At 43.3% G+C, this 129225-nt stretch overlaps 1 protein-coding gene across 3 annotated transcripts; it reads right to left on the bottom strand.

Moving 5' to 3' along the window:
- Positions 1-32624: 32624 nt before the first annotated feature.
- LOC106580092 (BDNF/NT-3 growth factors receptor) lies at positions 32625-117671 on the bottom strand. 3 transcript variants are annotated; one of them, XM_014160731.3, is made up of 18 exons: positions 117228-117671; positions 108261-108335; positions 108084-108155; positions 107556-107624; positions 107124-107272; positions 105345-105481; positions 104064-104196; positions 103333-103635; positions 102144-102170; positions 101893-101904; positions 101523-101560; positions 99595-99694; positions 69543-69728; positions 63190-63320; positions 60174-60346; positions 57582-57828; positions 36156-36314; positions 32625-35753 (listed from the first exon to the last, which is right to left on the bottom strand). In XM_014160731.3, the coding sequence occupies exons 1-18, from the start codon at positions 117440-117442 to the stop codon at positions 35568-35570; spliced, it is 2412 nt and encodes an 803-aa protein (XP_014016206.3). In that variant the 5' UTR covers positions 117443-117671; the 3' UTR covers positions 32625-35567. The 3 variants fall into 3 exon arrangements, with proteins under 3 accessions (XP_014016206.3, XP_014016207.3, XP_082822340.1); XM_014160732.3 differs by having other exon boundaries at positions 57588-57828; XM_082966214.1 differs by lacking the exons at positions 32625-35753; positions 36156-36314; positions 57582-57828; ... (1 more) ...; positions 63190-63320; positions 69543-69728 and adding an exon at positions 83731-85006 and having other exon boundaries at positions 117228-117670.
- Positions 117672-129225: the final 11554 nt, after the last annotated feature.

The raw sequence follows: 129225 nt of genomic DNA, 5'->3' as shown, positions 1-129225 counted from the left end.
TTGTGGAGTAACTACAATGTTGTAGATACATCCTCCGTTTCTTCTATCACAGCAATTAAACTCAGTAACTGTTTTAAAGTCACCATTGGCCTCATGGTGAAATCCCTGAGCGGTTTCCTTCCTCTCCGACAACTGAGTTAGGAAGGATGCTTGTATCTTTGTAGTGACTGAGTGTATTTATACACCATCCAAAGTGTAATTAATAACTTCAACATGCTCAATGGGATATTTAATGTCTACTTTTCTTATTTTTACCCATCTACCAATAGGTGCCCTTCTTTGTGAGGTATTGGAAAACCTCCCTGGTCTTTATGGTAGAATGTGTGTTTGAAATTCACTGCTCGACTGAGGGACCTTACAGATAATTTTATGTGTGTTGTACAGAGATGAGGTAGTCATTCAAAAATCATGTTCAATACTATTATAGTCCATGCAACTTATAATGTGGCATGTTGAGCAGATGTTTAAGCCTGAATTTATTTAGGGATGTATACTTATTGATTCAACACATTTCAGCTTTTCAATTTGAATTAATTTGAAACAAAACAAAAACACGTTTGACTATATGGGGTATTGTGTGTAGGTCAGTGACACAAAATCTAAATTTAATCAATTTTAAATTTAGGCTGTAACACATCAAAATTTGGAAAATGTCAAGGGGTGTGAATACTTTCTGAAGGCACTGTATAATAAATCAAGGTCATGACCTTGAAAATACATTTCTGGTCACTGTGACCTTGACCTTCTGCAAAGGATATATTGCTTTACACATTTTGGGTCGGTCCAATGGCCTTGCTTATTTGTGCCAAATATGATCGAAATAGCTTCTGTAAATACCGAGATACAGTACATAATCACTATTCAACTGAGAATTTGTGACTTGTTTCAGGAAACTAGGCGTAGGTCGCACGTCACCGTCACGACTTCCGCCGAAGTTGGTCCCTCTCCTTGTTCGGGTGGCGTTTGGCGGTCGAAGTGGACGACCTTCTAGCCATCGCTGATCCTCTTTTCATTTTCCTTTGGTTTTGTCTTGTCTTGTATCACACCTGGTTCCAATCCCATTCATTACATGTTGTGTATTTACATTTACATTTACGTCATTTAGCAGACGCTCTTATCCAGAGCGACTTACAAATTGGTGCATTCACCTTATGATATCCAGTGGAACGACCACTTTACAATAGTACATCTATAACTTTTTTTTCTTTTTTGGGGGGGGGGGGGGGGGCGTTAGAAGGATTACTTTATCCTATCCCAGGTATTCCTTAAAGAGGTGGGGTTTCAGGTGTCTCCGGAAGGTGGTGATTGACTCCGCTGTCCTGGCGTTGTGAGGGAGCTTGTTCCACCATTGGGGTGCCAGAGCAGCGAACAGTTTTGACTGGGCTGAGCGGGAACTGTGCTTCCGCAGAGGTAGGGGGGCCAGCAGGCCAGAGGTGGATGAACGCAGTGCCCTTCTTTGGGTGTAGGGACTGATCAGAGCCTGAAGGTACGGAGGTGCCGTTCCCCTCACAGCTCCGTAGGCAAGCACCATGGTCTTGTTGCAGATGCGAGCTTCAACTGGAAGCCAGTGGAGTGTGCGGAGGAGCGGGGTGACGTGAGAGAACTTGGGAAGGTTGAACACCAGACGGGCTGCGGCGTTCTGGATGAGTTGTAGGGATTTAATGGCACAGGCAGGGAGCCCAGCCAACAGCGAGTTGCAGTAATCCAGACAGGAGATGACAAGTGCCTGGATTAGGACCTGCGCCGCTTCCTGTGTAAGGCAGGGTCGTACTCTGCGAATGTTGTAGAGCATGAACCTACAGGATCGGGTCACCGCCTTGATGATTTAACCTGTCAAGGTATAGGGGGCAGTATTTTCGATTTCGGATGAAAAGCGTGCCCAGAGTAAATGGCCTAATACTTGGGCCCAGAGTCAAATATTTGCATATTATTAGGAGATTTGGATAGAAAACACTCTGAAATTTCTAAAACTGTTTGAATGGTGTCTGTGAGTATAACAGAACTCATATGGCAGGCAAAAACCTGAGGAAATTCCAAGCAGGAAGTGTCCTGTCTGCAAATTTGTAGTTCTTCTTTTGGTTCTCTATCGAAACTACAGTATCCGTGGGGTTACTTTGCACTTTCTAAGGCTTCCATTGGCTCTCTAAAGCGTTCAGAAAGCGGATTGAGGCGTCTCCTGTCTCTGGGCAGAGTATGGTAGCTCAGTTTGTCAGTGGTCTGCCTGGTGACTAAGAGATTGGAGATGCGCGTTCACGAGACCACACTGTTTTTTCTTTTCCTCTTTGAATGAATACACTATTGTCCGGTTGGAATATTATTGCTATTTTACGAGAAAAATACCATAAAAATGTATTTTAAACAGCGTTTGACATGCTTCTAAGCACGATAATGGAACATTTTGATTTCTTTTGTCTCGATATGCGCTCGCGCGTTACCCTTTGGATAGTGACCTGAACGCACAAACAAAACGGAGGTATTTGGACATAACTATGGATTATTTGGAACAAAAACAAAATTTCTTGTGGAAGTAGCAGTCCTGGGAATGCATTCTGACGAAGATCAGCAAAGGTGATCCAATTTTTCTAATAGTAATTCTGAGTTTAGTGAGCCCCGAACTTGGCGGGTGTCAAAATAGCTAGCCTTGATGGCTGAGCTATGTACTCAGAATATTGCAAAATGTGCTTTCGCCGAAAAGCTATTTTAAAATCTGACATAGCGATTGCATAAAGGAGTTCTGTATCTATAATTCTTAAAATAATTGTTATGTATTTTGTCAACATTTATGATGAGTAATTTAGTGAATTCACCGGAATTTTTCGGTGGGGATACATTTTCTTATCATCACACGCCAATGTAAAAAGCTGTTTTTTGATATAAATATGAACTTGATTGAACAAAACATGCATGTATTGTATAACATAATGTCCTAGGAGTGTCATCTGATGAAGATCATCAAAGGTTAGTGCTTCATTTAGCTTTGTTTTGGGTTTCTGTGACATATATGCTTGCTTCGAAAATGGCTGTGTGATTATTTGTGGCTATGTACTCTCCTAACATAATCTAATGTTTTGCTTTCACTGTAAAGCCTTTTTGAAATCGGACAATGTGGTTAGATTAACGAGAGTCTTATCTTTCAAATGGTGTAAAATAGTCATATGTTTGAAAAATTAAAATTTGCATTTTTGAGGTTTTGTATTTCGCGCCATGCGGCTGGCTGTTGAATAGAGTGGGATGGTGACGTCCCACCTAGCCCAGACAAGTTAACCCTCTGTTCCCCCTCATTGTCCTTGTCGGTGATTGTTTGTTTGTAAGCTATGTTCAAGATATGTTCTGGTGTGTGACGGGTTTTGTACCCACTTATATTATTTTGTATATTTTGGTTTTCGGAGTTTTTGAGCACGTATTAAACTGCTCCGTTTTATACCAAGTTCAATCTCCTGCGCCTGACTTCCCTGCCACCAGCACGCACCCTTACAGAATCACCGACCCAGAATGGAGTCAGCAGGAGCAGGTACCCCGGTTATAGGGGTGGAGGAGCGCGTCCGGGAGCACGCAGCAATGCTTCACCATCTTGGCATTGCCATGGACCGCATTGTCCAGACTATGGACGCTGGGAGAGACAGGGAGTTCTTCCAGCGCCTCCACCAGCACACCTGGGGTCTTCTCTGAGTGCCCCTTTTCCACCTGGTTCCAGTGGGATTAGTCTCTCCCTGCCCCAGGAGTATGACAGGGAGAGGCTGCGAACTGCCAGGGGTTCCTGCTTCAACTGGAGCAATACCTGGCCACCGTCCACCCGGCTCCATCGGGCCGTGAGAGGGTGTCCGCCCTCGTCTCGTGCCTCACCGGGAAAGCCCTGGAGTGGGCCAACGCCGTGTGGAGAGAGAGAGATGCGGTGTTGGACCAGTTTGAGGAGTTCACCCGCCCGAGGGTAGAGCGGCGGGTGAGCGCCTCTTCCATCTGAGGCAGGAGACGAGGAGTGCCCAGGAGTTCGCCCTGGAGTTTAGGACCCTGGCTGCCGACGCGGGATGGAGCGACAGGGCCCTGATCGACCATTACCTCTGCAGTCTGCGCGAGGACGTCTGTTGGGAGATGGCCTGCAGAGACACCACCCTCACGTTCGACCAGCTGGTGGACTTGTCCATCCGGCTGGACAACCTGCTGGCTACCCGCGGACGTTCTGATCGGGGTCCGGTGGTTCCATCCTCCCGCACCCCCTCTCCGATACCCATGGAGCTGGGAGGGGCGGTGCGCAGAGAGACTGGAGGGGGTTTCCGCTCATGCACCATCTGTGGCCGCAGAGGTCACACTGCTGGTCGGTGCCATGTTGGTTCCTCTAGGGTTCGAGGCAGCAGGCAGGGCACTCTGGCGTCACCCCAGGTGAGAAGGCACCATTCTCACCCAGAGCCCTCTGTTGCACACATGTTTTTGTTTGTTACTTTTCCTGAGTTTTTCCCACATTCCCAGCATAAGGAGCTCGTCGATTCAGGCGCGGCTGGGAATTTTATTGACAGATAATTTGCCCATAGTTTAGGGATCCCCATTGTTCCCATGGATGTGCCCTTCCCCGTTCACGCCTTAGATAGTCGACCATTAGGGTCAGGGTTGATTAGGGAGGTCACCGCTCCTTTGGGCATGGTGACGCAGGGGGGTCATACGGAGAGAATTAGTCTCTTCCTTATTGACTCTCCTGCGTTTCCTGTGATGCTGGGCCTACCCTGGTTAGCTTGTCATAATCCCACTGTTTCTTGGCCACAGAGGGCTCTCACGGGGTGGTCGCGAGAGTGCTCAGGTAGGTGTTTAGGGGTTTCCGTTGGTGCTACTTTGGTGGAGAGTCCAGACCAGGTCTCCACCGTGCGCATTCCCCTGAATATGCCAATTTGGCTCTCGCCTTCTCCAAAAAGAAGGCGACTCAATTACCACCTCATCGACGGGGCGATTGTGCGATACATCTCCTGGTAGATGCTGCACTTCCCAGGAGTCACATGTATCCCCTCTCACAGGCGGTGACAGAGGCTATGGAAACATATGTCTCCGAATCCCTGCGTCAGGGGTACATTCGGTCTTCCATTTCACCCGCCTCCTCAAGTTTATTTTTTGTGAAGAAGAAGGAGGAATTCTGCGCTCGTGTATTGACTATCGGGGTCTGAATCAGATCACTGTGAGATATAGTTACCCACTACCGCTCATAGCCACAGCGATAGAGTCAATGCACGGGGCGCTTCTTCACCAAATTAGATCTCAGGAGCGCTTACAACCTGGTGCGTATCCGAGAGGGAGACGAGTGGAAGACGGCTTTCAGTACCACCTCTGGGCACTATGAGTACCTCGTCATGCCGTACGGGTTGATGAATGCTCCATCAGTCTTCCAAGCCTTTGTAGACGAGATTTTCAGGGACCTGTACGGACAGGGTGTAGTGGTGTATATAGATGACATTCTGATATACTCCTCTACACGCACCGAGCATGTGTCCTTGGTACGCAGGGTGCTTGGTCGCCTGTTGGAGCATGACCTGTACGTCAAGGCTGAGAAATGCCTGTTCTTCCAGCAGTCCGTTGCCTTCCTAGGGGCTTCATCGCTTGTTGTACTAATTAGACAATGCTAACACGGCAACAGAGGTTGAAGGACGTTGCACTATTTTCACTTGTTGGAAACAAAGAATGTCAGCCACACTACGAAGCAAGGTGGAGTAAATTAGATTTTCAATTCAATCAAGCTTTATATAAAACAATGGGCAATTTTCCATTCAGGAAGTAAATTTCTATTGAATAAATTGACAACAATTGACCCCAGCCCTGTCGTCAACTAGTGAATCTAGCTTCACTGCACATCATTTACAGGCTAGTTTATGTACTCCTCTGAACAACAGCAATAACAACAACAGCGGTAACACTTCATTTGTATAGTCCATCTGTAGATGCTCTACAGACTGTCTACAGACAGTAACATTTCAACTATCTACTAACCCTAACCCTAACTTTAACCCTAACCTTTACCCTATCCCTTATTCTAAACCTAACTCTAACCTTAGCAAGCAGTTGCTTATCAACAAATAGTTGATAGTATGAAAATCCTATCCAAATAAAGTGTGACCATAACAAACTCTATAGCTGAACTGTTGTGTTAAAAAAAATGGATGAATACTCAGAGGGAGAGTCCTCGAGCAACTGAAGCACTACTCTGCTGACAAATTCAACTAAATGATTTTTTAATTCCTCTTTTTCTTGGGCTCTCATTTACGATGTACCTGACCCTGTTACACACATAAACACTATGTACATTAAACACATTTAACGTTAAACCACCTTTCACTTCCATTGAGTGCTTTAAATGGATGGCGGTCAACCCAAGCTGTGAACCAAATCAACAATTCTACTGGGAATGAAACCACCCAAACAAAATCACAGTTAGTCCTAAACCACAACTCCACTGGTCATGGACCACATCAACCCCTCTCTCCTTGCCTCTCCCTGGCAGTATTAAAGGGGCAGTGCAATCAAAAACTGGATTTCCTGTGTTTTATATACACTGAGTGTACAAACCATTAGGAACACCTACTCTTTCCATGACATAGACTAACCAGGTGAATCCAGGTGAAAGCTATGATCCCTTATTGATGTCACCTGTAACAGTAAATCCGAGGATGAATGGACAAGACAAAATATTTAAGTGCCTTTGAACGGTGTATGGTAGTAGGTGTGTCAAGAATGGTCCACCACCCAAAGGACATCCAGCCAACTTGACACAACTCTGGGAAGCATTAGAGTCAACATGGGCCAGCATCCCTGTGGAATGCTTTCGACACCTTGTAGAGTCCATGCCCCAACGAATTGAGGCTGTTCTGAGGGAAAAGGGTGGTGCTACTCAACATTAGGAAGTTGTCCCTAATGTTTTGTATACTCAGTGTATGTTTCCACACTATGCAGTTGGAATAATAGTGTGAAATTGTGAAAATTATGATAATGCACTATTAATGTAAGAGCTGTTTGAAAAGACCACCTGAAATTTCAGCTTGTTTGGCTGGGTGGGGTTTTTGGTCCGCCTGGTGACATCACCAGGCAGTATAAGTTAATAGACCAATAACAAAGAGAGATGGCCCTTCACTCTGACAATAACAGCTAGTTTTCAGGTTACCTGTCCCTCCCATTCTGCTCCTCCAATTAGGCCCCTCTCTCAGACCACTCCCAGACAGTCCTAGCACAATTCTTGCTTGAGAAATTGCATGTAACTAAGAAGCTACTTTTGTTTCTTTTTGACCATTTGAATTGAAAACAATAACAGTAAGGTACTTAAATTGTTACCTAGAAATGATTTGACATTGAGATAAAAAGCAGCTGCATTGAACCTTTAAGTGTGTGTGTGTGTCATTGTGTGTGTGTGTGCCTTCGCTCTTGTGTGTGTGCGTGCGTGTGTGTGTGTGTGTGTCTGAGTTTTTGTAATTGCATCATTGATTGTCCTGGATATGTTTTTGTGAAGCATTTAGCAATCTGGCAATTAGTTACTGCTTAATGTACAATGTCAAAACGTCTCTATCGACCAGGTTATTGATCAGTTGACTCATTATGTTCCTGGCACGGGGCAGTCATAACCAGTGTCTTTCCTTCTTTGTCTGTCTAGTATTACTCATTTTCACTGTGTGTCCAATGTCTATATTATTAACCGCTCCTTTCCTCTTCTCTTCTTGTTCTCGCTGTGGTGATTTCATGTTCTCCCATTCTATTATCTTTTTAGCAAATCAATGCAGAAAAAGGGATTTAATCTTTACAGTGCAGAAATTGATACATAGTATTTATTTGTATTATTATTATTCTGTTTTATTAAAACAAGAATACAATATAATACAATACAAAGGCAATACGAATGGCCGCTGTCAAGGTATGCGAGAAGGGCTGTAGGATGTCAGGCGCAGGAGAGCAGATGTTTGGTAGCAAAACGGAGCCTTTTATTTGGCGAACCAAAAGCACACGGCACAAAAGAACACGAAATACAAATACTGGTTGAACATAACCCAGTGCAACCAGCCTAACGTGCGCATACATGAAAACAGATAAACAATACCACACAAAGACATGGGGGAAACAGAGGGTTAAATACACAACACATAATGAGGGAAATGAGAACCAGGTGTGTGGGAAAACGAGACAAAATAAATGGAAAATGGATCGGCAATGGCTAGAAGAACGGCGACGTCGAACACCGAACACAGCCCAAACAAGGAGAGGCTTCGACTTCGGTAGAAGTCGTGACAGCCGCTCCCTTAACCCCACTAGTGTACACTAGCGTCCCACCTGGCCAACATCCAGTGAAATTGCAGAGCGCCAAATTCAAAAACAGAAATACTCATTATAAAAATTCAGAAAACATACAAGTGTTAAACATAGGTTTAAAGATTAACTTCTTGTGAATCCAACCATGGTGTCAGATTTCAAAAAGGCGTTACGGTGAAAGCAAACCATGCGATTATTTGAGAACATCGCCCAGCAGACAAATCATTACAAACAGTAACTAGCCAAGTAGAAGAGTTACACAAGTCAGAAATAGAGATAAAATTAATCACTTACCTTTGATGATCTTCATATGGTTGCACTCAGAAGACATTCATTTACTCAATAAATGTTTGTTTTGTTCGATAAAGTCTCTCTTTATATCCAAAAACCTCAGTTTTGTTTGTGCGTTTTCTTCAGTAATCCACAGGCTCAAACGCAGTCACAACAGGCAGACAAAAAACACAAATTGTATCCGTAAAGTTCATAGAAACATGTCAAACGATGTTTATATTCAATCCTCAGGTTGTTTTTAGCCTAAATAATCGATAATATTTTAACCGGACAATATAAAAGGTAAATAAGAAAGGCGTGCTCTCGGGATTGCGCATGAAAAAGCTCTGTGACACTATAGGGTCCAGTCATTCAGACTGGTCTTACTCCCTCATTTTTCAGAATACAAGCCTGAAACAATTTCAAAAGACTGTTGACATCTAGTGGAAGGCATAGGAACTGCAAGTTGAGTCCTAAGTCAATGGATACTGTAATGGCATTGAATAGAAACTACAAAAATAAAGAAAATCCTACTTCCTGGATAGATTTATCTTAGATTTCTGCCTGCCAAATCACTTCTGTTATACTCACAGGCATTATTTTAACAGTTTTGGAAACTTTAGAGTGTTTTCTATCCAAATCTACCAATTATATGCATATCCTAGCTTCTGGGCCTGAGTAGCAGGCAGTTTATTTTCATCCAAAATTCCGAATGCTGTCCCCTATCCTAGTGAAGTTAAGTGGGCACTCGAGACGCCGACAGGGCGAAGCCGCCATCCCCGGCCCAAAGGGATTTTCCGAGGGCGGGAAGGACCAAGGCCGCACGACGCCCGGGCTGGCATGGAATGACATTTCAGCTGGAGCTTTTGACTTTCTCCATTTCAGCTTCCGGGTTCCTAAGAGAGGGATAGCACAAGACTTGAAAAACAAAATGAAACACAAAACACAACAAGTATTAATAATACGTTAAGTTATACATAATTACATATGTGAAGAAAAAACTAAGTTTGATAACATGACGATTCCCAATCTTAGCCTGACTCTATAACTTCAGTATACTGTTCTGTTGGGGTCCACAAAAATGAAGGCCCTACAAAACCTCCTCATGCTTTCACCCAGTCTTCCCTGTTAGGCCACAGGTTACAAAAGGTGTTCTAACGCCATATAATTTTCACTTCGCCCCCATCTCCTTCTTCCTCCATGGCCACCCGATACACACGTGCGGTGGCCTTAATCACTTTACCTCATCTTGAGGCAAATCAGCACTGCATACCTGTTTCAACATCAATGCCTTCAGAAGCTGATATCCCAGCAATGCTAACAAGATAACCCTTGCTACCATTAACACTGCCCATGATGCATACTTCAAAATACCCCTCATTTGCGCCGTCGTCCAGTTCCATGCTGTTACTATAGCATCCTTCACCACTGCTACAGTACTACTCTTTCAATTACTGACTCTACAGCGACTGCCGTGAGAACAGCTATTGAATTGCATCTGTCTCCTGCTCCTGATCTTCTGTTGCTTGCTACAGTCGGTATCTGTAGATAATACTTCCCTGCGCTCAGGTTAGGTACTCATCTCTCATGCCAAGGTCGATCTACCCCTTTGTGAACACCCTCGACAAGTGTAAACTTTGTGTCCCAACGGTTGATAAGCAGCAACCTTATGACACTTCCCTGTTACCGTCACTCGGTCCCACTGCTGGAGGTTAGGAATGAGGGAGAGGTTAGTGGCGTTGGAAGGGTATCCAACCTTACAAAACTCTTGAGTCACATGTTTCTTACAGTTTTTTACAATCGCTAGGAGACATTTCTCAATACTTAGGTCACTTTTTCAAAACTATTCACACAGTGAGCACAACAGCAGCCTATATGGGCTAAACTGTGGATCATTTCTCATTGCTTTGGCACAAAATGCATTCAATGACTACATTTTTCAAATTTCATGAATTATTTTCTCACTCAGACACAACCACCCCCAAACTCTATGTACCTACAGGCCAATTTGCACATGTTTACATACTCTTTTCAAAATGTAAGTTCAAAACCTAACATAAAAGTGAATAAGACAGCAATTTGCAAAATTTCTACAGTAATACCGTATTGAAACATATTCCAAATCTAAAACATGAAATACTATCAAAACAATTAGACCAACCACAGCTGATTCCCATTGTAGCTGAACACCTACCCAGGTGTTAGTCTTTCAATTTCATTACCATCTATACAAAAGGGGACATTTTAGGAATAATGCTGTACTGCAATGTAAACATGGACCCAGCCAGAGATAGAGAAGTGGCTGACAGAGGAAGAAGAGTGGCTGGGAGAGGGAGAGGAGTACGTATGCGTGGTGGAAGAAGACTGAGAGGAAGATCAAAAGCTGTTGTCTCAGATGAGATTAGGGCTACTGTAATTGATCATGTAATAAATCATGGTCTATCAATGAGAGAGAGGCTGGTCTGAGAGTGCAGCCAAATCTGCAACGCTCAACAGTGGCATCTGTTGTGAAAAATTTCTGGCAAAACAACAGGTAAGATGTGCAATTCTGCAAGGGCATCTGACTGAACTGCACATTACAGAAGTAAATTGAGCAAAGCCTCCAAACCCACTTGTGTGTAATTGTTTTTGTATTTCTGCTTAGGACCCAACGGTTATCTCCCACAGGCGGGAGAGGTAGGATTTTCACTGCTGTGCAGGAAACTGCAATCGTTGATATGGTCATCAGAAACAATGGCATAAAACTCACAGAGATTCGGGACAGAGTGTTGGCAGACAACATTACATCCCCTTTGAGAAAAACTCTGAACGACTCAAGCAACTCAGGAACCAATATGTCCAGGTAAGATGACTATAAAATACAGAACTGGTTTTGAACAAAACCAAACAGGGCAGGGCACACAATGGCATGTTTTTAGGTATAATGTTAACAACTCTTATGTTGCCTTGTGGATTTATTTCAGAGAGTCATGGAGATTAAAGCCAGGCAAACACCCCACATATTCATCTTTGTGGATGAGGCTGGTTTCAACTTGACCAAAACACGGCAGCGAGGAAGGAATGTGATTGGGAAAAGAGCCACAGTGGATGTCCCGAGCCAGAGGGGTGCCAACATCACAATGTGTGCAGCAATATCCTCTGATGGATTGCTGTTACATAAACCGCTAATTGGGCCATACAACACCGAGCGTCTCATTTCATTCCTGGATGACCTCTATGGAAGGGTTGTGCCAGGTGAGGGAAGGGTTGCAGTGAGGTGAAATCGGCCAACGTTTGTAATTGTAAGGGACAATGTAGTATTTCACCACTTCCGTGCAGTCACAGAGTGGTTTTGCTGCCCATCCCAGGATGGAATCACTTTTCCTCCCACTATTCATTCCTAGGTGTATTGCCCAAGATGACATAAGATGTGATGTGGATGAGAACCTGTGGCCAAATGCAGAAGACAGGGTTGACTAGCATTGCTACTGTATCTGTATCGGTAGATGGTGTATATACAAATTCTTGTATTTTGGAATCACTCAATGCCAAAAAATGACATAAAACATATTGAGGCGTATTGCATCATGTCTGATTCATTCCTGTAACATATACTGCAGAGAATTCTAAACAGTAGAGAGGTGTCATTCTTGTTTTGTAAAGAAATATTACAAAAGAAAACATTGTGTAATACTACCTGTTGTTAGTGGGGTTTTTTTAGGTCGTTGTTTTATGAGTGACAAAGTGTGCTTGTTGGGTGACAACCTTTGCTAGTGTTTTATGGAAGAATGAGTTGATTTGAAACATGTATGAAGTGTTTTGGGAAATTTAGTGCATTTTGGATATGAAATGAACTGCTGTGCCAAGCTTAAAGTTGGTTAGAACTGTGTGAAGACTTTTGAAAAAGCATTGAGGAATAGGTCCTAGCGATTGTAATCACACTCTGCAGGAGATGTGATGCTATTATTACAACGAACTTCCCTTCCGTGTGAGGTGGCCTCCTGTATACAGGGATCTGTGGCTATTCTTTCAAGCGTTGTACCTTCTTTGACGAACCCCTCACTGAACGTTGACAATAGTGTCTGAAATGACAACACCATCTCCGCTACTCCCACCGTGATCTGGCTATGTGTGATGTTCAATTTGACTTCATATTAGTCTCTATATTGTTCAGTTAGCTGTCCTACTACGAGCTATCCCCTGTATCACTATACACAGAGGAGTGGTATCATTCCCCAGAGACTATATATTGCCCACTTCCTTAATCTATGAGCCTCACAAATCTCCACCCCAGTCATATTCAATTCTGCTTTCCCAATTCCCTGCCAGAATCAGTAGTTAGTCACTACTGCTAGTCCACTTATATTGTTAAAGACATACTAAAATGTGCTCAAGTCAATTAGTCAGTTTCCAACAATCCCTCATCTGGAACAGTGATCACTCATGTTCCACACCACCTAGAAAACACATTGACTTGAACAGGGAAGAGAGAGATTACATGGTTAATAATTTCACTTCACCCTTCATGAAGAATGACATTGGGGCAAGGACTGTCCATCCATTCTGTTCTATGCCAATGGGATGCTAGTCTCCATGCCAGTCTCCTTCATCCTCATCCTCGGGTGTCAAAGCAAGACGCAGAATACGAGCCCTGTAAGTAATTCATTGTACTGCATCATCCAGAAAGCTATATGTATTGATGCGCTTTAACATTGGGATTCTGAGACATGGTAAAACAAAATCCCTACTATCAATATCCCCATCACGGTTAGCCCAAGCTATCATCTAGTCTATTGGGTTCTCTAATACCTCCCTCTCGGAGGACACTAAAAGATATGGTTTCCTGGGAGGAAACCCTCCGTAGAATCAATGGAATCTTACACATTTTTTTATTAGATTCAGAAACCACCTGGAGGATGAGCAGTGCACCCTCCCCTCACTGTGTGCTCTCTCTCTCTCCTTGCCTTTCCGAATCATCATTAGAACTATTGATAAATTATCCAACCCAAATTTAGAATGACAGTCCTGAGCGCTTCACGTTGAGTCTATCACTTGAATTCAAGACCCTCAACTTAGCACACACCGACACTGGCAGAATGTACATTTACAGACAGGGGAAAATATATATACAGTATGTACTACTTACAGTGCATTCGGAAAGTATTCAGACCCCTTGACTTTTTCAAAATGTTGTTACATTACAGCCTTATTCTAAAATGGATGAAATTACATTTTTCCCCATCAATCTACACACAATACCCCATAATGACGAAGCAAAAACAGGTTTTTAGAAATGTTTGCAAATGTATTAAAAATAAAGAACTGAAATATAACATTTACATAAGTATTCAGACTGTTTACTCTGTACTTTTTTTAAGCACCTTTGGCAGTGATTACAGCCTCGAGTCTTCTTGGGTATGACGCAACAAGCTATGACGAAGCAAAAACAGGTTTTTAGAAATGTTTGCAAATGTATTAAAAATAAAAATTAGAAATACCTTCTTTACATAAGCATTCAGACCCTTTGCTATGCGACATGAAATTGAGCTCAGGTGCATCCTGTTTCCATTGATCATCCTTTCTTCCTAGGTTCCTGCTTTTCTAGGGAGTTTTTCCTTGCCACCGTGCTTCTACATCTGCATTGCTTGCTGTTTGGGATTTTAGGCTGGGTTTCTGTATAGCACTTTGTGACGTCGGCTGATGTAAAAAGGGCTTTATAAATACATTTGATTGATTGATTGATCCTTGTTTGGAATCCACCTGTGGTAAATTCAATTGATTGTAGGCGAGAGGAGATAGATTCTCTTAACCCTCCTAAAATCACATTCACATCTTAACAAAAATGCTTTCATCATTTTTTCATATTATATGCGCAACATATTGGACGAAAAGTTGACAGATAAAGGGGATATACTTTCCAAGTTACAGTATTTTGGCTATACAGTTTTTAATGAAATCACAAAATGAAAAGCAATATTACATTTGTTTTCCATAGCTCCCCACTAATCTTTACCCACCTTCTTATGTTAGAATTATTGTTCCATTATCCACTTTTGACCGTGTTAGAGTTTAAGAGGGAAAATTGTCTGGGAAAAAAATGAATTCCTTTGGTTGATACTAAAGAGGGAGAAAGAACCCCCCCTTCTCCTGTAATTTACAACAGGGTGTGAACTGCCAAACCGGCCCAGTTCCCTCTTCCCCTTTTCTGTGGGTGAGAGAAGGTCTGGTTACTGTCAATCATTGCCAAGCTGATCTGACCCATTGTGATCCTCACAGGACAGTCATGAAACCAACCTCTCTCCTTATTGCTACTGCTAATACACTCAAATCATGTTCAAATAATGTTTGAATATCTTTTTGCTTTTATAACCAAGGATGAGGCTCTCCTCCAGAACTTGTAGGCAACCTTTTATCACCATCCACATTCCCACTCACTGACAATGTTTGATCTTTAAGCACAGAAATTCTCAGATATCTCCTATTCTCCACCGTATGCACTTCCTTTCTTTGACCCCCTACATGGACTACTTCTCCTCAACTTTTCGTACTAGTACACAAGCGTGCGAATTGATCCATACACACACACTCTACTGCCTCATGTCCACCGCGGCATGGGACTTTCGTCCCTCTTACGGATCTCGCAGGGGAACACCCCCGCTAGAGACCTATCCTAACGGAACCTACCCTACACTGTAGTTAGATATGGATCTAGGAAGCTATCCTAACAGAACCTACCCTACACTGTAGTTAGCTATGGATCTAGGAAGCTATCCTAACGGAACCTACCCTACACCATAGATCTCCCTATGGATCTCGGAACCTATCCTTACGGAACCTATCCTACACCATAGATTTATGACCGGTCGTTTCACAATGGGACTACTGAATAAACTCAGGCTTTCTAAGTCCGTATCCTATAATTGTTTCAGCCTACGACTCATCTCCCCAAGATGTCAGAATGAGTGGTAACAGGTGTAGGAACTGTGTCTACCTTGTTTTTTGGTGGCGATTCCTGTTTCACTGATTTGGACTCTCTAGTTCGACTGTAAATCGTGGTGAATGAATCCTGTCGACAAAGCCAACTGTTGGGTTATGAATAAACAGAGTAAAACTCACGGACAACTAGTAAAGCTCAAACCAAGTTTATTCCCCTACCGGGTCAAACAGCTGCGAAGACAAAGACATGTTTACACAAGCACATATATTTATACCCTCCTACTAGGTGGAGTCCACTCCTTGCACCTCTAGACAGCCAATACATCTCTGTTGCTAGGCAGGAACTTAAGTGGTGACTGTTCCTTGTCACTTCATCTGACCTGACCTTCAACCCGAATTCCTCACTCCTCCCTAATTCACGACCGTCCTACCTTATCAGTGACTGAAACCAGACGGTTACCCTTCTCCTCTCTCCATAGGAAACATGAGATTTAACAACGTCATGTTTTAACAGAATGTAATCTCTCTGCACTCCCGCTTCTTCACTCAGTAACTTTCCAGACACCTAGTTGTTATCCCTCCATTGACACCAACATATACGTACATTCATTAAACATGTGCAGTAATCAATAAGTTCTAGTCTGGTAACATGAATAACTATATTTCAAGCTAGAATCCAACAATGTAAAGCGATCTATAATGACGCTTTAGTCCGCAATGTTATAAACAAGCTGTAAAATGCCGGGGAAAGACATCACTCCAATGCATATGGGATATCTTTGGTTTGTCTCTATGACATTCGGAGGCTGCGCTACATCCTTCTATAGCCAAGGAGGTAAAACATTGACTTTACTTTGGAAGTAATGTGTGATTCTATCACTGTCAATTGACATTCAACGTTTCAGCATGCTATTAAACAACATACTAACTCTAAATCAGTCAGGAGCAAGCCAGGTACCCTAAGAAAGAACGAAAATGAATTATTTAGGCCATATATTTATTATTTCAAGGCTATAGTCTGCCATTTAAGAAATCAATTGTGAAGCATTTCTGACACGCTACAGGCTGGCAGGAGTGCTCAGCATTTTAACAACACAACAACACTTCAACTACATGTCTATACATTTCACATTTAGGCTGAAATAAGATGACATTTAAAACATTATTACTCAGAATTAAATAATAAGGAAACGAAAATTGCCTAAACAGCCATTCTACAATGCCTTTGAATTCACTTTTAGAAACACAAGTTTGGCCAGTCTTTGGTTTGAGTATCATGCGGTGAGCTATGCATGCCTAGTTTGTTAATTTAGCCTAGCAGATGCTCTCAGATTCCCATGCCTTAATCACAGTCAACACAAATCTACATTTATGGAATAAAATAGAATAAAAGAGAAAATAATAGTTTCCCAAATGAAAAAAAAGTTACAAGTGCATATAGGCCTACCTGATGACATGCGGCTGCTGTTAAAAAATTAATGGCTTTTTCTCAAATTCATTGATGATCAGATACTTCAGTTGTAACTGGTTCAGTTGAGCTCAATTTTTACAGTTGATAGACAACTTCAGCACTGCTCCAAACCTAGACTATCCTCTTTTAAAACAATAGCCTGTATAGAAATCAAAACCTCTCTGGTGCTGCAGCATGCGCTCATTCGTTGTCCTGCTCTGTTGTAGTATTACAAGATTCTGCTTGTCTCCAGTCATGTAAAATTACGTAGAATTGCACGAAATGCATTTATAAAAGGCTACAGTATTTCTTCTCAGACAGCAAATAAGATGCTAGATTCATGCAGTGCTTTTATTATAATGGATGTCTTTTCATTGCTACCTTTGTCCGCGGTGGTCTGCGAATCCACAACCTTCTGGCTACTTTGCCATGTAATGCTTACAAAACAAACATTTTCTTAAACTGCGTCTAAGGCGCATCTCTATCCCAGGAGTAAGGTTAAACGGTAGGCCTGTTCTATGCTATCCACTTTAATTATTATTTTGGGTATAGGGGAGGGTCACTTGTTCTGTCTTTAATCGTTCATGGATAGTCCGGTAAAAGTATATTTTACTGAAGGGCGAGCCATCCATTTTCATTATAGAGAGGTCCAATTTTCTCCAGGTGTCCCTCATTATAAATAGCGAATTACCCTTGACCACGCCTACAAATTGTGGAAAACAAACATTCTTTCCCATTGACCCCAATTGTAAAAGAGCCAACTTCATTGTCGATCTTTTGTTATACCGAAATAACAGCAAAATGACGAAAAGCTACTGTGTTGTTCAATGTACATGTAAACAGGTAACAAAATCCAGACCTACGGTTCGCAATGCTCCCACGTAGGGAAATAGATCCTGCGAAAAGAGCCCTGAGGCTACAGGCTATTCAGGGTGGGAGAGCGGGAAAATGTTGGGAGCCAGGGTCCAAGTAGGCTACACGTAGCTACAGTGTGTATGTGGAAAAATGTAATCACAAGTGAGACATTTACCTTGTTTAGTATAGTCCATTTTGAACTTCACTCATTACTTGTAGCTTTTAGTCTGTTTGTTTGAGCTGTTGGTCTCGGCTAGCTTAGTGTTCTGGTTGGTAGCTAGCTTGCACTCACTCACGTTGCTAACGTTAGTGTCATCATGAAAAGGGGCATGAGGGAAGCCCTACAACATTATGTTTTTCTATGTAGTGAGAACACTTGGGAGCAGGCATTGTGAAAAAGTCATCTTTACAAGAAAATTGCATTTGAAAAAGCTAAAGTTTTTTTTCTTCCCACAGAGACCTGGATGGCAAGACAAATCAACGTTATGTGTTCGTAAAAGAAATGGTCTGATATCAAACTCTTGGTTCAGACGATTAGGAGACATGGTGGATAAATGGTGAATCCAATAAATTGATCTTCTCAGTAATAGATTATCAGTATAACCCCCTCCTAGGAGCCTTAACATGTTCCATACCAGTTTTCTCAGAGAGCTGATGTTGTGACGAGCCTCCATGAAATGCACAGCCACAGGGTTTCTCTGATCGAGAGTCCTGATATAGTAATTATTATTAAAGAGTCCTGTCTAGGGACTTGGGGATGGTATTTGTGTCATTTTAAAGCCACATTCTGTAAGATTTGTAGTCTTTTCAAGTAATGGAATATGATGTGTTAGTTGACAACTAAATTAAATATCAATCAATCATAATTGGATGTTGATTTGATGTTGATGTCAGGTTTTTGCTCGGTGGGAGAGTACTGCGGCGTGGACCTTGATTTGATCTCTTCTTTTAAACTGCACTGACCAACACCACTTAAACCAGGTGTCTGTTTTTTTTTACTTTACAGTTATGACTAAGAATTGCATTATAGGTTTTGTGTGTGTGTGTGTGTGTGTGTGTGTGTGTGTGTGTGTGTGTGTGTGTGTGTGTGTGTGTGTGTGTGTGTGTGTGTGTGTGTGTGTGTGTGTGTGTGTGTGTGTGTGTGTGTGTGTGATAGCCTACACAATGTATATTTGTATTGAAATCAGTAGTAACAGTATATATATTTCCTTGTTGAAATCAATTGTACATACTTGATTTTTCCAGAACAATGAAGATTTACTACAATATAATTAAAGATCACCATGGCAACTAGAGTCTATATCTGTACGATAATATGAGAGGGTACATGTGGAGGTGTCACAGGATAATTGATGAGTCATGTGATTTGGATTCAGTGTATTTAATCCTCCCTGTTTTTGTGTTCTAGGCGGCTGCCCACAGGAAGTGAATGCAGTGCGGCGGCATGGTGGATTCCATGTAGGGCTTTGTTTGGTGAGCACATGGTAATGAAGCTTGTTTAAGAGGAAATTGAAGTCTTGAGAAGATGGACACAGCCTCTTAGGCTACACCACTTCCTGTGCCCCTTTGTTTTTTTCTTTGTTTTCTTTGTTTTGGTTTGTATGATCATTTTAACTAGCATGGTTTTAGAGTAAAAAGTTAAGTAAATTATATTTATGGAAACAAAGCAATTGAATGGAAATGAGAAACTGGAATGTGTTTGAAATAGAAATATGGAAACCATGTCTTAATTTTTCTTTTTATATCCCTGTCTGCCTCTGCTTCACTGCTTGCTCAACCTAGACCTAGAACCTGTCACCTTCCATCTTTTGACAGAGGCAGTGTTGACATCTGTCCATATCAATGCTGATTACCAAAGGTTCTGACTTCGCAACAGGCTGTCTGGCAAGAACATTACATGCTTCTCAGTCCAGGACTTTTTTTTTTCTACATCACCACCACACATAGTATTAACACACACACGCTTCAGTTTACTCAGGAATCAACTTGTGTTTTTTCTTGGATGCATGCACAATGTTCCTAGAGGAAACAGTAAACTTGGTCGTCAGCCAAAACTTGGGTCTTCATCTTGGAACGACATAAACATTCTGAGCTAGAGTGGGTGGGTACAATGTCCATGTGTGCATCCAAGCATGCTTATTGGCTGGAAGGAATGGCCATTTTCTAAACCCGCCCCTGGATTTCTTGTGGAAATCCACACCTGAAAACTGTGTTGTGAAATCTGTTATGAATGTATTGTGATGTTTTTAAAATTGTATAACTGCCTTAATTTCCTTGGACCCCAAGAAGAGTAGCTGCTTCCTTGGCAGCAGCTAATGAGGATCTATAATAAATACAAATAGAAATACCTCAAAGGGGGACTTAGTCTTTAAGTGCCTAGTCCTATCTGGGAGGACAGGCAGGACAGGCAAGGCATAGGGGCAGAGCAGAGAAGGGACCAGACAGGATCAAGTCCAGTCCTTATGTGCGTCTGGCCAAACTAACGGGGCAGCTGACAGCCAGTGTCACTTTAGAGGACCATGGGGGCCAGGAGGGTGCCAGCTCTGGTGCATGTAATGGGCTTAGGGGCCGCCCCGTGAGGAGGGTGCACAGAGATGCCAAGCCCTCATGGGCCGCCCCATGGAAGTCCACGGAGGTGGCGGAGGATCCTCTAACAGCTGTTGCAGGGCCGCCCATCTGAGGCCACTGAGTACAATGCCAGTGTCTGGCCAAAGCCTAAGGGCGTGGCTCTCCTACTGCGGTGGAGGAATGTGGCATGCCGGCCACAACTGTTGTTGGAAGCTCACTGGCTGTGGCTGAGGTTTGTGACTCTCTCACATGGAAGATGATGGCTTCCATGGTGGAGCAAGTTGGGACCACTGGGCGAGGCTCATCAGGGATTCGAAGGCAGGGGCCGTCTGGGCCCCAGAGACGAGGTCACGTGGTTCCCCAGGTGCGAGGGCCGGAGAGTCTTCAGGTGCAGGGCCGACTCGATGGCAAAACTAGAATGGCTGAGGGCTGGGAGCCAATTGCTGATAACTTTGGGCCTGACAGGGAAATCGACTCTGGACCTGACAGGGATACTGACTCTGAACCTGACAGGGAGAACGACTCCGAGCCTGACAGGGAAACTGACTGAGAGCTCTGGGCATACTGGGGGAATCAGTAACTCTGAACCTAGCAGGGCAGGAGCCTGATGACCCACCTGGGCTAGGGACTGAGGCCTGGCTAGGGCTGGAGACGGAAATTGAAACTGAAGGGAACTCTGACTCTGACTGTAACCCTATCATGGGGGCAGGGAACTGGACATCTAGGTTGAGGGGGGACATCAGGGGTGACTTCTGGTGGGTCACCCGGGGTGATGTCTGACGGGTTCCTCATGGAGAGGACTGGAGGGTCCCCTCAGGCGAGGTCTGGAAGATCTGATGGTATCGGGATTCTTGAGGCTGAAGCTAGCAGGGTGCTAGCAGGTGGGACCAGCAGGGACCCCAGGCCTGGGACCGGCAGGTCCAGCCAGGCAGGGGCTGACAGGGCCAGGTCAGGAGGAGCGGGCCGAGTTCTTGTGGCCGCAGGCTGAACTTTGAAGGCAGGACGGGTCTGATCGAAACATGCTGTGGCTGGAGAGGCCCCAACGTCCTGGGTGCACTTGACATCTGCAGGCGCTGCAGGCTGTGGCTCCAACCTAGGAGCCAGTTAATAATCCACTGCTGGTTTGTTGTCCGGGCCTGGAGCAGGGAGGGACTCCCGAGGAAGAGCAGGTGAAGTCGTGTGGCTACAGGTTCCAGGGCAGCAGACAGTCGAACCTGGGGCGTCAGTTCCGACCAGCAGGGATCTCCACTGGAAGACTGGCTGTGGCCACAACTGGAGCGTGAGTCTCCTTGCCTATGGCTAGTCAAGGCTCTGGCTGGGGAGGCTGCAGACCTTGGTGTGGTGAACTCTGCATTCTGGAGTTATGCTGACCTGCTGGAGAGCTAGGCCACTCTGGAGAGTAGAAGCGGACCCGGCGCTCTGGTGGCTCAGGCCAGGGGGGACTAGCAGGACGTTGGTTGGGGGAGCAGCTGGACTCCCATGGTGGTGACGATGGCTCTAGCTGTGGAGGCCTAGAGTTGTGACGGTCAGGAGAGTAGCGGCAGTAATGGTGCTCCCATGGCCGTGACTCAGGCCAGGAGGGCCTAGAATACGCTGTCCTGATTTCTTCCTGCTCATGACGCAGGTCCTCGTATTCCCTCTGCAGCTCCAAACAGGAGGCCTGGATTAGGGCTTGTAGCCTCTTTGATGAGAGTGGTGTGTAAGTCCTCGCAGCTCATCTTCCTCAGGTACAGTACCAGTCAAAAATGTGGATACACCTACTCATTCGAGGGTTTTTCTTTATGTTTTACTATATTCTACATTGTAGAATAATAGTGAAGACATCAAAACTATGAAATAACACATATGGAATCATGTTGTAACCAAAAAAGTTTTATACAAATCAAAATATATTTTAGATTTAGATCCTTTAAAGTAGCAACCCTTTGCCTTGATTACTTTGCACACTCTTTTCATTCTCTCAATCAGCTTCACCTGGAATGTTTTTCCAACATTCTTGAAGGAGTTCCCACATATGCTGAGCACTTGTTGGCTGCTTTTCCTTCACTCTGCGGTCCAACTCATCCCAAACCATCTCAATTGGATTGAGGTCGGGTGATTGTGGAGGCCAGGTCATCTGATGCATCACTCCATCGCTCTCCTTCTTGGTCAAATAGCCCTTATACAGCCTGGAGGTGTGTTGTGTCATTGTCCTGTTGAAAAACAAATGATAGTCCCACTAAGCGCAAACCAGATGGGATCGTGTATCACTACATCATGAAGCTGTTTGAGTTAATGCCCAGAATGTGCGAAGCTGTCATCAAGGCAAAGGGTGGCTACTTTGAAGAATCTCATGTATATGGCTTTGTGTGGCGGTGTGGGCTGAGGTGGGTGGTGACTCAACATCATAACTATAGCAGGACATAATCCGCCTTGTGACTGCATGTGATGTAGTCACCTGGAATGCATTTCAATCAACAGGTGTGCCTTGTTAAATAGTGGAATTTACTTCCTTCTTAATACGTTTGAGCCAATCCGTTGTGTTGTGACAAGGTAGGGTTGGTAGACAGAAGATAGCCCTATTTGGTAAAAAAATGGCTAGCTGGAGCTCATCTGAGTTGGCTTTCGATGCTCTCTAAAGGTTCTGACTTGCTACAGGCTGTCCGGCAAGAACAGTATGGATGCTTCTCAGTCCAGGACTTTTATTGATCTTCATCATCACCACACATAGTATTAACACACTCTCCAGTTACTCAGGAATCGACTTTTGTTTTTTCTTGAATGCCCGCACAATGTTCCTAGAGTAAACATTCAACTTGGTCGTCAGTCAAAACTTGCGTCTTCTTCTTGGAATCACATAAACACTCTGGGCGGGTGCAATATCCATGTGTGCATCCAAGCACAATGACTGGCTGGAAAGAAGGACCATTTTTGCGGTCACCTATTCAGATTTCGATCCCCTTCTCCACAAACATGCTCTTTCTGCTTTCTGTTGAAGTATTCTTGGCTTTCTCTGTACAATGTGGGATGAAACACACGCACATACACATGTACACACACACACACACGCACACAGCGTTGGGTATGATGTCATGTTCCAGGTGCAGCTTTAGAGGGGGATTAGGGCATAAATAGAGGTTGCATTGCGTTAATACCAACAATTAGAGCACATCATTATCGGTTTCTTCTCTGACTTGGATCTAGGTTGAAATTGTTTCATCGTGTTTATGCCTGTTATCCGTAATGACACATTTCCTCCAGGATATTTCCAACTTTTAATATTCTCATTTTTTTATGCAACTGCATCTGCTTTATCCAGGATGTCTTTGAGATATCTCAAGTATCTCTGAAATTCACTATAAGGTTACTTGAATTTGGGATAAGAACAAACTAAGATTTGATGACGAATGAAGAAGTGAAATATTTCACTACATATGGATGAGTGGTGAATTGGTCACACTTACTCGTATGAGAAAGGGAACCATAATTCTATGAATGATAGTTAAAGATGGAGCAACAATTTCATAGCACTGATCAAATCAAATCAAATCAAATGCATTTATATAGCCCTTCTTACATCAGCTGATATCTCAAAGTGCTGTACAGAAACCCAGCCTAAAACCCCAAACAGCAAGCAATGCAGGTGTAGAAGCACGGTGACTTTGATGACTTTTCACTTCAACCAACAGATGGCGTCTCTAACTTCCTCTCAACACAAAAGGAGCTTTTTGTTCTAGTGCCTTCTCCCAACACATTAGTACGCACACGTGCACGCACACACACACACACACACACACACACACACACACACACACACACACACACACACACACACACACACACACACACACACACACAGACACACACACACTTCTCTAGTCTAGAAAGCATCAAACAAATGTTTCCATGGTGATGCTGTGAACATTCATTAAGCCATCTCTCTTGAGCTCCAGTCAAACTGCCTTCATTAGCATTGGAGGCACCACATCTGCTAGGACACACATACACGAGCGCCCGCACGTCATCTTAATGGACAGGCACAGAGGTACAGGGGTGCTCTGTAGAAGAGAGGTTGTATGGGGACAAGAGGTCCTCAACTTCCCACTTTTCCTCCTCTCCCTCCACTTTGTCCTTCCTTTTTCTTTCCATTCCACCTACACTGTAAAAAGAAAATGCAACTTGAAAATGTCCATGTAGCTCAATTGTCCAATTTGACTGGCATGAAATTCTCCTTTCATGCCAGTCGACTGGTTTCATGCCAATTCTAATGGTTTTCAATCTGCAGTGGTCCGATTTCTCAATGCAAATTGTTTAACAAACATCCATCTGTAATAATAGGCTTTAATCTGTTACATTCGCTGGTAAAACTCAACATTTGAACACTAAGATATGTTATATTACACAATTCTGTGACTCTGCGAATGGGGGTCCTCAAGAGCTCTTGACAGGGATTTGGTGGTCCCTGGAAATGAAAAGCTTTGGAACCGCTGCTCTAATCCAATGCTTTCTGCTTATTGTGAGTTGAAAATAAATGTTGCGTGAACTTAAATGTTGAAGTTTGCATTTGCTACACATTTGCTGTATGTTAGCAGAACTTTCCTGCCCCAAAATTTAGTAAACTAGAAATTGTGTTGCAGCTGGTCGCCTTGATTTTTTGAAGTTGACTCAACTTCACAACTTTCTTTTTTTTTTTACAGTGGATTAGAAGCCCCCTCAATGGACCATCCTAGTTCTCTAGCCGTATTCAGCCAGAGTACAGCAGGTACTGTACACTGCTGAATGGGAGTCAGGTGAAGTATGTCTGAATAAGTGTGTGTAGCTATTGTGGTGAATGATTATTTGGGTGTGGAGGATTTGCCGTAGAGATATATCAGTATGGGGACAGTGTGTGCTGACTATTTACTTATTTGAGTTATGTCCTGTATACACAGACCGCTTTTCCTCTGTGTCTCTCTGTGACTTTGATTTGCATTTATGGCCTCTCCCTCTGCCTCACTACACTGTGCATTGATTAAAGGTCTTCTTTATGAGGGCAGAGTGCTGAGTCCAGAGATCCAGTGCTTTGCACATCATAGAGAATTATACTATCCCTCACTCTTGCCCTTACACACAGCACAAGGACGCGTCCACACCTACGCGCACACAGGCACGCGTGCAGCACACACACCGACACATGGAGAGAGTTGACCCTTTATACGTTTTCTCATTTCATTTTCGTCAAAGGTTTTGTTCAATGTAAAAAAAAGACGATAGAGCTACTTATTTAAAAAAAAAGAGTGGATTAGCTCAACTGTTTCTTAATTGCCTGAGGGATTTAGAAACTCTCTCGAAACTTCATCCGCACATGGTCAGACCCCATTGTGATTACTGTAATTGGGTTGGCTCATGTGTATGTGAGAGCACAGGATCTAGAGGCTGGTCACACGTTAATAAACAAGCTAACGCCAAAGCCTTCATTAGCCCTTTATAAGGCCAATATACAGTGGGTATCATAAGTATTAACCCCCTTAGTTTTGTTTTTTGTTTTTACATTTTGTTGCGTTACAAAGTGGGATTGAAATAGATTTCATTGTGATATCAAATGATATCAAAGAACATATGTTACATGGACTCACTCTGTGTGACTACCCCTTCCTCTGGACCTCATACAGACATCTGTAAGGTCCCTCAGTCAAGTATTGAATTTCATGCTACAAAGATCAGGGAGCTGTTCGAAAGCCTCATAAAGAAGGGCTGTAATTGGTAGATGTGTAACAATAACAAATCAGACATTGAATATCTCTTTATTGAGCATGGTCAAGTTAATAATTATGCTGTAGATTATGTATTAAACCACCCAGAAACTTCAAATATAGAGTTGTCGTTCTGAACTGAGCTGCAGGACAGGAAGGAAACCACTCAGGGATGTCACCACAAGGCCATTTGCGAGTTCCTTGGCTGTGATGGGAGAAAACTGAAGGTGGATCAACAATATTGTAGTGACTCGACAATAATGACCTAAATGGGTGAAAATAATAATACAAATATACAGAATACAAATATTCCAAAACATGCATCCTGTATACAGCAAGGCACTAAAGTAATACTGCAACAAAAAAACACAGCAAAGGAATACACTTTTTGTCCTCAATGCAAAGCCTTATGTTTACCAAGATGACAGTTGGTGTTCCAGTTACAGTTTTGACTTAAATCTGCTTGAAAATTGTTGTCTAGCCATGATCTCCAACACCTTGACAGCCTGAAGAATTTTGAAAAGAATAATGGGTAAACATTGCACAATCCAGGTGTGCAAAGCTCTTAGGGTGGAATTCCAACCAGAGTTAATTAAGCATGTGTAAATGGAACGTAATTCCCTTTTTATGCACTTTTCTCTTTATGCTTATTCTGACCTTAAACTTAAGCATGAGAATATCATGCTGTTCACCTGCTATTCATTTGGGGTGGACATTGAATAAATGAAGGTGTGGTGGAGGTCTGTCTACAAATTCTGATCTTGACTTAATTCCCTAATAATTCCACCACCTTTATGCACCAGGAAATCCTGAATAAGGTCTAGGGAACCTACCGGTTCCAAGTGGAGATCAGAGTATTTTTAAATCTACCAATTGGTGCTGAAATGGAGACGAATATGCATATATTTAGATGGCTTTTTTTTTATTGATCCCTAATATTCTGAACCCGTTCTCTTGATATATTCTAGTGAGTCTGTCGACAAAATTCTAACTTAAAGGTACACCGTATTTAAAGGGATGGCTTAAGATAAATGTACTGAAAACCCTATTGAATGAAAACTCCAGGAGAAAATCTGTTGGACAGCAACTGGGAGGGTTGTCAGTGGCTGAGTTATATTTATTCATAGCGAGCACGGTAGCCACAACTGCAGAGCGTGTTACGTGACTGAATAAGGTACATTTTAATAGCAAATACTGAGAAGTGAGTAGGAAAGGTGTAAATTCCTAAGTCTGAATCGGCCCTTTAGAAATGTACACAACTGTAATTACTCCAAAGGTGTTTCTAACATGCTATGACTCAGGGAGGTGAAGGCTTATCTAATCAACGTCTATTAGTGCTTTATTTTTCATTCATCTTTAAACTTCCACTTTGACATGAGAGTATTTTGTGTAGACTGTTGACAAAAAAATGACAATGAAATCCATTCTAATCCCATTTTGTAACACAATAAAAAAGTGAAGAAATCTAAGAGGGGTGAATGCTTATGATAGGTGTCACGACTTCCGCCGAAGTTGGTGCCTCTCCTTGTTCGGGCGGCGTTCGGTGGTCGACGTCACCGGCTTTCTAGCTGCCACCGATCCATGTTTCTTTGTCCATTTGTTATGTCTTGATTGTTCACACCTGGTTCCCATTTCGTTATGATTATTTCCCTATTTAAACCCTCTGGTTCTCATGATGTTTTGTGCGTTATTATTTTTCCTGTTTGTCGTGTTAGTTGTGTTTTGTCAATATTGTTTTATCCCTGCGTGGATTTTGACTGATGAGCTTTTCTAGAGTAAAATACGTTATTTTTACTCAGTTCGGTGTCCTGCGCTTGACTCTATTCCTCATCTCCACTATGCTGACACTGACAGAATAATGCACGTTATTATGGAGTCAGCAGGCGCATCAGTTCCTCCGGTACCAGTAGAGGAACAAGTCCAGCAGCACACGACAATGCTACAACATCTTGGCACAGCCATGGATCGCGTGCTGCTCACCATGGAGCGTTTGGAAAAAGGGGGTTTTCCTACAACTTCATCCACATCACCTCAACCAACACCACCGCTGCCCACCCCTCCGTCAAGTGGACCCAGTGGGATTAGGCTCTCGCTTCCGGGGGCTTATGATGGAACGGCTGCCGGGTGCAAGGGTTTCCTGCTCCAGATGGAACTATACCTGGAGACCGTTCACCCAGTGCCCTCGGGATACGAGAGTGTGTCCGCCCTCATCTCCTGTCTGTCTGGGAAAGCCCTTGAGTGGGCCAACGCAGAGTGGGGGAGTATAGACGCTACGATGGTCCGCTATGAGGAATTCACCCGCCGCTTTCGGGCTGTCTTCGATCATCCACCTGAGGGGAGAGAGGCGGGTGAACGGTTATTCCATCTTAGATAGGGGATGAGGAGTGCTCAAGAGTTCGCACTGGACTTTAGGACCCTGGCTGCCAGCGCGGGATGGAATGAGAGGCCCTGATCGACCATTACCGATGTAGTCTACGAGAGGACGTCCGTCGGGAGCTGGCCTGTAGGGACACCACTCTTACCCTCGATCAGCTGGTGCGTTTATCCATCCGGCTGGATAACCTGTTGGCTACCCGCAGACGTCCAGATCAGGGTCCGTCCGTTCCATCCCCCAGTACCTCCGATTCTACACCTATGGAGCTCGGGGGTGCTGCTCTATTTCCTGCACTACCTGTGGCCGCAGAGGACACACTGCTGGTCGGTGCTGGAGAGGTATCCCAGGAAATCGAGGCAGCAGGCAGGGTACTGGTGGATCATCCCAGGTGAGTAGGCACCCAACTCACCCAGAGCTTCCTGTTGCGCACATGTATATATCTATAGAGTTCCCTGAGTTTTCCCCGAATTCTCAGCATAAGGCGCTAGTAGATTCAGGCGCAACTGGGAACTTTATTGATTGTGTGTTTGCTCGTAGTTTAGGGATTCCTATTGTTCCTGTTGATGTGCCCTTGCCTTAGATAGTCGTCCTTTAGGATCGGGTCTTATAACGGAGGTCACGGTTCCACTATGCATGAGAACGCAGGGGGGTCATGAGGAGAGAATTAGTCTTTTCCTGATTGATTCTCCTGTGTTTTCAGTGGTATTGGGGTTTCCCCTTGTTGGATTATCATGACCCCACTATTTCGTGGCAACAGAAGGCTCTTAAGGGATGGTCACATCAGTGTTCAGGGAGGTGTATAGGTGTTTCCATAGGTGCAACTACGGTGGAGAGTCCAAACCAGGTCTCCACCATGCACATCCCCCCTGAATATGCCGATTTGGCTCTTTCCTTCTGTAAAAAGAAGGCGACTCAATTACCACCCCATCGACTGGGGGACTGTGCGATAAATCTCTTGGCAGACGCTGCACTTCCCAGGAGTCACGTGTATCCTCTGTCACAGGAGGAGACGGCGGCTATGGAAACATATGTCACCGAATCTCTGGGACAGGGATACATTCAGTCTTCGATTTCACCTGCCTCCTCGAGTTTCTTTTTTGTGAAGAAAAAAGATGGAGGTTTGCGCCCGTGCATTGACTATAGAGGTTTAAATCAGATCATTGTGAAGTGTAGTTACCCTCTGCCTCTTATAGCCAGTCTGACTGAGTCATTGCATGGGGTGCGCTTCTTCACCAAATTGGATCTCAGGAGTGCTTACAACCTGGTGTGTATCCGGAAAGGGGATGAATGGAAGACGGCATTTAGTACCACATCTGGCACTACGAGTACCTTGTCATGCCGTACAGGTTGATGAATGCTCCATCCGTTTTCCAATCCTTTGTTGACGAGATTTTCAGGGACCTGTACGGACAGGGCGTAGTGGTGTATATAGATGACATTCTAATATACTCCACTACACGCGCTGAGCATGTGGCTATGGTGCGCAAGGTGCTTGGTCGACTGCTGGAGCATGACCTGTGTGTGAAGGCTGAAAAATGTTTGTTCTTCCAACAGTCCGTCTCCTTTCTAGGGTATCGTCTGTCAGAGTCAAGGGTGGAGATGGAGAATGACCGCATTTTAGCCGTGCGTAATTGGCCGACTCCAACTACGGTAAAGGAGGTGCAGCGGTTCTTAGGGTTTGCCAACTACTACCGGAGATTTATCCGGGGCTTTGGGCAGGTAGCGGCTTCCATTACCTCACTGCTTACGGGGGGACCGGTGCGACTGCAGTGGTCAGCTGGGGCAGACAGGGCTTTTAATCAACTGAAGGCTCTGTTTACCTTGGTTCCGGTGTTGGCTCATCCTGATCCCTCCTTACAGTTCATAGTAGAGGTGGACGCGTCCGAGGCTGGGATAGGAGCTGTACTGTCTCAGCGCTCGGGTACGCCACCGAAACTCCGTCCCTGTGCGTTCTTCTTGAAGAAGCTCAGCCTGACAGAGAGAAACTATGATGTGGGGGATCGGGAGTTGTTGGCTGTAGTTGGAGCTCTGAAAGCGTGGAGGCATTGGCTTGAGGGGGCTAAACACCCTTTTCTCATTTGGACTGATCACTGCAATCTGGAGTACATCCGGGGTGCGAGGAGACTGAATCCTCGCCAGGCAAGGTGGGCCATGTTTTTCACCCGTTTTGTGTTTACTCTATCCTACCGACCAGGTTCCCAGAACGCTAAGGCAGACACACTGTCTCGCATGTATGACACAGAGGAATGATCCATGGATCCCACTCCCATAATTCCGGCTCCTTGCCTCTAGTCATCCTGGCATCGATCGGACAGTGCACTGTCTTAGTGGGATGTACTGGTGGCCCACTTTAGCTAAGGACGTGAGGCTGTATGTTTCCTCCTGCTCGGTGTGCGCTCAGTGTAAGGCACCTAGACATCTGCCCAGAGGGAAATTACAACCCCTACCCATTCCACAACGGCCATGGTCACATCTATCGGTGGATTTCGTGACGGATCTTCCTCCGTCACAAGGAAACACCACGATTCTGGTAGTTGTGGATCGGTCCTGCCATCTCATTCCTTTGCCCGGTCTCCCTACGGCCCTACAGACTGCAGAGGCCCTGTTTACTCACGTTTTCTGGCACTACGGGGTGCCTGAGGATATAGTGTCGGGGTCCCCAGTTCACATCAAGGGTCTGGAGGGCGTTCATGGAACGTCTGGGGGTCTCGGTCAGCCTGACTTCGGGGTTTCACCCCGAGAGTAATGGGCAGGTGGAGAGAGTTAACCAGGATGTGGGTAGGTTTCTGCGGTCTTATTGCCAGGACTGGCCAGGGGAGTGGTCGGTGTTTATCCCCTGGGCAGAGATGGCCCAAAATTCCCTCCGCCACTCCTCCACTAACCTGTCTCCGTTTCAGTGTGTACTAGGTTATCAGCCGGTTCTGGCACTGTGGCATTAGAGCCAGATCGAGGTACCTGTGGTGGATGATTGGTTTAGGCGCTCGGAGGAAACCTGGAATGCTGCCCATGTACACCTGCAACGGGCCATCAAGCAACAGAAGGCGAGCGCCGATCGCCACCGTAGTGAGGCCCCGGTATATGTACGGGAGACCGGGTCTGGCTCTCGACCCGAAACCTGCCCCTTCACCTGCCCTGCCGGAAGCTGGGTCTGCGGTTTGTGGGGCCATTTAAAGTCCTGAGGAGACTGAACGAGGTATGTTATAGGTTACAGCTTCCCACTAATTATCGTATTAACCCCTCGTTCCATGTGTCTCTCCTCAGGCCGGTGGTGGCTGGTCCTCTCCAGCAATCTGAGGTACGGGAGGTTCCTCTGGACATCGAGGGGGCCCCGGCGTATACTGTGAGAACAATCATGGACTCCAGGCGTCGGGCTAGGGGTCTTCAGTACCTAGTGGATTGGGAGGGGTACGGTCCGGAGGAGAGATGCTGTATGTCGGCGGAGGACATACTGGACCCTTCCTTGCTGCAGGATTTCACCGTTGCCGCCCAGATCGCCCTGCGCCTCGTCCTCCAGGTCGTCCCCGAAGCCGGTGTCGTCGCACTGCTGGAGCCGCGCGTCGGGGGGGGGGGGGGGTACTGTCACGACTTCCGCTGAAGTTGGTGCCTCTCCTTGTTCAGGCGGCGTTCGGCGGTCATCGTCACCGGCTTTCTAGCTGCCACGTTTCTTTGTCCATTTGTTATGTCTTGATTGTTCACACCTAGTTCCCATTTCGTTATGATTATTTCCCTATTTAAACCCTCTGGTTCTCATGATGTTTTGTGCGTTATTATTTTTCCTGTTTGTCGTGTTAGTTGTGTTTTGTCTATATTGTTTTATCCCTGCGTGGATTTTGACTGATGAGCTTTTCTAGAGTAAAATACGTTATTTTTACTCAGTTCGGTGTCCTGCGCTTGACTCTATTCCTCATCTCCACTATACTGACACTGACAATAGGTGCTGTACATACTTCTCAAATCATTTGTAAGCAAATGTCACAGTATAAAGGGTTGTATAAAGCTTATGCCACAGCTTATAAACTTATGCATATGCATCACGCTCTTGATGTCCTGTTATATCACATTTACTGTGACATTACAACTGATTTGTGAAGCATCTATGTAGGCCTTGTAGCTCTTTTAAAGTGTGATCTATAGGCTACTGTACGCAAACACTCCAACGCACATTCATCGCACTAACACTCCCTTATTCACATAGAGACACCAGATCTGCTCAGGATGACGTAAGACATAACACTTTTATTAATGACACCGTATCACAACAGACTGGTCCGTTCATCGAGAGAAGCTGATCACATTAGTATTACACATGTTGATGAGAAACTCCAGTCACAGCACTGAGACTAAAGCCATCAGAGCCACATGGGTTGTAAACACACTCCTCTCACTGACCCATCAGGGATGTCACAGTTGGACAGTGTAACAGCTGGGAGAGAACAAGAAAGAAAGAAAGTGAAGATACATTCGAGAGAGGAGAGGTTTGTAACTATACAGCAGGTCACTTGTTAAGGGTTGTGATTGTCAGTCCTATTTGAGGTGTCCATTTTTTAGCAAAGAGATCGGTAGCACTGCGATTGGTGCCACCCGTTGCCTAGAGCCTATCGGTAGGCGGAAATGTTGAACCTCCAACAGAAAGGATTCTGGGAAGGCTCCATAATTAGTCACAGTAACTTGACCAGGATGTAGAGTAAACTCAGACTGGGTCCATAGTGATGGAAGAGAGACACATAGAAATGTCTTCCAGTGCAGTCCAATTCACTTACTCGCCTCCACTGCCATGTCCCACTTTAGCCAATTCATGTAGGCTATAAGCGCTTTAAGAGTGGTTTCTTAGTTCGATGGACACATAGTGCTCTTTCTCACACTGGGCAGTTATTTCACGGCCAACTACTCTCACACTGAAGGTTGTTGCACACAATGTTGCTTTGTACTGCACAACATTATTGTGTAACCAATATTGAATACCTGTAAAGCATTTTCTTCTTGCTCTCGCACAGAAAGACATCCATTCTCTTCGTGGAACGGATGGTACTTATTGGATTTAATGTATATTTCAAGAGGCAGGCAGGAAAATGCAACAAAGAGCATGTGCAAGGACCCAAACAGACACACACAGTCTGAAATGACACCCTATTCCCTGTATAGTGCACTACTTGGGCCCAAGTATTGCACTATTTCGGAGGCACACGCACATAACACTGTCAGCATAATCAATTAGATCACTTTAAATTTGAGTCAGGCCCCGATTCAGACAAAATAATTGACTTAAACCTCAGAAACTTTGTCTCATAAAAAATGTATAATTTTTTAATAAAATAATAAATAAGAAGAACACAAATATCAATACCATCAAGTACTGAGGATATGACCAAACCAGTCACATGTAATCAGTTACAGAAACATATGACAATATCATGATACTCAAACAGTCTTGTATGAAGTAAGTACATCTCAATAAGTCTGTTTATTGTGTGTCTATGATAATGTAGGCGTTTGATGTAGTCTGTAGGTAAGCCTACAGTTGAATGTGTAAGAGAAGGTTTTGTGGGTGGTGTGTCTGTGTGTCTGTGTGTGTGTGTGTGTGTGTGTGTGTGTGTGTGTGTGTGTGTGTGTGTGTGTGTGTGTGTGTGTGTGTGTGTGTGTGTGTGTGTGTGTGTGTGTGTGTGTGTGTGTGTGTGTGTGTGTGTGTGTGTGTGTGTGGTTGAGGAACCCACCATAGGAATGCGAGGTGTGTGAAGTAAACCGCTGTGGGTTCTAAAACCGACAAGACCGCACTATGATGGATGTTATCTCACTATTTCCCTGCAGACATTCAGGCCTCTTCCCTCCCTCTCTCTCTCTCCACTCCCCTCTATCTCGCCGTCTTTCTCTCCTCTCCTCCACTTTCTCATCTCCTTTCCCACTCTCCCATAAAAGAATACGTCTTAAATGTCTGAGGGGGAGACTGTGCTAATGGCCAACATTAGCTCCTTAATGAAATATACATTACACCATTACTGACGAGGGCTGGGGCTCCGTCGCTAAAGCACTGTGGGGCTAAAATAATAAAACATGCAGAATTCAATTTCCTGCAGAAGCCTTTTGAGTGTGTGTGTGCAGTAGGGGGTGGGGGATATGTGTGTGTGCCAGGATTCTACCACAGTTGACCCAACCACGCCTAAATGGAGATCCTCACCACTGACCATGAAAGGGCCATCTGACACAGATCCTGCTCATACTCTCTGTCTCAGGATTGTCAGAGAATGTTGGACACATACATCACTAAATTACATGACATCAGCACTTGACATGGGAATTAAAACATCTTCATCCCCCAAAATGTATCAAATACCCTCTTTCGTGTACATAGTCACAGACAACGACAACAGACAGACAGCTGAAGAGCACCCATTGGTGAACAGCCCCTAATCTCCCTTTGAAGTTTACTTTCATCATTGCTTCAGTTATACAATAGCATGTAATTTGTTGCTGCTCATCAGCATGAGGGGAAATACCATATCTTGTTATGTCTTGTTATGTCATGACTTGTTGACATGAGGGGAAAATAACAGTCTGGTTGCTTCCATGTCTCCTTCCATGGAGCAACGCATCTCAACTCTTTGCAGGACATTGCGGGGTCCGATGTCTGGTAGATGTATGTTTCTCTATGTACAGAGAAGAAACAGCCTATCTGCAGTGGAGGCACCTCTTCTCGACCTCATTGGTTTTATTTACAGAAGGATGGAGTTTGCAGAAACCAATTGGAAAAAAACGTCACTGCCTGCTCGTATAGAGCCCTCAGCCATTTACTGTAGACTACTTAGCCCCAGTTTAAAATCCTTTGTGCCGATGGGAGAAGCCTTCCCACTGCAAACCATTCTTAAAGTATCTTGAGCAGGAAGGTGGTAGGTAAAGAGATGCATGAAAGAGTAGAAGTAGGCAGAAAGTAAGAGAGAGAGAGAGAGAGAGAGAGAGAGTGGGGAGGGGAGGGCACAAGGGAACAGTTGGGGAATCTTCTGATTGCCTTAAAGAGTTTGATCGTAGCTTAAAACACACTCAAGGACAGGTGCATCAATAGACACACACGTACAGGCACACACTCATTCCCTCTTGTATTGTACAGCCACGTGCATGTACGCATACGTACACACGCACACACGCCATGACACACACGCACACCCGCTCAGCCCAGGATGTCCAGGTAGACAGGAGAGGCTTTGGCTAGGTTTAGCAGTAGGCTGTGGATCTCCTTGATGTGGTGTCTCATGTGGGGCTCTCTCTGCCAGCACCCCAGCATCAGGTCGTACACCTCTTTGGGACAGGTGCGAGGCCGCTGCAGGACACGCCCCTGTGTAATGCACTCAATTACCTGTGTGTGTGTGTGTGTGGGGGGGGGGGGGGGGGGGGGGGGGGGGGGGCAGATAAACAGGGTTAGTGTCAGAATGTCAGCTGATATGCCAGATTTAATTGTCTTTGCCTTTCTTACTCTCCAATCCTCTCAGACCTACACATGTGCCTTGGGGCTATAGGCTTAGGCTAAAGCTTTGGAAAGCTTTACCAAAGTAGAGGATGTAAGGGTTTAGAATAAGATTCCAGTTAGGGAGTTAGGTTGGAGCTAGCCTGGTAGTCTGTTCTGCTTTCTTGCCACCTCCTCATGGAATTGTTATAAGGAGGTGGCAAGAGAGCAGAATCAGACTGGCACCCAGGCTAGGATGGAGGTAGAGTATGGTCAAAGGGTTAGGGTTAATGTTAGGTGAGAGGTGAGACTGACCTCGTTGTTGGAGAGCTGGTACCAGGGCTGTTTGCCATAGGTGAAGATCTCCCAGAGGACCACGCCCAGACTCCACACATCACTCTCTGTGGTGAACTTCCTGTACATGATGCTCTCTGGAGGCATCCAGCGGATGGGCAGCATGGTATGACCGCCCACCTACACCAACACCAACACAAACAGTCAGCCTGGACACTGTTCTGCTGTAAAGACATTTTATTTGAATGGTACAGAAATGTGAAGTTATTTGCTGTGAAACTACTTAAATGGTCATTAAATAAATGGTAAAATGAAATGGTAAAATGGTCATTAAACATTAATGACCTGCAAATGACTTGTTTATTTCTTTCTAATTCATTAAATCAAGTGCAACGAGGCTTCATTTGGTACCAAGTCACCAGTTGTGTTGAATTCTTTAAAGTGCACTGAACAAAAATATAACCGCAACATGTAAAGTGTTGGTCCCAATATTCATGAGCTGAAATAAAAGCTCCCAGAAATGTTCCATATGCACAAAAAGCTTATTTCTCAAAATTTTGGCCACAAATATTTTACATCCCTGTTAGTGAGCATTTCTCTTTTGCCAAGATAATCCATCCACCTCACAGGTGTGGCACATCAAGAAGCTGATTAAACAGCATGATCATTACACAGGTGCACCTTGTGCTGGGGACAATAAAAGGCCACTCTTATGATGTCAACATTGTGAACAGAGTGCACCATGGTGGCGGTAGGGTTATCGTATGGGCAGGCATAAGCTACGGACAACGAGCACAATTGCAATTTATCGATGGCAGTTTGAATGCACAGAGATACTGTGATGAGATCCTGAGTGTCACGCTCTGACCTAAGAGAGCTGTTTTTTCTCTGTTTAGTTAGGTCAGGGTGTGATAGGGGGTGGGCATTCAATGTTTCGTTTTCTATGTTTTGGCCGGGTATAGTTTCCAATCAAAGGCAGCTTGTCTATCGTTGTCTCTGATTGGAAGCCATACTTAGGCAGCCTTTTCCCCCTTGGTTTTCGTGGGTAGTTTTCTGTTTTGTTGTATTTACCTGACAGAACTGTTGGCTGTCATTTTGTTTATTTTGTCTAGTGTTCGTTTTCATTAAAATATAACGATGAGCACTCAACACGCTGCACCTTGGTCTCCTCTAATATGACGCCTGTTACACTGAGGCCCATTGTCATGCCATTCATCCACCGCCATCACCTCATGTTTCAGCATGATAATGCACGGCCCCATGTGGCAAGGATCTGTACACAATTCCTGGAAGCAAAAATTTGTCTGGCCTCCATACTCAACAAACATGTCACCCATTGAGCATGTTTGGGATGCTCTGGATTGATGTGTACGACAGTGTATTCCAGTTCCTGACAATTTCCAGCAACTTTACACAGCTATTGAAGAAGAGTGGAACAACATTCCACAGCCCACAATCAACAGCCTGATCAATTCTATGCGAAGGAGATGTGTCGCGCAGCATGAGGCATATGGTGGTCACACTGACTGGTTTAATAGCATTATCCGTAATCATGGTAGCAAGTCTACATGAAAATGGCTAAAAAGCAACAAATCTGAAGTTTTGAAATGGCCTAGTCAAAGTCCAGACCTAATCCCAATTGAGATGTTGTGGCAGGACTTGAAACGAGCAGTTCATGCTTGAAAACCCACAAATGTCGCTGAGTTAAAGCAGTTCTGCATGCAAGAGTGGGACAAAATCCCTCCCCAGCGACGTGAGAGACTGATCAACAACTACAGGAAGCGTTTGGTTGGAGTCATTGCAGCTGAAGGTGGCACAGCTAGTTTTTAAGTGTAAGGGGGCAATTACTTTTTCACACAGGAGCATTGGGTGTTGCATCACTTGGTTTATTAAATAAATGAAAGAAGTATGTCATTGTTGTGTTATTTGTTCACTCAGGTTCCATTTATCTAATATTAGGTTTTGGTTGAAGATCTGATAACATTCAGTATCAAAAATATGCAAAAGTAGAGAAAACTAGAAAGGGGGCAAATACTTTCTCACAGCACCGTATAAGTGAAGTTGTCCCAATACTTTTAAAATCAGGGGATGTTGTACAAAAAGTGGTTTAATTTCTAAACGGTTCATCTGATATGGATGAAAATACCCTGAAATTAAAGCTGACAGTCTGCACTTTAACCTCATAGTCATTGTCACTGCCCCAATACTTTTGGAGCTCACTATATATACTGTAGTTCTGAGCACTAAAAGGTTATGTCTAGTTCGTTTAATGCCTTGTTATAGCAAGGCACATGGTTAATGTGACAAACAGGTAATCATCTAACAATAACCCATGTAATAAAATACATTTCTGAAATGCAGTGCATTCGGAAAGTATTCAGACCCCTTCACTTACGTTACAGCCTTATTCTATAATAGATTAAATCATTTTTCCCCCTCATCAATCTACACACAATACCTAATTTACATAAGTATTCAGACCCTTTACTCAATACTTTGTTGAAGCATGTTTAGCAGCGATTACAGCCTCAAATCTTCTTAGGTATGACACTACAAATGTGGCACACCTGTATTTGGGCAGTTTCTCCCATTCTTCTCTGCAGATCCTCTCAAGCTCTGTCAGGATGGATTGGGAGTGTCGCCGAACAGCTATTTTCAGGTCTCTCCAGAGATGGACAATCGGGTTCAAGTCCGCGCTCTAGCTGAGCCACCCAAGGGCATTCAGAGAATTGTCCCGAAGACACTCCTGCGTTGTTTTGGCTGTGTGCTTAGCGTTGTTGTCCTGTTGGAAGGTTAACCCTCGCCCCAGTCTGAGGTCCTGAGCGCTCTGGAGCAGGTTTTCATCAAGGATCTCTCTGTACTTTGCCCTGTTCAACTTTACCCCCGATCCTGACTAGTCTCCCAGTCCCTGCCACTGAAAAACATCCCCACAGCATGATGCTGCCACCACCATGCTTCACCGTAGGGATGGTTATTGGTCAGGTGATGAGCAGTGCCTGGTTACTTCCAGACGTGATGCTTGCAATTCACGACAAAGAGTTCAATCTTGGTTTCATCAGACCAGAGAATCTTGTTTTTCATGGTCTGAGAGTCCTTTAGGTGGCTTTTCAGATCGCCATTAATGGCCAGGCAGTTGGGTTTCGTCGAAAGAGCGCACAAATGATTGACACGCTTAGCCGTAGTCAAAGCGAGCAACAGTGCCGTCTTCAGAGATAACATCTTGAGGGGGATTTGATTCAATGGTTTGAACAGCGTCTCGCAGAGCGCCTCGAGTACCAAAGCCAAATCCCACTGAGGAAGCATGGCTCTAGGCATTGGCCTAAGCCGCCGCATTCCCAAAAGGAAGGGTGGCTAATAACAGTGTCTCTGCCAAACCCCTCATGACAAGCTGAAATCGCCACCGCGAACACCTTAATGGTGGCGGGTGAGCGCTGCTTGTCAAACAGCACACAGGGTCCACATTTTCTGTCGCGCCGCATTGTGAAAACACGTTCCATCTGCTGGCATAAGTTCTGGATGTGGAACTAGCACATGAGCCCTGTATGGTTCTGATTACTGAATCAGATATCCCACGGCTCTCTAACCTGTCCCTCTCAGATGCCAGACCATCAGTGATTGGCCGATTATGGGCAATTTCCCAATCATGCCTCCCGCCTGAGACATCACGTCCCATCGATGTGGAATGGACCAAGGTGGCGAAACCAGCATCTGAGTCATCTCTGCGAACCAAGGAGCTCCTGGGCGATCGGGGGCTATCAATATGCTTGACAGCTTGCCTGTTCTCACACAGGCAAACAGTGGGAGAATGCAGGACAATGGTGGAAGTTCCCACTCGTCTGCCGTCCACTCTAGTAAATGGGATATAAGCCTGGACCGGCGATCGTGCCGTCAAAGGTGACTCCCATGAGCCCTCCACATACTTTCCGAGCGAGGGCATGGCAGGAGCCAGTGGCTAGGCCCGCCCTTCTTGGCCGAGAATAGGGGCCGCCCTCCATCATATCCACCTCCGGATAGGGGGGAATGGGGGGCAGCTGGATATCCAGCCGGCTCGCAGCCCTCTCAACGAGCCCTGGAAAGTCAAAGCGTAGAGAGGCTGTGACGTAGGAGGGGGCCGCTGAATAGTCAGAGCCCGTCTCGTCCTCGCCCAAGGTTGAGAAAAACCTGGCAGTCTCCCGAGGGAGGGGGGTTTTATCAGTTTCGGTCAGTGTAATGGAGTGTTCCGGAGAAATAGCCATGCACTTCCCAACATCCTCGTCATCTCGAATCCCCGAGCTGACAAGGTGAAAATCTGCCGTTCTGCCCCTGAACAAGGCAGTTAACCCAGTGTTCCTAGGCTGTCATTGAAAATAAGAATTTGTTCTTAACTGACTTGCCTAGTTAAATAAAGGTAAAATAAAAAATAAAAAATTCCAGAGGTGGCACCGTCATATAATGCCGCTGAGGCTAAGATTGACATTGTGTCCTCTAGAGGAAAATCCTCCCTAAAAAATGCCCACCACTGCTTCCTCTCCTTTAAAGGAAGGAGGGCGCAGCACAGGCATTGACGGGGATTGGTGAGGCCGCTCCTGGTGTGCTGTGACCCTAAGCACACGAAACATAAGTCGTGTGAGTCCACAGCTGCCATAGAGAAGCAGCGGCATTGAGCTTATAAAGAGCTTTTGGGTTGGGTGGAAACACCGGTGTGCTCATTGAGATGGACGACGTAGAGACTTGGAATTCGACGGCGGGTTCGTCCTGAGTCTTACTCTTCTCTTCTCTTCTCTTCTCTTCTCTTCTCTTCTCTTCTCTTCTCTTCTCTTCTCTTCTCTTCTCTTCTCTTCTCTTCTCTTCTCTTCTCTTCTCTCCTCTCCTCTCTCTTCTCTTCTCTTCTCTTCTCTTCTCTTCTCTTCTCTTCTCTTCTCTTCTCTTCTCTTCTCTTCTCTTCTCTTCTCTTCTCTTCTCGGCTTCTTCAGTCCAGTCCAAGTCACTGAAGATAATGGGAGGGTGATTGAGGGGAAGCATCCCCTTACATAGGGACACCTGTACTCCCATTGGCTGCAGGTGTGTGCATCATTTTCTCTCAGGCTATTCGCTGCCTAGGCAGAAGGGTAAACCACTAGGAGCAGAGCTCCCATATAGGGCGGAGCTCCGCGATATAGAACAGGACGCACCAGAGCTCAATTACGAGTCTCATAGCAAAGAGTTTGAATACCTATGTAAATAAGGTATTTCTGTTTTTTATACCTTAATAAAAATGTCTAAAAACCTGTTTTCGCATTGTCATTATGGGGTATTGTTTGTAGATTGATGAGGAAAACATTTAATTGAATCTATTTTAGAATAAGACTAAAGTAACAAAATGTGCAAAAAGTGAAGGGGTCTGAATACTTTCTGAATGGACTGTATGTCCCTGTCCCTCATGTGCAGTTACTCCCACTGTGCTTCAGTACAGGTGGACTTATTAATGCTTAGGACTGTAGCTACAGTACAGTCATATCGTCCCAGACACTGCACAATACAAGAAGCTGTTGTTGGCCACCGCTGTCTGCTGCCCACTCAGCCCTGCGTGGTCTCTTCTTCTCTCCTATCCGTCAGAGTAGCCTTTACTTTATCAATCCAGTAAAGCCAAGAGATAGTCATCACCGGTATGTGTGTTTGTTTGTGTAAACCAATCTGGCTCCATCTCTAGTCCGCCTTCTCAAAGGCTCCTTACGCCTCCTCACCACATAACTCACTGTAAGTGTTTTCACATAACTAAAACCCCACTTGAGTTTCCAAGTACAGTATGTATGTTGCGATGGATTCATGGTCAAGAACAGTGTGGGGTTGAGGGCAAAGCCAACATGCAGTGAGTGTATTTATTTATTGTTGTTTGTTTTATCACATTGTAAAACGTGGAGTGGTTTGAAATATTAATGCTGTGCTCCTGATCTTAGTGACTGCAACTTTTTTACAGTTTCCTAGCAGCACTGTGTGTTTGAGTGCGTTTGTGTGTGTTTGTGTGTGTTTCAGGGGTTGGAACAGGTTCGGGAAACAGAACCAAAAACTGGAAAATATTTTTACAAAAAATTGAGGAACAGAATCAGAACCGAGAACGAAAGTGATCTATAATGTTCTGGAACAGAACAGTTATTTTAAAAGCATGGGAAGCAGTTAATAATGTTATTTTACATTCCTGGACTTTTTTTTCCAGTCCCACAAAAAAAAACGTAACAAAGCACCTATGCAAAGCCCTCAGTCTGTCAGTCAGAAACTTAATCCAGTGTCTGCCTGCCAGCTGAAAATCGTGTGTAGACTACGTGCCCCTCCCCCTCTGAAGCAAAGCCTACTGACGTTACAAGTGTAATTCAGAAAATAGGGAGAGAGATTTTTAATTAGAGAACAATGGATTACCTTTTTCAATGCTAGTTAAGGATACTATAGTTATCACGTTTCACATCAAATTTATGAACTAAAAAAAGGTAAGACAGGTTTTGATTTAAATTCTGCTGCCGCTCTGCACACACAATCTTGTTAGCTAGCTAGCTCTGGTCCAATGTTGAGCCAACTGTCCGAAGTTCAAAGACATTCAAAGTTCCTTCATAGAAGCCGCTCCTCTGTAGGTATAATTCTGTGGGCCCAATTAAGATAATGCATGTCATAACAAAACAAGATGCCCAGTACTTCAAGCCAGGCCTCCTCCTACACGCTCTCACAACCTCTCCACACCTGCAACATTTTGGTCAGACCCTGCACCCTACACTTGTCTGTCCAATGTATGTAAATAGCTTGTTCGCTCCATAGCAAGCTGCTCTATCCTCACTGATTGGTGAATTAATTTCATGTCGAGCTAAATGTAAAATAATGTAGATTTATTTCAGAGGTTTAAAAAGGAACAGAAAGGAATGATATAAACCGTTTCTTTTTTGGAGTTCGAATCGGTTAAGAACTTTATTTTTCTACTCAGAACAGTGGAATGTAACGAAAAAATAATGGTTTGGTTCAGAACGAAATGCGTCCTCAGTATGTACATGAGTGTGTGCGTGTGCTTGTTTGTGTTTATGTCTGTGTGTGTGTTTAAGTGTTTCATTGTGAGGAAGCCCTTGATTAATTGTTCTTAACATCCTGGGTTCATCAAATATTAAGAGAAGCAGTTTTACTGGCATGTTCAGACAGAGGGCCCAATATTTTTACAAAAAATTGAGGAACAGAATCAGAACCGAGAACGAAAGTGATCTATAATGTTCTGGAACAGAACAGTTATTTTAAAAGCATGGGAAGCAGTTAATAATGTTATTTTACATTCCTGGACTTTTTTTTCCAGTCCCACAAAAAAAAACGTAACAAAGCACCTATGCAAAGCCCTCAGTCTGTCAGTCAGAAACTTAATCCAGTGTCTGCCTGCCAGCTGAAAATCGTGTGTAGACTACGTGCCCCTCCCCCTCTGAAGCAAAGCCTACTGACGTTACAAGTGTAATTCAGAAAATAGGGAGAGAGATTTTTAATTAGAGAACAATGGATTACCTCTTTCAATGCTAGTTAAGGATACTATAGTTATCACGTTTCACATCAAATTTATGAACTAAAAAAAGATAAGACAGGTTTTGATTTAAATTCTGCTGCCGCTCTGCACACACAATCTTGTTAGCTAGCTAGCTCTGGTCCAATGTTGAGCCAACTGTCCGAAGTTCAAAGACATTCAAAGTTCCTTCATAGAAGCCGCTCCTCTGTAGGTATAATTCTGTGGGCCCAATTAAGATAATGCATGTCATAACAAAACAAGATGCCCAGTACTTCAAGCCAGGCCTCCTCCTACACGCTCTCACAACCTCTCCACACCTGCAACATTTTGGTCAGACCCTGCACCCTACACTTGTCTGTCCAATGTATGTAAATAGCTTGTTCGCTCCATAGCAAGCTGCTCTATCCTCACTGATTGGTGAATTAATTTCATGTCGAGCTAAATGTAAAATAATGTAGATTTATTTCAGAGGTTTAAAAAGGAACAGAAAGGAATGATATAAACCGTTTCTTTTTTGGAGTTCGAATCGGTTAAGAACTTTATTTTTCTACTCAGAACAGTGGAATGTAACGAAAAAATAATGGTTTGGTTCAGAACGAAATGCGTCCTCAGTATGTACATGAGTGTGTGCGTGTGCTTGTTTGTGTTTATGTCTGTGTGTGTGTTTAAGTGTTTCATTGTGAGGAAGCCCTTGATTAATTGTTCTTAACATCCTGGGTTCATCAAATATTAAGAGAAGCAGTTTTACTGGCATGTTCAGACAGAGGGCCCAATGGTTTTTATAGCTCAATATTCTGAGTTGAGAAAATACTTTCTTTCACCCTCTCTCTCTCACTCTCTCTCTCTCTCTCATAAATATTCATGCATAACTAACCCACTGCTCGTCTGGGCAAGAAGACCTCAAAGAAGAAGAAAAAATTACGAATTGTGAGTTTAGTGTAGTGACCTCAGAGGCCGCGGTATCCATGGCAACGAGGTGGGTTTGAAAGAGCGCTTATGGTAGGCTGGCTGTGTGGGAGGGGCTTCACTATGAGACTCCTTGAGGTCGGTTGATTGTGGAGGCTAGGTCATCTGATGCAGCACTCCATCACTCTACTTCTTCGTCAAATAGCCCTTACACAGCCTGTAGGTGTGTTGGGTCATTGTCCTGCTGAAAAACAAATGATAGTCCCACTAAGCGCAAACCAAATGGGATGGCGTATTGCTGCAGAATGCCGTGGTAGCCATGCTGGTTAAGTGGGCCTTGAAATCTAAATGAATCACTGACAGTGTCACCAGCAAAGCACCCTCACACCATCACACCACCGCCATGCTTCGCGGTGGGAACCACAAATGGAGAGATCATCCGTTCACCTACTCTGCGTCTCATAAAGACACGGCGGTTGGAACCAAAAATCTCAAATTTGGACTCATCAGACCAAATGGTATGATTTAAAAACTTCTTAAGGCTAGGGGGCAGTATTCGGAAGTTTGGATAACTGTCATGCCCAAAGTAAACTTCCTGTTACTCAGGCCCAGAAGCTAGGATATGCATGTAATTGGTAGCATTGGATAGAAAACACTCTGAAGTTTCTAAAACTGTTACGATAATGTCTTTGAGTATAACAGAACTGATATGGCAGGCAAAAACCCGAGGAGAATCCATCCAGATATTTATTTATTTGAGGTCACAGTCCATTCAAATGCTTGTCTATGGGATATTCAATGGAATTCCTGGCAGATTACAGTTCCTATGGCTTCCAATAGATGTCAACAGTCTTTAGAAAGGGTTTCAGGCTTGTTTTTTTTTTAAATGAGTTAGAAGTTGTAGTTTTTCAAGGTGGCTCTCATTTTGACTGTAGTCTTGTGGCCCACGTGGATGAGGGCGCACACTTCGTTATTTATCTCCGGTATTGAACATACTACATTCTGTCTTAAATTTGAGAATTTATTTACATATTAGGGTTGTTTGACTTGTTTGGACAAAGTTTATTGGTAACTTTTGGGATTCCTTTGTCTGCATGTTGAACGGGTGGATTACTGAATGAAATGCGCCAACTAAACAGACTTTTTTGGGATATAAAGAAGGACTTTATTGAACAAAATGACCATTTGTTGTGTAGCTGGGACCCTTGCGATTGCAAACAGAGGAAGATCTTCAAAGGTAAGTGATTTATCTTATAGCTATTTCTGGTTTTTGTGACGCCTCGGCTGGTTTGGAAAATGTTTTTCATGCTGATGTGTGCGGGGCGCTGTCCTCAGATAATCGCAGGGTATGCTTTCGCCGTAAAGATTTTTTGAAATCTGACAAAGCGGTTGGATTAACAAGAAATTAAGCTTTTAAACTGTAAGACACTTGTATTTTCATGAATGTTTAATGTTACGATTTTTGTATTTTGAATTTCGCTCTCTGCAATTTCACCGGATGTTGTCGAGGTGGGTCGCTAGCGGCACGCCTAGCCCAAAGAGATTTAGATTGCTGTACAAAAGCTAATTTTTCAACCACTCCACAAATATCTTGTTGACAAACTACAGTTTTGGCAAGTCGGTTAGGACAGCTACTTTGTGCACGACACAAGTCATTTTTCCAACAATTGTTTACAGACAGATTATTTCACTTATAATTCACTGTATCACAATTCCAGAGGGTCAGAAGTTTACGTACACTAAGTTAACTGTGCCTTTAAACAGCTTGGAAAATGTCAGAAAATGATGTCATGGCTTTAGAAGCTTCTGAAAGGCTAATTGACATCATTTGAGTCAACTGGAGGTGTACCTGTGGATGTATTTCAAGACCTACCTTCAAACTCAGTGCCTCTTTGCTTGACATCAAGGGAAAATCAAAAGAAATCAGCCAAGACCTCAGAAAAAAATGGTAGACCTCCACAAGTCTGGTTCATCAAGCAATTTCCAAATGCCTGAAGGTACCACGTTCATCTGTACAAACAATAGTACGCAAGTATAAACACCATGGGACCACGCAGCTGTCATACCGATCAGGAAGGAGACGCGTTTTGTCTCCTAGAGATGAACGTACTTTGGTGCGAAAAGTGCAAATCAATCCCAGAACAACAGCAAAGGACCTTGTGAAGATGCTGGAGGAAACAGGTACTAAAGTATCTATATCCACAGTAAAACAAGTCCTATATCGACATAACCTGAAAGGCCGCTCAGCAAGGAAGAAGCCACTGCTCCAAAACCGCCATAAAAAGCCAGACTACGGTTTGCAACTGCACATGGGGACAAAGATCGTATTTTTTGGAGAAATGTCCTCTGGTCTGATGAAACAAAAATAGAACTGTTTGGCCATAATGACCATCGTCACGTTTGGAGGAAAAAGGGGGACGCTTGCAAGCCGAAGAACACCATCCCAACCGTGAAGCACGTGGGTGGCAGCATCGTGTTGTGGGGGTGCTTTGCTGCAGGAGGGACTGGTGCACTTCACAAAATAGATGTCATCATGAGGAAGAACAATTATGTGGATATATTGAAGCAACATCTCAAGACATCAGTCAGAAAGTTAATAAAGCTTGGTCGCAAATGGGTCTTCCAAATGGACAATGACCCAAAGCATACTTCCAAAGTTGTGGCAAAATGGCTTAAGGACAACAAAGTCAAGGTATTGGAGTGGCAATCACAAAGCCCCGACCTCAACCCTGTAGAAAAGTTGTGGGCAGAACTGAAAAAGCATGTGCAAGCAAGGAGGCCTACAAACCTGACTCAGTTACACCAGCTCTGTCAGGAGGAATGGGCCGAAATTCACCCAACTTATTGTGGGGAGCTTGTGGAAGGCGAACCAAAACTTTTGACCCAAGTTAAACAATTTAAAGGCAATGCTACCAAATACTAATTGAGTGTATGTAAACTTCTATCATTCCACTGGGAATGTGATGAAAGAAATAAAAGCTGAATGAAATAATTCTCTCTACTATTATTCTGACATTTCACATTCTTAAAATAAAGTGGTGATCCTAACTGACCTAAGACAGGGGATTTTTACTAGGATTAAACGTCAGGAATTGTGAAAAACTGAGTTTAAATGTATTTGGCTAAGGTGTATTTAAACTTCCGACTTCAACTCTATATATACATACATAAACATACATACACACAAAAATACATACATACATACATACATACATACATACATACATACATATTATGGTGGAAAATTGCAAGATTATGTTATAATACTTTTATTGCATCAAATGGTTGTTTTATGCAACAGAATAGAGTATTCTTAACTATTGCATGTGTGTTCTACTGAGGATGGGCCTCTGGGAGATAACACTGACAGGAGAATTACGATATCTTTTGGGTGATAAATTCTAAACAGCATTCCAGAGCATGAGTTAGTGTTTACTGTAATATCCTATGTTTCACGGAATTGTGGCTGAATGATGACATGGATATTCAGCTAGCAGGATATACGCTGCACCGGCAAGATAGAACAGCACACTCCAGTAAGACGGGGGGGGGGGGGGGGGCTGTGCATATTTGTAAACAACAGCTGGTGCACGAAATCTAAGGAAGTCTCTATATTTTGCTCGCCTGTAGTAGAGTATATTGTGATAAATTGCAGGCCACACAACTTGCCTAGAGAGTTTTCAGCTATACTTTTCGTGGCTGTTTATTTACTACCACAGACAGATGCTGGCACTAAGACCACACTCAGTCAGCTGTATAAGGAAATAAGCAAACAGGAAACCACTCACCCAGAGGCGGCGCTCCAAGGGGCCGGATACTTTAATGCAGGGAAACTGAAATCAGTTCTATCAAATTTCTATCAACATGTTAAATGTGCAACCAGAGGGAAAGAAATTCTAGATCACCTGTAAACCACACACAGAGATGCGTACAAAGCTCTCCGTTGCCCTCCATTTGGTAAATCCGACCACAACTCTATCCTCCTGATTCCTGCTTACAAGCAAAAATTAAAGCAGGAAGCACCAGTGACTCGGTCTATAAAAAAGTGGTCAGATGAAGCAGATGCTAAACTACAGGACTGTTTTGCTATCACAGACTGGAACATGTTCCGGGATTCTTCCGATGGCATTGAGGAGTACACCACATCAGTCACTGGCTTTATCAATAAGTGCATCGAGGACGTCGTCCCCACAGTGACTGTACATACATACCCCAACCAGAAGCCAAGGATTACAGGCAACATCTGCACTGAGCTAAAGGGTAGAGCTGCCGCTTTCAAGGTGCGGGACTCTAACCCGGAAGTTTACAGGAAATCCTGCTATTGTCACAATTCCCACCGACGGTGGCGCCCCCTCCTGCTCGGGTGGCGCTCGGCGGTCGTCGTCACCGGCCTATTAGCTGCCACCGATTCCCTTTTTCTTTTCCCTTTTTTTTATTTTAGACACCTGTGGTCAATTAGCCATTAGAGGGGTATTTAGTTTAGCTGGCCCGCTCCTTGTCGTGCGGGATTAATTGTTGTATTCGACTGTCTAGTTCGTGTCGGCTTGGCATTGTCGTACCTTATATTTATTCCCCTGTGTTTGGGAACTTTGTTTTCTTCTCTCAAAGTGTTATTAAAAAACAACACTCCCTGTGCTCGTTGCTTCCTGCGCCTCATTCCTAACAACACAACTACCAATGCCGTTACAGCTATGCCCTGTGACGAACCATCAAACAGGCAAAGCGTCAATACAGGGCTAAGATTGAATCATACTACACCGGCTCTGATGCTCGTCTTATGTGGCAGGGCTTGCAAACTATTACAGACTACAAAGGGAAGCACAGCCACGAGCTGCCCAGTGACACGAGCCTACCAGACGAGCTAAATCACTTCTATGCTCGCTTCGAGGCAAGCAACACTGAGGCATGCATGAGAACATCAGCTGTTCCAGACTACTATGTGATCACGCTCTCCGTAGCCGACGTGAGTAAGACCTTTAAACAGGTCAACATACACAAGGCTGCAGGGCCAGACGGATTACCAGGACGTGTGCTCCGGGCATGTGCTGATCAACTGGCAGGTGTCTTCACTTACATTTTCAACATGTTCCTGATTGAGTCTGTAATACCAACATGTTTCAAGCAGACCACTATAGTCTCTGTGCCCAAGAACACAAAGACAACCTGCCTAAATGACTACAGACCCGTAGCACTCACGTCCGTAGCCATGAAGTGCTTTGAAAGGTTGGTAATGGCTCACATCGACACCATTATCCCAGAAACCCTAGACCCACTCCAATTTGCATACCGCCCAAACAGATCCACAGATGATGCAATCTCTATTGCACTCCACAATGCACTTTCCCTCCTGGACAAAAGGAACACTTATGTGAGAATGCTATTCATTGACTACAGCTCAGCGTTCAAGACCATAGTGCCCTCAAAGCTCATCACTAAGCTAAGGATCCTGGGACTAAACACCTTCCTCTGCAACTGGATCCTGGACTTCCTGACGGGCCACCCCCAGGTGGTGAGGGTAGGTAGCAACACATCTGCCACGCTGATCCTCAACACTGGAGCTCCCCAGGGGTGCGTGCTCAGTCCCCTCCTGTACTCCCTGTTCACCCACAACTGCATGGCAAGGCACAACTCCAACACCATCATTAAGTTTGCAGACGACACAACAGTGGTAGGCCTGATCAACGACGAGACAGCCTATGGGGAGGAGGTCAGAGACCTGGCCGGGTTGTGCCAGAATAACAACCTATCCCTCAACGTAACCAAGACCAAGGAGATGATTGTGGACTACAGGAAAAGGAGGACCGAGCACGCCCCCATTCTCATCGACTGGGCTGTAGTGGATCAGGTTGAGAGCTTCAAGTTCCTTGGTGTCCACATCAACAACAAACTAGAATGGTCCAAACACACCAAGACAGTCGTGAAGATGGCACGACAAAGCCTATTCCGCCTTTGGAAACTAAAAAGACTTGGCATGGGTCATGAGATTCTCAAAATGTTCTACAGCTGCAACATCGTGTGTCAAAATGGGGGAGGTAACTGTCCTCCGAGGTTTTGGATTAAAGTTTACATATCTTGAGTGATGTGTATGGAGTGATATGTGAAGGAGTGTATTGTTGTGTTGTTTGTCCTGTTCTATTCCCGATGGGTCATAGGTTTAACTTCCTGATTCTGTGGCTCTGCGATAGAGTTAATGGTGTGATGGGTCAACTGTGCCCAAAATTGTTTTAGACTTTGGGGTATCAGGTTGATTGTAGAGGTTTACACACAATTCATAAAATTATAGTAATTAGATTAATATTGAGATACTGATCTGTATTATAATCGTGATAAATAAGTTAATAGTAGAATTATAGGATAATTATACTGGACGTTAATATAAATGTACATTCTGCCAATGTTGATATGTGTTAAATTGAGGGTTTTTGACTTTGAGTGATAGGAACAATTTGAATCACTGAGCAATGGCATTCTAAATTTGGGTTGGATAATTAATTGGGTTTTTAATTATGATTTGGAAACGGAATGATTTTTAAAACTGAAGGATTTATTTGAGTTTACTATGTTAATAACTATATGAGTGAAGCAATTAATGTATTAGGGATTGATTGTTTTGATTGTTGTTATGAACTAAAGATGTTGACACTATTCTCAGTATGCCATGGTGAATGGAGAGGGTGAACTATGATCTGGAGAGTGAAACTGATCCTACTCTATTTGATCTATAGGTATTGCCTTATAAATAGTGGAATCATGATGTTTGTCTTGGGATGTTCATTAGGCACCAAGGGGATACATTTTACTTTAACTAGGTGTCACTACCTGGATTTGTCCAACAAGATATGCTAATTTTAGTTTCTGGGATGGAAATAGTTATTTCCACCATTCTGATCCATTGGAGTATGATAGATAACTAAAGCTTATTTTATTAAACTCCGTTGCTGCATGCACTGCATTATGCATTAAATATGTGTTTTTCACTGTCTATGAAAATATAGCTTTGAATCTCATAAACCATATGAATCTTTTGTTTTTCTTCATGGGTTCGTGCAGGTGACTGTGTATCATAACCCCCCCCCCCCAGACAAATTGCTAGAGTGCTTAGAAAATGTGTTTGACGTTGAAATGGGAGACAGTGCTAAGTTTCTTGGGAGGAGGCTGAGCCAGTGCTATGGCAGCCGGTCACGTGCAGGAACCCATGCAATGAGTTATTGCTTTTATGCTAATTGGTTTATGTAGAATGTATGCATTTTCTACATGTGAATGAATGTTCTTAAATCTTGTAATTTTCTTTTAAATTGAGAGGATTCTCAAAATGGGGGATTATGGTGGAAAATTGCAAGATTATGTTATAATACTTTTATTGCGTCAAATGGTTGTTTTGTGCAATAGAATAGGAGATTTCCGATGTATTTTGGCTGATAAAATCTAAAGAGCATTCCAGAGCATGAGTTAATGTTTCTGTTCTATACAGGGCCAGACACTGGTCTCTACACAATGAAAACTGTTGACACAGCAGATACTGTCTGCTATGTATTATAGGTATCTTTCATACAAATCTTAACCTTGTGACCCATTCTATATATCTGTTGTTCATCATGTAGGTTGAACGGGGTGTATCTTGGCTATAAAATACCTTTGTACTTTTATCTTGGGGCTCTCAATGAATCATCTGAGCGTGAATCGTCAACCAGCCATGACCAGCCATCATTATCGTAGAGCACTCAATCGATTTACTTTATATGTGTGTGTTGTATTGACCTGCTCCCTTATTAATAAGTGATTAAAGATTTCATTTAAGTATAACTCTGACTTGTGTGATAAGTTTGTCTCTCCTCATTTGATAGTAAAGAAATTAACCACCACATTTGGCGATGAGGATGGGATGTTAATCTTCACTTGGTGACCGCTCCTGACAACCTGGGTAAATCATGCACGAGGGATCCCACAAACTTGGGATCTCAGGGAGACACACTTCGGGAACAAAGCAGATGGACCCACCATATATTAACAAATTTTTTAAAATATATATTTTCCTTTATTACCTTCTAACCCTACCACCCTTCTCCTAATTGGAGCAAACTAGTGAACAACACTTAGGCTTCTACTTCCAGTTTATACATACTACATACATTTTACGGACACAATGTATTTTACAATAGTTATATTTTGTTTGTTTTTACTCCTGTCCCATCTATTTCTTTCACAAAAGTTCTGAACCTATATACGTTTTACAGACACAGTATGTTTTACATTAGTTATCTTGTTATTAGTTGTTATTATTCCTAACCTTCAGCTCCATTCAACTCCTCCCATCTATCTCTTAACACCATCCATATTGGATTTATATATTGTTCAACTGTGCTGTGATGTTTCACAGAAGTTCTGAACCTTTCTATTCTCATAATTTCTACAGATTGTAAATTAAAAATAAATGTTTTTGCTTAAAGTATTATTATATTATTGATTGATTGACTATGACTTTTCAGATCACCCTGTAGTGCTATCTGCAGAGTTAGCTCCAGGTAAATGTTGCAATTCTTCAGCCATTGCTGAACCTGTGACCAAAACTCCCCCTCCTTTTTCCAGTAGACTGAATTGCGTTGCCTTGTGTTTCTACGGAGATTGTCATTCCACTGGGAATTACTGTGTTTCTTATCCCCAGGAGTGAGTACAGCAAGCCTTGTCTGTCGGTCTGTAATTAAAAAGCATACAGATTTGTGTGGTCATGCGGATTAAAGAGAAATGATGAAAGAGGCTGATCTTTATGTTCAATTCGGTTCCTTTTTTTCTGAGTGTGTTGGTGCGTCTGAATTGCACTAGTGAATAGGGTACCATTTCAGATGCAGCCACTGTCAGGCGTAATCTCTAGACAGGAAGCCACTTGTGCTGGTCCACCTTCTGATCCCTCCTATGACATCATTGTTCATCATTCTTTCACCCAACTATAGGGGGAGAGAGCAGCTCTCAGTCTATTTCTCAGCATCTCTCTATCATTGGCTCCTTTCTCTTTGCTCATTTCTTTCTCTCCACACTCGGTCCCTTCTCTCAACCTCTTCATTCTGAAGCCTCTCTTCTCTTTTCTCCCTTACCCCTCCTCTCTTGCGTCTTTATTTGTGGGGATTTCTTTGACTCACTCTCCATTTCGCCTCCCCCCTCTCTCCTCATCTCTCTCTCCCTCTCTCTCCCTCTCTCTTTCTCTTTCCCTCCTTTTCAGCCTCTCTCTCGTTCTCTGTGGTATCGGAGCTGCATACTAATAGAGTTCTTTAATTACTTTTTTTCATAGGGACTGTCTGATATAACTTAAGCTGTGCTGCCTTTGCACATTGCTATGGCGAAACTCCAGCGGTTAATTGTACTAAGAGGAGGTGTGTGTGTGTGTGTGTGTGTGTGTGTGTGTGTGTGTGTGTGTGTTCTGGGGTGTGTGGGGAGGGGAATAATAGTTGACAGACAGACAGACAGACAGACAGACAGACAGACAGACAGACAGACAGACAGACAGACAGACAGACAGACAGACAGACAGACAGACAGACAGACAGACAGACAGACAGACAGACAGACAGACAGACAGACAGACAGACAGAGACGGGGTGAGAGAGATAGAGGAATGAAGAGATGGAGTAAGAGAGATCCAAACACAGAGACACTATTTGAGCCAAGGGTGGGTGTCGTTTAGGGCCCTTTTAAGCTCCTGTCAATCATATTAATCCATGCAGAGCACAGACAGACAGAGAGACACAGCTCTCAGCTGTCCATTGGTCTGTCTGTCAGGGATATGTTACATACATTTGTGTACCTCCATTTGGTGTTTTGTGTTACGTTACAAATGGATTCATGGTCTGGTTATTTAACATAGAAACGAAAGTAGATAGGTTGGTCGAGGAGGATGGGTGACCGTCCAGCGTGTTTGACTCGTGTTGGGGACAACTGTAGCATTTTAGCTAACTCTTCCCTTGATCCTTTTCCTAACTTAACTTAATTATCCTAACCGGCTACGTAATTTCTCCTATCCTGCTACGAAATTCCTCCTAACCTGCTACGTAATTTCTCCTGACCTGCTACGTTAGTTCTCCTAACCTGCTGCATTAGCCGCTAACGTTAGCCACAAACGCTTACATGCAACAAGCAGCCTGGCCTCAGGGCAAGACTTACTATACTAAACTATACATCCTCCAAGATGTTTGATAAATTACATCATCCAATTAATGTGATATTGTACGGCAGGGTAAGACACATGATACTATACATCCTCCAATTCCTATTCCATTGGTAATGTAAAATATCCTACTAAATGCGAACAAATTTACATCCCAAATCCTACGAATTGACCTTAGGCCGGGTTGCATAGTAACCACTATACTTCTGACATCTGTACACTGACACCTATGAATAAGTCCTCTACAGTGTTGCTCAACCCAGTCCATACACAGTCCCTACAGGATGTTGCTGCTGACTGATCGATTCATCAATTAGTTAGATACTTGGTTAGTTAGTTCACTGCAAGCAAGAAAACCTGCATCCAGAGGCTGTTTTTCTGGTTGCCGGCGATTTTAATTCCGCATCACTAAGACACCTGATGCCCAACTTCTATCAACACGTCTCCAACGCCACTAGGGGCGATAAAGTCCTTGACCACTGTTCTACCCACAAGCAAGTATACAAGGCCCTCCCTCGTCCGCCATTTGGCAAATCCGTACTGCTGTTTCCAGTTTACAAGCAGAAACTCAAACAGGAAGTACCCGTGATTTGAGAAATGGTCACCAGAAGGAGAGATTATGCTACAGGACTGCTTTGCTAGCACTGATTGGAATATGTTTCGACACTCCGCCGATAACATTGACGAGTTAACCACCTCCGTCACCGGCTTCATTCGAAAATGCATCAGCGACGGTTTCCCCACGGTGAGGGTTCACTGCTTCCCCAATCAAAAGCCCTGGATTAACACAGTGGTTGGCGCTAAACTAAAGGACAGGGCTACTGCACACAGAGCGATCGTAGACAACACTGAGGCTACGGCTGAGGACAGGAATATGTACAAGAAGTTCCGCTATGACCTCCGCAGAGTCATCAAACCAAAATGCACTTTTTCAATACATAAAAATAACAGTCAGACATAAACAAACAAACAGTTCAAAAGGTGCCCGCCGCATGTGGTAGGGACTACAGTCCATTACGGATTACAAAGGAAGACCCAACCGTGATCTGCCCCATCATGCCTCTACCAGACGAATACAATACACGCTTTGACACCAATAACATCGTGCCGGGTGTGAGGGCCATCACCGACCCAAAGGATTGGGTGATCTCGCTCTGCGAGGCCAACGTGAAACAGGTCTTTAAACAGGTCAACACCCGCAAGGACCGACGGGTTTCCAGGGTGTGTTCTCAGAGCATGCGCAGAACAGCTGGCAGGCATATTCAAAGTCATTTTCAACCTCTCCTTGTCCCAGTCTGTAATCCCCACGTTTTAAGATGACTACCATAATTTCTGTCACCAAGAACTCTAAGGCTTCATCCAACAATGACTACCGACCTGTAGCACTCACTTCTGTAATCATGAAGTGCTTTGAGAGGCTGGTTATGGCACACATTAACTCCACCATCACAGACACTCTAGACCCACTCCATACCGCCCCAACAGATCCATAGATGACACAATCTCAATTGCACTGCCCTCACCCACCTAGATAACATGAGAATGCTGTTCATTGACTACAGCTCAGGGTTCAACACCATTGTCACCTCCAAACTCGTCACCAAGCTTAGGACTCTGGGTCTGAACACCTCCCTCTGCACCTGGATCCTGGACTTCTTGACCGGCCAACCCCAGTTGGTAAGGGTAGGCAATATACCTCCGCCACGCTGACCCACAACACAGGGGCGCCAAAGGGGTGTGTTTTTTGTCCCCTCTTGTACTCCCTGTTCACCGATGATTGCGTGCCAAGCACGATTCCAACACCATCATCAAGTTTGCTGATGACACGACGGTGGTAGGCCTGATCACCGGTGACAATTAATCAGCCTACAGGGAGGAAGTCTGTGACCTGGCAATGTGGTGCCAGAGCAACAGCCTCTCCCTCAATGTCAGTAAGTGTGGCATGGGCCCTCAAATCCTCAAAAAGTTCTACAGCTGTACCATTGATAACATCTTGACTGACTGCATCACTGCCTGGAATGCAATAGCACCGACCTCGATCGCATGGAGCTAAAGAGGGTGGTGCGGACAGCCAAGTATATCACTGGGGCCATGCTCCCTGCCATCCAGGGCATCTATATCAGGTGGTGTGGAAGGAAGGCCCGGAAAATTGTTAAAGACTCCAACCACCTAAGCCATAGACTATTCTCTCTGCTTCCGCATTGCAAGCAGTACCGGTGCATCAAGTCTGACACCAACAGGCTCCTGAACAGCTTCTATTCCCAAACAATACGACTGATAAATAGCTAACAAAATCTGAATTCACCTTGTATCCTCATTGACCTTTTTATTTAAATTGTTTGTCACTATGCACACTCTCAGGGCCCTACACACTCACACACACTCACTCCATCATCTGCTCACTGACACATAATATGCACATACTGTACATTTATATTGACTACACACACACCCCACATACAACCTGCTACTTCTCTGTTTATCTTAAATCCTGTTGCCTAATCACCTTACCCTTATACATATCTACCTCCATCACTCCAGTATCCCTGCACATTGTAAATATGGTATTGGAACTGACCCTGTATATAGTATGCTTACTAACTTACTCACTTATTGTTTTCTTCATATTTCTTCTAATTTCTTGTGTGTTTTTTTCTAGTATTACATTGCTATTGATTATTGCATTGTTGGGTTTGGACTTTGTAAAAAAGGTAGTTAACTGTACTTGCGCATGTGGCATAAAAAACTTGAAACTTGAAAGTGCTCGAATACTCGTTTTTATTGAAACAGTTCTGAAGAGGACAAAGACTCTATAGCCTGCTGATCATGCCCATGCAGGGAGAGAGAGGGAGACCCATGCAAAGGGAGGTAGTACAAGGCCAAGAAAAAAGAGGGCGACACATACACTTACCCTGTAGTAGTCCGTACTATACACGTCTCGGGACATGCCGAAGTCACCGATCTTCACCAGCAGGTTCTCTCCCACCAGACAGTTACGTGTGGCCAGGTCTCGGTGGACAAAGTGCTGGGAGGCCAGGTAGACCATGCCTGCAGCGATCTGCTGGGCGATGTGCAGCATCTGGGACTGGGTCAGCTCCACGGGTCGGTTTGTCGGACCGTCACCCATCATCACAGAGTCGGGACCATGAGCCCTACAGAAGGAGAGGAGGGGAGAAAAAATCCATTGAAATTCCAAATCATTACCAGAAATGTGACATCCCATATCTTTCTTAGAACTTAGTGAGAGCGTGGTTGTCCTATTGTTAATTTGCATACAACTTTCCCACAACTTTCTAGGAATGGTGCAGGATAGTTGCTTGGCTTTGGAACATTCTTAGCATATGTAGTCCTTTCCTGCAGTCAATGGCTACTGTCATTACACACCTGGCTAAAATATTACTGTAGCTCTGTTTGAATCACTTTTATAGTTAACTTTGACACATTCTGAAAACAGAAGATACTACAGGAATGATGGAGTCCATCCAAATCATCTTGGCTCCTGGACTCTGTCCAAGCATTTCAAGGCTCTGTTGAGACAATTAATTATCAATGACACAAGATCACTCAGTTAATCCCTACCATTGTGACACTAAGTTGTCATAATGCTGCATCAAATGTGCATTATCCCAGGGGCGTTGGCAGACACAATGTAAGTAACTTAGTTTATGTCCCCCTAACTGCCCTGATAATCCTATTTGGTAAAATACCAAGTCCATGTTATGGCAAGAACGGCTCAAATAAGCAAAGAGAAAAGACAGTCCATCATTAGTTTAAGACATGAAGGTCAGTCAATGCGGAACATTTCAAGAACTTTGAACGTTTTTTCAACTGCAGTCGCAAAAACCAAACCAAGTGGTATGATGAAACTGCCTCTCATGAGGACTGACACAGGAAAGTAAGACCCAGAGCTACCTCTGCTGCAGAGGATAAGTTCATTAGAGTTACCAGCCTCAGAAATTGCAGCCCAAACAAATGCTTCACAGAGTTCAAGTAACAGACACATCTCAACATCAACTGTTCAGAGACTGTGTGAATCAGGCCATGGCCGAATTGCTGCAACGAAACCACTACTAAAGGATACCAATAAGAAGGAGAGACTTGCTTGGTGCCAAGAAACACAAGCAATTGACATTAGACCGGCGGAAATCTGTCCTTTGGTCTGATGAGTCCAAATTAGAGATTTCTGGTTCCAACTGCCGTGGCATTGTGAGATGCAGAATAGGTGAACGGATGGTCTCCGCATATGTAGTTCCCACCGTGAAGCATGGAGGAGGAGGTGAGATGCAGTGGGGGTGTTTTGCTGGTGACACTGTATGTGATTTATTTAGAATTCAAAGCTCACATAACCAGCAAGGCTACCACAGCTTTCTGCAGCGATACACCATCCAATCTGGTTTGTGGTTAGTGAGACTATCATTTGTTTTTCAACAGGACAATGACTCAACACACTTCCAGGCTGTGTAAGGGCTATTTGACCAAGAAGGAGAGTGATGGAGTGCTGCATCAGATGACCTGGCCTCCACAATCACCTGACCTCAACCCAAATGAGATGGTTTGGGATGAGTCGAGGAGAATCACTACTGTACAGTGTGTGTGACCCTGATTTAGCCCACTATAGTAATTAAGGAACTTGACAAAAAAACAACATTCTTGGTATTTCATTATTTGAACCGAACGTTTCCTAAAAGTTCAAACATGGTTACATTTATATTTCAATGATGGTAATGTTCTAGAAGCATTCTCCATCTGATTTCACATTGGGAATGTTTTAAATAGTTCATAGAACGTTAAGAAACAACGTTCTTCTGTGGGACTTTCAGTACTTCAGCATAATGTTTCAGAAAGGTTTCCTCATTGTTCTATTTAAAGCCATTTTCCAAATTGTTCTTGAGAACATTAAGAGAACTTTCCATAAAAACCACAAGGAACTTTAGTATTGTTCAGAAAACATTCTAAGAATGTTATTTAAAAACATATACATTCCATTCTCAGAACGTTAAGAAAACTTTCCATAAAAACTTTAGTCATGTTCAGTGACCGTGAAAATATATACATTCTGTTCTCAGCATCAACAAAACTCTCATTATCCTCTATCTTGTTAAGTGTGTTCAGGTGTGTTGGCCGCGTCCGCCGCCCACTAACTGAGTCCTTGTTTACTTTGAAACGGGGGCTGTTTGAATAGACTAAAATGAACAGCTTGGTAAGCGTAAAAAACACGGCAAGCGAGCCTCATCCTGGTACCGCAGTGGACTAATTCCATCGATAGAGAACAGAAGATTATAGGTTTGGATCTCACTGATGCCGTGTCACAATCAAAAATAAATGTCTTTGCCTGATTAATGCCTAAAATGAATTTCCATCTGTCCTATCTGTACTTGGAGTTCAAAAAAAGTTTACCCGAAATAAGCTAGCAGTGTTATTAAAAATCTTATTGAAACATATAGTGGGCTTTTATGCAGTATATGCCTAATTTGAACATGCTCAAAGAATGGTTTACCTGAGGAACTTGTTGAGGTCCCCGTGCTTCATGTACTCAAACACCATGATGAGGGGGTCGCTCTCCACACACACACCGTAGAAGGTGACGATATGCTCGTGCTGCAGGTTGGTCAGCAACTCGGCTTCTCGATGGAAGTCCTTCCTCGCATTCTCACTGGCCTCTTTCAGGGTCTGACCACACACACACACACACACACACACACACACACACACACACACACACACACACACACGCACACACACACACACACACACACACACACACACACACACACACACACACACACACACACACACACACACACACACACACACACACACACACACACACACACACACACAAAGGTTACTACCTACGTTTCGTCAGAACTCACTACATGCACACTGTGTTTGAGAAATGTTTACTGACAGGGTACTATTCTGCCACAAGATGTTTTTGTTTTGGCTCAAGTCCACCAAGTGCCGACTTAAGTGGCTCTTAAAGTAAAAATGAGTTCTAGAAACAAAACCATAGCCCACAATGTTAGCTTATTGACAATGACCAAGCAGAGACGGTGTATACTTTTATACAGTAAGGGATTACTGTGTCATTGTTTACAGAAGTAGTGTTATTGGTTCTCGTGTTCTGATCTTTCCTATTTTCATGAAATCTGTCATAGCGATTTTAGTGCAGAGGCAAATGCGAGAGAGAGAGAGAGAGAGAGAGAGAGAGAGCGAGAGAGAGAGAGAGAGAAGGAACAAGAGAGATAGAGAGAGAGGGATGAAGAGAGAGAGTTTCAGGAAATGTAAGCAATATGGGCCTATTTTCATATCTACAGAAATATATAGAAATGATTCTGTATGAATAATTGATTTGGTCCTACAGAAAGTGGGTATATGAGTACATAGGGTGTTTTGTGCTTACAGAGAACTGAAGTGTCCATTTACAAATAGGAACAGGAGAGAGCTAAGGAAGCCAAGGGCAGACCCTCTGTTCTGACCCCCAGCTAGAATACTGAGATGCCAGAAAAAGAGGTTAATCCACCCCCATCTTTAACCAAATACATTCCAGGAAACAGGACTCATCATTATGATCAGAACAGAAATGGACTTGGGCAGTGTTCCCTCAACAACAAAAAATCTGCTGAGCGCAAACTTTTACTGTGAATACTGAGGCTTTAAGTTGCAGTTTTAACAGTGGCAAAGTAGGTTACTCTGGCAATTGAATAATAATGTAGGCCTACCAGAGTGACCTACCATCAAAAACAATGGAGAAAATGCATCCCATGACATTTTAACATGGAAATAGCTGTTCTACCATTCATCCTACAGTAGCAGCCAATGTGTGGTGTTCAATGTAGGCCTACATTCCATGAGACTTTTGAGAAGAAAAAAAACATGCAGGGCTTGACATTAACCTGTTAATCCACTTGTCCTTCAGACAAGCAGGTGACAGAAAATGTTTTACATAATTAAATGAATTATTATTCCGATAACATTATTACAGAGAATCAGACAAATTATGCTACCCTCTGCCTATTGGCTACTTAGCTTATTCAAGCCTGTCTAAAAATACAACACTACCCCTTTAAGACAAAAAAAAGCTCTTTACCTGACTCTCTATTCAAAGATGGCTAGAAATGTACACGTTTTGTGCTCTTGTAGGAATCAATGACTCCCCTATTGCTGACTACAAATGATCTATAACTGGGCTAATGACTGAGTAACTAGCAAAGGATATGAACAGAATGTGCACACGTGGCTACATGCAGCTCTTACTTTGATCTCAAGACAAGTGCATCTACTCGCAACCACTCATGCTGTAAACACAGTCCAGTTCAAAGTAAATGGCACAGATCCATCCCAGGAGGTTGGTGGCACCTTAATTGGGGAGAATGGGCTCGTAGGAATGACTGGAGCGGTATCAGTGGAATGGTATCAAATACATCAAACATGGTTTCCATGTGTTTGATGCCATTCCATTTGTTCCGTTACGGCCATTATTATGCCGCACCGGTCTGTGTAGAGTACAGGCTGAGTCTTGCACAATAGAATCTTACTCCGATGCGTTCTGTCCACAACGAAATCTTGTGCATAGTTTGTTTTGTTGCGGTGTGTTGTACTGAAAGTGGCGAATATTGCGTTGATTTGATCACAATTGCCACACTAAAGGGAAACGTTGATGGTGTCAACTAACAGGGAAAACTCTAGAAAGTTGTGCGAAGTCCAATCTCCCGCTTCTCTCCGTGGGCTGATAGTTCTACTGCGCTCTGCATGGCAGTCCCTGAGAGCTGCAAGGCAGTGTTGAGCAACTGCACGTCCATGCACTAACAACCCAACATTGAAGTGCTTCTTTCGACGAATTCTGAAGTTTATTCACACGTAGCTTTCAGGAAACTCCCCCCTGAACGTGATTTACCTATGATATTGTATGACCGACCGGGACATTGGTGCCTTTGATCGCCTGAGTGACTTCTAGCATCTTTTCATGACTGCTAACGCATTAGCTAATATCACTAATATCAGTGTTCAGTATCTTGATCAATGCCTCCTTTGCGTATTTTTCCATAAACATGGTAGCCAAGCCTATATGGCTGCATGCCTGTCCAATACTTTCTTGTAAAACCACTACCATTAGTGGATATGAGTATGTTAGACCGTAGAGACGGCAACTTGGAAAGTGCCAAGTCACATCTATCATCTTAGATGTGACTTGGTTGCAGGTTGCTAGTACATACAGAAAAGCTCCACTTCACACTTAGAATAATGTGGGAGTCCCACAGTGGGACACAGAAAGGACAGGAGGTCAGGGGGAGGGTTTTTTCCCCCATCATGTCATGTATTTTTTATGAAAACTCTCCAATAAGATCTTGTTTCACCACAGACTTAGAATGCTGGAATTCTTGGTGGAAGCAGGCTATTGGCAGATTTTCCTATAAGAGTGTTAGGGGGTTGGGGGTTAGGAGTCCATTTGGAAATTGGTCAAACAATGTAGTCTACAGTAGGTTGTGATAGACAGTAAAGAGCAGCGTTACCTTGACAGCCACCAGGATCTTGTCGAGCTCAGGAGACAGGTTATAGCACTCGGCCAGGAAAACCTTGCCAAACGCCCCTTCTCCCAACTCCCTCTTCAGAACTATATTGTGCCTCTTGATGTGCTGGACAACTGCAAGACAAACAGAACCAAGTTATTACGGATATCAGTGTGACTTCCTAAACTGGATGTATCATAGATGACAAGAGATGGCTGATGGTTGGATAAAGGGTCTGGGAGCCATCATTGGTTGCACTGAATGATCTAGCTACTATTTTATTTTATTTATATACAGTACCAGTCAAAAGTTTGGACCCACCTACCCATTCGAGGGTTTTCCTTTATTTTTTTTTTACAATTTTCTATGTTGTAGAATAATAGTGAAGACATCAAAACTATGAAATAACACATATGGAATCATGTAGTTACCAAAAAAGTGTTGAACAAATGAATATATATTTTATACTAGAGATTCTTCAAAGTAGCCACCATATGCCTTGATGACAGCTTTGCACACTCTTGGCATTCTCTCAACCAGCTTCATGAGGTAGTCACCTGGGATGCATTTCAATTAACAGGTGGGCCTTGTTAAAGGTTAATTTGTGGAATTTCTTTCCTTCTTAATGCATTTGACCCAATCAGTTGTGTTGTGACAAGGTAGGGGTGGTATACAGAATATAGCCCTATTTGGTGAAAGTCCATATTATGGCATTAGCAGCTCAAATAAGCAAAGAGAAATGACAGTCCATAATTGCTTTAAGACATGAAGGTCAGTCAATATGGAACATTTCAAGAACTTTGAAAAACCATCAAGCGCTATGATGAAACTGGCTCTCAGAAGGACCGCCACAGAAAAGGAAGACCCAGAGTTACCTCTGCTGCAGAGGATAAGTTCATTAGAGTTACCAGCCTCAGAAATTGCAGCCCAAATAAATGCTTCACATAGTTCAAGTAAGAGACACATTTCAACATCAACAGTTCAGAGAATGCGTGAATCAAGCCTTCATGGTCAAATTTCTGCAAAGAAACCACTACTAAAGGACACCAAAAAGAAGAAGAGACTTGCTTGGGCCAAGAAACACAAGCAATGGACATTAGACCGGTGGAAATCTGTCCTTTGGTGTGATGAGTCCAAATTTGAGATTTTTGGTTCCAACCGCTGTGTCTTTGTGAGACACAGAGAAGGTGAACAGATGATCTCCGCATTTGTGGATCCCACCATGAAGAATGGAGGAGGATGTGTGATGGTGTGGGGGTGCTTTGCTGGAGACACTGTCAGTGATTTATTCTGTCAGTGATTTATTTAGAATTCAAGGTACACTTAACCAGCATGGCTACCACAGCATTCTGTAGTGATACGCCATCCCATCTGGTTTGCGCTTAGTGGGACTATCATTTGTTTTTCGAACAGGACAATGACACAACACAACTCCAGGTTGTGTAAGGGCTATTTTACCAAGAAGGAGTGTGATGGAGGACCTGGCCTCCACAATCACCCGACCTCAACCCAATTGAGATGGTTTGGGATGAGTTGGACCGCAGAGTGAAGGAAAAGCAGCCAACAAGTGCTCAGCATATGTGGGAACTCCTTCAAGACTGTTGGAAAAGTATTCCAGGTGAATCTGGTTGAGAGAATGCCAAGAGTGTGCAAAGCTGTCATCAAGGCAAAGTGTGGCTACTTTGAAGAATCTAACATCTAAAATATATTTTTATTTGTTTAACACGTTTTTGGTTACTGCATGATTCCATATGTGTTATTTCATAGTTTTGATGTCTTCACTATTTTTCTACAATGTAGAAAATAGTAAAAATAGAAAAACCCTTGAATGAGTACGTGTGTCCAAACTTTTGACTGGTACTGTACATGGTGGTGAGGTGTTTTGTCTAATCAATGTATTTTCAATTGAAAGGGAGTTTTACTATTCGTTTTGTATTCTGTCTTTTGATTGTGATGATAGTAATTTGTAACATCATGTTGTACAGTGTTAGCTCAGCTCTGTCTCTCAGCATGTGTAATAGCTGTCAGGTTGTCAGAAATTGATGTTTGAAGGTCTATTTGAAACAACGATTTTTGACTGAACAAACACTGAGATCAGTCTGGTGGTAATAACATAGCAGGCTTTTTCCCAGTGCTTTCTCCCAGAGCGGTTTTCATGCAGCCAGATACTGTAGATGCTCTGCACCCACTTAACTCAACCCAGGCCTCCCCCTACAGCGCGAGGACAGTGGAGAACACCAAAACATATTCATCAGCAGGTTACTGTCTTCAGAGAGAAAAACTGTGGACCCGGACACAAACCATCAAGATTTATTTCTGATCTGATTAAGAAATGCATTTGAAGAAAAGCTCACCACTCGAGCTATTGCATTACAGCGGGCTAGACTTTGAAGCTGCATCGATCTGCACTAACTTACTGAGAGGCATAACCCAATATTATGTAAAAAGACAGAGAGAGGGAGACAGAGAGCCTAGGCCATTAGACTAGCACATACAGACTCAAGACCTGAGCGCAGCTTTGTGTGTGTGTGTGAACCTGATGACGTCACATCTGCCAAAACAACAGCTCAGGGAATGTAAGTTCCCACAGTTCCCAGAACATCTATCCACAAAAGCCACAACTCGTTACCATTGCTCACTAATTCTCTTCTTTTGCAAAAATAATAGCATGGTTACACAAGTACCTTCAAGTTAAAACTCACATATTTTTTCCATTACAACCATACAACTCCACCATTACCGCCAATTCATATACAGTAAATCTACATTTACACAACCAAACTCTACACATGTACTCTTTTATCATTCTTTGTAAGTAAGTAATATATACATGTCAGGAAGAGACATGTTTCCTATCCAAGTCCACCCCCCTTCTACTGTCTGTCACCCTCTCTAGTTTCGGCTAAGTAGCTGTGCTTTTCCAAAACCTCACTTCTGGATGGTAGAATAGGGGTTGGCTTTAGACTTTAGTCCCTGTGTTCTGATGTCATGGGTGAATGGGATCATTTCCACAGGAGGAGAGCCCTTCTGCAAGTAAACATCCTGGTAAAAATAAATTTGTGAATCAAATTTTCCAGTACAATGTTAATCCTTCTAAACCCAGAGACCAGGACGGAGAGAACAAAAGGAAGAAACAGGGGTTGAAAGAAGAGTAGACTGCACTAAGAAAGGAGGAAACCTCTGTTCTGTCGGCCTTTAGTCCTTCAGTTGCAAGACATGCAAGTTGACAGTGCATCCGTGTGTGTGTTTATCAGCTGGGGTGTGTGTGTGTGTCTCATGTTCTTAATGAACTCTGACTACTCTAAATGGAGTGGACAAACTAATGGAGGCCATTGATCTTTTTCTAAGATATTAGAGTCACACCCACTCCCCTGACAGAATACCTTACCTACACTGTTTATCTCTTCCTCATCAAAGTGAATACTACATTTACACACACACATGCGCCCGCACACGCACACACACAAACACTGAGTTGTACAGTATTGAGCATCATTGACTGACATTTTACAAATCTATTTTTTTGGGCTGCAGAGACCAGTCAGATCACAACCTTCTCTCCATTGGCCCATACAGGAGAATAAGCTGGAGAGAGACATGCACATACAATACCGGTCAAAAGTTTTAGAACACCTACTCATTCGAGGGTTTTCCTTGATTTGTAATATTTTCTACATCGTAGAATAATAGTAAAGACATCAAAACTATGAAATGACACATATGGAATCATGTAGTAACCAAAAACAAATCAAAATATATTTTATATTTGAGATTCTTCAAAGTAAAAACCCTTTGCCTTGATGACAGCTTTGTACACTCGGTATTCTCTCAACCAGCTTTATGAGGTAGTCACCTGGAATGCATTTCAATTAACAGGTGTGTCTTGTTAAAAGTTAATTTGTAGAATTTCTTTCTTTCTTAATGTGTTTGAGCCAATCAGTTGTGTTGTGACAAGGTAGGGGTGATAGACAGATGATAGCCATATTTAGAAGATTGCCCTAAATACCAAGTCCATATGACGGCAAGAACAGCTCAAATAAGCAAAGAGAAATGACAGTCCATCATTAATTTAAGACATGAAGGTCAGTCAATGCGGAAAATGTCAAGAAAGTTTCTTCAAGTGCAGTAGCTAAAACTATGAAGCGATATGATGAAACTGGCTCTCAGGAGGACCGCCACAGGAATGTAAGACCCAGAGCTACCTCTGCTGCTTCTTGTTCATTAGAGTTACCAGCCTCAGAAATTTCAGACCAAATAAATGCTTCACAGAGTTCAAGTAGCAGACACATCTCAACATCAACTGTTGAGAGGAGACTATGTGAATCAGGCCTTCATGGTCGAATTGCTGCAACAAACCACTACTGAAGGACACCAATCATAAGAAGAGACTTGCTTGGGCCAAGAAACATGAGCAATGGACATTAGACCAGTGGAAATCTGTCCTTTGGTCTGATTTGAGATTTCTGGTTCCAACTGCTGTGTCTTTGTGAGATGCAGAGTTGGTGAATGGATGATCTCTATATGTGTGGTTCCCACCGTGAAGCATGGAGGAGGAGGTGTGATGGTATGGGGGTGCTTTGCTGGTGACACTGTCTGTGATTTATTTAAAATTCAAGGCACACCAGCATGGCTACCACAGCATTCTGCAGCCATATGCCATCCCATCTGGTTTGTGCTTAGTGGGACTATCATTTGTTTTTCAACAGGACAATGACTCAACACACTTCCAGGCTGTGTAAGGGCTATTTGACCAAGAAGGAGAGTGATGGAGAGCTGCATCAGATGACCTGGCCTCCACAGTCACCCAACCTCAATTCAGTTGAGATGGTTTGAGATTTCGACCACAGAGTGAAGGAAAAACAGCCAACAAGTAATCACCATATGTGGAAACTCCTTCAACACTGTTGGAAAATTATTCCAGGTGAAGCTGGTTGTGAGAATGCCAAGAGTGTGCAAAGCTGTCATCAAGGCAAAGGGTTGCTACTTTGAAGAATCTAAAATATAACATAACACCTTTTTGGTTACTAGGTGTGTCCAATCTTTTGACTGGTACTGTACACACACACACACACACACACACACACACACACACACACACACACACACACACACACACACACACACACACACACACACACACACACACACACACTGGCATGACCTCAAATTTAATGGATTAGATGGATACAGCTACACTGCTGACAAGTGGCATTGAAGCAACAAGCACTCACACACACAATGCGTGCGTGTGTGTATGTGTGTTTGTGCATATCCGTCTCCGGTCTCTTCTCCTGTCTGGGCCAATGGGGAGTGGGCTGTGGTCTGATTGGTCTCTGAAGACAATACATTATTATTATTATTATTATTTGTTGGTACTTTTTACCCCTTTTTCATGAAATCCAATTGATAGTTACAGTCTTGTCCCATCGTTGCAACTCCCCTACGGACTCGGGAGAGTCAAAGGTCAAGAGTCCTCTGAAACACAATCCTGCCAAGCCGCACTGCTTCTTGACACACTGCTTGCTTAACCCGGAAGCCAGCAGCTCCAATGTGTTGGAAGAAACACCATCCAACTGGCAACCGGAGTCGGCTTGCAGGCGCCCGGCCCGGCACAAGGAGTCTCTAGAGCGCGATGGGACAAGGTAATCCTGGCCGGCCAAACCCTCCACTAAACAAGACGACGCTGGGCCAATTGTGCGCCGCCTCATGGGTCTCCCGGTCACGGCCGGCTGTGACACAGCCTGTGATCGAACCCGGGGCAGTGCCACTGCAATGCAGTGCCTTAGAACGCTGCACTACTCTGGAGACCAGCCAATACATTTTTTTAAATAAAATATCAATCAATTACACTCAATACTGTACAACATCACACACACACACACACACACACACACACACACACACACACACACACACACACACACACACACACACACACACACACACACACACACACACACACACACACACACACACACACACACACACACACACACACACACACAGAGAGAGAACACATTTTATCAGCAGCTCCAAGGCCAGTTCCATAGCAGCGGAGAGGTTGTTGCTATGGCAACCCATGCATACGCACACTCAGGTGTGGGTTCTTAGATGGCATCTAAAATATGTGTTGGTGTAACAGAATCATGGGAAAATCAGCACTCAGATCCCCTGAGATCTCCTAGTCCGCACGTTACTCTTCTTCGCTGCAGCGTAGTAGGCTATGTCAGCTCAGAACATGTTGTTACCAGTTAAAATGAACTGGTGGTGAAAGAAAGCCACTCATATGTGTGTTGCATACTTGTCTCTGTGCGTGTGTGTGTGTGTGTAAGCCATGGTCTCGTTGTTCTACTCACAGGTGTCTGATTTGAGCATGCTGTTGCTGCGGAAGTACTGAGGGTTCTCGATGACGGGGATCTTGGTCATGCCGATCATGACGGCGTCTGGGCCCATCTCAGAGGAGGACGGAGTGTTACTGCCGTTGGACACATGGTGGAGAGGAGAGGCTGAGTCGTCATCATTGCTGATCACAGACGATGCACCTGAGAGAGGAGAGAAAGCGAGGGGAGTGGAATTCAGTGTGAGAGAAAAGATAAAAGAGAGGAGAGAGATGAAGAAAAGAGAAGAGGTGTTTGAGGATAATGAAGGTGGAAGAAGGAAAGAAACAAATGGAAGGTGAGGCATGTTTTTGTCTTAGCAAAAAGCACAAAGCTTAATTACATACCAATCTCCACACCCGTCCTTGTTCATTGTCAAAGCCCATATCCAAAGCACGCAATATGGGTATAACGCATTTTATATGCAATTTTACAACAGGTAATATTCAAATATTGTTAAATAGTACATTTTGAGTGCATTTTGTATTGTTACTGTCTAGGATTTCATCGGTCTCCTCTGATCCACCAACAGAAAAATGGTCTTTAATTAAAAGGGAAATCTGTGTTTCAAACAACAACAAAACTTACACCCCGCCACTGTTCCAGTCAACATTTGAAAGTTTTACATTCAACTGACGCACTTATCCAGAGTGATTTATAGGAGCAATTAGGGTTAAGTACCTTGCTCAATGGCACAGACAGATTTTTCACCTAGTCCACTCGGGTATTCAAACCAGCAACCTTTCAGTTACTGGCCCAACACTCTTCATCGCAAGGCAATTTCCCCCCTCCCGTAAACATCTAAGGGATGGGGCTGGAGAAATGTGACCACTCTCAAATGCATAGACAGCTATGGAAGCCAGATCAGACAGTTGAACTAAGCTCATGTGGCATTTACAGTCAAATTCCTCAAGATCAATGGCTATATATCATGAATTTGAAAGTCTAAAAATGGATTTGGCAATTGCGAATGACTTCTTTAAACTACTGGAAGTTGTGGACCAAACCTATTTTCAAAAAAATGTATTGAAATTGCATGTGTGTATCCCCTCAGGGGCAACGAACGTACAACAGTAGTTTGGGGTCGTGGTGAGAGAAGGTGCGCTGATAGAGTGCTTTGTGAAAGGGGAGAGGGAACGATGGTCCGACGCTGAGCCTGTGCTCATTCCTTTGCCGTCCATCGTTTCTCTGTGGACCAAACTCTGTTTCTTCTCTGGTTTCCGCTACCATCCCAAAATAAACAATTAAGCTCTTATTCTCATACACACAGTCTCAATCTCTAAACACGGAACACATACACGCGCCCCCACACGCACCTACACTCATGCACACGCACGCACACACCACAGTGTTGTTTTTGGAGCAGTAGAGTCATGGCAGTGGTGCATTCCTAAGAAGGAGGAGGCCGTGAAAAAGGACTGAGAAACAAAGAGGGATTGTTTCTCAGCAGTCTTATAAGGGTGTGTGTGTGTTTGTGTGTTTGTGTGTGTGTGTGTGTGTGTGTGTGTGTGTGTGTGTGTGTGTGTGTGTGTGTGTGTGTGTGTGTGTGTGTGTGTGTGTGTGTGTGTGTGTGTGTGTGTGTGTGTGTGTGTGTGTGTGTGTGTCTGCCTGCTAGTATGTGTATATGTAATAGTGTGGGTGTATGCTTCAATGCGTGCACCCTGATCATCGGATTGTGGTGAAACATGACTGGTATGTTCCTACAAGTCAAAGCACAGGTCCGTCCAAAATAGTAGATGCATTGTGTTGGAAGGAAGCGGCAAAACACCTGACACGTGACAGCAGCACTCATGAAAAGTATTGTAGCGACCCTTACCAAGGTAAGTGGAGCAGTGGTAACTATCCCGTAGTGGGATGATTTACCCTAATTCATATTGACTAGGGGCAGGAGTTTTTCCTCACCATGACATCTGACCAGGAAAACCTCTATAGGGGTCTTAGTTTATGACTAAAGGTGAGTCTTACCTCCTGGTGGTTTGAGAATTCCAACTAAACTTTACAATCTCATTACACCGGATCTCTTTCGTCCAGCCTTTCTTTACTAGGCTGCCGTGGCTTCTCTCTGCTACTTGAGGTTCAAGCGGAGCGAGGACACTATAGCGCTCTACAGAGGAGCTCTTTCATTCTCCACCGCTAATGTGTTGAGTGGTTTCTCCGCAAACAGGCTTCTCTCTCCCCTGTGGGTGCTCAAATGATGTGCCATCATTATGCCTCCCTCTCCACCGCCGTCCTCAGGAAGAGCCGTGACGCTACCGCATTGTACAGTAGTGGCTGCACTTCAATGCATTGTTGAGACTGGAGAGGCGTCCATCTTGGATCTGACTGGACCCCAATGTTCTGGGCAGTGTAAAAAGAGACTTGTGTATGGATTTTCTCTGACTGAGAGAAGTGATCTTCCGAGCACGGCTGGTCTAATCAGGTTGACCTGCAGTGCAGACAGCCTGGTAGACGACAGGCAGTTAGGGGATGTACGTGACTTACCAGAGACAGTGACGTCAGGTGGCCCACATACACGCCTCTCTGAACCCCACAGAAACACACTCTAGGCCTGACAAAACCTGAGAGTAATGAACTTCTCCTCGTTCTGGATCTCAATCAAACACCAGATACTACAGTAATTAGCGAATTTTGGTTTTCAGCCATGACATTAGAGTGGGCATGTGCTTAAAAAACACACACACAGCATCCCAAGCAGGTTATTGTCTGTAAGTGAGTGTGTGTGTGTGTGTGTGGGGGGATGCTCACTTTTAACGTGAGGTCCAGGGTCAGATCATTATAAATGCTATTTAGCCAGGAGAAGGGAGGGGAGGGGGGCACAGAGCAGGTCAGTGGGCCGCGGGGAGTCGTTTGGGGCTGGGGGGTGTAGGTAAAAGCTTAAGTGGGGTCAGGTCCTGACCTAACACCATTAAACAGACAGAGAGCTGCTCCGCTGCTGGAGGGGGGGTTCTCAAACGTCAAATTTCAAAGTTGTTCCAAATGTCAAATTTCAAAGTGTTTAAGGTTAGGTTTAGACACCAGCTCCACATTTTTAAGGTTAGGGTTAAGTTCAGGTGTTAGCTCCTAATTCTTAAGGTTAGGCATTAACTCTAATTGGTTAAGGTAACGGTTAAGGTTTGGGATAGGCTTTAAACAAAAATCTCAAAAACAGCTTTTTATTGCTGGATTTGAACTTGCGACCTTTGGAATCAGAGGCAGATGCTTACGAAACCTATTTGAAGGTAACACTGCTCACTGATGCCCCTAGTGGCCGGTTTCCACATCATTTCCTGACATCCTCAGACATGGATGGACATTGAATACTGACTTGTATCACCAGTGACCTAGCTGACAATATTGATCTCCTCTGGCTTGCTGGGCGTTCTTCCTTAGACAGACAGACTGACAGCAGCAGAACATTTATTGGACATGGGGTTTAAGGGCTGTTGGGGTTATGGACATGTGGAGTGTATTAAACGGTTTAAAATGGCATCGTGTCTATCAGTGTTGTCAAAATGAGGGGAGATGCTGAGATTGAACCCAGGAGGAACTTGTGTTCCTCGTCCACTTCAGACATGCTCAGTGCTAACCAGCAGTGTCGTAGAGTGACCAGTAAAGTGTCCTGTCACTGTCACCCCTCTGGTCCCCTGACCCCCCCCCCCCCAAATCAGCCACCCCGGGGCCCTCCAGCAGGGTAACCCGAGCATGTTGCTCTCTAAATCCAACTCTAACTCCGCTGAACACAGGAAGTGATCTATCGATCTCATGTACACTAAGGAAATTAAGGGTGGAGGGATAGGAGGAGGAGACAAAAAAGCGTACATAGGAATGAGAGGAGAGGGGGAGGTGGGAGAGATCGAGAAAGGAGATGAGGAGGGGGTTGATGAACAAATGAATGAATTGAATAGGGGGAGAGAGAGAAGGATTAAGGGATGAAGACTAATGGAGATAGAAGGAAGGATACAATTTCATTTACACTGCAATGAAATGACTTGCTCTGAATCCAGCCCTCTCTCTACCTGACAGAACAGGGCCTAGCAGCTGGCAACAGCATATCAGATTCCTAACCAAACACCCCCTCCATTTAAAAATAGAGATTTCTCTCTCTCTCTCTTTCTCTGTCAGTGCTTTTCTATTTTTAATAAACAAACCACATTCACCTTCTCATATGCCTCTAGGAAACCAGCTCACCTCCTCCCACTCAATACAAGCAAAGGTGACGAGAGAGAAGGATAAGGAAGGAAAATGGAGTAGAGTGGAGGACGAATAATGAAAAGGGAAGAGAGAGACAGGCAAAAAACATACGTTTCCTCCCAATACTGTTTGCCATCGATTGTTTGTCTTGTAAATGAATGGCTGCAAGTGTGGTGGTGCACTCTGTAGGTTCCCTGATGTGTTTCATGTTTAATGGCCACATTAATACACACATAGGTGTGGATTGATTGACAATCCAGTCTGAGTGTCATTGAGGGCTTTGAATTGCACTCTTTCAGCCACTGTGTGTGTGTGTGTGTGTGTGTGTGTGTGTGTGTGTGTGTGTGTGTGTGTGTGTGTGTGTGTGTGTGTGTGTGTGTGCGTGTGTGTATGTCATGTCCGTGCAGCGCTCATGGCCTGTGTGTGGACGGAGTGTGTGGATGGGCTTCTACAAAACCCAAACACACTCTAGAGGGGGGAGGAAGGACAGAGAGGGTGGACACGAGAAAAATGCATTCACTTTAGTGACTACCAATATACAGTTCCATTTGTGTTTATTGTCAACGAGTGAGCCTCAATATTTTTGTATTTTTTTAAAAACCTTTATTTAACCAGGAAAAGACCATTGACACCCAGAGTCCCTTTTTCGAGGGAGACCCCTGGCCAAGAACGCAGCAACAATCAATACATTACAGAATTAAAACATACAACAATACAATACAACAACATGATCCAGCCTAAAACAAGTATTTACACAACAAACAGAGCAACACAACGTTGCTTATAATCAAGTGCATTAATGATGTCGTTTTCCGCTGCCATAGCTGCAGTTGTGGTGCTGTGCCCCGATTTAAAGCCAGACTGAACCCCACTCAGTATGTTCTTTTCAATTAAGACCTTTTTAACTGTGAGTTCACTAGGGATTCATAGACTTTGGCCAGGATAGGGAGTTTGGAGACGATAGTTATTAGCCTCTGAGGGATCTCCACCCTTTAGCAGTGGGAGGACATAAGCTGATTTCCAAATGCTGGGTATGGAATTGGTCAAGAGACTCAAGTTGAACGTGTGAGCCACAGGTTCAGTAATAATACCAGCTTCTACCTTTAAGAGGTAGGGGTCCAGGTTGTCTGGACCTGCATACTTTTTAGTGTCCATTGCCTTTAGTGCTTTATAGACCTCAGCATAAGAAACAGGCTCAAAAATTGAAATGGTTCACGAAGGCCTACATCATAGTTTACTGTAACTGTATGCCTCTTGGATATGACGTAAAAACACTACAGCAATCAATCCATCACGTATAGCACAACAACCACATAACACACTTACAAGAGGCTCTTGACTCTGGATATTCCAGCAAGTAGCCTATAAAAACATATTTTATATTGCATATCGGAGTGTACACATATATTCAAATAGAAAAAACCCTTAAAGGCCCAGTGCAATCAAAAATGTGATTTTGCTGCGTTTTATAAATGTGATCCTTAATTCGGTCTTATGTAGCAACATTTTTAATTAAAAAATTACAGACTACAAAATGGTATATCATACACTGCAGTTAAGGAAGAATGGGAAAGTAATTCTGCTTTGAAAGTCGATAAACTTGTAACCCCACTTTTGAGAAAATGGCCCTTGAATGTATTTCTTTGTCTACACCCATTCAGCATCATTCACACCCTCTTAAGCCTTAGCCCCACCCATCATCGTTTGGATGAAAAGCATGCCCAGAGTAAACTGCCTGTTACTCAGGCCCAGAAGCTAGAATATGCATATAAGATTTGGATAGAAAACACTCTAAAGTTTCCAAAACTGTTAAAATAATGTCTGTGAGTATAACAGAACTCATATGGCAGGCGAAAACCTGAGAAAAATCCAACCAGGAAGTGGGAATTCTGAGGTTTGTAGTTTTCAAGTGAATGCCTATCGAATATCCAGTGTCTGTGGGGTGATTGCACTTCCCAAGGCTTCCACTAGATGTGAACAATCTTCAGAAGTTGTTTCAGGCTTCTTTTGTGAAAGGGGAGTGAATAAGAGCACTCTTAGCAGATGGCCCAGGTGAAAGCCTTTAGTTTAGTCTCGCGCATGGCCGTAAGTGCGAGCTCCGTTCCCTTTCCTTTCTAATGAAAACAGTATTGTCCGGTTGAAACATAATTGAATATTTATGATAAAAACACCCTAAGGATTGATTAGAAACATCGTTTGACATGTTTCTACGAACTCAAATGGAACTTTTTTGACTTTTCGTCTAGACTTTGTGCCCGCGCTTTGTGCATTTGGATTACTGGGCTAAATGCGCGAAGAAAAAGGAGGTATTTGGACATAAAGAGGAACTTTATCGAACATAACAAACATTTATTGTCTAACATGGAGACCCGGGAGTGCCATCAGATGACGATCATTAAAGGTAAGTGATTAATTTTAACGCTATTTCTGACTTTTGTGACACCTCTCCTTGGTTGGAAAATGGCTGTATGGTTTTTGTGGCTAGGCGCTGACCTAACATAATCGCATGGTGTGCTTTCACCGTAAAGCCTTTTTGAAATCGGACACAGCAGCTGGATTAACAATAAGTGTATCTTTAATCGTATGTATAACACTTGTATGTTATATCAATGTTTATGATGAGTATTTCTGTAATTTGTTGTGGCTCTCTACATTTTCACCGGATGTTTGTTTGAGACAATGCATTTCTGAACATAATACACCAATTTCAAATGAGGTTTTTGGACATAAAGATTAACTTTATCGAACAAAACAAACATTTATTGTCTAACATGGAGTCCTGGGAGTGCCACCAGATGAAGATCATCAAAGGTTAGTGATTAATTTTAACGCTATTTCTGACTTTTGTGACACCTCTCCTTCTTTGGAAAATGGCTGAATGTTTTTTTGTGGCTAGGCGCTGACCTAACATAATCGCATGGTGTGCTTTCACTGTAAAGCCTTTTTGAAATCGGACACTGTGGTTGGATTAACGAGAAGTTTATCGTTAAAATTGTGATTAATACTTGTATGTTTGAGGAATTTTAATTATGAGATTTCTGTTGTTTGAATTTGGCGCCCTGCAATTTCACTGGCTGTAGGCCAGGTGTTCCGCTAGCGGAACCCCCTTCCCAGAAAGGTTAAGGAAGAATGGGAAAGTAATTCTACTTTGAAAGTTGATAAACTTGTAACCCCACTTTTGAGAAAATGGCCCTTGAATGTATTTCTTTGTCTACACCCATTCAGCATCATTCACACCCTCTTAAGCCTTAGCCCCACCCATCTCTTTAAGGATTCACATGTGAGGCCATGTGCTAAACAGAGTGAGTAAGGTTGTGTAGTAAACAACCAAAGATTTTAAGTCTAAAAGTGGTGAAAGTAGTAGCAAAAAGTATTAGTAAAAATACACTTTATCTCATCCTTGGCCTATATCCTAATCTGACTTTGGTGCAGGTCATGTTGTTCTTCACATTACCGTCTCTGGTAAACACACAATATATCAAATAAAATCTAAGTTTATTTGTCACATGCACAGGATACAGAAGGTGTAAATGGTACAGTTAAATGGTAACTTACATATTTGCATAGTAGAAATATAAAAAATAGAACGTGTCCAGATAGAAATATTGTATAAATATTAGATGACGCTTACCCAGACACACTTGTCTAAATTGATGGGTCATGTGAAAGAAATGCTATAACCCCCAGCCACATCTAGCTTAGTGGATGGGTCACTATTGTCTAGACATGTACACATGTTCATGAAGTACAATAGATGGCCGTAATCACCCCCATGGAATCATTTGACGAAGCTAAACAATGAACATTAATCCAAAACCATAGTTACATTACAAACGGATTGTCATAGCTAGCCACCAGGCATGAACTGCTGTTGTATGAATCTGCAGGTAGCTAAATCTAACCAACTAGGTTCAATGTTAGCTAGCGAGCTAACATTAGGCTATAACTAGCAATACAAATGACTTTCTGAGATATGAATAATATTACTACACAGATCATGCACATAACCAATGTTCCCTCTAAGCTTCTCACAGTAGCCCCGAGACTGCTGTGCAGCTACCCCTGGACCGCTACCCAGAAATATCAGCTCACACAGAGAAGCACGAGATTGAACTTCACTCAACTTTCTAGAGCAATGGTCACCAACCGGTCCAATGTATTCCTAGTCTATTGCCAAACATTTCTGTAAAAAAAAAACAATGATAAAGCCTTGAGTTTTTTCTTATTCTTCTCGGGCTGTTGGTGGTAGGTGCACCCGATTCTGCTGCCCTGTGTGCCGGTAGGCGAACTGTTGCCATTTTGCAAAAGTGGATAAAGTACTCAATTGTCATACTTGAGTAAAAGTAAATATACCTTAATATAAAATGACTCAAGTAAAAGTGAAAGTAACATACTAAAACACTATTTGAGTAAAATATTTTAAATGTACTTAAGTACAGAGGTGGAAAAAGTACTCAATTGTCATACTTGAGTAAAAATACAAAGTAAAAGTAAATGCTATACATCACATTTCTTATATTTAACAAACCAGATGGCACAATTTCCTTTTTTATTACTTTTTTTGACAGCTAGGGGCAACTCCAACACGCATTTATGTTTAGTGAGTTCACCAGATCAGAGGCAGTAGGGATGACCAGGGACGTTCTCTTGATAAGTGTGTGGATTGGACTTTTTCCTGTCCTGCTAAGCATTCAAAATGTAACTAGTACTTTTAGGTGTCAGGCAAAATGTTTGGAGTAAAAAGTACATTGTTTTCTTTAGGAATGTAGTGAAGTAAAGGTAAAAGTAGGAAAAAATATAAATAGTCAAATAAAGTACAAATACCCCAAAATACTACGTAAGTAGTACTTTAAAGTACTTTTACTTAAGTACTTTACACCACTGCCATTTTGAACCATTACTTTTGTCTGAAGGTACAAACTCTGCCTTCCCGGCGGGCCCAGGGAGCAAATTATGTGCACTATAGGCCTACCGCTGGCCAATCGGATCGATCAGATGACTGTGTCTGCAGTAAGGTAGCAGCATAAAAGAAAGCTACAGTAAAGTTGATACTGTGACATTTCAAAACGTTTAAAACCATGACTAGAGAGAGACTGTCAATGTATACAGCAAAGAGCTGCTGCTTAAGTTCTTACTCAGCACTCTCAACACTTTGTATTCAACACTTTCATAAGTAATGAATGAGTAGGAAAGTGTATCTATAGGCTTGCGTTGTTATTATTGGTGGCTTTTTTAATATCGAGGAATATTTCACTTTCCTTGTTCATAGGAGTAACAACATGAATTTGTGCATGAGGTAGAAATAATTCGCTGCGACTCGAATTTTGCCAGCTGGAAGATGGTGTCCCTTTTTGGTCAGTGGAGGAAAGGGAGAGCCTAGGGATGTTGAGAGGCGGAACCTAAGTCTGCTGCTCTCTCCCTCTGCTGAGACTGACCATCAGATGCAGGCTCCATCAGTCCATTAAAATTAAAATAAAAAGCTATTTAAATGTATGCTCACTCAGCTGTGTTTCACAAGTAATTCAACAACGCATCTATTACCGGTGTGATCATACAGCCTATAAAAATTCAAGCAAAGCCAAAATGTGGTGATAATGTATTTGGCCTATAGCTTACTGCACAAACCTCATTGCTACAGAACTGTTTTTAATTGGTTAATGTTGAGCGGTAGATCTTGGCTTGCATTTTGACTCAAAGTGATCTTGACCCAGAAAAGGTTGGTGACCACTGTTCTAGAGTTTTCCCTGTTAAAACTATCAATGTTTCACTTTACTGTGGCAATTGTGATCGAATCAACGCAATATTAGGCACTTTCAATGCAACAGTCTTGAATAAGCTAAGTAGCCAATAGGCAGAGGGTAGCATAATTTATCTGATTCTCTGTAATAATGGTATGGGAATAATAACGTATTTTATTTTGTAGTGGTTTCTTGATTCAAACAACAACACAACAACATTTTCAGTCACCTCCTTGTTTGAAGGACAAGTGGATAAACAGGTTAATGTCAAGCCATACATATATATTTTTTTCAAAAGTTTCATGAATTGTAGACCTACATTGGACACCACACATTGGCTGCTATTTCCACATTCAAATGTTATGGGATGCATTTTTGGGAATTGTTTTTGATGATAGGCCACTCTGGTAGGCCTACATTATGATCAAATTCTTTTCTCTCCAAAACTCTTGAACGTGCCGTCCTTGGCCAGCTCTCCTGCTATCTCTCTCAGAATGACCTTCTTGATCCTAATCAGTCAGGTTTCAAGACTGGGCATTCAACTGAGACTGCTCTTCTCTGTGTCACGGAGGCTCTCCGCACTGCTAAAGCTAACTCTCTCTCCTCTGCTCTCATCCTTCTAGACCTATCTGCTGCCTTTGATACTGTGAACCATCAGATCCTCCTCTCCACCCTCTCCGAGTTGGGCATCTCCGGCGCGGCCCACGCTTGGATTGCGTCCTACCTGACAGGTCGCTCCTACCAGGTGGCATGGCGAGAATCTGTCTCCGCACCATGCGCTCTCACCACTGGTGTCCCCCAGGGCTCTGTTCTAGGCCCTCTCCTATTCTCGCTATACACCAAGTCACTTGGCTCTGTCATATCCTCACATGGTCTCTCCTATCATTGCTATGCAGACGACACACAATTAATCTTCTCCTTTCCCCCTTCTGATAACCAGGCGGTGAATCGCATCTCTGCATGTCTGTCAGACATATCAGTGTGGATGACGGATCACCAGCTCAAGCTGAACCTCGGCAAGACGGAGCTGCTCTTCCTCCCGGGGAAGGACTGCCCGTTCCATGATCTCGCCATCACGGTTGACAACTCCCTTGTGTCCTCCTCCCAGAGTGCTAAGAACCTTGGCGTGATCCTGGACAACACCCTGTCGTTCTCCACTAACATCAAGGCGGTGACCCGATCCTGTAGGTTCATGCTCTACAACATTCGCAGAGTACGACCCTGCCTCACACAGGAAGCGGCGCAGGTCCTAATCCAGGCACTTGTCATCTCCCGTCTGGATTACTGCAACTCGCTGTTGGCTGGGCTCCCTGCCTGTGCCATTAAACCCCTACAACTCATCCAGAACGCCACAGCCCGTCTGGTGTTCAACCATCCCAAGTTCTCTCACGTCACCCCGCTCCTCCGCTCTCTCCACTGGCTTCCAGTTGAAGCTCGCATCCGCTACAAGACCATGGTGATTGCCTACGGAGCTGTGAAGGGAACGGCACCTCCATACCTTCAGGCTCTGATCAGGCCCTACACCCAAACAAGGGCACTGCGTTCATCCACCACTGGCCTGCTGGCCCCCCTACCTCTGAGGAAGCACAGTTCCCGCTCAGCCCAGTCAAAACTGTTCGCTGCTCTGGCACCCCAATGGTGGAACAAGCTCCCTCACGACGCCAGGACAGCGGAGTCAATCACCACCTTCCGGAGACACCTGAAACCCCACCTCTTTAAGGAATACCTAGGATAGGATAAAGTAATCCTTCTAACCCCCCCCCCCCCTTAAAAGATTTAGATGCACTATTGTAAAGTGGTTGTTCCACTGGATATCATAAGGTGAATGCACCATTTTGTAAGTCGCTCTGGATAAGAGCGTCTGCTAAATGACTTAAATGTAATGTAAATGTAATCAAATAGCCACAGTAGCCTATATGGCCACTGTTAAAAATGTAACTTAAAGCGGATACAGCCTTCCTGTTCACAGTAAACACGCTGGAAGTTGCACAGAATTTTTACAACGTTCAAGTTTGCTCTCAGAAGACCTGAAATTTTCCCTGTGACGGAAAAAAATTGAGGTAATATTGCACGTAACGTTAGCTAGCGAGCCATCAAGCTAGAGTTCGCTAGCTAGCTAACAGTACTTTTTAACTTGCAATGAAAATGACTTTGACAAAATTAGAAACATACAGTGCATTCGGAAAGTATTCAGACCCCTTGAATATTTCCATATTTTGTTGCTTTACAGCCTTATTCTAAAATGAAGTAAAAAAAAAATGTCCCTCATCAATCTACACACAATACCCCATAATGACAAAGCAAAAAAAGGATTTTAGAAATGTTTGCAAATTTAGAAGAAAAAAAACTGAAATATCACTCTTTAGACACCTTTACTCAGTACTTTGTTGAAGCACCATTGGCAGCAATTACAGCCTTGAGTCTTCTTTGGCATGACGCCAAAAGCTTGGCACACCTGTATTTAGGGAGTTTCTCCCATTCTTCTCTGCAGATCCTCTCACGCTCTATCAGGTTGTATGGGGAGCATTGCTGCACAGCTATTTTCAGGTCTCTCCAGAGATGTTTGATTGGGTTCAAGTCTGGCCTCTGGCAGGGCCACTCAAGGTGCCATCACCATTCACCGTAGGGATGGATTGGTCAGGTGATGAGCGGTGCCTGGTTTCCTCCAGACGTGACGCTTGGCATTCAGGCCAAAGAGTTCAATCTTGGTTTCATCAGACCAGAGAATCTTGTTTCTCATGGTCTGAGACTCCTTTAGGTGCCTTTTGGCAAACTCCAAGCGGGCTGTCATGTGCCTTTTATTAAGGAGTGGCTTGTCTGGCCACTCTACCATAAAGGCCTGATTGATGGAGTGCTGTAGAGATGTTGTCCTTCTGGAAGGTTCTCCCATCTCTACAGAGGAACTCTGGAGCTCTGTCAGAGTGACCATCGGGTTCTTGGTCACCTCCCTGACCAAGGCCCTTCTCCCCCGATTTCTCAGTTTGTCCGGGCGGCCAGCTCTAGGAAGAGTCTCGAATGCACTGTATAATATCTGAAAATGTAGCTAGACTCTTACCCGTATACATGGATGAACGCTTGTTTGGCCTGTTTTGTCAAGTCACTGCGGTTCACACTGACTGTGTGCAGAAAGTAGTCCATCACAACTTTTTCCCACTGATCTTTGTCGATAGAATCATGTAGTAACCAAAAAAGTGTTAAAATATATTTTATATTTCAGATTCTTCAAAGTAGCCACCCTTTGCCTTGATGGCAGCTTTGCACACTCTTCGCATTCTCTCAACCAGCTTCATGAGGAATGCTTTTCCAACAGTCTTGAAGGAGTTTCCACATATGCTGAGCACTTGTTGGCTGCTTTTCCTTCACTCTGCGGTCCAACTCATCCCAAACCATCTCAATTGGGTTGAGGTCGGGTGATTGTGGAGGCCCGGTCATCTGACGCAGCACTCCAACACTCTCCTTCTTGGTCAAATAGCCCTTAAAGTCTGGATGTGTGTTTTGGGTCATTGTCCTGTTGAAAAACAAATGATAGTACCACTAAGCACAAACCAGATGGGATGACGTATGGCTGCAGAATGCTGTGTTAGCCATGCTGGTTAAGTGTGCCTTGAATTCTAAATAAATCACAGACTGTGTCACTGGCAAAGCACCCCCACACCAGCAAAGCACCCCCTCACACGTTCTCCTCCATGCTTCCCAGTGGGAACCGCACATGCAGAGATCATCCGTTCACCTACTCTTTCTGTGATTTATTTAGAATTTATTTCATAGTTTTGATGTCTTCACTATTATTCTACAATGTAGAAAATAGTACAAATAAATAAAAACCATTGAATGGGTAGGTGTGTCCAAACCTTTGACTGGTACTGTATTTCCACACTATGAGGGAATAATACTGTGAAATTGTGAAAATTATGATAGTGTAAGAGCTGTATGAAAACACCGTCTGAAATTTCTGCCTGTTTTGGTGGGATGGAGTTTTGGTCTGCCTGGTGACATCACCAAACGGGAAATTTGTTAATAGACCAATAAGAAAGAGCGTTTAAAACCTCTGCCAATAACAGCTAGTTTTCAGTTTTCCCCTCCCCACTCAGATCCCCCCCAGACAGTCCTAACAAAATTCTTGCTTGAGAAATTGCTCTTTGCTAAGAAGATATTTTTGTTTCTTTTTGAACATTTTAATTGAAAACAATCATAGTAAGGTACTTAATTGTTACCCAAAAAATGATTTGATATCGAGATAAAAACATCTGCATTAGACCTTTAAGATGCACTTCCAGTTTAATAAATGTTAATACAGTATTTATTTTTCTCATTGTTAGAATGACTATCTAATTTCTCTTAAAAAATATATAGCACTGAAATAAGTACAAATATGTGCAAAACATGTTGATATACTATATGTCCTGGTAACAGAAGGTTAATGGTTTATGAAAACCTGTGTTTTATTTTCCTATGGAAGTGTAACCGTGTGTATCTGTATCTCATGGAAGCTGTCTGATAAATGTGTCTCAACAGTGACCCTGTGTAAGATCATCAATTAAATACATTAAACCTGACCTACATTTGAACTGCCGCTTTAATGAGTGTGTGTGTGTGTGTGTGTGTGTGTGTGTGTGTGTGTGTGTGTGTGTGTGTGTGTGTGTGTGTGTGTGTGTGTGTGTGTGTGTGTGTGTGGTGTGTGTGTGTGTGTGTGTGTTGCGTGCATTTGACCTATTTGTGTAAACGTGTTAGCATGTGGAGATGCATGTGTGATTGTGCGTCTTTTCTATATTTGTAAATGTGTTAAGTAGTATCTGCATGTACAAAGTATGTGTGTGTATGTATGTGTGTGTGTGTTGTGTGTATATGTCTGTCTGACGCAGAGTTGGAGTGCTGGGGGAATTATACTGTGATGATTAATTTAACACAGCCTTCCAGAGGTGTGTGTTTAATACATGAGATCTCAGCACAGAGTGCTGAGACAGAGTTAGGTCGAGTGTGTCTGGGCACTAACATATATCTCACTATGGCCTTACCTGAACACCTACCCCATTAACCCACTCTAAATTCCTTGGACAGACTCCTCTGTAGATGGTGATGAAAGTGGTGCTGGAGGAGAGAGCCTAGTGTTATCTAGTATATCTAGTATATCTAGTTTGCTGGTGTGTGTGTTGGAGGTGGACAGTGTGTGTGTTTGTGCATGTGTGTGTCTGTGTGTGTGTGGGGGGGGGGGGTGGATGTGGGCCAGATGTAGGTTAATGTCCGTCTTATCTCGGCCCCTCTGCTCTGCATTATTCATCTACAGAGAGGCTTTCAGGGTCTCACCACCAGACCTCCTGCTGATTGGATGGCCGGCTCCTCTACTGGGCCTACTATAGCTCACCTTTACTGTGCAGTGTACACCTCAACCACCACACTGTATTTACATGACACCATCCTGCTAGTTGTCTGTTCCACTTGTTGTTTTTGTCTGTCTGATTGTCTGTCTGTGTTTGTGAGTCCGTCTCTCCTAGCGCCCAACCACCTCCACTGGAACATTATGAAATAACACAAAGCCTGAAGAAAAACACAGATCAAATAAATAAAATGAGCAGCAACATAAAGGACAATGGTGAAATCATAATAAAACAAATGATATATAAAGCATATATGATTATAAATAATATATTCAAATCATATCTACATGTAAAACATCCCCCAAAAGTAGAAAGTAGGTCCCAGTTGCTGGTAGACAGTGGTGCTTAGTATAGTTAGTGGGATCAACAGCATTGAGTGGTGGGTTAAGGTTGATTAGTGAATTAGTCCTACAGTGCAAGGGCAGGTGTACAAAACATTAACACCAGCTCTTTCCCATGACATAGGGCTTAAAATCCAATAAGGGATCATAGCTTTTACCTGGATTCACCTGGTCAGTCTGAGACAATTGGAGACATGGATTGTGCATGTGTGCCATTCAGAGGGTGAATGGGCAAGACAAAATATTTAACTGCCTTTGAACGGGGTATGGTAGTAGGTATCAGGTGCATCGGTTTGTGTCAAGAACTGCAATGCTGCTGGGGTTTTTCATGCTCAACAGTTTCCCATGTGTACCAAGAATGGTCCACCACCCAAAGCACATCCAGTCAACTTGACACAACTCTGGGAAGCATTGGAGTCAACATGGGACAGCATCCCTGTGGAACGCTTTCGACACCTTGCCCTGACAAATTGAGGCTGTTCTGAGGGCAAAAGGGGAGGGGGGTGCAACGCAATATTAGGAAGGTGTTCTTAATGTTTTGTACACTCAGTGTATATACAGTTAGGATGTGAATGGATGAGATTGTTAAAAGATTCATCCTATTTAACAGCGAAAGGCTAAACAATGCTACTAGCATGGTGCAAGTAATACAAACTAATTCATTTCAACTTCCAAATTCAACTTGAAATTGTTTTCCCTCTCACCGAGGCGCAGCATCATACGATGCTAAATATTTCAGTATTTTGAAAGTTATACATCTTTAAAACTTGATGGCTGACATGCAACACATTTTAGGCCTATATCAACAACGGACTAATGAAACAAATACCAAAAGATCGTTTTTGGGTGGAATTTTCCTTTAACCGCGATAGATAAAGAGACACTGTGTCCTCACAACAACCTAAAAAAAAGTTGTATCTTCTCAGACTTTTATGGGAGTCACCCAACAGTTGTCCCCTGGTTTGTTATTGGAAAACTATCAGAGTGGCAGAACCAGAGATGACACAGATTCTTATTTCCATCTGCCTGGGAATGGAGGAGTGGCGGAGTGGAGGGCTAGTTTCCATCTGCCTGGGAATGGAGGAGTGGCAGAGTGGAGGGCTAGTTTCCATCTGCCTGGGAATGGAGGAGTGGCGGAGTGGAGGGCTAGTTTCCATCTGCCTGGGAATGGAGGAGTGGCGGAGTGGAGGACGAGTATCGAGCCAAAAACAATACCCTAATCACCATCAGGTTGATAAGTGGAACAGTAAGGCGGGATCGGAATGCGTTTTGTTCCTGGTGTTGAAACCATCAACTGTCTTGGACAGACACGACATGTGAGAGAACAGCAGCTGCTCCACAACTCACACAAAGATGTTACACAACCTAGGTGTCTTCATTCCACATCTCCTGGTAATCACTTTCTAGCCATGGCCCTTCCTTGCCAACTTGCCTCACCTCTATCTAACTCCACTGATCATATGTGTGTCTGCATGTGATTGTATGCGCGTATGAATGTGTGGTGTGAGTGTGAACATGAAGGTGTGTGTGTGCGTGCACGATAGTGTGCGTGAAATCAAATGTGATTTGTGACATGCTTCGTAAACAACAGGTGTAGATTAACAGTGAAATGCTTACTTGGTCCCTTCCCAACATTGCAAAGAGAAAAACATACAGTGGGGGAAAAAAGTATTTGATCCCCTGCTGATTTTGTACGTTTGCCCACTGACAAAGAAAGGATCAGTCTATCATTTTAATGGTAGGTTTAATTCAACAGTGAGAGACAGAAAAACAACACAAATATCCAGAAAAACTCATGTCAAAAATGTTATAAATTGATTTGCATTTGAATGCAATCTCTCACTGTTCAAATAAACCTACTATTAAAATTATAGACTGATCATTTCTTTGTAAGTGGGCAAACGTACAAAATCAGCAGGGGATCAAATACTTTTATCCCCACTGTACATAAATAATAACAGGAGGAATAAATACACAATGAGTAATGATAACTTGGCTGTATACACAGCAGTGGAGGCTCCTCAGAGTAGGAAGGGGAGGACCATCCTCAGTGAATTTCATTTAAAAGAAATAGTGAAACATTTAAAAAGTTATCCTTTTTAGATAAAACTATACTAAATATATTCACGCCACCAAATAATTGATTAAAACACACTGTTTTGAAATAAATATCAACAGTAGCCTCAACAGCACTTTGTAGGGTAGCACCATGGTGTAGCCGGAGGACAGCTAGTTTCCGTCCTCCTCCGGGTACATTGACTTCAATACAAAACCTAGGAGGCTCATGGTTCTCAACCCCTTCCATAGACTTACACAATAATTATAACAACCTCCTGGAGGACATCCTCCAACCTATCAGTGCTCTTGCAGCATGAACAGACATATTGTCCACCCTATCAAAGGATCAGAGAATTAATCTAGTACTGAAAGAATAAGCTACAGCTAGCTAGCACTGCAGTGCATAAAATGTGGTGAGTAGTTGACTCAAAGAGAAACACAACAGTTGAACAGTTTTGAACAAATAATTAGTTTCTTTAAAAATGAAGTACTAGAGCTGGTGTAACTGCTAAACTGCTTGCTGCCTGTACACTGTACTGCACGATTGTAGCGGGTTTACTTACGTGTTAGTTCTAGTAGCTATGTTGACTAGCTATGACGTTAGCTAATATGGTGACATTAATGATGTACAGTGGGGGGAAAAAGTATTTGATCCCCTGCTGATTTTGTATGTTTGCCCACTGATAAAGAAATGATCAGTCTATAATTTTAATGGCAGGTTTATTTGAACAGTGAGAGACAGAATAACAACAACAAAAATCCAGAAAAACACATGTAAAAAATGTTAGAAATTGATTTGCATTTTAATGAGGGAAATAAGTATTTGACCCCCTCTCAATCAGAAAGATTTCTGGCTCCCAGGTGTCTTTTATACAGGTAACGAGCTGAGATTAGGAGCACACTCTTAAAGGGAGTGCTCCTACCTGCAGCTTGTTACCTGTAAAAAAGACACATGTCCACAGAAGCAATCAATCAATCAGATTCCAAACTCTCCACCATGGCCAAGACCAAAGAGCTCTCCAAAGATGTCAGGGACAAGATTGTAGACCTACACAAGGCTGGAATGGGCTACAAGACCATCGCCAAGCAGCTTGGCGAGAAGGTGACAACATTTGGTGCAATTATTCGCAAATGGAAGAAACACAAAAGAACTGTCAATATCCCTCGGCCTGGGGCTCCATGCAAGATCTCACCTCGTGGGGTTGCAATGATCATGAGGAATCAGCCCAGAACTACACGGGAGGATCTTGTCAATGATCTCAAGGCAGCTGGGACCATTGACACCAAGAAAACAATTGGTAACACACTACGCCGTGAAGGACCGAAATACTGCAGTGCCCGCAAGATCCCCCTGCTCAAGAATACATATACATGCCCGTCTGAAGTTTGCCAATGATCATCTGAATGATTCAGAGAACAACTGGTGAAAGTGTTGTTGTCAGATGAGACCAAAATGGAGCTCTTTGGCATCAACTCAACTCGCCGTGTTTGGAGGAGGAGGAATGCCGCCTATGACCCCAAGAACCCCATCTCTACCGTCAAACATGGAGGTGGAAACATTATGCTTTGGGGGTGTTTTTCTGCTAAGGGGACAGGACAACTTCACCGCATCATTTGACGGGGCCATGTACTGTCAAATCTTGGGTGAGAACCTCCTTCCCTCAGCCAGGGCATTGAAAATGGGTCGTGGATGGGTATTCCAGCATGACAATGACCCAAAATACACGGCCAAGGCAACAAAGGAGTGGCTCAAGAAGAAGCACATTAAGGTCCTGGAGTGGCCTAGCCAGTCTCCAGACCCTAATCCCATAGAAAATCTGTGGAGGGAGCTGAAGGTTCGAGTTGCCAAACATCAGCCCCGAAACCTTAATGACTTGAAGATCTGCAAAGAGGAGTGGGACAAAATCCCTCCTGAGATGTGCGCAAACCTGGTGGCCAACTACAAGAAACATCTGACCTCTGTGATTGCCAACAAGGGTTTTGCCACCAAGTACTAAGTCATGTTTTTCAGAGGGGTCAAATACTTATTTCCCTCATTAAAATGCAAATCATTTTATAACATTTTTGACATGCGTTTTTCTGGATTTTTTTGTTGTTAATCTGTCTCTCACTGTTCAAATAAACCTACCATTAAAATGATAGACTGATCATTTCTTTGTAAGTGGGCAAACGTACAAAATCAGCAGGGCATCAAATACTTTTTTCCCCCACTGTAGGCTGTGTGTAGCGGTTAGTGGTTATGATATGAAGGTTTGGCTTGGAAAAGTTTTTTAGCCTGGTCACAGATAGCTGATGTGTTTTGCACTGAAGTCCACAAGCGAAGGGAAAAGTTAAGAGGAGGAGAGATGTGGAACTATCAGACCAAAATAAACTTTCTGAGGGACAGGGAGAAAGGACGGCCGGTCCATTCAATTCGTCTAGGACCTGTCTGCTACGTTGAATGAGAAACTCAAGGAATACATTCCGATTAGACAGTCAGTGGAGGAAAAGAGGATCAAGTCTTACCTCAGCTTCCCGGCAGTGCTGTGTGTGTGGAGGGGAGCGTAGGGGATAGAGTTCATAAGCACCGATGAAGCCCTAATCAAGCTACAAGCTTGGCTTGGGACAAGCTTGGCTTGGATGGGAAAGGGTGGGTAAGGATGGGAGGTTGGGGCAAACTTGGCTTGGGTGGTGTAAAGGGGGTGCAATCTGGGAGGGGGAGGTGGAGAGGGATGGGTTTGGCTTGGGAGAGAGAGAGAGAAGGAAGGATTTAACTATACTACAATGTCATCTGACTTGCAAAACCTACTTTAAAATGAATAAGTGTTCTGGACAGATTAGGAGAGGATGTTCAGTCCTTATTATTCTGTTTGTCATTATACCTAAGATTCAGTGGCGTTATTGGTGAGGGTGGAGAGGGGCTCTATCTGAGGGATTGGGACAGGGTGACTGGGAGGGCATCAGACACTTCTCAGAAGTATGTGTGGGGCCTCCACTCATCTCATGTCAGTCTCTTGGTGGACCCACTCTCCCTTTAAATTTACAAGGTAATACAAACTGACCACAGTAAGTGGCAGTCTTTCTCCAATGACATAATCCACAGACTGTTGGTACATTAGGAGAGGAGTAGGAGCTTAAAAGCCCTAAAAAGGCACAGTTCCTCAAAGTACAAAGAAGTACTTTGCTTTGTGTGTTCTCTGTTAAATGTCTGCTCAGACCACATGCTCACACACACTGTTTATGTAATGTATACAATAACTATGTGTTCATACTATGAATCTCCCATTTTATAATGTTGAATTGTACCTTACATGTTAAAAAATACACATTGATTTAACTGTACAGTGCATTCGGAAAGTATTCAGACCCCTTGACTTTTTCCACATTTTGTTACGTTACAATTACTCAAAAATTGTAATCGTTTTTTTCCCCTTCATCAAATGACACACAATACCTCATAATGACAAAACAACCACAGCTTTTTAGAAATTCAGACCCTTTACTCAGTACTTTGTTGAAGCACCTTTGGCCATGGTTACAGCCTTGAGTCTTCTTGGGTATGATGTTACAAGCTTGGCACACTTGTATTTGGGGAGTTTCTCTCACTCTTTTCTGCAGATCCTCTCAAGCTCTGTTTTCATCATGGATCTCTCTGTACTTTTCTCTGTTCACCTTTCCCTCAATCCTGGCTAATCTCCCAGTCCCTGTTGCTGAAATTCATCCCCACAGCATGATGCTGCCTCCATCATGCTTCACCGTAGGAATGGTGCCTGGTTTCCTCCAGATGTGACGCTTGGCATTCAGGCCAAAGAATTCAATCTTGGTTTCATCAGACCAGAGAATCTTGTTTCTCATGATCTGAGAGTCTTTAGGTGCCTTTTGGCAAACTCCAAGCGGGCTGTCATGTGCCCTTTACAGAGGAGTGGATTTTGTCTGGCCACTCAACAATAAAGGCCTGATTGGTGGAGTGTTGCAGAGATGGTTGTCCTTCTGGAAAGTTCCCCCCATCTCCACAGAGGAACTCTGGAGCTCTGTCAGAGTGACCATCGGGTTCTTGGTCACCTCCCTGACCAAGGCCCTTCTCCCCCGATTGCTCAGTTTAGACGGGGCGACCAGCTTTAGGAAGAGTCTTGGTGGTTCCAAACTTCTTCCATTTAAGAATGATGGAGGACACTGTGTTCTTGGGAACCTTCAATGCTGCAGAATTGTTTTGGTACCCTTCCCCAGATCTGTGCCTCGACACAATCCTGTCTCGGAGCTCTACGGACAATTCCCTTGACCTCATAGCTTGGTTTTTGATCGGACATGCACTGTCAACAGTGGGACCTTATATAGACAGTTGTGTGCCTTTCCAAATCATGTCCAATCAATTGAATTTACCACATGTGGACTCCAATAAAGTTGTAGAAACATCTCAAGGTTTATCAATGGAAACAGGATGCACCTGAGCTCAATTTCTCATAGCAAAGGGTCTGAACAGGTATTTTTTATTATAAATTTGCAAGCAGATTCTAAAAACCTGTTTTCGCTTTGTCATTATGGGGTATTGATGAGAAAGAAAAAAAAATATATATAATACATTTTAGATTAAGGCTGTAACGTAACAAAATGTGGAAAAAGTCAAGGGGTCTGAATACTTTCCGAATGCACTGTATATACCACAGGGGCAAATCTGGTGTTTTTAGATAGAATTCAAGATATATTACGGTAGATCAAATCCAGACAATAACTATTATTTTAGCAGGCAACCTAAATCATATATTCGATAAGATTGACAGAAGTAGCGATTTAAAGCAATCTCAAGGAGCCTCCAAAGATGACGAAAAATGTCAAATTTACAAATAATTTACAGGACACCTGGAGATTACTATTTTTAAATGCACGCAACAATTTACTGGGTTTAAAAATCCATGACGTAGTGACATCGGATCAGTCTCCGGTATCATGCTTAATTACACCAACAGAAAATTCACTATGTCATGTGACAGAATATAGAGAATGAAAAGAGCTCATCTTCAAGACCCCAAATTTATTACATCCGTAAATGAAAAAATGTAAACCTTTAACATTAAAAATGTAGACATAGGGGACAGAGAAAAACCAACACCAGATAATGTACTCGTTTACGGCGTACATTAGGGGAATGATAATCTCATACATGGCAAAAGTTAAATATGAGTTCGAAATTAAAAGTAAAGAAAAATAAATCAGTCTCTTACAAAAAGCTAATAAAAATCATTACAAGGTAAAGAAGAAAATGTATATTTTTTTTACTTAAGCAGGAGTATGAACTTTTACTTTCAAGAGAGACAACAACTACAGGTTCAACTCAAATAAAGCACACGACTTAATGGGAAATAAACCTGGTAAAAATATTGCAGCCCTCAAAAAGCAAATACACGCCAAACCAGTTATAATTTTCAAATGAATTAGAAACAACAATGCGATTAATGGCAATTTTAAAAGCTTCTATGAAAATCGATATGAATCTGAATTAAACAACAGCGGGACTGATCCTACAGCCTTCTTTGACTCACCAACCCTGAAGCAATTATCAGCAGATCACTTAAAATCGAGATCACCCAAAAAGAAATATTAGACACTGTTAAAACATTCACGGGGAGAAAAGCACCAGGAATGGACGGCTTTCCCATAGAATTCTAATTAACATTTTGGGAGAAAGTAGTGCCCCTATTTACCCAAATGACAACACACGTTACTAAATTCAGTGCTTCCTAGTTCCATGTATCAAACAGTTATTTCAGTTATATTAAAACCAATAAAATCTGGAGAGTCCCCAGCTGATTACCGACCCATGAGTTTAATAAATTGTGAGAAGTAAAAAACAACAAAGCTCATAAGCAATAGAATGGCAAAAGTCTTACCCAAAACTATAAATGAATCAGTAGCAGCAGCGTATGTGATGAGAAAAAGGAGTTAGTGCAAACTAAGAGTGTCAATGCAGATAGTCCGCCGGGTGAGTGCGAGTGTGTGTGTGATGGTGATTCACTCTTTGAGCTTGGCCGGCAAGATTGATTCATATTTGGAGCAGGGCTGGTTATGACGTGCGTATCCGTGGCAACAGCATGCAGTGGGCTTCTGGGGCCATCCCCCTCCTGTGTCTTATTGCAGTCCTCCTGAAAACTTCAATCCCACTCAACACTGTTCAGCACCACTCACTACATTCAATAGAACTCAACACTACTGTACCCCTGCCACACAATTTAGAAACACCAGACCCTGATCAGCACAACGACACTGAATACTGTGATACTCACGCAACAAAGATTAGAACACTATATATACAAAACTATGTGGATACCCCTTCAAATTAGTGGATTGAGCTATTTCAGCCACACCCGTTGCTGACAGGTGTATAAAATTGAGCACACAGCCATGCAATCTCCATAGACGAACATTGGCAGTAGAATGGCCTTACTGAAGAGCTCAGTGACTTTTAATGTGGCACAGTCATAGGATGCCACCTTTCCAACAAGTCAGTTTGTCAAATTTCTACCTTGCTAGAGCTGCCCCGGTCAACTGTAAGTGCTGTTGTTGGGAAGTGTAAACATCTAGGAGCAACAACTGTTCAGCTGCTAAGTGGTAGGCCACACAAACCCACAGAACAAGACTGCCGAGTGCTGAAGCGCGTAGTGCGTAAAAATCATCTGCAACACTCACTACCGAGTTCCAAACTGCCTCTGGAAGCAATGTCAGCACAATAATTATTAGTCGGAAGCTTCATGAAATGGGTTTCCATGGCCAAGCAGCCGCACACAAGCCTAAGATCACCATGCGCAATGCCGAGCATCAGCTGGAGCTGTGTAAAGCTCGACTCTGGAGCAGTGGAAACGCGTTCACTGGAGTGATGAATCTCGTTTCACCATCTGGCAGTCTGATGGACAAATCTGGGTTTGGTGGATGCCAGGAGAATGCTACCTGCCCCAATGCATAGTGTCAGCTGTAAAGATGGAGGAGGAATACTTGTCTGGGGTTGTTTTTCATGGTTCGAGCTAGGCCCCTTAGGTCCAGTGAAGGGAAATCTTAACGCTACAGTATACAATGACATTCTAGATGATTCTGTGCTTCCAACTTTGTGGCAACAGTTTGGGGAAAGCATTTTCTTGTTTCAGCATGACAATGGCCCCATGCACAAAGTTAGGTCCATACAGAAATGGCGTGTCGAGATCAGTGTGGAAGAACTTGACTGGACTGCACAGAGCTCTGACCTCAACCCAATTGAACACCTTTAAGATGAATTGGAATGCCGACTGTGAGCCAGGCCTAATCGCCCAACATCAGTGCCTGGCCTCACTTATGCGGTTGTGACTGAATGGAAGCAAGTCCCCGCAGCAATGTTCCAACATCTAGTGGAAAGCCTTCCCAGAAGAGTGGAGGCTGTTATAGCAGCAAAGGGGAGACCAACTCCATATTAATGCCCATGGTTTTGGAATGAGATGTTCGACGAGCAGATGTCCACATACTTTTGGTCATGTAGTGCATTTTAGTACACTCAATTGATAGACATCTGTCCCAGGTCTACTACTTAATATTCAGCACTACCTTCCCTTAATGCTACTAACTGCAGCTGATTTCTCCCTGCTACTGAAAACTCAATAGTCAGCCATGCCATTCCTAGCAGTCCTGCAGTAGGCCTCCTGCACATAGAGGAGCAATGATCTGCTGAGCCCTGTGACATACACACACAGACACACAGACACACAGGCACGCACGCACGCACGCACACACACACACACACACACACACACACACACACACACACACACACACACACACACACACACACACACACTCACACACACACACTCACACACACACACACACACTGAGCGCCTGAACAAGTCTGCTGACCTTAGCGAAACAGTGTGATGAAAAGGGATAAGATTCGATAGGCCATGAGAGAGGAATCTGCTTGCGACAGACAGGCCTGCGATCAGTCGATCAATAAGCTCTATCTGGTATAGTGCTGATCCCAATTGATCAATATTCAAGTTTCATTATGTATGGGATACACATGGTATACACCGTCTAACGAAATGCTGACTTGCAGATTCCTTCTCGACAATGCAACAACAATAATAAATAATAAAAGACAAGGATATGAACATAAAGTAAATGACTCAATAAAATAGAATAAACATTTAAGCATAATACAGGAAGGCACAATTTATAGTCCAATATTTACAAGTGTTTTGGGGAAGGGAGATTGGGTGGCAAGTGTTTAAATTGTGCAGTGTTTAGCAATCATAATAAGAGTCTGGTATCAGCAGTTGTGATGTGTGTGTGTGTGTGTGTGTGTGTGTGTGTGTGTGTGTGTGTGTGTGTGTGTGTGTGTGTGTGTGTGTGTGTGTGTGTGTGTGTGTGTGTGTAGCGTGCGTATGTGTGTGTGTGTGTGTGTGTGTGTGTGTGTGTGTGTGTGTGTGTGTGTGTGTGTGTGTGTGTAGCGTGCGTATGTGAATGTGTGTGTGTGTGTGTGTGTGTGTGTGTGTGTGTGTGTGTGTGTGTGTGTGTGTGTGTGTGTGTGTGTGTGTGTGTGTGTGTGTGTGTGTGTGTGTGTGTGTGTTAAAGCGTGGAGAGTCAGTGCAGGTGGTCAGTCCAGTTCAAGTGTTCAGCAATATGATAACTTGTTCATCGGACCTCATGCTCCGTCACCGTCTGCTGGACAGGAAGGGAGTAAACAGCACGTGGCTGGGGCTGGTGAGGTCCTTGATGATACTGTTGGCCTTCCTCAGGCACCATTTTGGGTGGGAGCACGGTGATGTACTGGGCCGTCTTCACCACCTACTGGAGGGACTTGCGGTCGTGGACGAAACAAATCCGGTAACAGGCCGTGATGCAACCGATCAGACTCTCTCGATGGTGCAGCGGTAGTATTTGGAGAGGACCCGGGATGGAATGCCGAATTTCTTCAGCCGCCTTAGGAAGTTACACCCTCTCGACAAGAGTGGTGGTGTTGTTGGTCCATGTCAAGACCTTGGTAATGTGGGGCCGACGAACTTAAAACCGCTTACTCTCTACTGCAGACCCGTTGATGTGGATCGGACATGTTCCCTCAACAATCAACTCCTTTGTTTATTGCTTTTCTGCTGTAGTGCAGTTCCAAATAGCACAGCCCAGCGCTCTGCACAGAGTTGTGAATGCACAGAAACATTGTGGTGGTGAATTAGAGTTGGACAGAGGAGTACCTCAGAGCAACATGACACGCAGCCGGTCGATAAATACAAAACAAATGAACATGAACTGAATTATAGGACATTTACAATGCTGCCAAAATGATCAAGGTCCAACATCAAGGCCATTGGCGCAAAGAACAACTTGTTCAGGGAAAGCAGGAGTATTGAGCCCAAGTAAAAATTCATGATGTCATAGGGCCAGGAGTTTTTCCTCCTCATGTGGCCTGAACAGAAAAACCTGCTCTAGCAATTTGAATAGAAGGCTGTCACTAGGCCATGTAGCAACCCTCAAACACACTCAGCAACAGCGAGACATTTCCTGTCGCTATGGGAGAGGAAGAAGATCTGCTGTTTCCTGTCCAGCCGGCACCTCTCTCACACACACATTGACCTCTGACCTCTCAAGTGGGCACTTTATCTGTGATTGACCGAGGATAGATGAGTGACGCCAAACTCCCACAGACTGTCACAAAAGCATTCCACACACATCTCAAACACTCAGGGGGAACTGTGTGTGTGTGTGTGTGTGTGTGTGTGTGTGTGTGTGTGTGTGTGTGTGTGTGTGTGTGTGTGTGTGTGTGTGTGTGTGTGTGTGTGTGTGTGTGTGTGTGTGTGTGTGTGTGTGTGTGCGTGTGTGTGTGTGTGTGTGTGTGTGTGTGCGTGCCTGCATCATGCTTGCATCCTACCAGGTATAGAGCCATTATTGTATGGAACTCCCTTCCATCTCATATTGCTCAGATGAACAGCAAACCTGGTTTCAAAAAAGAAATAAAGCAACACCTCACGGCACAACGCCTCTCCCCTATTTGACCTAGATAGTTTGTGTGTATGTATTGATATGTAGGCTACGTGTGGCATTTTTAAATGGATGTAGTTCTGTCCTTGAGCTGTTCTTGTCCATTAATGTTCTTTATTATATCATGTTTCACAATTTGTGTGGACCACAGGAAGTAGCTGCTGCTTTCGCAACAGCTAATGGGGATTCTAATAAAATACCAAATACCCAGGTCATCTGCGTACCTGAAGATTGATTGCCCATTAAGCTAAAGCTTCTGGTCTTTGGCAAGGTTACTCATTGCCGTTGTGCCTGTGAAGTTCCTCCTCTACATGTGCTTGTGGCCCTCTGAAGACATCTGGAACCCAGAATGGGCCCCATTCTGTACAAATCCAATTCCCCACAGGGGTAGTGCAAGGTGTGAGGGAGTTCCATGAGGGCAGGCGTTTGATCATTGAACGGGGCCTAAGTGTGCTCTGCATGAGGAGGAGGACACAGAGGGAGCATGCTCTATAGAGTCCGATCAGAGATACTTCTGACCTTGAGAGAAATGTATTGATCGTCCGGCACTGTTCCTATTGATTGTCCGGCACTCTTCCAAACACAGAGAAAACTGATACCTGCCCTCCTGAATCATTGATAAGCATACAGGAGTGCTCTCTCCCTCTCTCACTCTCTCGTCCCTGATATCTCGCTCTCTGTCTGTCTTTCTCCGCTGCTCTTCTCTCTTTTTTTTCCATTCCAGAGGAAGTTCAAACAGGTTAAGGTCTGTTTTGTCATGAAACGACATATTTGTAAAGACCAATTTCAAGTGTTCAGACAGATATTCTAAATGAAATGTATTGTGGCAAACAAACAGATTTAGAAAGGACATTTGACCAAAACCTGACAATTGCTTTTCTCTGACGCCCATCACTGATTTTTTTCTTAGGACTTATTCTATCTTTACAGACACAACATTTTCAGAGTTGGTAACACAGTTGACTCCTTAACACTCTAGACACGCACACATTCATATTGACAATCACAAACTGTAAAATACAATAACAACCTAAATCTACACATAGACAATAAGTAGAGTAAGAGACAGTATCTCCAATCCTTACTGTACGCCATGTCTTATTTATAACAGAAGAGCAGTTGCAGGATGATATAAAAAATGCATGCAACCATGTACACCTTTTTGTGTGTGTGTGTGTGTGTGTGTGTGTGTGTGTGTGTTTTTGAGTGTGTGTGTGTGTGTGTGTGTGTGTGTGTGTGTGTGTGTGTGTGTGTGTGTGTGTGTGTGTGTGTGTGTGTGTGTGTGTGTGTGTGTGTGTCTAAAAGTGAAAGTGTTTGCTTTTAGTGTGGATCATGCTTTTGAGCGACAGTAGTGTCACTTCCTCCATCAGAAAGGAAAGGATAGGAAATGCAGTGAGGAGCGAGAGACTCGAGGTGAACATTCGTGTGGGCAATGCTGAAACTCCAACTAACTTCCTATTCTAACTTGCGCATGCGCACACACAAAGGCACACATGCGCTCACACAGACATTTAGGCACACATACTGTACACCTATGCACTGCAAGGGAAGGCGCTGAGAGGGAGGAGAGCAATCGACGCCTCCAGCGGAACCTCATCCTCCACTTCCGCAGAAGAAAGGAGACACCACTACTCCCCCTCTACCGCTTTCTTTCACACCTGTCACCCTCAGAGGGGCAATAAACCAATCAGTGTCAAAATAACAGGTTATACTGAGGCAGCTGTGGTCTTCCCAGACTCCTACATAGACAATCTTATCAAAAATACACACACTCATACACACTCAGGTCAGGATTCAATCCATTGCAGAGAGAGGATTTCAGGATAGCGCTTTCAAAAGTGCTTTTAGAAGCCATAGTCACAGTTTGATCCTCATATTATTTTCCAGTTTGGTTCAGAATTAGTACAAACTAAGAGATTTGAGTGAGAGTGACTTGACCCGTCCACTGTTTCTGCTCATGTCGGTTAGTGTCGAAATCCTCTTAAGTAAGTTAGACAACAACTTGCGTTAGACGACAACAGCATAAGTAAAGACAGAGATGGGCTACAGTGCACCGTTATCTTCGTAGTGGGATGCACAATAAAGGTTTGCGGGAGGATTAGTGTGGAACAAGACACAATGAGACATTGAGACGGATCACTGAGATCCACATGCATGTTATTCACCAGCAACATCTGAGTACCTCTTTACCACCATTCAGACCCCACTCTATGGTCTAATCCCAAATGGCACTCTACATCCTATGCAGTGCCAGTGCCAAAAGAAGTGCACTATTTAGGGAATAGGGTGCCATTGCAGATTTGAGAGAAAGCCCCTGTCTTTCTATGCTAATGATTGACATAGGTTACAGTAGTTCACTGTGTAAAGGGACTTACTGTACCTTTGATTCCAAACTTTGAGTTTCCCCCGAATTTTAGCATGACCAGCATCAAGAGGAAACCCGTGAAGGCTACTGCTGCAATCCCAACGACCACGTATACCTGAGAGAATGACATACAATGAGGGAAAAACATTTTTTATCCCCTGCTGATTTTGTACATTTGCCCACTGACAAAGAAATGATCAGTCTATAATTTTAATGGTAGGTTTATTTGAACAGTGAGAGGCAGAATAACAACAAAAAAGTCCAGAAAAATGCATGTCAAAAATGTTAGAAATTGATTTGCATTTTAATAAGGGAAATAAGTATTTGACCCCCTCTCAATCAGAAAGATTTCTGGATCCCAGGTGTCTTTTATACAGGTAACGAGCTGAGATTAGGAGCACACTCTTAAAGGGAGTGCTCCTAATCTCAGCTTGTTACCTGTATAAAAGACACCTGTCCACAGAAGCAATCAATCAATCAGATTCCAAACTCTCCACCATGGCCAAGACCAAAGAGCTCTCCAAGGATGTCAGGGACAAGATTGTAGACCTACACAAGGCTGGAATGGGCTACAAGACCATCGCCAAGCAGCTTGGTGAGAAGGTGACAACAGTTGGTGCGATTATTCACAAATGGAAGAAACACAAAAGAACTGTCAATCACCCTCGGCCTGGGGCTCCATGCAAGATCTCACCTCGTGGAGTTGCAATGATCATGAGAATGGTGAGGAATCAGCCCAGAACTACACGGGAGGATCTTGTCAATGATCTCAAGGCAGCTGGGACCATAGTCACCAAGATAACAATTGGTAACACACTACGTCATGAAATACTGAAATCCTGCAGCATCTGCAAGGTCCCTCTGCTCAAGAAAGCACATATACATGCCTGTCTGAAGTTTGCCAATGAACATCTGAATGATTCAGAGGACAACTGGGTGAAAGTGTTGTGCTCAGATGAGACCAAAATGGAGCTCTTTGGCATCAACTCAACTCGCCGTGTTTGGAGGAGGAGGAATGCTGCCTATGACCCCAAGAACACCATCCCCACCGTCAAACATGGAGATGGAAACATTATGCTTTGGGGGTGTTTTTCTGCTAAGGGGACAGGACAACTTCACCGCATCAAAGGGATGATGGATGGGGCCATGTACCGTCAAATCTTGTGTGAGAACCTCCTTCCCTCAGCCAGGGCATTGAAAATGGGTTGTGGATGGGTATTCCAGCATGACAATGACCCAAAACACACAGCCAAGGCAACAAAGGAGTGGCTCAAGAAGAAGCACATTAAGGTCCTGGAGTGGTCTAACCAGTCTCCAGACCCTAATCCCATAGAAAATCTGTGGAGGGAGCTGAAGGTTCGAGTTGCCAAACGTCAGCCTCGAAACCTTAATGACTTGGAGAAGATCTGCAACGAGAAGTGGGACAAAATCCTTCCTGAGATGTGTGCAAACCTGGTGGCCAACTACAAGAAACGTCTGACCTCTGTGATTGCCAACAAGGGTTTTGCCACCAAGTACTAAGTCATGTTTTTCAGAGGGGTCAAATACTTATTTGACATGTGTTTTTGACATGCGTTTTTCTGGAGTCTTTTGTTGTTATTCGGTCTCTCACTGTTCAAATAAACCTACCATTAAAATTATAGACTGATCATTTCTTTGTCAGTGTGCAAACGTACAAAATCAGCAGGGGATCAAATACTTTTTCCCCTCACTGTAGCTGTTGAGCTAGGACCACCACTACCACTCTGAAATACATTGGGTCGCAGTGTGTAGCCTACTACCACCAAGACACATGACACCAACCATATAAAAACATGATATATAAATGTATAAAACCTAAACATACTGTCAACTATAAACACACTATATAGTACTATTAATAATAATAGTCCTGGTAAAACACAAAACAAGTGCACAAGGAGGTGTCTTAGAGTGTGACTTACAGCAACTCTGTCTTCCGGTGGATCTAGAGGTGTGTCGTCTGTTTTCAAAGAGAAGAGAAGACAGCAGATGCTAAAGTATCCCTCATTTCAAATGTAGTTGATCAAATATGTCTGTCCGTGTGGGTAACCCGTTAGTTGAAGGGGTGCCTACATAAGGACTTAATAAGAATATTTGTATTATGACTTGCGGTTGTTGGCATAAACATTGCTGTTCACGAATGCAGTATATATGGGTTGGGTTATGAAGTCCTTATGAAGGTACCCTTTCAAGTAAAGTGTTCCCTCTATGAGTGTGTCAGAGTGACATAGGCCTAGGTGCTTTGAAAGCTCCGCTGTGTGAATAGGTCATGTGAAGGGACAGTGACTATACCTGTAGTCGGGTCTGTGGTGGCCAGAGACAGTGTGACACGAGGTGAGGAAAGAGAAAAGAAAGTACTAACACTTTATGAGACAAAAAGCAAAGCTCAGAAATCAGTTTCCAAAGCTTTTCTCAAGTCAATAATCTTCAGGTGTCAGGACATCTTTTATTCATAAAAGGAAAGCACATTGTTTATTGCTAAACAGTTCAATTAGTAATTTAGACAGTCAATTTTCCGTGTAAATATTTGAACAGCAACTCACCATAGTAAAGAGGTTCTGTCACTGTTCCTGTCGGGTAAAATACAAAAAGTACTTGATTGATCAATAAAGGTAATAGATTAGATAAGAACTTCGCTCACCTGCTTGTCTACTGTAGGTCTTAATTGGACACCAATTGAAAATATACTGATCAAAAATATAAACGCAACATGCAATGATCTGAGTTACAGATCATATAAGGAAATCAGTCAAATGAAATAAATTCCTTTGGCCCTAATCTATGGATTTCACATGGCTGGGCAGGGTGTAGCCATGGGTGGGCCTGGGAGGGCATAGGCCCACACACTCGGGAGCCAGGCCCAGCCAATCAGAATTCGTTTTTCACCACAAAAGGGCTTTATTACAGACAGAAATACTCCTCAGTTTCATCAGCTGTCCAGGTGGCTGGTCTCAGACGATCCCGTAGGTGAAGAAGCCAGATGTGGAGGTCCTGGGGTGGCATGGTTACACGTGGTCTGCGGTTGTGAGGCCGGTTGGGCGTACTGCAAAATGATCTACAACGATGTTGGAGGCGGCTTATGGTAGAGAAATGAACATTAAATTCTCTGGAAACAGCTCTGGTGGACTTTCCTTCAATCAGCATGCCAATTGAACACACCTTCAAAACTTGAGACATCTGTGGCATTCTGTTGTGTGACAAAACTTCACATTTTAGAATGGCCTTTTATTGTCCCCAGCCCAAGGTGCACCTGTGTAATTATTATGCAGTTTAATCAGCTTCTTGATATGCCACACATGTCAGCTTGATGGATTATCTTGGCAAAGGATAAATGCTCGCTGACATGGATGTAAACACGTGCACAAAATTTGAGAGAAATACGCTTTTTCTGCATATGTTACATTTCTGGGATTTTTTATTTTGTTGCGTTAACTTTTTTTTCAGTATAATTACAGTTTAACAAAAGTGTAGACACAGCTCTCTAGCAATTCAGTTTGACACCCGTCCTATGTGCAATTTGACCCCTAGCCCCTCCCCCTAATAACTTGAGTAGATCTGAGAGGATTGGAGATAGATGTAAACAATATGGTAATACTGTATCTCCATCTTACCATTTGATAAGCCAGGTGGAGTTGTTGCCATATTGCAGACTATCCAATCCTCTCAGAATGGAACAAGTGGGACAGGGGTTTAACTGAGGTTCAGAGAGTGGTTACACTACACAACACATACCTCCCTCAAAGGGGTTGCGCATGAAGTGGGCATCGACGGTCTTGCGGTCCTGTCCGTACTTGTTGCTGGCCAACAGAGTGTACGGTCCGTTGTTGATGTGTGTGGGGCTGTCCAGCTGCAGGCAGCCGTGGTACTCCCTCTCAGAGAAGTCATGGATTAGGGTCATGATGTAGGGTCCCTCAATGACCGGCTCCCCGTTTAACAGCCAGCGGAGCTCGGGCTTTGGGTTCCCAGACATACTGAATGGGATGCACCAGTGGTGGTCCTGGTAGGCATCACTCAACTTACTGATGTTAGGGGGAACTGAGAGAGAGAGAGAGAGAGAGAGAGAGAGAGAGAGAGAGAGAGAGAGAGAGAGAGAGAGAGAGAGAGAGAGAGAGAGAGAGAGAGAGAGAGAGAGAGAGAGAGAGAGAGAGAGAGAACGGGTCAGTGAGTTAGCGAGTGAGTGAGTGAGTGAGTGAGTGAGTGAGTGAGTGAGTGAGTGAGTGAGTGAGTGAGTGAGTGAGTGAGTGAGTGAGTGAGTGAGTGAGTGAGTGAGTGAGTGAGTGAGTGAGTGAGTGAGTGAGAGTGAGTGAGTGAGTGAGTGAGTGAGTGAGTGAGTGAATGAATGAGACAGATAGAAGGAGAAGCCATAGCGGGGAGAAAAGAAGGGGGAACGAGTTAATAAGGCAGGTGTTACACTCATTCTTTCCCCCTCTTGTCTAGAGATGTGAGTCATGTTTGGAACTCACAGAGGATGTTGAGGAGGACGGTGGACTCATTCTCGCCCACAATGTTCCCAGCACTGCAGGTGATCTTACAGTTGTTGTCCAGGGAGGAGAGGTTATAGAGATGGAGCTCAGACACTTGGCCTGAGGTCTCAATCTGCAGAAGAACACACAGAGACACAGTCAGTCAGGTACCAATCTCATCCACATGACCAATGCTTTAACACATCAACAGTTATTTTGAAAATCTTTTGCAAACACAATACCTGTTGCTGATTGTTAGTGATATTGTAAGATCATGCTTTACCATTTCTAAACAGATACCCTTCCCGTTATTGATTCTTTGACATCGTGTTGTCTCTTCTGTATGAGAACCTATGCTAAACAAATGGTGTTACACAACTAGATTAGCAAGTACCATTATAGGCCAATACTAGTGAATAATTGGTGTTAAAATCCTTGGTGTTAAAAGATCTGCAATATGCCAGATGAGGTAGGTCCTTTCAGGATCCCTGTTCACCTCATTCAGCTGCTTGTCTAGGTAACACACTGTTGCTATAGCTCTGCCATATACTCACATGTGTGAGTTTATAGGCGTTTTGCCCTGTGTTTGAGACGTTTTGCCTTAGTCCTCCTCAACTTGAGGTCATTTTGCTATTGGCCAAGTCAGTTTGTTTTTCAAGTTAATTATTTTTGTGAAAACATTTTCTGCATTTTTCTGCATTTGTATATTTTGGATCCAGTCTTCTCATCAACTTTACTGTTAAAGATGGAATCTGCAGTAGGGCAAACAGCACCACTGTCGTTGTTGTTTCTATTTTTGTTGATGAAGCGGAGGTGAGGAGCGTCGCACAACGTGGTAAAAAAAGAAATGGCAGTACATTTCTGTTGTTCTATCACGTTTGCAATGATGTCAGAGGGGAAATAACAGTGTTCATTGTTTGCAGTAACTTATTTGTTGTTGTAGTAATGTCGCAAACAGACGTGGCAGTTTACCATTAAAGATTCCAGCTTGAAATAAATGCCACTTATTTTTGCACCTGCTGATGGGTAGGGCCAGGAGTTTTACTTGACCACGAAACACTTATTTTTGTACCTGCTGATGGATAGGGCCAGGAGTTTTACTTGACCATGAAAAAATCTGTTTCTTGGTCAGGTCATGTGGTCAGTAAAACTCCTGGCCCTACTCATGGGCGTGTCTAAAATGGTACCCTATTCCCTATATAGTGCACTACTTTTGACCTGAGACCAATTTGAGCCGGGACCATGGGCTTTCTGTTGGGGGGGGGCGGCGTGGTGACTGACCTCATAGTAGGAGATGAGTGGGGTCATTTTCCAGATGAGCTCAGGAGAGGGCTCTCCAGAGGTGTTGCATGTCAGCACCACATCAGCACCCTCCTGCACCATCACCTTGGACGGGCTCAGAGTCGCCATGGGAACCACTGCCAACGACAACGAAGGGGAGATTCAATGCCATCTTAGTTAAAAATCACAGCACACACACGGCAGTGGTCACACACAGATTACAACTCCATGTGTCTTGCAACTCCGATAAAATCGATTGGACACTGTCTGGAGCCTCTCTAAAGGGAGACAACAACACAACAGACGTTGGAGGGGAGGGGACTGTGACCTGACTGTGACCTGACTATGTGTCCAATCAGAAGCTTGGCTGCCTCTTCGCCGTGGTCAATGGCATGGGAGCGTCTGGCGAAGAAAGGCCAATGTCTGTCGAAAGTCCTGGCTGATAAAATGGACAGATCTCTTATCTCCACTCAGGGACGTCGCCAAGAGTCTTAACAGCATGGCAACCCTCTCAATCATTCTAAAACCCAGAAAACTATTAATTTCAGCACTCAGAGTGCAATATTAGCCCTTACCATCTTATGCAACTCTCTTACAAGCACTGCCAGCTGGCACAGTATGCCTTTACAATGTGTCCATCTTTAACAACACACCCCGTGGGCTAAACTGGTTGCAATGGTTGTACACTGGTTGAAATATAAATACTGACAGGCAGCAGTGAAGACTATATCTTGGCCTCAGATAACCTCTGCATCCAACACATGAAAACTACAGCACTGAGCTGTGGATCTCATATAGTACAGGATGATAGAGAGAGAGAGAGAGAGAGAGAGAGAGGGAGAGATGAACAGAGAGATTCACTGAAAATGACGGAGAGATTCTCTGGAAGAGAGATGGTCAGAGAGAGTGAGAGGGAACGACAGAGAGAATGACTGAGAGAAAGGGGGGGATGCAGGGTACTCAGTGTTTCTGGCTGGCTGGCAGCCATGGGGCATCGTACACATGTGGGGCCTCTCCCGTGTGTCGTCTTCATACACGGGGTCCCCCTGCCATCTTTCCAGGGGTCCGCACGTAACCGTGGCGAAGGCGAAAATAGCATCCTAATGGAGTGGAGGCTGGACAGCCGGATCAATAAGTGTTATCAATGTCATTATATAGCCTCCTCTATAAGCCAGAGCACACTAGTACAGACACAGGTTCTTCTGTGTTAATACACACCGGTGAGTGTTACTGAGTGGTAGGGGGAAACTGATCCTAGACCAGCTTTGGTTTGTGGGTTCTCATAATGGGCAAATTTCGATTTAGGATACAGCATGTGAATCTAAGGACAGTTTCCTTTATTCAGCAAAGCCAGTAAAGGGATAGTTTTCTGAAATTTTCACCCAACCTTAATAACTGTTTTCTTACCTCAAGATGAGTTATGTCTTAGAATTTTAATATGTGCTCTACGGAAAGCCTGTAAAGTAAACAACGCCCGAAAACGATTGAGTTTAGGGTTGGAAGGGAGTTGACTCTCTGGGTATGAATAACGAGGGCATGTTGTTCCAAACGAGCCACTTTAAAGAATGACTGTCCGTGACATAAGTTCTCTCTGCTGAAACTGGATCTCCCAAGTCCAGCGTTGCCCACTCTCCATTACGACCATTATCTCTCTGTCTCTGACAGTAAGCCCGTTCTGACATAAGAGGGGGACGGGAGGGGGATGAGGGGGGGGGGGGGGGCATTATCAGGATGGGAAAGATACATTTTCAATAAAAATAAATCAAGTGGGGCCATTACTGCAGTGAGGGAGTTTGAGCCTGATCAGGGGTTTCCTCCCGCCACCCTCCGCTGTACATTGGAGGTCCTGAGCATCGGCCTCCTCTCCCAGCCATAGCTTCATCCATATGTTCTCACAGGAACAGTGCAGCGGGTTCCCAGAAAGAATCCTACACAGACAGAAACACAGCGTTGAGTGTCGAATCACACACACTGATACTGACACAAACACACACACGTGCGCACATAAACGCATGTATAAGCACAAACAGATGAGCACATACGCGCACACACACACACACACTAATGTTTTTTGGGATCCATGACAACACATTGTCAATCGGGGGTACATAAAACACCGCTGAAAGAGTTAAAAAGGGAGAGAGAGGTAGGGAGAGATAGAGAGACAGACGAGTATAAGACAGAATACAGTTGATTTAAAAAGTGACTCACAGATTTGATATGTTTAAACGTCGAAATATCCTCCAAGACAGAGATGACAGGTTGTTGTCTTTCAAATTCCTGTCAATCACAATTAACATTATAGTCAATGCTAAAAAAAAAATCCAAAAGAAATGCTAAACTGTACAACCATTCCAACAACTGCCCCTGGGCACAGATGTCAGTTCAAAACCTAGTTTCGATTTGCATTTGGTTGAGTTGTGAATTGAGTTGTGAACTAATGTGAATTCAACGTGAAATCAACCAAACATGTCACCATGTCATTGGATTTAGGTTAAAAGTTGGGTGAAAAAAACTCCCTTACTTTGATGACTTTTTTCAAACCCAATCAGTTTTCCACGTTGATTCAACATTATCACATATCATTTTTTGATTGAAATGAAATGGAAACAATGTTGATTCAACCAGTTTTTGCCCAATGGGTTGTCTGTCTTACAGTAAACAGTTATTTTTGTAAGAACTCTAATTTGGCCTTCACATTGAGATAAATGTTGCCTTAGGCCTATAGAAGCCACTCACAGATACTGAAGCTTGAGGTTGTTCTGGAAGGCCAGTCGAGACACATAGGTAAGCCGGCTGTTAATCACAGTTCTGCAAAGCAAATACACACAAAAACATGATCATACTGCACGAGTTGACAATCTGGGCCCCATCATGACCACAAGTATAAGATATCACATAACATAAAAAACTTACAGATTGGTGAGGTTCCGGTAATAATGCAGGTCTTTGTCATTGATGGACGAGAAGCTACTTTGGTTTGCAATATATCTGTCAAAAATGAAATTGGGAAAAAATAGGTTAGTTAACAGAAGTAGCAGGCCCACTGAACAATCGATAACATTTCAACAGATATTCATCCTTAAGAGTTGATTGACGTACCCTTGCGGCCAACGTAATTAACATAATAATAAAAAAACTTGAGATATCGGGGGGGGGGGTCCGTATGGGTTGCATCTCAACCCACTGCATCAGCCTATGTCAGCCTTTCACATCTGCTGTGGAAAGAGGCAGACATCCCGAAAATCTTCTCATGAAAACATCTGTAGCGTCCGAAACGGTTTGGCCTACAAACTAATACGACCCCCACAAGCCCCACAGGACTCGTCTGAAGTCGGTACTGTCAATGTGCCAACTTCTGTCTGCAGCATCCGAACAGTTTGGGCGACAAAATAATATGACCCGACTATGGAAAGGGGAGACTTGTTTTGTTCTATGACCCCCACAAGTGTCGCTGGTCTCTCTGAAGGTAACCCGGTACCAGTTTCAAAATGTTGGAAGTATGGAAGTAGGTTTGTGAGCACAAAACAGGGGTGAAATAATATATACAGTACCAGTCAAAAGTTTGGACACACCTACTCATTCAAGTTTTCTTTTTAAAATTACAATTTTCTACATAATAGTGAAGACATCAAAACTATGAACTCACTGTCTCTTCCTGAAGACAAATAATGTATACAAAATGCTTCAATCTGGGTTTAGACCCGATCATATTTCTGAGACTGCACTTGTGAAGGTGGTAAATTACTTTTTAATTGTGTCAGACTAAGGCTCTGCATCTGTCCTCATGCTCCTAGACCTTAGAGCTGCTTTTGACACCATCGATCACCACATTCTTTTGGAGAGATTAGAAACCCTAATTGGTCTACACGGACTAGTTCTTGCCTGGTTTAGATCTTATCCGTCGGAAAGATATCAGTAAATCACTGTGGATGGTTTGTCCTCTGACAAATCAATTGTAAGTTCTGGCGTTCCTCAAGGTTCTGTTTTAGGACCACTATTGATTTCACTATATATTCTACCTCTTGGTGATGTCATTCGGAAACACAATGTCAACTTTCACAGCTATGCGGACTACACACAGCTGTACATTTCGATGAAACATGGTGAAGCCCTAAAATTGCCTACCCTGGAAGCCTGTGTTTCAGACATAAGGAAGTGGATGGTGGCAAATTGTCATAATCTGTGTATGTAGGTGGCAGGGAAGTCAGGCGCAGGAGAAACCAAAGTGGTTAAAAAATGTAGTATTTATTAAAAACTAACTCCAAAACCAACGTAGAAAATAATCCGGGTAAACAATAACCCGTCGCACACCGATACATAAACAACACGTACATAACATAACAAACAATCACCGACAAGGATATGAGGGGAAACAGAGGGTTAAATACACAACATGTAATTACTGGGAAAAGAAACAGGTGTGTAAGGAGACCAGACAAAACCAATGGAAAATGAAAAACTGATCAATGGTGGCTAGAAGACCGGTGACGTCGATCGCCGAGCACCACCCGAACAAGGAGGGGCATCGACTTCGGCAGAAGTCGTGACACAAATGTTTTACTTTTAAACTCGGACAAAACAGAGATGCTAGTTCTAGGTCCCAAGAAACAAAGAGATCTGCTGTTGGATCTGACAATTAATCTTGATGGTTGTACAGTTGTCTCAAATACAATTGTGAAGGACCTTGGCGTTACTCTGGACCCTGATTTCTCTTTTGACGAACATATCAATAATATTTCAAGGACATCTTATTACATCTTCGTAACATTGCAAAAATCAGAAACTTTTTGTCCAAATATTATGCAGAAAAGCTAATCCATGCTTTTGTCACTTCTAGATTAGACTACTGCAATGCTCTACTCTCCAGCTACCTGGATAAAGCACAAAATAAACTTCAGTTAGTGCTAATCACAGCTGCTAGAATCCTGACCAGAACCAAAAAAGTTGATCATATTACTACAGTGCTAGCCTCTCTACATTGGCTTCCTGTTAAGGGTAGGGCTGATTTCTAGGTTTTACTGCTAACCTACAAAGCATTACATGGATTGCTCCTACCTATCTCTCTGATTTGGTCCTGCCGTACATACCTACATGTACGCTACGGTCACAAGACAAAGGCCTCCTTATTGTCCCTAGAATTTCTAAGCAAACATTTGGAGGCAGGGCTTTCTCCTACAGAGCTCAATTTTTATGGAATGGTCTGCCTATCCCTGTAAGAGACGCAGACTCGGTCTCAACCTTTAAGTCTTTACTGAAGACTCATCTCTTCAGTAGGTCCTATGATTGAGTGTAGTCTGGCCCAGGGGTATGAAGGTGAACGGCAAGGCACTGGAGCGACGAACTGCCCTTGCTGTCTCTGCCTGGCTGGCTCCCCTCTTTCCACTGGGATTCTCTGCCTTTGACCCTATTACGGGGGCTGAGTCAATGGCTTACTAGTGCTCTTCCATGCCGTCCCTAGTAGGGGTGCGTCACTTGAGTAGGTTGAGTCATAGACGTGATCTTCCTGTCCGGTTTTGCGCCCCCCTTGGGCACGTGCGGTGGAGAAGATCTTTGTGGGTAGTAAGTTGTCTCAGGGTAGTAAGTTGGTGGTCTGTTGATATTCCTGGGGCTGTGCTTTGGCATAGTGGATGGGGATATATCCTGCCTGGTTGGCCCTGTCCGGGGGTATTGTCGGTCGGGACCACAGTGTTCCCCGACCCACCCGTCTCAGTCTCCAGTATCTATGCTGCAATAGTGTATGTGCCGGGGGGATAGGGTCAGTCTGTTATATCTGGTGTAATTCTCCTCTCTTATCTGGTGTCGTGTGTGAATTTAAGTATGCTCCCTCTAATTCTCTCTCCCTCTCTCACTCCTGGAGGACATGAGCCCTAGGATCATCCCTCAGGACTACCTGGCATGATGACTCCTGGCAGTCCCCAGTCCACCTGGTCGTGCTGCTGCTCCTGTTCTGCCGTGCTACATAACCTTGTCCCGGACCTGCTGTTTTCGACTCTCTCTCTCTCTCTCTACCGCACATGCTGTCTCGACCTCTGAATGCTCGTCTATGAAAAGCCAACTGACATTTACACTTGAGGTAATGACCTGTTGCACGCTCTACAACCACTGTGATTATTATTTGACCATGCTGGTCATCTATGAACGTTTAAACATCTTGAAGAACAATCTGGCTTTAAATGGCCATGTACTCTTATAATCTCTACCCGGCACAGCCAGAAGAGGACTGGCCACCCCTCAGAGTGTGGTTCCTCTCTAGGTTTCTTCCTAGGTTCCTGCCTTTCGAAGGAGTTTTTCCTATCCGCTGTGCTTCTACATCTGAATTGCTTGCGGTTTGGTGTTTTAGGCTGGAATTCTGCTGATGAAAAAAGGGCTTTATAAATACATTTGATTGATTGATTGATTGATTGATTGATTGATTGATTGATTGATTGATTGATTGATTGATTGATTGATTGATTGATTGATTGATTGATTGATTGATTGATGAAATAACACATTTGGGATCATGTAGTAACAAAAAAGTGTTAAACAAATCAAAATATATTTTATATTTTCGATTCTTCAAGGTAGCCACCTTTTGCCTTGACGACAGCTTTGCACACTCTTGAGATGATCTCAACCAGCTTAACCTGGAATGCTTTTCTAACAGTCTTGAAGGAGGTCCCACATATGCTGAGCACTTGTTGGCTGCTTTTCTTTCACTCTGTCGTCCAACTCATCCCAAACCATCTCAATTGAGTTGAGGTCGGGTGATTGTGGGGCCAGGTCATCTGATGCAGCACTCCATCACTCTGCTTCATGTTCAAACAAATGATAGTCCCACTTAGCACAAACCAGATGGGATGGCGGATTGCTGCAGAATGCTGGGGTAGCCATGCTGGTTAAGTGTGCCTTGAATTCTAAATAAATCACCGACAGTGTCACCAGAAAAGCACACCCACACCATCACACCTGCTCCTCCATGCTTCACGGTGGGAACCACACATATAGAGATCATCCATTCACCTACTCTGCATCTCACAAAGACACAGCAGTTGGAACCAAAAATCTCAAATTTGGACTCATCAGACCAAAGGACAGATTTCCACCGGTCTAATGTTCATTGCTTGTGTTTCTTGGCACAAGCAAGTCTCTTCTTCTTATTGATGTCCTTTAGTAATGGTTTCTTTGCAGCAATTTGCCCACGAAGGCCTGATTCACGCAGTCTCCTCTGAATAGTTGATGTTGAGATGTGTCTGTTACTTGAACTTTGTGAAGCATTTATTTGGGCTGCAACATGAGGTGCAGTTAACTCTAATGAACTTATCCTCTGCAGCAGAGGTAACTCTGGGTCTTCCTTTCCTGTGGCGGTCCTCATGAGAGCCAGTTTCATCATAGCGCTTGATGGTTGTTGCGACTGCACACATTTTCCAGATTGACTGACCTTCATGTCTTAAAGTAATGGTGGACTGTCGTTTTTCTTTGCTTATTTGAGCTGTTCTTGCCATAATATGGACTTGGTCTTTTACCAAATAGGGCTATCTTCTGTATACCATCCCTACCTTGTCACAACACAACTGATTGGATCAAACTCATTAAGAAGGAAAGAAATTCCACAAATGAACGTTTAACAAGGCACACCTATTAATTGAAATGTATTCCAGATGACTACCTCATGAAGCTGGTTGATAGAATGCCAAGAGTGTGCAAAGCTGTCATCAAGGCAAAGGGTGGCTACTTTGAAGAATCTCAAATATTAAATATATTTTGATTTGTATAACACTTTTTTTTTACTACATGATTCCATATGTGTTATTTCCTAGTTTTGATGTATTGGCTATTATTCTATAATGTACAGTAGATAATAGTAAAAATTAAGAAAAATCCTGGAATGAGTAGGTGTGTCCAAACTATTGACTGGTACTGTATAGAGAGTGAATGTAAATATAAAAGGAACATGTAAAGTGTAATAAAAATAAAAGATCCCAGAAATATTCCATATGCACAAAAAGCTTATTTCTCTCAGATTTTTTGGCACAAATTTGTTTACATCCTTGTTAGTGGCATTTCTCCTTGATCAAGATAATCCATCCACTTAACAGGTGTGGCATATAAAGAAGCTGATTAAACAGCATGATGATTGAACAGGTGAAACTTGTGCTGGGGACATCAAAAGGCCATGCTAAAATGTGCAGTTTTTTCACACAACACAATGCAACACGTCTCACGTTTTGAGGGAGCGTGAAATTGGCAAGCTGACTGCAGGAATGTCTACCAGAGCTGTTGACAGAGAATGTAATGTTCATTTCTCTACCATGAGCCGCCTCCAATGTCTTTTGGGCAGTACGTCCAACCGGCCTCACAACCGCAGACCATGTGTAACCATGCTAGCCCAGGACACCCGGCTTATTCACCTGCGGGATCCTCTGAGACTAGCCACCAGGACAACTGTGGTTTTGCACAACTGAAGAATTTCTACATAAACTGTCAGAAACTGTCTCAGGGAAGCTCATCCGCATGCTCGTCATCCTCACCAGGGTCTTGACCTGACTGCAGTTTGGCATCGTAACCGACTTCAAATTCTCACCTTCAATGGCCAGTGGCACACTGAAGAAGTGTGCTCTTCATGGATGAATCCCGGTTTTAACTGTACCAGGCGAGGGGTTTTCTGATGTCAAAGTTGTGAACAGAGTGGCACATGGTGTCAATGGGGTTATGGTATGGGCAGGCATAAGCTACAGACAACCAACAAAATTGCATTTTATCAATGGCAATTTAAATGGACAGAGATACTGTGTGGAAAATCCTGAGTCCCATTGTTGTGCCATTCATCCGCCGCCATCACCTCATGTTTCAGCATGATAATGCACGGCCCCATGTACATGGATCTGTATACAATTCCTGGAAGCTGAAAATGTCCCAGTTCTTCCATGGCCTGCATACTAACCAGACATGTCACCCATTGAGCATGTTTGGGATGCTCTGGATTGACATGTACGGTAGCATGTTTTGTTACGTTACAGCCTTATTCTAAAACTGATTAAATAAATAATCAGCCACTCGGATTTGAACCTCGATCTAACATCTCTGGAGAGACCTGAAAATATCTGTACAGGAACTTTTCCCCATCCAACCTGACAGAGCTTGAGAGGATCTGCAGGGAAGAATGGGAAAAACTTGCCAAATACATGTGTGCCAAGCTTACCCAAGAAGACTCGAGGCTGTAATCGCTAAGTACTAAGTAAAAAGGGTCTGAATACTTATGTAAATGTGATATTTCAGTTTTAAATGTTTTATGCATTTGCAATTCATTAGATTGATGAGGGGAAAAAACAATTGAATCCATTTTAGAATTAGGCTGTAATGTAATAAAATGTGGAAAAAGTCAAGGGGTCTGAATACTTTCCAAATGCACTGTCACGTCCTGACCAGTGATAGGGGTTATTTGTTACTGTAGTTTGGCCAGGACATGGCGGGGGTATTTGTTTTATGTGGTTTGGGCTATGTATTTAGGTAGAGGGGTGTTTGGTTTATGTGGTCCGGGGTTTGTTAGTCTATGTTCTATGTTAGTGTATTTCTATGTTCTGTCTTGTCTATTGTAGTTCTTTGTTTAGTTAATTGGGGTTGGACCTTCAATTGGAGGCAGCTGGTTATCGTTGCCTCTGATTGAAGGTCCTTTAATTAGGAGTTTGTTTGTCATGGGATTTTGTGGGAGATTGTTCTTGTTTAGCTGTTTGCCTGACAAGACTGTCCAGTTCGTTTGTGTTTTTGTATATGTGGTTTGTGTTTTCCTTCTTCACTTCACTTCTTCACCCCAAAAATATATATATTTCCTGATCTTTGTTATATCTCCTAGATGTAGGACAGACACTTCAAAACCTTATTCCTTCTGATGATTTTTTTTTACCTTTAGGGGTAAAGGCAGATAGTAAAGCTTATTAAAGAGCAGTGATACTAGCAGGAGCAGTGTGTGGGTTTCTTCTTTTGTTTCTCACCTACAGGGGTCCTAAAACTCCAAATCAAATAGATAAATGATCCATGGTATGACCATCTTAAAACAATTCCATATGTCAGGTTAGTAGACACCGCCCCAACCACCCCCAAAGGCTTAGACTTTTAGAGTTTTTTTTAATGACTACCTCATCTCTGTACCCTACCCACACATGTAATTATCTGTAAGGCCCCTTTCAAGCAGTGAAGGTTTAGGTGTTTTTCCGTGAGGGAAGTTTTTGTTGAAGACTTTTGTCAGGGTCGTTTGAAAATACAAATTTCACAAATAGAGTGATGATTGTGAACATATAGGATAGGCCCTAACTCCAGTCGTCAACTTCTTGTCATTTTTAACAGTCGACTATTCCATATAAATACATTTACTGAAATATTTTATCAACAAAACATTTTTTTTAAGTGTATATATGTTTTTTTTTGTATATGTTTACACTGTAACCTTACAATAGAGCGGGAGGTAGCCAAGTGGTTAGACCGTTGGGTCAGTATCCGAAAGGTTGCGCTGACAAGGTAAAAATCTGTCGTTCTGCCACAACAAGCCATTTAACCCACTGTTCCCCGGTAGACCGTTATTGTAAATAAAACTTTGTTCTTAACTGACTTGCCTAGTTAAATAAAGTTAAAATATACAACTTTTTGACATAGAGGCTATACATCAAAGGGTATGCTATGGTCTTGACAAAGAGATGCTCACATCATGTCCTCAGAATTCTAAATGCTGTACTTTTGATTCTCTGTTTGTCTTCAGCTCTGAAACGTGTGTGGAAATTAATTTAGTCTAGGCCAATTCATTTTTTTTTTCAAAATAGACGCAAAACAAATCTGAATATATAATTGTAGGCTTTCGGGCCCATTGTCCTTGCAAATATTTGCGGGAGTAGGACTGCACCTCTTCCCGGAGCCACCGTGGAGCGTCGATCGGTACCGATAGCGCCACAACAGTCTCCCTCGCGGTTCAGTAGTCCCCACCGCTCTCACACTGACATACACACTCGAGCGCGTGTACACACACACACACACACACACACACACACACACACACACACACACACACACACACACACACACACACACACACACACACACATTTATTTTCCTAACATCACTGCTGCAAAACTATAAAATAAGTTTTATTAGCCAATTCAAACAGCCCAACCGTTGACTGAGAATTGGCCATTCGATTGAACCTTCAATTCTACTCTTGATAGCCTAAAACGCATAGGCTTTTTTCACCTCTTTATTGTGTGCAGGTTATGTCTGGTCATTCCACCAATTGTGTGCCTTTTGAGTAGTGTAACTTGATTTTTTTTTTAAACGTTGGATTTCACCTCATTTTAACATTCTGTCATAAAGAGCACATGTTCACAAAACACCAGAACATGGCCAAAGAAGAGTAGAACCAGCTCACCTGCTTTTACACTATGGTTTAACTGTTAGATGTATTAAAAAGGAATAGTTTCACGACATTAAAATGAGAGTTCAGTTCATGTAATCGGGTTTACCTTAAAATGAGGGACAGATGTAAATGAATCACTAATCACGTTAAATGAATAATCATCTTCAGAAATGACTGTCAAAGCAACAACATAACTACAGCTTTACAACGATGGTGACGTGTTTTAGAAATGTTGGGATCATGTGGATACAAATCTTCCTTGAAGTCATAGAGGGTGCATGGAAGGACATGTCAGAATTCAGATTTATTGAATTCTCATGTGGTCTAAATTAAAGCGCAATTGAACTAATATAATAGGCTTTTACAATTCAATATTGGTCCACAATCGCTACTTAAAATATCAAAGTGACTCAAAAGGCACTCATTTCGTGGAAGACACATCTGTCATAGGCCGAGGCCTGTATGTTGGGTCCGGTGATGGATCATGGACAGTGACTCACATGTCGGTAATGTTGTCCATCTCCAGCTCCGACTGCAACACGGGGAAAGCCATGATACCCCGCTCCTGGTCCACACAGGTGATCCTGGTCCCGCTGCAGGAGCAGGACGCGGGGCAGGCGGCCCCGAGCCTCCACAGACCCATTAGTACGCAACACAACCCGAACAGAATCACCCCACTACCCCTCCGAAAGGCGCTCATCTCGGCTCCCTCCATGCCCGGCCACGGACGGCTTGGATCAACCAAGCTCCAGCAGAAAGAGACGCTGTCAAATGCTTAACCCAGACGAGCAAGCACCAGCCGCTCTCTGCGCAAATGGGTGAGATGCTGAAAATGGGTTTATCCGTTCCGTTCGTCTCCACAAGAATCCAGCCAGTCACTCAAATTCACATAGAGACACAGACGTGTGTGTATGCCAAGGATTCTCTCCTCTCTCCTCTCTCTCTCTCTCCTCTCTCTCTCTCTCTCTCTCTCTCTCTCTCTCTCTCCTCTCAGTCAGATGACACTGGCACTGATAATTCCACACAAAACCCTATGTCCTGTGCAGGTCTGCCAGAGGCAGAGCCGTGGATGAATAGATAATGAACAGAGACGACGGAGCCGAAAGCGCGCACGGTTTATTGTTGCGTTGTTCAAGCAGTGCACTGAGGAGGAGGCGGCGCGGGTAGGCCAGCCAACATCAAAACATACAGTATGTTATAGATCGCCGTCAAGAATACGCCCTCCAGCCATTGTTTTAGTTCCGATTCCACGCTGATTGTTCCAGATGGCCAGGGGTTAAAGGGCTCTCCTCCCCGTCATTCACCGGTCTTGTTTTTAGCAGTGTCTCGGTCGGACGAGATGCGTTGGTGTCCTTGTAGGCTATAATGGACAAATAGCATAACATCGGGCATGAGAAATATGGGGCTTGGTTTACAGCCAGAGTGTATTCGAATAGAAAATAATGTGATAATTAAAAAAACAAAATGACAGCGCAGGTGTGCATCTGCTTCAATGACATTTGACTTATCCCACTGGCACAGCGGGGCATAAGGGCACTCTCAGTCACCAATCATTTCCCTCTTTAGCCGCGGTGTACCAGCCTCCATCACCTTATTAAATCATTATGCTCCATTTCATAACCATAAATATTTCAGCCGGCATGTAGTGAATCAATAACATGTCGTCTGTAGTGGAGGGACATTGAAAATGCATCTAAAAGATAAGTTAATTTAAGGTTCTAAATTAAACGTTTAAAAATATGTATTTTCCGGATGTTGAAAATACATATTTTCCAGATGTTTAAATCAGGTTAATTTTCGGCTCTGAATGAAATTGAAAAGAGGTCATTTAGCCTACAGATGTTGAAAATATGTATGGTAATTGACTGTATGGTCAAATTTCAACTATACATACAGTGCCTTGACTTTGTTCACATTTTGTTGTGTTACAACCTGAATTCAAAATGGATTACATATTCATTTCTCTCATCTATACACAATACCAATAATGACGAAGTGAAAACATGATTTTAGAAATGTTTGCAAATTTATTGAAAATGAAATACAGAAATATCACATTTACATAAGTATTCACACCCCTGATTCAACACTTTGTAGAAGCACTCTTGGCAGCAATTACAACTGTGAATCTTTCTGGGTAAGTCGCTAAGAGCTTTCCACACCTGGATTGTGCAACATTTGCTTATTATTCTTTTCAAAATTCATCAAGCTCTGTCAAATTGGTTGTTGATCATGGCTAGACAACAATTTTCAGGATTTGCCATAGATTTTCAAGTAGATTTAAGTCAAAATTGTAACCCGGCCATTCACTGTGTGTAAACCTGGTGGCCAACTACAAGAAACATCTGACCTCTGTGATTGCCAACAAGGGTTTTGCCACCAAGTACTAAGTCATGTTTTGCAGAGGGGTCAAATACTTATTTCCCTCATTAAAATGCAAATCATTTTATAACATTTTTGACATGCGTTTTTCAGGATTTTGTTGTTGTTATTCTGTCTCTCACTGTTCAAATAAACCTACCATTAAACTTATAGACTGATCATTTCTTTGTCAGTGGGCAAACGTACAAAATCAGCAGGGGATCAAATATTTTTTCCCTCACTGTGATATTGGAAAGAGGAGCCAAATGAAGATTGCAACATAGCATATTTATTATTGCTCCCATCTGTCACATGCACTTATGTTAGCTTTTTTAAATGCTTTAAAACTGTCAGCGATGATGTTCAAAGTGGTCCAACCTACAGAATAAACTAACAGACCACTTCAACTACAATAACATTCTCAGTAACGGTTACTTAAATATTTTTTTCTTGCTATGACTGTGTTAAGTTGTTGTTTCAATACATGAGCTGAATGCACTGATGGTATGTTACAGGACAGTAGAGTTTTATTCAGTAGAGTAGAGTACATTACAGTGCTACACAGTAGTTTAATTCAGTTGAGTAGAATACAGTAGAGTACAGTATAGTTCATTACAGGACGGGACAAAATCTGAACCAAACATAGACAAAAAAAGTGTCTGTCCGTGCTTTGTGGGTTGCCACATCACACATCACACACGCACGCACGCACGCACGCACACACAGACCAGTTCTCAGTCGCACGTTCTCCCCATGTGAGGATAGGATGTGACGTGTGCAGTGATGCACAAAAGGTAGCCTATGTCTGTATTGAGGAGCATATGCCTAATTACCGAGGTGAGTCTGTCTCTACAAATCTATGGGGGTGTCTCCAAATTGGGGTTGAGCATGGTACGGTGTGCATATCAAATCAAATCCAAGTTTATTGGTCACGTACACAGTTTAGCAGATGTTGTAGCGGGTGCAGTGACATACTTATGTTACTAGCTCCTAACCATGTATTACATGCCAAACAGTACACAATAATCTATAAAATTTTTTTGACAAGATATCAAGAAATGTCAGAACGAATCAAATTAACATCCAAATATCCCTGTAATAGTAATCCAAAAGTACCAATATGTTTGCACATGATATAGCCCCTCTAGGTCATGGTACACACTGTAGCTCAGTTACATCACAGATGATCTATTTTATTGACAAGATTGTCGAGTGACCGAGATAAGGTGGGACCATTCAGCCAATGAGAGGGCAGATTTGCATGTGAACAACAGGTACAAACAACTCTGATATAAAGTCCTATTCTTTTTTTAGTTTCCGAAATGCCAGGTGCTTCCACTTAAATCAGTGCTTTCACAACAACCTAACCACGATAAAACGTCTATTCGATCAAATAAGTCTCAGGTAGCAAATTAGCAACTATATTTTTTGTTGATCAAATTTGACACTGGCTAACTGACCTTCATACAAAAATGTTTCATTGGAAAAAGAGGATAGTTTGTGTGTGGAGGGACGGGGTGTGAGTGAGTGAAATGGAAAAGCATTAGAGGGGAATTGTGGGACTTTTTATTAGTGGTCTCTGGCTTTTGCACCGGAACTGGTTTAACTGAGTTGGTGCATGCCGGGGAGCACCACCCACACCTCAAACGTCTTTTCCAAATACTCTGTAAAATACTCCAGGGAAAATAGTCCACAATCATCCAACGTGATAACAATCGATTGGTAAACATAGATAAACGGGATATTATGTAGATTAGCCTATTCATTGTAATGGCTAATTACGACAGCCCTGAGTTAACTCGAAAAATGGCTTGAAAATATGCCATGTATGGCTCTGCTTATAACTAACTTCCCCTCCATCTGTGGTATTATCCCCCAAAATTGGCCTACAGCTTGGTCTGGGAAATCAAGTCTATTTCAAAGCTAGTGTTGTGGAAAATATTAAAACAAATACTACTCAGATACCGGAGCTTGTGAATTCAATTAGACTTTTATTGCAGAGAGCAACAAAGCCGAGCACCATGGAAGAACTGCCTCCTCATTCTTGGTGCTTGGCTTTTATACATTTTTACCTTTACATAACGTCATCACCCCATTTGCTTTGTTACATAGTTTCCATTCTCTTATTGGCTCAGATATTGGGGCATAGATTCTATTGGTGGCATGACATGCATACCCCTTGGCTAATGTTCCTGTCCAAAGATCTTTACAAGTTCAGACCTACGTTATCAATGTATGCTTAACTTATATGCGTGTCAAGTAGCCTTCACAAGATCAGATATGGCCCAGACCAGTCACGTCTTGTTAGTTTACCTTGCCTCATCTACACAGATTCTGCTTACGTTCTGTTCTTTACATGTCCAATGGTCAATTCGATGTTGATCTAGCTTGGACACTCACATGGGTTTAGCCTTCATTCTGCGTACACATGTGTAATATTTAAGCTTATATTGATTATTCCTTCTACTTCAAAGAGAACAGTACAGGTTACTGAAAATCATCAGATGACTGGTAAATTTCCAACACTAGCTAATCGCCATGGTACCAAAGACAAATCATGTACTGCCCCTCTGTGGCCATTGAGCAAAAATGCATGCCCACAAAGTAGATCACTGGGTAAGAAAAAACCTTGTAGGCTATTGTCCTGAAGCTATGTCTGTCTTTGTGGCTGCATCCAATGAGTGACAAAAATATCCAATATTTATTTAAAGTAAGATCTTAATTTCTATATTAATGGTTCATATAGGCACTATAGTGTAATATATTAAGCTAATGATGAAAATCTTATTTTATTGTTTGTTTCATTCATTCAGAGTCCAAGATTTTTTTCTATGCAGACATTAAGTTGATATTTGCCCAATTATCCATTGCAACAAATTTCATTTAAACCTTCTGGTGTTTGATGTGGTGTCATTAAAATTAACTTGGGTGTAGTAGGCATACTTAACTACTCATGACACTGCAGATCAATATCTGTCAAGGTTTGGCAATGCCAATCTTCCTTTCCTGGCCTCTGAAACAAGCTGGATCTCAGCCATATTGCTTTCACTTCTCCAATCCCTTCAGATCAGGGCAGTGTTCATAAGGGCACACAATGGAAAAAGTAAAGAAAAAATATTTTGGGGACAATACCAGGAAGTCCCTCACTGTTTCAGTCCGTTTTCTTTACCATTTACAATGGTAAATATAGCTCTCCAGTGCTTACCTCACCGTTTCACAAATGGTGGAAGGGGACCCACTGGTTATAGTCCAGTTCTGCCTAGAAACATTGTTGTTGTTGCACATTAGACAGTATGGCATTGGTTCTGTTGACATGTTGAGTCATGAGAAGACTCCCAAAGCTTTAGGTGGGTCACAGCGCTAAAAGGTTTGGGAAGAAGTGAATTGTACAGCAGTGATGTCACAATGGCTAATGTATTATGTTTTGGCTTGACCTTTATTCTGATAGGTAGACTCAGGAATTATGTATTAACTTTATGATCTGAAATAAATTATTAATTGGTCATGTTTTGTGTTCAGTATCGGTCAAAAAAAACTATCTGAACAACAGTCAGACTTCTTGCTGAAATGGTCACTTCTTAAAGCCCCCAAGCAGTCTTTTTATTTTTAAACAATCACTGGGTGTCTAATAAATGCTCAGGATATGTGGGAACTCCTTCAAGACTGTTGGAAAAGCCTTCCTCAGGAAGCTGGTTGAGAGAATGCCAAGAGTGTGTAAAGCTGTTATCAAGGCAAAGGGTGACGACTTTGAAGAATCTCAAATATATTTTGATTTGTTTAACACGTTTTTGGTTACTACATGATTCCATATGTGGTATTTCATAGTTTTGATGTCTTCACTATTATTCTACAGTGTAGAAAATAGTTAAAATAAAGGAAAACCCTGGAAGGGGTAAAGTGAGGGAAAAAGTATTTGATCCCCTGCTGATTTTGTACGTTTGCCTACTGACAAAGAAATTATCAGTCTATAATTTTAATGGTAGGTTTATTTGAACAGTGAGAGACAGAATAACAACAACAAAAAATCCAGAAAACGCATGTCAAAAATGTTAGAAAATGATTTGCATTTTAATGAGGGAAATAAGTATTTGACCCCTCTGCAAAACATGACTTAGTACTTGGTGGCAAAACCCTTGTTGGCAATCACAGAGGTCAGACGTTTCTTGTAGTTGGCCACCAGGTTTGCAAACATCTCAGGAGGGATTTTGTCCGACTCCTCTTTGCAGATCTTCTCCAAGTCATTAAGCATTCGAGGCTGACGTTTGGCAACTCGAACCTTCAGCTCCCTCCACAGATTTTCTATGGGATTAAGGTCTGGAGACTGGCTAGGCCACTCCAGGACCTTAATGTGCTTCTTCTTGAGCCACTCCTTTGTTGCCTTGGCCGTGTGTTTTGGGTCATTGTCATGCTGGAATACCCATCCACGACCCATTTGCAATGCCCTGGCTGAGGGAAGGAGGTTCTCACCCAAGATTTGACAGTACATGGCCCCGTCCATCGTCCCTTTGATGCGGTGAAGTTGTCCTGTCCACTTAGCAGAAAAACACCCCCAAAGCATAATGTTTCCACCTCCATATTTGACGGTGAGCAGGGGATCAAATACTTTTTTCCCTCACTGTAGGTGTTTCCAAACCTTTGACTGGTACTGTATATATTGGTTTCGTGGTTGCCATGACACCATGAGGTAGTCTAGGCAGAGAGCTCTGTTAATATTGTACATATTTTATAGCATGTTTATAGCATGTTAGCACATACCTATAGACTTCCATCCATTGCATTAACACTAGTTAGCATTGGCTCACAAAACGACCTCTTACTACCTTCAAGCTGGAAACAGAGACATTAAAGAAAACCAGAAACCAGACAACAATGTTTAAATCAAGCCTCTAAAATCAATAAATCAACATATCCCCAAGGAACTGGGAGAGTGAGAGCAATCAGTTATGTATAACAGCCAAACAATCAGTTGGTAAAGCACTGCGGCGACGAGACTCCAACAAGCCATGGCTTCCCCCAGAGGAAACGACGAGAAGCAACTAGGAGACGCAAACGAGAGTAATGAACAGTTAAAGGCTGTCCCGGAAAACATATCTAAATTGCTCTCAACGCACACCAAAACAAACTAACTGCTACAATCTGTTATTACAAAAGTAGATGTACTCGAAAAGAAAGTAGAGGCTACCTTGTTAGACACGCACAAAGAAGGCATGCGCATGAATGAACAAGACAACAAAATTAGCATTTTGGACACAAAGTTGCAAACTTTAGACATTGAACTGGACCTGCAAGAAAAAAGACAGAGGAAACAACATGATAATATTGCCCTTAACAAAAGACAAGGAAGAAGGAGACCTGCATACGGTTCTTGAACATTTAAAGAAATTGTCATTAGATGTGGTTTTCCTGCAAGAGTTACATTTCAAAAAAGGAGAAATGTTATATTTAAAGTGGAACTGCCACCTATTGTAGTAACAGCAGAGGTGTAGGAATCCTGATAAATAAGAATACACCCTTTTCCCTCATATCCCAACACAAAGACCAAGAAGGACGTTTTCTAATGTTGAATTGTACCTTACATGGTGAAAAAAAACTAATAGATTTCATTGTACAGTGCATTCGGAAACTATTCAGATCCCTTGACTTTTGTTAGGTTACAGCTTTATTCTAAAATGGATTACATTGTTTTTTCCCCCCTCATCAATCTACACACAATACCCAATAATGGCAAAGCAAAAACTATTTTTTTAGATCTTTTTTAAAATATATATAAAAATAAAACTGAAATATCACATTTACATAAGTATTCAGACCCTTTATTCAGTACTTTGTTTAATCACCTTTGGCAGCAATTACAGCCTCGAGTTTTCTTGGGTATGACACTACAAACTTGGCACACCTGTATTTGGGGAGTTTCTCCCATTCTTCTTCTTTCTCCCAGATCCTCTCAAGCTCTGTCAGGTTGGATGGAGAGCGTCGCTGCACAGCTATTTTCAGGTCTCTCCAGAGATGGTCAATTGGGTTCAAGTCTGGGCTCTGGCTGGGCCACTCAAGGACATTCAGAGACTTGTCCTGAAGCCACTCCTGTATTGTCTTGGCTGTGTGCTTAGGGTCTTTGTCCTGTTGGAAGGTAAACCTTCTCCCCAGTCTGAGGTTCTGAGCGCTCTGGATCCTGACTAGTCTACCAGTCCCTGCCGCTGAAAAACATCCCCATAGCACGATGCTGCCGCCACCATAGGGATGGTGCCAGGTTTCCTCCAGATGTGACGCTTGGCATTCAGGCCAAAGAGTTCAATCTTGGTTTCATCAGACCAGAGAATATTGTTTCTCATGGTCTGAGAGTCCTTTAGGTGCCTTTTGGCAAACTCCAAGTGGGCTGTCATGTACCTTTTACTGAGGAGTGGCTTCCGTCTGGCCACTCTACCATAAAGACCTGATTGGTGGAGCGCTGAAGAGATGGTTGCCCTTCTGTAAGGGTTTCCCATCTCCACAGAGGAACTCTAGAACTCTGTCAGAGTGACCATCGGGTTCTTGGTCACCTACCTAACCAAGGCCCTTCTCCACCGATTGCTCAGCTCTATGAAGAGCTTCGGGGGTTCCAATCTTCTTCCATTTAAGAATGATGGAAGCCACTGTGTTCTTGGGGACATTCAATGCTGCAGAAATGTTTTGGTACTCTTCCCCAGATATGTGCCTCGACCTAATCCTGTCTCTGAGCTCTACGGACAATTCATTCGACCTCATGGCTTGGGTTTTGCTCTGACATGCACTGTCAACTGTGGGACCTTATATAGACAGATGTGTGCCTTTCCAAATCATGTCCAATCAGTTGAATTTATTACAGGTGGACTCCAATCAAGTTGTAGAAACATCTCACGGATGACGAATGGAAACAGGATGTACCGGAGCTCAATTTCGAGTCTCATAGCAAAGTGTCTGAATACTTATGTAAATAAGGTATTTCTGTTTTTAATACATTTACAAACATTTCAACAAACCTGTTTTTGCTTTGTCATATTTACTCATCAAACATTTAATTTAATAGATTTTAGAATAAGGCTGTAACGTAACAAAATGTGGAAAAAGGGAAGTGGTCTGAATACTTCCCGAATGCACTGAATATCCCACCAGGGGCAAATCTAGTGTTTCTAGATATAATTCAAGCTATATTAGATCAAATCCAGACAGGAACTATTATTTTAGCAGGCATTTTAAATTATACATTTGATAAAATTGACAGACGTAGCAATAAAAAACGTAAATTCAAGGAACCTCCAAAGAGGCTGAAAAATGTGATCTCTACAAATTATTTACAGGACACCTGGATATTACTATTCCCAAATATAAAAGACTACTCCTTTTTTTCTCAAAGTAAGAAAAGCTATTTAAGAATTGACTACATATTTTTTCTCCAAAAATGCACTCAAGAATTTACTGCGTTCAAAAATATCTGTGATATTTGATCATTCTTCGGTATCATGCTTAATTACACCAACAGAAAATACACTTAACGACAGAATATGGAGAATAAACAGAGGCCATATTCAAGACCCGAAATGTATTAAATATGTAAAAAAAAAAAATACCATTACAAATGTAAACAGAGGACAGAGAAAAGCCGAACTCCAATATAATGTGGGATGCTTTTAAGTTGTACATTAGGGGAATGATAATAATCTCATACTCAGCAAAAGTTAAATCTGAGTTAGAAATAAAAATAAAAGTAATTCAATATCTTAGAAAAAGCCCATAAAAAATCTTTACAAGGTAAAGAAGAAAATAGAATGTCAGAACTTAAGCAGGAATATGATACTTTACTTTTGAAGAGTCAACAACTACATGTTGAACTCAAATAAAGCCAACTACTTAATGGCAAAAAAACCTGGTAAACATCTCGCAGCCCTCACAAAACAAATACACGCCAAACCAGTTATAATTTTAAAAGATACAGGTGCATTAATTAGAAACTCCAATGCGATTAATGACAATTTTAAAAGTTCTATGAAAATCTATATACATCACAATTATCAGAGGACAAAAAATAATCACTTAAAACAGAGATCACCATAAAATAAATATTAGACACTGTTAAAACATTCACGGGGAGAAAAGCACCAGGAATGGACGGCTTTCCCATAGAATTCTAATTAACATTTTGGGAGAAAGTAGCGCCCCTATTTATACAAAAGAGAACACAAGTCACTCAATTTAGTAAGTCTTACCAGACTTGATAAATATCAATCAAACAGGGTTTATTAAAAATAGACACTTCAAACAAATACAAGAACATGTTTCAATTTAATACGCTAAAGAACAAAATATTGTCACGTCCTGACCAGTATAAGGGTTATTTGTTATTGTAGTTTGGTCAGGACGTGGCAGAGGGTATTTTGTTTATGTGGTTCGGGGTGGTGATTTATGTAGTAGGGTGTTTGATTTATTATTTCTGGGTTTTGGTCTATGTTCTATGTTTTGTATTTCTATGTTCTTTCTGGTTTGTTGTATTTCTATGTTTAGGTTGATGGGGGGTTGGACTCTCAATTGGAGGCAGGTGCTTTCTCGTTGCCTCTGATTGAGTCCTATATATATATATATATATATATATAACACAGTTTTGGCTCTGGCTTCTGGGGAGAGGGGCACCTGCCAGTAGCCACTGCTGAGGTCTAGTGAGGAGAACCAGGAGGACCCCCTAACCAGGTCCAGTGACTCATCGATACGGGGTATGGGGTATGAGTCCTTCCTGGTTACCTCATTCAGCCGCCTGTAGTCCGCACAGAACCTCAGCTTGCCCCCTTTCTTAGGAACCATGTCAACTGGCGCCGCCCATGGGCTGTCTGAGAGCACGATGAAGTTTCCAACACAGCCTTGACTGCTGCCTCCTGGCGTGCCAGCGGGATACGGCAGGTGCGCATCTTGATGGGTCGAGCATCACTTGTGTCGATTTCATGCTGCACCAGATGAGTCTGACCCACCTCTTCCTCACTCAGAGCAAAGCTGTCTCTGAACTCAAACAGCAACTGCCACAACAGTTCTTGCTGCTCGGGGTCAAGACCAACACAGTTCCTCCCCCATATCTCTCTCACTGCAGACAGTGTCCTCTCCTCTCCCATCTGGGTTAGCTGAGCTGGGCTGGGGGGGAGGGGGGCAGACTCACATAGGGATGTGTCATGGAGGTCGCTGGGGGAATATAACACACAGCCGTAGGTGACAGAGGGGCTGGGGAAAAGTCACACAGATGTGGGGGAGGGGGGTCAGCCATGAGTCTCTGCTGCTTTAACTGTTTGAGTAAGGGGGTTGTTGGGTTGTGTGAATGTGACATTAGGGGGGGGCATGCCCCCTACTGTCAGAGTCATTATTCCCTTCCCTTTCATGAGTGTCAGCTCACCTGTGACTGTGAGGAGCTGCACAGTTGTCGGCTCAAACTGAGTCCAACCTGGCACAATATCCCAGTGTCCACCAGGGCAGAGCAGGGCACCCCCTCCACAGTGACAGGGGCATGACAAACGTCCCCAACACAGGTCCGGCCCACCACAACAATAGGCTCCATCTGCTTGCACTCGTCTGCTTCTTGGGGAAGTGGAGCCTTGCTCCCCCGTCCATGCTGGTGGGCTCCTACTGAAGATGGTGGTGGGGAGAAAGAGTCAGGGGTCCGCACTGCCGTGTCTATGTGGACCCTGAGCCATTTCCCGGAGCTCTTGGGGACATGGGGCAATTCCAGTGCAGATGGCCTGGCTGGCAACACCCCCAGCAGACCATGGGACCAGGGCGTGTGTTTCGTGCCACCTGTAGCGACACAGCATGAATGAGTTCAGTCATTTCAGCCACCCATGCAAGCTTTTCCGGCTCTGGGCTGCAGCATAGCCCGCACAGTGGGTGTGTCTCCATGCACCCCCACCAAATCCCCAGCTGAAGCACCAGCCCACACGAGCTCCCTCTCCAAAGCCATCTCCAAGGCTTTCTGCAATGACTCAGGATGAGCTAGCTGGGTCTGTGTGCGCAGCTCCGTAGGAGAGAGTGCCTGTATGAACTGTTCCCGTTCTAGCTTGCTCTGCACGGAGGGGGGCATGTGAGCATGTGCTAGCACCCATAGTGGCTCTCCAGGCTGCCTGCGTCTATTACTCAGTTTGGAGCGCAGCA

Source organism: Salmo salar, chromosome 20, assembly GCF_965601325.2.
Source record: "Salmo salar chromosome 20, fSalSal1, whole genome shotgun sequence".
NCBI lineage: Eukaryota > Metazoa > Chordata > Actinopteri > Salmoniformes > Salmonidae > Salmo > Salmo salar.
The sequence above is the reverse complement of the archived record's forward strand: the minus strand, read 5'-3'. Positions and strand labels throughout refer to the sequence as shown.

Excerpts from the sequence above, each read along its gene's own strand:
- LOC106580092 (XM_014160731.3), bottom strand. The coding sequence starts at position 117,442 with ATGGAGGGAGCCGAGATGAGCGCCTTTCGGAGGGGTAGTGGGGTGATT. Across the intron at positions 60,347-63,189 it reads AGATCCTGGTGGCTGTCAAG|ACCCTGAAAGAGGCCAGTGA; the intron begins GTAACGCTGCTC and ends GTGTGTGGTCAG. Across the intron at positions 35,754-36,155 it reads ACCAGCTCTCCAACAACGAG|GTAATTGAGTGCATTACACA; the intron begins GTCAGTCTCACC and ends ACACACACACAG.